Source organism: Onychomys torridus, chromosome 8 (genome assembly GCF_903995425.1).
Source record: "Onychomys torridus chromosome 8, mOncTor1.1, whole genome shotgun sequence".
Classification (NCBI taxonomy): domain Eukaryota; kingdom Metazoa; phylum Chordata; class Mammalia; order Rodentia; family Cricetidae; genus Onychomys; species Onychomys torridus.
Window position 1 is genome coordinate 82,678,312 of NC_050450.1, and position 138,265 is coordinate 82,816,576.

General features: G+C 52.3%; 5 protein-coding genes and 1 long non-coding RNA gene across 37 annotated transcripts in view; 1 reads left to right on the top strand and 5 right to left on the bottom strand.

Annotated features, from left to right (window-relative positions):
• Positions 1-2,014: 2,014 nt before the first annotated feature.
• On the bottom strand, positions 2,015-67,320 carry Cacna1g (calcium voltage-gated channel subunit alpha1 G). Of its 28 annotated transcripts, none has more exons than XM_036194938.1 (38): positions 66,319-67,320; positions 59,230-59,341; positions 58,917-59,050; positions 58,546-58,643; positions 56,419-56,578; positions 55,203-55,503; positions 54,941-55,033; positions 51,897-52,680; positions 49,684-50,060; positions 36,841-36,992; positions 36,004-36,189; positions 35,800-35,914; positions 35,565-35,720; positions 32,498-32,566; positions 30,921-31,005; positions 30,644-30,840; positions 26,940-27,371; positions 25,983-26,083; positions 25,748-25,871; positions 24,082-24,150; positions 23,733-23,917; positions 22,730-22,856; positions 21,021-21,146; positions 20,018-20,107; positions 19,263-19,455; positions 17,187-17,240; positions 12,400-12,551; positions 11,599-11,708; positions 10,800-10,933; positions 10,474-10,544; positions 10,250-10,328; positions 10,032-10,153; positions 9,334-9,693; positions 8,523-8,666; positions 6,656-6,790; positions 5,013-5,190; positions 4,613-4,782; positions 2,375-3,464 (listed from the first exon to the last, which is right to left on the bottom strand). In XM_036194938.1, the coding sequence occupies exons 1-38, from the start codon at positions 66,558-66,560 to the stop codon at positions 2,733-2,735; spliced, it is 7,149 nt and encodes a 2,382-aa protein (XP_036050831.1). In that variant the 5' UTR covers positions 66,561-67,320; the 3' UTR covers positions 2,375-2,732. The 28 variants fall into 28 exon arrangements, 24 of the variants coding, with proteins under 24 accessions (XP_036050844.1, XP_036050849.1, XP_036050852.1 ...); XM_036194939.1 differs by having other exon boundaries at positions 19,242-19,455; positions 51,897-52,629; positions 66,319-67,167; XM_036194937.1 differs by having other exon boundaries at positions 19,242-19,455; positions 66,319-67,167.
• A 4,818-nt stretch (positions 67,321-72,138) lies between these two features.
• On the bottom strand, positions 72,139-79,759 carry Spata20 (spermatogenesis associated 20). Of its 2 annotated transcripts, XM_036196645.1 has the most exons (17): positions 79,664-79,759; positions 79,364-79,557; positions 78,292-78,474; positions 78,128-78,192; positions 77,863-78,017; positions 77,584-77,727; positions 77,281-77,482; positions 76,899-77,029; positions 76,706-76,810; positions 76,428-76,502; positions 76,121-76,330; positions 75,845-76,037; positions 75,453-75,621; positions 74,983-75,194; positions 73,684-73,883; positions 72,663-72,743; positions 72,139-72,500 (listed from the first exon to the last, which is right to left on the bottom strand). In XM_036196645.1, exons 2-17 carry the CDS (start codon positions 79,543-79,545, stop codon positions 72,330-72,332), a joined length of 2,478 nt encoding a protein of 825 aa, XP_036052538.1. In that variant the 5' UTR covers positions 79,546-79,557; positions 79,664-79,759; the 3' UTR covers positions 72,139-72,329. The 2 variants fall into 2 exon arrangements, with proteins under 2 accessions (XP_036052538.1, XP_036052539.1); XM_036196646.1 differs by lacking the exon at positions 76,428-76,502 and having other exon boundaries at positions 72,148-72,500.
• Positions 79,760-84,775: 5,016 nt separating this feature from the next.
• On the bottom strand, positions 84,776-95,008 carry Epn3 (epsin 3). Of its 2 annotated transcripts, XM_036194883.1 has the most exons (10): positions 93,411-95,008; positions 89,761-90,440; positions 88,672-88,790; positions 87,867-87,947; positions 87,552-87,680; positions 86,632-86,719; positions 85,956-86,225; positions 85,708-85,812; positions 85,375-85,602; positions 84,776-85,283 (listed from the first exon to the last, which is right to left on the bottom strand). In XM_036194883.1, the coding sequence occupies exons 2-10, from the start codon at positions 90,299-90,301 to the stop codon at positions 84,955-84,957; spliced, it is 1,890 nt and encodes a 629-aa protein (XP_036050776.1). In that variant the 5' UTR covers positions 90,302-90,440; positions 93,411-95,008; the 3' UTR covers positions 84,776-84,954. The 2 variants fall into 2 exon arrangements, with proteins under 2 accessions (XP_036050776.1, XP_036050777.1); XM_036194884.1 differs by lacking the exon at positions 87,867-87,947 and having other exon boundaries at positions 93,411-95,007.
• Positions 84,959-90,454, top strand: LOC118588521. Its single transcript, XR_004945600.1, has 5 exons — positions 84,959-85,257; positions 85,714-85,853; positions 86,824-86,919; positions 87,599-87,695; positions 88,646-90,454. It is a non-coding gene; the product is annotated as an uncharacterized LOC118588521 (long non-coding RNA).
• LOC118588518 (MYCBP associated protein) lies at positions 90,380-114,273 on the bottom strand. Of its 2 annotated transcripts, none has more exons than XM_036194882.1 (20): positions 113,976-114,273; positions 107,831-107,958; positions 106,948-107,107; positions 106,754-106,857; positions 105,928-106,111; positions 105,563-105,678; positions 104,945-105,095; positions 103,927-104,045; positions 103,727-103,842; positions 103,151-103,262; positions 101,807-101,996; positions 101,197-101,384; positions 99,983-100,129; positions 99,208-99,657; positions 98,690-98,811; positions 97,632-97,747; positions 97,004-97,149; positions 96,701-96,871; positions 95,058-95,191; positions 90,380-90,440 (listed from the first exon to the last, which is right to left on the bottom strand). In XM_036194882.1, exons 1-19 carry the CDS (start codon positions 114,016-114,018, stop codon positions 95,090-95,092), a joined length of 2,865 nt encoding a protein of 954 aa, XP_036050775.1. In that variant the 5' UTR covers positions 114,019-114,273; the 3' UTR covers positions 90,380-90,440; positions 95,058-95,089. The 2 variants fall into 2 exon arrangements, with proteins under 2 accessions (XP_036050775.1, XP_036050774.1); XM_036194881.1 differs by lacking the exon at positions 113,976-114,273 and adding an exon at positions 113,754-113,870.
• An 18,262-nt stretch (positions 114,274-132,535) lies between these two features.
• Positions 132,536-138,265, bottom strand: part of Rsad1 (radical S-adenosyl methionine domain containing 1) — a 7,288-nt gene continuing 1,558 nt past the window's right edge. Inside the window, exons 4-10 of one of the 2 annotated variants that reach the window (XR_004945728.1) lie at positions 136,490-136,855; positions 136,234-136,297; positions 135,671-135,818; positions 135,419-135,473; positions 134,641-134,744; positions 134,212-134,425; positions 132,536-133,132 (exon numbers count right to left, since the gene is read on the bottom strand). Coding sequence is in view for 1 of the 2 variants with exons in the window: in XM_036198209.1 (XP_036054102.1) it covers positions 134,308-134,425; positions 134,641-134,744; positions 135,419-135,473; positions 135,671-135,818; positions 136,234-136,297; positions 136,490-136,855 (855 nt within the window). In the remaining variant the exon portion in view is untranslated. Of the gene's footprint in view, positions 133,133-133,750; positions 134,426-134,640; positions 134,745-135,418; positions 135,474-135,670; positions 135,819-136,233; positions 136,298-136,489; positions 136,856-138,265 lie in introns of those variants that run through there. The other variant, XM_036198209.1, reaches the window with a different exon arrangement.

The window sequence follows — 138,265 nt, forward strand, 5'->3', positions numbered from 1 at the left end:
CCATGATGGGGTGGGGTGGGAGGGGGGGCTTTGCCTTCTTGCCAGGTGGGTCACAGTAGATCTCTGGAAAGCAACTCTAAAGCATACTCAGTGTGACCCCAAACAAGCTTCCTTAGTCATTCTTGGGAAGGGAGAAGCAGGGGAGAGGGGTGTTAGAATTAGACATGCATGTATTACATCAAATGACACTACAGCATTACTGCACTGCTGTGTATTCACAGAGGCAGGGAGGGGGGTGAGGGAGGTCTGGGTGAGGGGAGAGGGTTCAGCTTTCTGCTTCACCTCGACCCAGAATCTTCTAACCACTAGAAGGGGGAATCCCAGAACAACCCATTCCCAAACCTCCTATCCTTAAGGCACAGACAGCTATAAAATTTTACAAAAATCTAAAAGCTTAATCTCCAGATCCAGGTGGTAAAACTCTAGGAATTTTGTACAGTTTCCCCCCTCAAAAGAGAAAGAGAGAGAGAAAGAGAGAGAGAGAGAGAGAGAGAGAGAGAGAGAGAGAGAGAAGGAAGGAAGGAGGATGGGAGGGAGAAAAGAAAAGAAAAAAAGAAAAGCAGCGTCTACAAGCACCCCCTTTCTTCAGCTGAGTGGGTTAGAGGGATTAGAGCTTGGCACCATCATACACCCCAGGAAGATCAAACCAGGTGTTTGCTTCAATGAGTGGTATCATTTCTGCCCAATAGAGCAACCAGAAAAGCTCTCCCAGCTTAGGAAATAGGCCAGAGAGGATGGACGCCTGCAGGTCCAGCCTCCCAGCAACCAGCAACCTGGCACTGGGCTCCCAGCTGCTGGTGCAGATGGGGGCTGTGAGTGAGGGATGTCGCTGAGGTTTCAAGAATCCAATCCAGGGCTGGAAGTGCAGCTCAGTGGTAGAGTGCTGCCTCAAATACACGTAAAAACCCTGGGTTTGATTTCTACTCCAAAGCATGAACACACACACACACACACACACACACACACACACACACACACACACACAGCTGACTTAAGGGGGCAGGGATGTTCAAAGGAATGGAAATAGGACAGATGTTTGAAGCTGGCTGAGTCTATGGTTACTCCCTCTTGGAACTAGGACTTCAGCCAAGAGACTATCCGCCAGCAGTAGCACCAGAAAGGTGGCTCTCCCCACCCCTGCCCCGCTGTCCTGGTGGCCTTTCCCCTCCACTTCTCTCCCCCTAGCTCCCTCCCACTGGGCAAGCAGCAGCAGACCATGTAAGCACCTTGCTTGTATCATTCATCACTCCTCAGGGAGTCAGCTCCCTAGCTCAGTATTCTGGCCACCACCAACCCTGTATCTTCATCAGGAAGTCTCCGACCCTGGTCCCTGCAATCTCATCCTTGGGAGGGGACAACCTGCTCCCTTTACACAGATTAATCTCAATATCAGCAGGCAGGTGGATGAGACACTTCAGGTCACCACCCAGCCAGAGTGTGGTAAATGCCGGGGTGGAAGACCCGGGGCAGGAAAACCCAGAAGAATTTGCCCCTCCCCCACCAGCCCTTTGCTTTAGATCCGCAGCAGCTGAGGTTGCCTCCCAGCCTCCATTGGCCCCATTAACCAAAACAGCTTCATTATGCCAATTCCCAGCTTTCAATGTGCGGCTGATAGCTGTCAGCAGAAATAAGAATTAACCTGGAATCATTCGCATATCCTGAGCTGCCTGGCTCAGAGCATGCGATAAAGCTTTGATAGAAAAACAGAAGCCCCTGCTGCCCAGCCGCCCTACCAGGCACAGGGTTCTCTTCTTCCCATGCTGGCGGAGAGAGGCAAGGATGGAGCCCTTCATGGATGGGCATTTGAGCTCCTCCTCTCTCAGACACACAGCTCGCATGCATACCAATGCACATACACGCTCAACACACACAAACACACACGCACCCCGCCTCCCTGTACACACACAAAGGCAGCCCCAATTCTTCCCTCCCCACCACCCACTCCCCACACCCCATGGCCATCTGATCACACCTAACTCTCCATCATCCCCTTTGCTTTTACTCTGGACTGTGATTAACTTTTTATTTTGGAAAATTACTTTATTTTATATAGATATATAGATATATAGATATGTATGTATGTATATATAAAAAGGTTCCATTTCATTTGTAAAATCTCATTTTTTTTCTCTTTTTCTCTTTTTTCCCCCTACAGAAAACGATGACGAGGTTAAAGGAGAAAATAAGTTACATGACAGTTTCCAAAATGGTTCTCGCTTTCCACTGAAGATGGGCCACCGTTGGGTTGTAATGCACTCACGGTCCTTGCTTGTGCTTTGCAAGAAGAGGGAATATAACTAGACTGGTTATTTTAGGTTAAAATAGCCAAGAGACAGACGCCTTCGCCTCAAAAATATTCTGAGACACATAAAAGTAGAAGGAAACAAGTCTCTTCAGTCACAAAATGTCGTACATCCGGCATATACTAGATTCAATTAATTTAATAAAATAGAATATACATAGAGATTCTGCACAAACGTATTGCTTTCTCCCAACAGCTCCTGGTGTCGGGAGCCTCTGCCAGACTGGGCTTCTCTCTCCCTCTCTCTCTCTTTCTTCCCGGAGGTGGCGGTGGTGCCAGGGCTGTGCTCTCTTCAGACTCTTCCCCAGCCACTAAAGAGGGCAGGCGAAGCGCCTCGCTGTGTACGTGGGACTTTCCAGAAATACTGCCCAGGAGGCGGAGCTAGGATCTGCACCCAGTAGAGAAAGGTGACAGGGAGAGTGGGCAGGACTCAGGGGTCCAGGTCTGTTGGGTCAGAGGACAAACCAGAGAGACTCAGCGCATCTTTCTTTGGGGAGGGTGAGGAAGCCGTGCCATCAAGGGGGCCTGAGGCCGAGGGATCCTTGGAGTCACTGGATGGCGCCCTCCTCCTGAGGCAGACACCAGGACTGCATGGGGGCCGAGGGCCCTGGCTCTCCGGGGGATCTATAGAGATACTGGGTGGGCTGAGTTTTTTCTTAGGCCGACTCCCAGGGCCCCCAAGAGGTTGGCCCCCCAGGCTTGAGGGGCTTGGACATAGGCGGGGCTGGGAGCCGCTGTCCAGGCAGCTGACTGCAATGGAGTGTCTTCTCTGTTCATCTAGCCAGGATCCAGGCCTGCGCCGGCAGCTCTGCGCTTCTACACTGTAGCATTTCTTCAGGTCCCGTGGGGACAGGGGTTCCTCCTGGCTGCTGGGCAGGAGGTCTCCTGAAATCCAGCTCAGCTCCGTGTCCAGCTCTAAGCTGCTTCTGGTCTCTGGAGGGTCCTTGGCCCAGCCCGGTTCCAGGCCTGGGCAAGGGGCTAGCGGGCGGATGTACTTGGAGACCTTGCTCTGGCTGCCAGACCGTTCCTGCATCTGGATGCTCGACCCGCCCCAGAAGGATGAGGATCGGGTCAGAGGGCAGGAGGGCCCACTCACCTCTGACAGCAGGTCTTCCCGGCTACCCAGGCCCTGCACGTCCAGGGAGTCAGTTCTTATTGCTGCCTGTAGGGAGTGGGTGCAGAGCTCAACCCAGGGATTTCCTTTCCAACATGGATTGCCTTATATTCTTTCTGTCAGGCTGGGTGTTCCAGACCCCCATGAAGCTGCAGGACCGCTCTATTAACTTCTCTTATTGAGAGAAGGGAGCCGTGAGCCCTCTGAGCTTTGTGGTTCACATCTCTCCTACTTCAACCACCAACCCTTTCTCAGGTCCTCTGTGCTCCACTTTCCTAAATCCTGCAGGAGGAAGTCTTCAGGCTTTGGGCCCTGGGAGGCCAGAAAGAACTCTGCTTCCCAAGCTAGCCTCTTTGTGCCTCTAGCCTTTAGGGAGAGCAAGGCAGCTATTCCCTTGGCCTTGAATACCCTTCCCAACAAGTGTCCCTCACTCTCCTGAACATGGGTTTTCTGTGATGAGTGCCTGGCAATCCACTTCAAATAAAACTAACCCTGGCCTCTTCTGGATTCCCTGCTACAACCCATACAAGCGCCTTGCAGCTAGAACCTGTGGCTGCGGTGATCTGACGGCGTATGTGTCTCCATTCTTAGACTGAGCTCAGAGAGCAGGAACTATGTCTCAGTGCCCAGCAGCAAGAAGCTGCTTTGTGAATAGGTGCAGGATGAGGGGACCATGCCTGCTCCCCAAGAGCATGGGGCTTCATGTATCTGTGCTCCAGAGCCACAGAGAGCAACACAAGGCACACAAGCCTCACTTGGCTCCGTGAGTCACTCTCTGGTTCACGGAAGGTGGATCCCAGGGCTGGCCAACAGTGAAGACACTTAAACTCTGCCTTGTGTCCCTGAGTTTAGCCCCAAGTGTGAAGAATTGGAGGAAACTCTGGGCCTGGGATTGGGAGCCTTAGTACCTGGGTGCCACCTCCACTGGATGTCTGTTGTCCTGGTAACAACTCTTCCCCTAGACCCTAGGCCTCCTCAGTGAAACAAGGTATGTGCTTGGGGTGGAAAGCAAACTCCAGCCATTTCTGCTTTACCCAGTACCATGTCCCTAATACATAGAGCTGCTGTATCATTGGCACACAGTACACATTTGCTGAAAGTATGCAAGTGTCAACTCCAGTCATCATCAACAGCACAGGAGTTCCAATAGAGAGCCTTACCCCAGGGCCCAGAGCTAACCCTTCATATTTGCTCACCTGACGCCTGAGCGGCCTCTGAGCCAGAGGGGAGCGGCCTGGTGGGGGTAGTTTAGGGATGGCACCCCAGGTGGGGGCCCCATGAGGCTGGAGTAGATAGGGTGCATCTTTGGGAAGCTGAAGAATGCAGCTGGTGTCTGCTGGTTGGGAGTGAACAGACAAGATGGAGCCTGTGGGGAAGGAGCATGGAGAGGTGAATAGAGAGGAGTCTGTGAGGCCTCCCTTCCGACTTTCCTCCCACTCAGGGTCTCTACACCTCACTGCCCTGGAATGGAATTGACTTTTTCCAGTCTGGGTATTTCTTTTTAGCTCCTCAAAATAAGAGACACTTCTTTTGTTGGTCTTAGGGAAGGTTGGCTCTCCCTGTGTGAGCTAAGCTGGTTTGCCCTATCCTTGGTACCTGACTGGGCTTTGGGGAGCCCCCAGCCCCTGTGTCCTAGGGCTCTCTCAGACACGCTCCCATTGCGGCACATGTAGCTGTCATTGGGCAGAGAGTGCGTCCGACTGACACCAGACTTCCTCACGGTCAGCAGGTCTGGTCCCAGGGGGACTGGCGCCTCCTCGGGGTGGGGTACCATCTGCAAAAGGATCAGGGCATGGGGTGAAGAGCATGCAGCTGGGTTTGATAACTGAGGAAAAGCTAGATAGCAGGAGCTAAGGCCTCCCCCACCAGACCCACCGCCCTCCCCACCACCTACCCACACCCACCTCCACACCCTCCTAGGCCAAGGTGATAGGCATGAGCATGGTAGGAGATGGGAAGACAGACAAGGGGTTTCTACAGATAGGGAGAAAGGGGTGGAGAGGCCCCACCCTGAGAGCATGCCCACAGGATCCCCTGTGAGCCTCTCGGCTGGGGATGGTGGAGGACTAGAAAGGATGAGAGATGAGAGAGCAGCCCCCAGCACTGCCTGTGTGTGGTCCTCTTGGAGAATCTGAAAGTTACCCCAGGGATCAACAGGGGGCAGGCCTGAGCTAGAGTCCCGTAGGTTAAATAACAGGTGAGCACAAGGGGCGTGGCCCAGCCTAATCTCCAGATCTTTAACCACACAGAAACTCTGCAGGGTGGAGGTGGGCAGCAAGGCCTGGGCCCTGGGGACTCAGCACTCCCTCAGTGGACAGATTTGGGGTGGGAGTGGGTTTGGGGAAACCTGTTTCAAAGAAAGGCAGCGATTAGCCCTGGACCCCAGAACAGGAACCCAAGGCCTGATCCCAGACTTCCTCTCCCCCTTTAGAGCCTCTTCCCTGGACTCCCCATTTCCAGTTCTCCGGGAGGCTGTGAGGCTCTTCTTCCCACGTGGGCTCAGCCGGTGACAGCCCCGGCCAGTGGTAGATGGCTGTGCTGAGTACAGTCTGCGTCTTTCCCTTCAGTCTCAATCCCAGGACCCACTTCTTTCAGGGAGCCACAACCTCTAGAGACCCTCCCAGCCTCTCTGATCAAGACCCTGCCTCAGCTGGCCTGGCTCTCACGACAGAAGACGGGTGATAAGAGAGGAGGGGGCTGCTCACTGTGAGAGGGGCAGAGGGAAACTGAGGCAAGGTAGAAAGGTCAAAGTACACCCAAGAACCCCACCCCCACCCCCGAGCTTGTTGAGGACAGAACACAAGGACACATAGGGACAGCGAGAGGAGACAGGAACAGTCCCCAGAGGGACAGGACATGGTGGTAGCAGCAGAGACGTGGCTCTCACCCAGGACATGAATCTCATGAGGGAGAAGGCAAAGGAAGGGAGCAGGGAGGGAGGGCTGGCTGGTACAGGGCTCCAAACACAGAAGCTGGCTCCCAAGTCACTTCTGTTTTGGGCTGTCATTCCTGGAATAACCCTGTCACCACTGATGCCCCTGTAACCCTCTGAGCAGGGCCTTGGTTTGATCTTATCTCATTGGAGGAAGAATTCATGCCAGCAAAGGCTGGGGCACTTTGTGCCCACAGGTGAATGAATGCCTCTGAGCAGGACTAGGGCACGGAGTGGAAAGAGGATCTGGAACCCTGCAGCCAGCCTAGCCCAGGCTGGGGGAGCAGCAAGGGATGTGTGCATGTACATTGCTCTCCAGGGCACTAAGTAAGAGTGTGTGAGTGTCATCAGGCAAAGAGTCATCCGTCAGAGCTAGAGAGCAGGACGGTTCAGACACAATCTCTGACGTCAGAGACAGAGCCTCCATCTCAGCTAGAGGGATCTAGACAGGAGAGAGATGAGCAGGCATGAGAAACCAGGACGCACACGCGCCGCGCGGCACACTCGCAGCCCCCACTTCCCCTTTCCACAAAGCAGGGAGGAAGGTAGCCCATGTCGCTCCCCCGCCCCTCGCCCCATCAACCCACAGCACCTCCTCCCCCTCCCACTTCAACCCCCTGCTCTGATCAGAGAGTCTGTAGCAGGCACCAAAGAGACAGAGCAAACACTGGCGAAGCAAAAGAGACCAAGAGACACAGTGACACATTCTAAAGATACCCCAGGCATCTTAGCAGCCCCCTCCCACACTGCCGCCACCCAGAGAGAGAGCGGAGGAGAGGGCTTCCAATCTCATAAAGATGATACCAAACACAAAAAGAACGAAGAAAGGCCCGCAAAGCCCCGTCTCCTCTTTGCAGACAGAGCAGCATGGTGGGGTGGGGGCGCCGCACCGGGGACAATGCCGGCAATCTAATGCCTGTTTTCTGCCTATTCTCTTGGCTTCCAAAAGCCTAGCAGGACTTGGCCTGCCCCCAGATTCTGGCTCCTCCCGTCGTGGGCCCTCCTCTGCCTGCCTGCAACCTGCTCCCCACTTCTCCAATGTGGGCCTTGAGAGGTGCTCTCCCAGCTAGTCTGAAGGGGGCGCACTCGGGCCACTACATCATCCGGCTGGCTCACCTAGGAGCTTCAACAGGGGCGGGCGAGGTATTGGGGACGGTGAGTGGTGTCGAGTGAGTGGGCTGTTCTGACCACTGTTCTATGGCACTCTCCTCCCTCCACCTTTCCTGTGGGCCTAGTTTAGAATGGGGGAGCCTGGGGAAGGGACCGGCTGTTTTCCTTTTTTCCCCACTGATCATTCTAGGTCACTGCCAGGTCTGAGACTGCATCCTAACAAGAAGCCCTGGTCTTTATCATGTGAAAATCACTGTCTATTTTCTACCAGGCAAAAGGCTGTCCAGGAACCTGTGGGCCTACGCCTCCTCCCAGCAGGGTTTGCAGGAGGCTCCAGCAGGGGTCTGACATCCTATAACCCGCTCTACTCCCTGACCTGGTGTTGGGTTGGGGTCTTGAAGGAGTACTGGGCCAGGGGGAGGGGAACAGGGCTGGAGAGACCAAGAAAGCAACAGCTCAGGGTAAGCTGGGCTCGTGAAAGAGCACCCTAGGTGTACAGGAAGGGATGGCATCTGGTGAGGGAGTCAGGCCTGCTTCCTGTTCATGTCCCAGAAGTCACCTCTGTTTCCTAGGTCCGAAAATTGCCCACGACAGCTCTTATCACGTCTAGTGGGTTTTGTACTTACAAGGCTACCAGAGGAGTGGGGATGGGTACTGGACACTACAGAAGAAACGGGCTGGCTGGAACAGGTCCCTTTATGGGTCCCACAGCCCCTTGCACTAACCTCAGAGGCTCTTTTTACCTGGACCTGACACAGCCTCCTTTACCCCTAAAGTCCCACTGTCCTATCTCTTCTAGATTCTTATGAAGAACCTCTCCAAGCCTGTTCTCCATCCTTCCCTCTCCCCTGAAAGGCGGATCTCGGCCTCTCTCCCTGCCAGAGCCTGGAGCACACACGCCCCCACTGCCTCCTGCCAGGTTCAGTGCTCAACTGTGGCCCTATAGTCGCTCTTTCTCTAGACACTCAGTGGGCAGGCAACAGCCCCAGCCACCCAGAAGCACAGCATAGCATGGCACAGCTTGGCAAGGTCAGAGGAAGGGGCACATGACAGGGCACAGTAACCTGTGGGTCGGAGCCGCCCGGGCTGGGGGCGGAAGGGAAGGCAGAGGGCTGGCCCCCTGGGCCTGCCAGCTCGTCCATCAGCTTCAGCTCCCCCTCCAGGGAGCCCTGGATCAGCAGGGAGATGGTGTCAAACAGCTGTCTGTCCTGGGAGGACCAGCCCACAAAGGGAGCCGGAGAGCCAGGGGAGCAGGGGGCAGAGGGGCAATGATGAGAAGTGTCAGGGCAGAGCATGGGAGAGGGGTAGACAGAACGAGTGGAGGTGAAACCCACGTGACAGGTGCACACAAACGTGCACACACACGCGCGCACACACACATACACAGCACACAGCAACAGGGAGATGAGAAAGAGGAGCATTGGGGAAGAGGAAGGTGTAGGAGGGAGAGATGGGTCCATGGGGGAGAGGGAGAGACAAGGAGAAGAAGAAAGGACAGGGAGATGGAAGGGAGTGGAGGAGGTAAGAGACGGGGTAGGAAAGAGGTTTGACAATTGGGTAAAGATAAAAAAAAAAAAAGAAAGAAATAGGAAGGAAACAGAGAACTTAGCCTTGAGCTTAAAGCCTGGAAGGGGTAAGCCACACCAGGCTGGAGGAGCTAGCACATCTGCCACCACTTTGCTAGAGGGTGGCCGTACACAGTGGGAAAGGGCAGGTGGCAGCTAGTCCCTCAACATCGAGGTAAGAGGGTCAGGAGGACCGAGGAGAAGCCCTGGGACCTGCTGGGCTCCTACATACCCTCAATGAGCTGCCTTGCCCTGCCCTCCCTGCCCCTCTCCTGCCCGGTGGCCCTTTTGAAGGGGCACTGTTGCTCACCGTGGGGTGTTCAAGGGAGAAGCCCGAGGCTGCTCCAAGGTGGGCCGTGGTGTGTGGAGCCCCAGGCTTAGGGCTGCCAGGGCTATTGACACCCTCCACCCCAGGCCAGAGGAAGGGGCTGCCCAGCGGGGAGTGGGGCTGCGGGCTGAGCGTCTTCATCTCCAGCTCCGCCTCCAGCTCCGCCTCCAGCTCCGCCTCCTCCTTGGCCTCTTTGTTACTTTCTTCCAGGTGCTTCATCAGCACAGCTATGACCACGTTGACCAGTACGAACTGGGCCGTGAGCACGAACGACACGAAGTAGATGGGTGAGATGACTGTGTTGTAGCAGGTGGACTCCTGGTCACAGTCTCGGAGGGTGTCCTGTGGGGGGTGTCAAGGGCAGAGGCTTGAGGGTGGGAAGGACGGAGGACGGAAGGAGCTGTTGTGGAAAATCAGAGCGCGGAGGGAGAAGGACCTGGATGGGAAGGGAGATCAGTTTCCCGAGGACAGAAAGGTGTTTGATGCTGCTGGGCCAAGTATGAGTAAGTCAGAGCACGTCCTGGGAAGACAGAGTCCAGAGTGTTCTGACACGTGCAATAAAGGGGCATGCTTTTACTGATGGCTAATACATCTTCTCCAAGAACCTTAGGTCAGAGACTAGGGTGACCTCTCTGTGTTGGAGCAGCCCTGGGAAGAGCCTCCATCTTGTGGGCTCTTACCTTCATAATGCCATTCCAATTGTCACCGGTGGAGACTCGGAAGAGGGTCAGAAAGGCCATACCAAAGTTCCTAAAGGTGGCATGCCGGCCCAAGCCCTCACAGGGGTGTGTCTCATCACACTCTGGGGGAAGAGGGTAAAGGAGAGAAGCCATATTAGTCCCATGATCCCCCTTGGTCTCCAGCCCCGACTCCTCCACCATCCCCAATCTCGACTCACCCAGGTCTCCAAAGAGCTCCACGCCCAGAGCTGCAAAGATGAAAAACAATAGCATGAAGAGAAGTCCCAGGTTCCCCACCTGGAGAAGAGGAAAAGAAATATAAAAGACGCTGCTGGCTCTCCAGTCAGCTTCCCTGAGCCCCCTGCCCTTTAGGAGGGCGCCTCCTCCTCCTCCTCCCCCCCAGGAGGACCCTTCCCTTCTGCCCGCCCCACCTCCCAGCTACCTGGGGCAGGGCCTGCATCACCGTGTCCAGCAGCGCCCGCATGCCCACAGCCATCTTCAGCAGCTTCAGCACTGAAGAACAGGACAGTGTCAAGAGCTGGCCCCCTCCGGGTCTCCCATCACAGGGCCGGGAGAGCCAGGCTGGGCTGCAGCTGGTGGAATGGTCCACCCGTCCCGCCACCCACTCATGCTGGACAAACCCCTATGGCAGGGGCTGGGGGAAAGGCCCTGGGGACCCATAGCCATCCCCATAACCAACTCTCTCTATCTCCTCCTGCATGCTGGTTACGGTGGGAAGGCAGACACAAGCGGTACAGCCGGACCTACCTCGGGCAATGCGGAGCACCCTCATGATACGGATGATGGTAGGGTTGATGGGCAGCGAAGCATTGACTTCAATCTCCTCCAGCGTGATGCCCATGATGGACAGGAGCACAATAGCCAGGTCCAGCTGATTCCACCTGGAAAATCAATTGGGAATGTAGCTCCCTGAGTCAGGGAAGGAGGTGTGGGGGAGGTGCTGTGGTGGCACAGAGAAGTAGAACAGGGAAGGGCCTGTGCTTTTCATTTTTAATCATCACCCCCCTCCATATGGTGTTTTACTATGTTGCTCAAGCTGACCTCAAACTCAGCAATCCTCCAGTCTCAGCCTACCAGCATCTGAGACTGCAAGCATGAGCGGCGACATCCGGCTTCATCTGTCTTTGTTTGTTTCCAGCATTTATATGTTTACTTTGCACCACGCACTATTTTAAGAACTTTTATACCGTATCACAACTCTGATACGGAGAGTGGTAGTTTACACTTCACAGAGGAGGGAACTGAGGCACACCCGAAGTTCTACCACTAGTCACTAGTAGTAGAAGTAGGATTTGGACCCAACCCAGGCAGTCTGGCTCCAAGCTCATACACAGTGGTTTCTTGCTGCTAAATCCCTCTAAGCCTTGCCATGTCAGACCCCCAAATCCCTCCTATCCCTTAAGCCCTGGATCCTTGACCATCATCACCATCAGTCATAGGGCGGCAGCTGGGCTCACAGAGTTAAGAAAGGTCTTAGGCTCAAAGCCTTCTGAGGAGACACACCTCTATTTCCTGTCAATGCTTCCAGACCTCTCTCTTCTGTTACCTGTCCTGGAAGAAACGGCGGAAGCCAAAGGCCACAAGTTTGAAGACGGACTCCAAGACAAAGATGACCGTGAAGATGTAATTGCAGATCTTCAGAGCCTCGTCCAGGATCTGGCAGGGGTGGGGGCCAGATGCAGAGTCTCCTTAGGCCCAAGGCTGAAGCCTGCCCCACCCCTCCATCACCGTACCTCCCCAATCTGGGAAGTAGGGTGAAGCTAAGGAAGCCTGCTTTCCCCATTTCCTACCACGATGGCTGACCACTGGCCACTACCCCATGACAATTCAAATCTGGCGCTTAATGTCTCCTTGAGAAGTGATGAGAAACAGGAGACTGTGCCAGAAGGCACAGAGCACCGAGACTGTAAAGAGACTTGTACCTTATCAGCTCAACCTCCTCCCTTCGAAGATGGGGAAACTGAGGACTGGAAGGTAGAGGAGAGGGATGACTGGAAACAGATGAGTTTGGAGGCTGAGTATTGACTAGAACCTAAGTCTCAAAGGGCAAACATCCATTTCTCTCTCTTCTTTGCTTTCCAAGGCCCAGAGCCACACAGACTAGATGCTCAATAAAAACTGGTCCCTCACTTCCTAGCTGTGTGACCTTGATCAAGACAATTGACCTACAGAGCCACAGTGTCTTCATCTATAAAACAAAGGGGATAGCCACCTCTAAGGAGACCGCTACAGGTACAAGGACCCACGCAGTGTTCCCAACACTTGCCTGGCACACAGAGGCTACAGTTCAGGTTGTTGCCTCATCTGGGGGCGGTCCCTAGGCTGTTGGCCCATCACTTGTTCTTACCTGGGGCTGCTGGTAGTGTTCCATGGCCATAGTGACCACATTCAGCCCAATGACGCCGGTGATGAAGAGGTCCAAGTAATGGCTGGTACACAGGTGGTGGACTAGGAGCCGGAAGCGGGAGTAGCCGGAGTAGTAGGGCTTGCTCTGGGCTTCTGGTGGGGCAGGAAGGAGAACAGAGCAAACATCAGGCCCTGCCCTCGACACCCCTCCACCCGCAGCCCCTCCCTGCCGCCAGCCTCTACCCCAGTGCTGAAACATTCCGCGTCACTGGCAGACCAATCGCCCCCACCCCTGCCACCCTTTGCTGTTTTGGCCTGTTCCCAGGCAAGCATCTGTTCTACTGCCTGCAGTCAGAGGGGGAACGGGATAGGGACATGCAGAGCCCCTCCCCTACATTAGATACTGGGTGAGCCCGTATCCTGGGGCAGCTTCTAAACCGTACCAGCTCCTTATAACACCTTTGATTCCATGTTCAGCAGCAAGGCAGATCAATAAGATGAAAGAGCCCATCTAATCGTGCTCAGAGGGAGCCCCAGCCACAGAGGCGAAGGCTGCGAGGCCTTCTCCAAGCTCAGCCTCCAGGGCCGCCGAAGGGATTACATGGAGCTGGGATTTGCCATAGGACCGGAGATTGGAAATTGGACATCTTGACGGCCTGATGACCTACCACAGGGTCCCCAGAGGACAATGCCCTGGACTTCCCACAGCCTCATGTAGGGAAGGTAGAGGGGAGGCCCAGGGCTCTTGCTCTGCCCCAGACTCAAGCTGGGAGGGTGCCACCCACAGACTCACCCAGTTTCTAATGAGGCAGTACCCAGCCTACCCTGGGTATTGGGGTGGTCTGACACTGCAGGCTGGGCTGGAAAGTGCTGTCTGAGATCTGTCACAGGCATAGTATTACTCTGGTAATTAGCCGACCACTTAGAAAAGTCTCAGTGCCGGGTTATCCTGCCAAGCAGGCAAGAGAAATCTGGGGGCAGATTTCAGAGGTCCTCCTCCTGAAGTAAGGGCCAGGCTAAGGTGGGGACATGCTATCTGGAAATGTGCCAACAGATTGGTCTCACAGGAAGCCACACAGAGGGAAGAGAGCCCCCTACCCCTGGGGAAGCATGGCCAGCCTCAGGTCCCAGACAGCCCTTTCCCTCTTAGGAGGTCTTGTCAGAAGCCAGCCAGTGAGGGCTACAGCCTCTGAGGCCCATGCCAGGAACTAGCTGGCTCAGGAGTGGCAGAAAGCTTTGGGCCCAGGCCAGCTCAAATACAACTATCTTTTCCCATGCAGAGGATCCCTTCACAGAGAGGTAAACTGAGGCAGGGAGTGGCTTGGGGGTGAGTCCCCACCAAAAGCCAAAGGAAGAAGCATACCCAGAAGTGGCAGGTTTGGGCTTGTGAACCACTCTGCAAGCCCACCCGACCCATCTCCACATCGGCCTTGAGGTGTGGATAACCGGGGGTTCAGACCCAAAAAGGCCAGGTGCACCTCCAAGGTGCTTGAGACCATCCCTTTGTTTTCAGAGGGCAAGGTGTGAGCTGCCAGGTGTGACTTTGCTCAGGCGGCCCTCCTGACACCCCAGAGTATGGGAAGTGGAAAGGCCAGAGGCAGGGATGCCATGAGACCACAGGTCATCCACACCCGATAGTGGAGGGTGGTTGGGCCAGCCAGGGCCTCTTTCTTCCTTCCTTCCTTCAGTACCATGAGAACCAGAGGGCGCTAGTCACCCTGTGTTGCTTTAGCAGCCGGAACACTTTCTCTGCATTAATCTCCATAAATGCCGAGAACACCCGATCCCATTATGCTAAAATATGAATGGAGAATTAACTAAAATGTTTTGAATACAATTAGGTTAAGAGAAGCGGCTCCTTATTAGCCCCGTTATTAGTTGAGAGAATGTCGAGGGTAGGCTGGGGAAAGTCCCCCTCGTCCTCTATTACCCCAACCTGACTATTGTGGGCACACCAGGGCCAAATAGAGGCATCACCAACATCTCTGCCTTCCAGCCTTGCTTCAGGAGTCTGAGTGGTGGGGGAGGGGCTGCATTCTGCCAGGGACCCTCCAGGTAACTCGGGGGGGGGGGGGGGGAGTTGGGCGCGGCAGGGAATGACTGAGGCAGGGCGTCAGTTCAAGGCCACAGGTCCCAAATATCCTTCTACCTGAGCCCGCAGCCCTGATTGGCAGGCATCCAGGAAATCCTCCATTAGAACACAGGTCAAAAGAAAACCAACTAGAGTGGCCTGTCCTCCAGCCCCTCTGCCATCCAGAGAGACCCTGAGAGTAAGTGGCCCAGCACCAGAATGAGACAGCAAGACCCCAGCCTCCAGCCTGATCTCCCTGCCTCCTACTAGTACCAACTGCCTTTGGCAGAGTAGAGCTCAGTGAGACAGTGGGACACGGGCACCAGGCCCCTGGGGAGGTCCAGGGGCCAATGAGGAGAGCTGGAGGGGGGCTGTGAGGAACAGCGACAGGCACAGTGAGTTAGTGGAGGTCACAGGGAGCCCAAGGCACAGTCAGGGCAGAGAGTCTGCTAAGGACAGTGGTAGGGAATAGGCTTTTAGCAGGGATATAGGCCCCCCACAGCAAAAGCCATGCTGCTGTGGGTCCTGGCCTGGTGGGAGGAAGAGAGGGGTAGTGGAGAGGGAGGCCAGAGGTAGCGAAGGAAGTGAAGCTGGTGCTGGGGGTCAAGTGTCACAGGGCTGGTCTTGTCACCCGGTAGCCCCAATCTCCTTCTTCAGACCTGTGTCTGCTTAGGCCCAGCGTCTCGATAACCCAACTTTTCCGTTTTGTCTTTTCCTGGGCCGGGTGATATCTCCTGCTGGCCGCAGCAGAAGGGTGGGAGAAGGTACTTTAGCAGGAAAGGGGGATTATATGTTTGACTCTCAGAAAACTCAGACTAGAGACCTGGCTTGACCCCAGTCACTGTGGTAGGTAGACTGGCATACCAGCACCCCAGCATCTGGGAGTCTAGTAGAAATTCAGGGCCAATTCATCCCTCTGGGAGATCTTTAGGGTGAGTCCTAGGAAGCCCTGTCCAGTCTCTCCATGTAAGTCTTACTCACACTGAAGTTTGGCAAGTTCTGGTATAGACCCTGATGAGCCCTAGGCCCTGAGAAGAGGGATGTAAGATGTTACAAGGCCCTGTTTGGAGTCAAGGTCATTGCTACAACCAAAAAGAATATGCATGTGCCGTCAGGAGCAAGCCAGGACCCCTGGGTAGGGGTGCAGGATAAGACAGCCAGTGTGCTGTGGTGTAGGCATGGTGCACCTTGACAGCTATGCCTACACATGCTAATTAATGGGATAGTCCCCTGGGTAGAAGAGCCTTAGTGGGCCAGCCGTGTCTTTGGGTGGTGTTTAGGGGTAGAGGTGAGCATGTATATTTTTCAGTCTCCACATCAACCTGCTGCCCAATACCTCAGAAGGGTTAAGCTAAAGACTACTTCCTCCCACCTTCCCCACATCCCCTACCATGTCAGAAATTTGGAAAACAATTCAACACAGACATGGAGATCCCAGCAATAGCGATCCAAACCAGCCAGAGACTCCTGAGCCCCTGAGGGATGCTACTCAGTGTCAAACACCATAGCTCAGGACCATGGCAACAGGAGATGATGATCTGCCAAGGCTCAGAAGGCCCCTTGAGTAGGTCTCTGAGCCCTCACAGACCCCACAGTCCATTTCCCCAGGATGGCACCTGCCTGAGTTGGGTAGTGAGGGATGATACAGTCAGTGGTTCCCAGGCTGAAAACCCAAGCCCTTGGCAACAGAGAAAGCAGCCATGTGGGGACCTTTCATTCTCAATAAAATTTCTCAAAGCTTAAAAGAAATCATACATTCGCTCATGTGAAGACCCCATAGACTAATTTAATGGCAAAACAGTTCTCTTCACCATCATTTAGTGTGTGACCTTCTGCGGCTCAGAAGCTCTGATCAGCAATTAAACGTGCCTTTGATTAGTAAAAATAGTGAAACAAAGCCGTTATCCACATGCTCCCGACTTCAGACAGTCTACCAAACTGCAGGATCTGTGGGAGAGGCCATAAGGGGAATCCTCGGATAAACAGCTTGGGAACCATCAGGGAATGTGATGGGGACCCACAGCCCTTGCCATAGACTCTGATCCTCCTAATCTCCATCTTGAACTAGTATGGGAGGACTAGGAGACAGAGTGGGGCACAGGGTGAGAGGGACAGGCACTGGGAAGTCTCCCAGAGACACACACAGCTTTTGGAGGCAAGGACTTAACTTGTTCTCAAACCCCTGGCTTTTGTGGGGAAAAGGTTGTAGCTAACACAGGGTTTCTGTTTCCAATTCCTGGTGTTTGTAGCGACGATGTGGCCACCATGATTACTTGACTATTAATGAGTTGGTTCAATTATTCATTGCTACATTTTTAAAACAAATTCTTCCCCTCACTGCTCCTCTCATCCTCTCCCTTGGATCAAAGACTCCCCTTCAGACAAGGGAAGGCAGAGAGGTTTGCACTTCATAATCAATGGTGAGGACAGGAGAACAGAGAGGAGGTGCAGAATCCCGGGACCTCTTCAGAAGACCTGGATCCTCCAAGAACTGTTAAGCCGGAGGGGGACAAACCCACTTCACTTCCATCCAGCTTATCATGGGCCTATGGGGGAGGGGGGAGAGGGACGACGCAAACCCAATGCTTCAGGCTCTGCCCTCTTGGGGGCCCCAAGGACCCCCAGCCCTTCACCCCTACAGGATAGAATCAATGAGCCATGGAGAGGGAGCAAAGAGCATGTCCCACACGCATGAACCCACACCCCAGACGCAGTACCTGACGCAGCGCTGGCTGTGCTGCCGGAAGCAATTACATCGTCCAACATTAGATCTAAAAGAACGAAACACGACATTGGTCATTGACTGGACCAGTTGCGCTGGGCAGGGCCCCTCAGCTCCAACCCTCACTCTGCCGACAAATGGGGTATGCTGAGCACTAGCAATTGATTCTGAATGCCAACCCCAGACTCGGGCACCTGAAGAAGGCAACTCTCCAGGGTCACAGGGGTGGGGAGGTACTGGAAGGGGGCAGGCAGAATGTCATCAGAACAGATGTCCACTCCTACCCCCGCTGTGGCCTCAGCTGCACCTGAACAGCTACAGACCCCAGAGAAGTGGAGCCAGCTGGTCAGGCAGGGACCATGGTGCCTCCTGCCAAAAAAAAAAAAAAAAAAAAAAAAAAAAAAAAAAAAAAAACCATCTGCAGATGCCTTGTTGAGGCAGCTCACTGCCAGGGGTGTGCAGTGGGTAGAGCAGAAGTGGGAGCGTGGCCCTGGGGACAGGGTACCTGCCCAGCCTTAGAATCTACAGTGATGCCAAGGCCAGACCCCAACCCCAGAGCTGAGAAGAGGGAGGCCATTCAAGGGTGATGGGTGGATGTGAGAGATAGGGAGTTGCACCTGCTCATGACTGATCTGGGGCCAGAGACCCCCTCCACAGAGCATCTCTGGCCTCACCCCACTCTCATCCTTGTCTGTAACTCCATGCTCTCCCCTTCCTCCAAGCCCCTGCCATGGGCAGCAGGAGATGCAGCTGAGGGCACAAGGGGGCAGAGACACTGAGCCCCTGACTCATTTGGTGGTACTCACATTTCCACACACCAAAGGGAAACTCAGAGCGCGGCACACATCTGATCGGCGGAAGGCAGACGGTTTGTGAGCGGGTGGAGAGGAGGGAAACCCACAGACCAAACAGGGAGAGACACCGGGAGACGCACAAAGGCTTTGAAACCCACACACAGAGACACGTGGAGGAACGTGGGCTATTACTGAGAGGCATGGAGATGACAGAGCACCAGACAGACAGGAGCCCCGAATGGGAGCCAGGTGCGTGCACACCTGCACACACGCCGGAAACAGCAACTACGGATATACTCCTCTTCCTTCCCAACTCTGTGTGTCTTTCCCATGTGTCTCAGCCTGTCCACGGCAGAACATGAAGGTGAGAGACACGAAGCCTCCCCCACCCTGTGCAAGAGGTGCTGGGAGCACAAGCAAGGGCCTGGAGGGGGTCTTGGGCCAAAGAGTGGTTATTTAGCTTTCCTATGAGCATAATACTTTCCAGAGACAAGAGAAGACGCTCCCTATCCTTCCTCTTCTCCTTCTCACCCTTCCTTTCTTTGTTTGGCTTTTTGAGACAGGGTCTCACTGTTGGCCCAAGCTGGCCTCAAACTCACTCTGTAGCCCAGACTAGCTTTGAGTCAGTGATCCTTTTGTTTCTGCTTCCTGAGTGATTTGATCATAGGCTTGTGCTGCCGCACCTGGCTCTTCTTTTCTTTCTTCTTTGGCAAGAAAACCACCAACCACCAAGGAGCCAGGTAGTTTTGTTGGAGAGAAGGGAAAGGACTGTGGTTCTGAAGCTCATTCTCAACTATCGGCTCTTTGCAGGTTCACCTGAGCCCTGGCTGAGCAGCTATGGACTCTGAGCACTCACGGAGATGAGAATACTTGTTGGGCAAGGCTGTGTTGATCTGAGTTGGCACCTAGGCTAATCCCTGGGTCACTGGACACCAGTACAGGGAGGTGTAATGTCAGGTCAGGTGGATGTCCCTCCTCTGAGAGACAACTGAGATGCTGAGTGTCAGTTTCTCCCTGGCATCCTCTGGGGAGTATGAGGCTGAGACCCAGGGAGCCTCCTGGGGGGACAGCTCCTTCCCCATGGAGCTGACCTGGTCTGCTTCATGCAGGCTCTAAAGGCGGACATGCTGTTGAGGAGAGGAGATGTGGAGGGGGGCAGGAGCACTTCTCCCAGCCCCCAACCCCAGCTCCCGACCCCCTGCTGTCGCAAGGCCAAGGTCAAGCATGACCCAGAGAGACGTGGAAAGACTACCGACCGGCCATCTGCTTCTCCTTACTCCTTCTCTTTTTCTCCAGCCTCTTGAGTCTCTTCTCCTCTCGACGCCGGGCCTCCTCCTCCTCCTGGTGCTGTCGACACTTGTGGAAGTTCTCCACCACCACGCCCACGAACATGTTCAGGACAAAGAAGGCCACGATGAGCAGGAAGGAGATGAAGTATAGCAGCATCCAGGGGTTGTGGTTCATGATGGGCTGGTGGGGAGCAGGAAGGCCATGTGGTCCCGGCAGCCTGATGGGACCATCTCAGGGGCTGCCCACCTTGGCTGGACTTGTACCAAAGTCACATCAGCCTGATGGGGACCATCTCAGGGGCTGCCCACCTTGGCTGGACTTATACAAAAGTCCCGTCAGCCTGATGGGGACCATCTCAGGGGCTGCCCACCTTGGCTGGACTTGTACAAAACTAAACAGCTTCAGGTATCTGACAGGTGAGTGACTGGTATGAGTTGGCATCAGGCAAGAATGGCTATTCTCTGAATAGTAGCTGTTTCTTGGTTGCAGCTAACTCCTGCCCTGAGGGGATGGGAGCCCAGTATTCTCAGACCTTCAGACTTTTCATGCCAAATTTATCAATTTTTAACTGTTCGCCCATCATTTGAAAAAACAGAAATTAAACTTATTGTAGGCCCACAGATGCAGCCCTGCAGTAAGCTGCCGCATGTTCTTCTGACCTGTGCTTGTCTGGTTACTCTTGGCAACCAGCCCAAGCTGAATAAGCTGAACCCAGAAGTGGTCTTTCCCACCCCCACCTTACCTGCTGGTCCACACCTACAGCATCCAGCCCATCATACATGATGTCAACCCAACCATCCTTGGAGGCCAGCACGAACAGGGACATCAGAGCCTGGGGGGTGGCGGTGGGGGAGGAGAGGAAATGACAGACTGTTTGAAACCTAGAATGTGTGGCTGAACTACCACCACATGCCATCAAAGCACACCCTGGCAACATGTTGGAGTCCCTGCTCCAAGTCCCAGGAGAACACTCTGTCCCAGGACCCCATGGTTGGTCAGAAGCTACGAGAGATAACTAAGTCTCTGGCCTCATCTAGGCTGGGAGGCTCCTAAGGCCCTAGGAGTCTAGAAACCAAAACAAATCAGCACTTCATTTTCTTTTTTGACAGTAATAGGCTCGAACCCATATCTCCGTGAATGGTAGGCAAGTGCACCACCCTGGACTGCCCAGCCCGGCTACTTCACTGTTTGTATATCTGTTTCCACAAACGGGGAGGAAAAGGGATGCTCTGAAAAATATGAACCCTGATCACATAAGCAAATGCACACTTCATACGTCACACACTTACAAACCTCAAGGAAACAGTAATGTGAACTATTCACCAGATGAAAAAATCAGAGGTTCCTATAGTTCAGCTGCCCAAAGTCACTACACTGACAAAGATGGTGCCAGGGTTCATATAAAAAATAATAACCTGCTCTCAACCTCACCTGTGCTCTCTCCTGGTCCAGCCCCCTACCTTCTCTGAGCCTCCATCCCTTCATCTTTGGCAAGCTACAGGCCTTTGTGGTCTGTCCACTGGGGTGTGTGAGTACACTAGCTCTGGGACACAGTGGCAGTGAGCCAGCTGAAGGCCAATCTCTGTGGCTGCCCACTCCAGCTGACTTGGTACACACTCCTCAGGATGGATGTGTGTGTTTGTGTGTGTGTGTGTGTGTGTGTGTGTGTGTGTGTGTGTGTGTGTGTATGTGTGTGTGTGTGTCCCGCCCTCTGGGCTCCTTCCCTTCCCAAACCTGTCACTCACCTGGCCCAGGTTGTCAAAGTTGTACTTATGCCGGACCCACCGGTAACTGGCCTCAGCACAGTCTGATTTGTTGGTGATGTTCCTAGTGTCCTCACCCTGACACACGAAGAACTTCCCTTTGAAGAGCTGGACACACACATGTGGGAGACAGAGAGTGAGCCCGGGGCTCCCAGCCCTACCTTACCTCTGAGTCCAGGGATGCAGCACACCCCGGGTGATGGGGCTATTCATCTCTGGGGTTAGTCAGAAACCCTGACAGGAAATTCCCCTCTAGGTACCCTCTTCCTGTTCCCAGAGAGGAGGGACAAAGTGGAAGGAGAGGGTTAGCCATTCCCCTTCTACCAAGAGCACGGCCAGTGGTGCCCTGGATGTGAGGAGGGCAAGTCCAAAAGTCACCTGAGAACAATGATCCTTTAGCCCACCCGGACTTCCTGGATCAGCTGTGCTAGGGTGGGCTTCACAATTTTTTTTTTTTTTTTTTGAGCTGAGGATCGAACCCAGGGCCTTGCGCTTGCTAGGCAAGTGCTCTACCACTGAGCTAAATCCCCAACCGTCTTTTAACGAGAAGCCTGAATGATTCCGATGGATGCTCAAGTTTGAGGGCACCCTGAGTTAGGGCATTTAACTCTCATAGTAACTATGAGATGTGTAGATTATAAGCCCCACTTTAGAGAGAGAAAAACAGGCTCAAGAGACCTTCACTCACTCACTAAGACCATAGCTGGCAGAAAGATCTTAAATCTAGGTCTGTCTAGAAAGTTCCAGGCTATCCCAGGCCATGACTGCTGGGGTGGGAGGGAGGGGATTTGAAGGACAGACGATCGGGGGGCCTGAGGGAACCATTTAGGGCACACATAAACCCATGGGATTGGAATCAACAATGGCTCACTCCCAAACCAAGGGAAATGGGAAAGGGGTGGGCACCAGACCACATGTGGGATGGGAGTGGGGCAGAGAGGCTCTGTACAGCTTTGGTAAATGTGGCCTGGTTGCTGGGGCTAGAGGATTTCTAGGAAACCAAGGAACAGCCCTTCCCCAGGGCAGAGTGGACATTTTAGAGGCAGAAAGAGGAAGGAGGGAGGAGAGTAGCAGCAGCCACCCAGGAGTTCCCACACTGCCCAGCTGACGACCCTGCAGCTGCAGTGGGGACATGAGAAGACAATGATGGGCTCCCCAGCCCCCTGGGGTGTCTGCCGAACCCTGCAGGCTGCTGTGGCTCTTTTGCCTCCAGAGCCAAGTTCTTTCTCTGGGCCAGAAGCCAGGTTTCTCAGGCAGCCCCCACTTCCTGCCTTGTCTAGGGTCTACACCCGCCTGCCTGCCTGCCAGCACTCCGTTAACCTGGCCCAGCTGTCTGGGCCCTGGATCCCCAGGCCTGGCACTCAGCCCACCCTGCTCAGAGAAGCAAAGAAGGAAGGGGATCCCGGAGCAGATCAACATGTGTGATCAAGACTCAGTGGGTAGGGACGACAGGCTGCCGTTACCAATGGGCCTGAAGCCTTGGGGAAACTGCGTCCTTTTGAGGAGACAGGGTTCCCAGTTTTCTAAAACTCCCAGCAGGCAAAGGGGCCTGAAGCCTAGGCCCCGGAGGGAAGGGATGTTTATTTTCATTTAGAACCAATGGCAGCAGTAGCATGACCCAGGGCCAAGAGGAGAGGAGGACTCCTCAGGCTTTCCCAGACAGACTCCCCAGGCCACCCAGCCCCACACACCTGCACCCCCAGAATGCCAAAAATGATGAAGAAGGCACAGCAGATGACCACAATGTTGCCAATGGGCTTGAGAGAGGACATCAGCGTCTCTACCACCAGCTTCAGCCCCTGGGCCCGGCTGATGACCCTGGAGAGTAGAGGGAGGGTGGTAAAGACTCAGACACTGCCATAGCCTCTGCCCTGCCAGGACCCGTCCTCTCACCCTAACCTTAGCTTGCTGTCCCTCTGCTCTGCCCTACCAGCATGTCCCCCTTGTCACAGAGCCCCCACCACAAGGACGTCCCCCTTCTGCAGGCTCTAAAGAGGCACCCGAAGCTCCCACATCTCCACCTCCTCTCTCAGGCTATCAAGTGTATTTCCTGATCAGTCTGGGAGTGGAGAGGACTCAAGCCCAGGGAGGCATCCCCCAGGGATGCAGTGTGATGAGGTGGGGGTGTCGACAGCCGGGCGACGGTAGCAGGGGCATGCAGGGAGGAACAGGGGAAGAGGAGATGGGTCATTACAGAGAAACAGCACTATTATTTTGGTATCATCCGCACTCAGGAGAAACTAACTCTGAGTTAGGAGGTTGGAAGTGCCTGGCTGGGGAGGCAGGTCCCCTGCCAGGAGGGGTGTTAGCAGGGATGGTCCCTGAGGGGTGCAGAAGGTGAGGTAAGACAGTAGGAGGATGTGTCACTCACAGGGAGGGCAAGAACATCACCCTGAGGGGACTCGAAGGGAAAGCTTCAGCTGGAGGCCACAGGGGCATATGGCCCTTTATATTGTGCTCTAGCCAGAGCTAGTCACAGCGGGGCTGTGACAGACGAGTGTGCCACACTGGAAAGGCATGTCCAGAACTGACAGTGACTGTGTATCTTGGAGGGAAATGACCAGAACAGTGGCCTGAGTGTTGTTTGGAGTGCAACACAGAATTACCTGTGAGGTCATAGCCAGGAGGTGGAGTGTACAAGGGATTTTGTTCCCTTGCAGGAGTGTTGGTTATTATGGGGGCGGGGGGCATCACCTGAGCGGGCGTAGGGTCCGCAGCAGCCGCAGCACCCTCAGCATGCCAAGGATCTTGGTGCCACTGTCGGAGACCATGGATACCAGGATGTCGATGACAGAGATGAGCACCAGCAAGCCATCCAGCACATTCCAGCTGCTGCGCAGGTAGGCCTGCTCCCCAAAGCACCAGCCCAGTGCCACCACCTGGGAACCACCACCACATCATTGGCACTGGCCACTCTCCCTGCAATCCCCAACCCTGCCCTCCACTCCACTGCGGCCAACCTTCCTACCCGCTACTAGTTCCATTATCTCCACACCCAGTGGAGATCAGAGGGCCCAAACTGGTGCTGCCCCTCCCCCCTTACCTTCACGGTCATTTCAGCCAGGAAGACTGCGGTGAAGATGTAATTGGAGAGGGTTAGGAAGATTCGTTCCTGCAGAGAGAAGGTGAGAACCACCTATCAGGTCTGCGCTGCATGAAGAAGTCAAAACAGCTCCAGGCGTTTGCTACTGAAAGAGTTGTCCCCCACTACAGGGCCACCTCCAACCTCACTTGAGGCTCTGGGGAAAGTTTCACCCTTGCCCTGAACAGAAGAACCTCGCTGTGTGCTGTAGAGGTGATAGGTGGCTATCTGAATCCCCAGGTCCTTGATTTCTTGAAACTGGAGCAGGATTTAACTTGCTCTCCAACCTTGTCTGCCGTTCTGCCCAACTCACTCGCTTTCCTGCTGTGAACCCCAAAAACGGTGTAGCAGGCAGGCTGGGGGGCATGGCACATACAGACTGTGCCATCCTAGGTACCACATTTATGCTGGGCATTGGTGGCCCTTTGCCTGGGTATTTATGGGCTGAGGTCATTCCTTATGACTGAGGAAGTGGCCAGCAGTACTGAGCATGTGTGTGTGTGTCGGGGGGGGGGGGGGGGGACAGAGGAGGGAGAGACAGGGTTGGAGACAGAGAACTGAGTGGGAAGGTAGAGAGACAGTGTCAGGGTGTATGGAGTCTTGGGTGGACATCAGGCAGGCATAGAGGGTGCACTATCCCAGGAAAGGGGTCCCCAGGGCCGGCACTCTCTCACCTACCCACCTAGTCCTGGGGAGCAGGCCCCTCTAGTTCTCAGGCTTTCTCTCCCCTCTCCTGGCCTGGCTGGAGCCCACCCTAATGGAAAACATGTTCCAGCAACGCTGAGATCTGAACAAAGATGGGGAGAGCAGCAAGGAGGGGTGAGGGGACCTCTGGCCACCATCGAGCAAGCGGTACAGAGTGCCAAGAGGAGGAGACAGGGTCACCCACCCCGTCACCCTTCTAGAACCCGAGCTGCTGCCAGGTGGGAGAGACAGCTTCCAGGGCCCATCCAAAGAACTGAGGCTCTTGGGAAGGATGTCTAGTGCTAAAGCTTCTGGCCCCCCGCTGTTCTGAGCACTGAAAGATTCACAGCCAAACAGAAGGGACCAGCATGCCTCCTACCCTCCTAAGGCCCCCCCAAAGCCTAGTTGTTTGTGACTTGGCAGGACCTCAAGGAACAAAGTGTAGCTCCTCCATCCAGCTCTGCATTACCCTTGGGGCGGGGTGTGCGTGTGTGAGAGATGTCCCCCGGCAATGTACCAGTCACAGTTCACCGAGACTCCTGGCCAGGCACGGGGAAAGCAGTACCGCTCTGCCCACACAGGGTCAGTTTTACGTGTCACCTCATTTCAGGACAAGGCTCAGAACAACAATGGGATATATATCTCGCTAGGAAGGCAAGGAAGTACCCAGCTGGGCTGTTATATGACAGTAGAAGGGAAACTGAGGCAGGAGAGGACACAGGAGGCTTCTTGGTGATGGGGTCAGAAACAAGGGTTAGAGTCCAGCAGACCCAAAGTGAGCCCTGGCTGGTCCCCTTGTCCTGTCTGTGATGTGTGTGTGACCTTAGGCAGACAGGAAACAGTTTGAGCTTTCTCGCCTCCTTTGCTTGTTCTGACACCTAACCTGGGAGGAACCTGGCACGCAGCAGAATTCAACAGAACTGTTTACATCCTGGTGACTCACAGCGCTATGGGGGTCAATTTTGGGGCGCTCCATGGCGATGGTGATACAGTTGAGGAAGATGATGACAAGGACCACGTGGTCAAACATCTTGTGGGTGATAATCCGGTGACACAGGAGGCGGAACCTGCTCCAGGGACAGAAGAAAAGGCTGGGAAGGAGAGGCACCTGCAGACGACCCCTGCCACCTTGCCCTAGGACCCCACGGCTAGCATCCCCAGATAGCGACACCACAGACCTTGACTGAGGAGGGAAGATGTAGGCAGACCAGGAGTCTCGCTCTCGGCAACAGGCAGGAAGCCGGGCTCGGACCCAGGCTCGTAATCGTTCCCCTTTGCTCTATGAAAGGAACATTCGGGGTGTGAGCGGGACCAGGACTCCAAGCCCTCAAAGTCAGTCTCCTCCGCAGCTGCCCTGAATGAACCTGGTCCACCCTTCCCCACCTCTCTTTCCACCCTCTGCCCTGTTCTTTACCTTTATCTCTAAAATCACCTCTTGGCTCCCTATACATCAACCCTCCAGCATTGCCCCTCCTTCACCCTCCGTCTCCTCCCCAGCCTCCCCAGCCTCCAGCCTCCACCCTCCTCTGTGCTCTTCCTTCCCATCAGGCCCCCATCCCAGCCCTTTCTACTTTCCCTCCCTGCTGGGTTTGGAAACGGCATCAATTATCAAACATTGTACTCATCACAGCTGTCTGCTCAGATACACCTGGGCAGAGGAGACGTGGCCCCTTCTCTTGTGCTAACCCTGCATCCTGCATCCCTGTCCTTGTCTCCAGGGCAAAGGGGGTGGTGAAGGGGATGGGGGAGGAGTAAGAGGCTAAGGACATGCTGTAAGTCAAGGCTTGTGACGAGGTTCAGATGAGAAAGGGGGACAGGAGGGGAGGGGAGACATCAGTTTAGAGAGATGAGTGATGGGTCTTCCTGAGTCACAGGGGGAGGGCCATGAAAGATTCATATACATCTGCCTGAAACCATTCATATCCACCAAGGACAGCGGAGAGCAGCCAGCCCTGGACACAAGCGTCAGGGCTCGAGGCTCTGCAGGGTAGCAGAGAGAAAGAGACCTGCTCAGAGGTCAGATTACAAGCTGGGCATTCCTTGTGCTAAATCCCTTATACTGCTTGCTGCCTGGGCAAGGTTGTCCTCTCTCAAGATCAGGGGTGAGGGGTCACTGTGCTCCATGGGAATCTTACCAGGTTGCCCTCATCATCCCCATCATCCCCATCGAGCGGGGGGTCGTCAGGCCTCAGGGTCCGAGCCAAACGCCCTGAAGCTGACTTGCCATTGCAGTCTTGGTGCTCAGAAGCAGAGCTTCGGCCACTGGCTGTGCGGTGAAGCCCTGGCACCTGCAGGGTGTCAGGCAGGTCAAAGGAACTCTTGGCCTCACGGTCCAAGGAACCCCTGTGGCGATGATCACTGCCTGCTGGGCTGGCCCGCTCCTCTTCAGAACTTTCCTCTTCATCCTGGCTCTCCTGACCCTCTCCTGACAGCAGGGACCGCCGCTCTCCACTCGGGCTCCTACGCTTTAGGCTGGGGGCCCGGCCCAAGCTGTTCCGGCTGGAGCGCCTGCTGGTCCAGCTGCTTGCCGCACTCCAGGGACTGTGTGGGGAGCTGCGGGCACTTGGCTGCAGAGTGAGCAGAGGAGAAATGATCTCAGCTGAGGCTGCAAGGACCTTCATTGCTCCTGTGTACCCCTATCCTGTGAGCCTCCCTGGAATGGACATAGGGAGAAGAGATGTTAACCGGGGGGTCTGGAATCCAATGCCTCAGTTCAGAACCTGCTTCAACCTGCCAAGTTATTAAGCCCCTCGGTGCCTCCGTTTTCTCATCTGCGAAGTGGGTACATCGATAGCACTTGTTTTTCATTTAGCTGATGAGAGAAGTATTGTTAGCACAGAGAGGCAGCATAAAACAATGGCAAGAGAGACTCAAAAAGCAAGAAAGCCAGTAGTTCTCAAGCTGTGGTTGAATGACCCTTTCATAGGGGTCACATAAAACCGTGGGCAAACACGGATATTTACACTGTTATTCATAACCATAGCAAAATTACAGTTGAATTTTAATGAAGTAGCAACGAAAATAATTTTATGGTTGGGGGTGACCACAGCAGGAGGCACTGTGTTAAAGGGTCGCAGCATAAGGAAGGCTGAGAACCACCTCAGAAGGCAGTCCAGCTGAAGGTCGGGTGTGATGACGCAGGCCTGCACTTCAGAGGGAAGCAGAGACAGGGACCAGGAGTTCAAGACCACCTTTGGCTACACATCAAGCTCAATGCTAGCCTGATACATGAGACTCAAAAAACAAAACACAAAAGTGAACAGAGGACCTGCGCAAACATTTCTCGAAAGAACACAAAAACTGTAAGCAAATACAGGTGGAAAATGTTCGGCATCACTGATCATCAGGGAAATGCTAATCATCTCTTTTCACTTTTATATATGTATGTGTATGTGAGATCGGTGTGTGTGCGTGTGTGTGTCACAGTATACCTCAGATGTCAGTCTTCAGCTTCCACCCTGTCTTGGGATAAGGTCTCTGATTCTTTATCACTATGTACCCAACTAGCCTTTGAACTTCCATGATTCTCCTGTCTCTGCCCCATCTCACCATAGGAGCCCTGGGATCAGGTCCAGGTCCTCAGGTTTGTGTGGCATGTGCTTCCTCTCCCAAGCCCTCTCCAAACCCCCCAAATACAAGTTAAAACAGTAAGAGCCTCACACCTGTTGGAATAACTATGGTCCAAGCCAATGTGGAGGAAAGGGAACATTTGTACACTGTTGGTGGGAATATAAATTAGTATGGCTACCGTGGAAAACCATATGGAAGATCTTCAAAAATCTAAAAATAGAATGATTGTATTATAGTCCAGCAATTCTACAACTATAGGTATATACAGAAAAGATTCTACATCATTATGCACAAAAACCAGCTGTACTCTGATTGCATCACTGTTCACAAAGTATCCATCGGCCAAGAGGATTTTAAAAATGGGGTACACAGATGGCTTAGTGGTTATGAACATGCAATGCTCTTTCAAAGAACCCTAGTTCAGTTCCAAGCATCCACATCGGGAGGCTCACAACTGCTTATAACTCTGGTTCCAGGGGGATAAGACCTGCTCTTTTGAACTCTTGAGAGAACTGCTTTCACATGCATACACATTCTCTCTCTCTCTCTCTCTCTCTCTCTCTCTCTCTCTCTCTCTCTCACACACACACACACACACACACACACACACACACACATATTTATAATTAAAAATAGAAATAACATTTTTTTTAAAGAAAGAGAACATATGGAACACACACAGCACTCAGCCTTTAAAATGAAGGAGGTTGGGGAGATGGCTCAGTGGGTAAAACCCTCGCCACACCAGCCTGAGGGCCTGAGTACTTTGGAGAGCCAGCACCCATGTGCGAAAGCCAGGTATGGTTGAGTACAGCTGTAACTTCAGCACTGGGTCAGGGACAGAGACAAGCACACACCCCAAGTTTGCTGACCACCCAGTCTGGACAGTCAGTGAGCACCGGTTTCACCCAGAGACCCCGTCTCAAAAGATAAGGTAGAGAACAGTAGAGAAAGACATCCAGCATTGGCCTCCACACATATGCTCACGCGCGTGTGCACACGTGCACACACACACACACACACACACACACTTAAATACAAATAGTTAAAATGGAATAAAAGAAATCCTGTCATTGACGTAGTGTGAGTGACCTTGGAGAAAAGGATACTAAGTAAAATAAGTAAGACACTGAGAGGCAGATTCCCCCATGATCTCCGTTTGTATTCTGAAAGGATTGAATGGACAGAAGAGCTGAATGGTAGGTGCTTCACAGAGTTGGGGAGGCTGGGAGCTATTGGACCAAGGATACAACATGTCAATCAGAGCAAAAGAATACACCTAAAGTAGCCTGGTAGTCAACAATGACCTAATGACCTAATATCATTGGATTTGCTAACAGAAGTAGACTTCAAATGTTATGACACAATAAAGTATGTGAGGTGCTGTATTCATTAATTAGCTTAATCCACATCATTTCATATTTGCATGCACCAAATACCACATTTTACTACATAAACATATACAATAATTTATCAATTAAAAATAAAGTCTTAGCCAGTTGATGTGGTGGCACACACCTTTAATCCTACCACTCTGAAGACAGAAGCAAGTGGAGCTCTGTGAATTCAAGGCCAGCTTAGTCTACAGAGTAAATTCCAGGCAGCTAGAGCTCCATAAGGAGACCCCGTCTCAGAAAAGCAAAACAAATAAATAAATAAAGCCTTGGCTGAGTGATGCATACCTCTTATCCTAGTACTCTGGGAGACTGAGGCAGGAGGGTCATGTGTTCAAAACCAGCATGAGCTATGTAGTTAAGACCCTGTTTCAAAATGCCAAGTAAAATAATAATGAAGGAAAAGAGTTAAAAAAAATAAAAATAATTAAAATGGCAGTAGAAGCACAGTCTTCTGCACTATGAAGCTAGCTTGGCCACTCACTGCAGCCACCTGAGACAGAGGTCACCATCACTAAAATGGAAGCGATGATGGATGGTACCTCTCTCACAGCCACAGGGCAGCAAAGACTTCATTCACAATATCTTCAGCAGAATCTAGCACAATCTCAGGAGCTAAACTAGGGTTTAAGTATAAAAGGGTAATGTATACCCCATCCTTGATCTACAGAAGAGGCCCAGAAAAGTAGAGTCCTGCTTGAGGTCACACAGGAAGAGAACAGGGAACCCTGGGTAAGAACACTGCTTCCCAAGCCCTGACTGCTCTGTCCAGTCCATGTCCCAGGGGCTAGTTCCTTGGATCTGCCTGCCTCAATCCCCTCATCCTGCTGTCCCGTTAATCTCCCACAATGCAGCACTGACATGCAATCCCTTACCGGTGACTTCATCTCATGATGGGCAGCTCCAGGTTCAGCCGACCCACTGCTACTGGTGCGTCGAGAGCCAGGGCCCAAGGCTTCCCCCACACCTGTGCTGGAGCTCTTGGGCAGTGACATTGGTGTAGCAGCTGTGTGGATGATGAGGGGTGGCAGAAGGCTCTTTCGTAGTTCAGGGTGTTCTCCCAAGGCCACCACTGCAGGAGGAGAGGGGAGATCCTGAGTCCATCCGGGCAGGTCCCAGGCCAGAGGCTGCACCCTCAGGACCATTACTCACAGGCCAGGTGCTTCTTCCTATCCCCATCACCGTCCACGCTGGGTGAAAAGAAATCAGGCTCTGACTCAGACTTGGTGGCATCTCCCTAGGGTCAGGGAAGAGTGGACCATTAGGACCCTGGCCAGGCAGGTGTCATCAGCATGGACCAAGGTCTCCCTCTCATCACATGAACACACCACACACAGACCACAGGAACCAGCAACCACGATATGAGGCATGCATGAGGACAGGCCAGACCACCCAGGCTGGGGGCCTGGGGCTTCCCATGGCTGATGCCTCTGCCTCCCACCAGCCAAACCTTACGAAAGGCCATGGATAACCAAGCCCAGAGCACAAGCAGCCTGGTTGGCCTGGCACTAAAACCAGCTGAGGGGAGAAGGGGTGGCTGGATGGGCAGGTGGCACAGGCCAGAGAGGTTGAACCGGGGTGAGGTGGTCACTACAGCCTCAATTCCAAAAGCCTACTCAAGACCCCTTCCCCTCTCCTCATGCTGTCCTTCCCTGAACCTCATACCTGTGGATCTGCGAAGGAAATGGAAAGACCCAAGCCAGAGCCACTTAGCCCAAAGATGGCCCCTTGACCTCTGGCCTCCATCTTCCCCAAGCTCCAGCTTCTTCCTGGTCCCATTTCTACTTCTCTGTCTCTGGGATCGATTTTTTTTCCCTTCCTTCTTAGCAGGTCAGTAGGTTTCCCAGTAATTATACACTCCTCCTTAAGAAGTTATTAAAAAATACTTGATTGCTACTTTTGATAAGCGCATAAATATTGGATAATTGGCATCTCGGGGGATCATTTTCATTAACTCAGTTTACATCCCTAACGAGGCCTTTAATTATCAAGTGGGATCTCCAGGGGGCTGCTAGGGATGCACAGCCCTATGGGGTCCCATGGGAAGCCTGGCTTCGCCCCAAATTCTAGTGCCAGTGAAGGAAACAGCAGAGTACAGGTTTGGCATGAGGGGCCAAAAGGAGGGACGAGCTCAGAGATGGCTGGTATTTAGTCCAATGACTGGTGGTCAGAGACTCAAAGGTGGGTTTAAAATTTTGTCACAGTATGACAAGAGCTATATCCCTTCCCTGCATCTTCCAAGGACTTATTCTGAACTGAGGTATTTGTGGGGTTTCCAGTGGAGACTCACGGCAAGGGGTGGAGGGAGAAAGAATAAGGGAGTGTGTTCTATGACCACAGGTCTTCACTCCACTGAGGCTGGATGTTTCAGACTCCTTCAGGACCCAGGTGCAGGCAGGCACGCATGCGGTGCCCACATCCATGTGCACACAGAGGATTCTAAGTCCCTTCCTTCTCTGGCCCATCCACAGGCCTGGCAGGGATGGATGGGAATGTGCCTTCTGCAGGTTGATGTGGGCAGAGGCAAAGAAGCTCCTCCCTTCCACGTCCTCAAGCGGAAGGGGGAGTGGGGGAAGGGACTTAAAATCCAAGCAAACCTCACAACAACAAATGACCCCCACGGCGACCACAGGTTGCATAACAGCTGAGCATGAACAGGAGCAGAGACACAGGGCAGAGTGGAGGGGCAGTAGGCACAGGGGCATGCCGACCCGTGATCGCATACCTACCCCCTGGGAGTCGACAGGCAGCTGAATACAGCTTAACTGTCCACTCGCATCTTCCCGTTTGCTGATTTCCTACAGGGAGAGGGGGAGGCAGGGGAGGGCTGCAGTTCACAGGCCTTCAAAGATCAGCAATGTCCCAAGAGCATGAAGAAAGGAAGTGAGAGACACGGGGTCGGGGGAGTGGGACAGGGCAGCCTTCTAGAATTCAGCCTCAGGCCCCCAGACCTGAATGAATCCGAAGGGTGAAGGCAGAGACCACAAAGGGAAGATGAGTTGATCAAGTCCTCCAGTAATCCTAGTAGGAGCAACCACTGTGCTTTTCTTTGGAACTAAGGGTCAAAACTGTGGCCTTGACTGTGCCATGCGAATGTTCCGCCACTGAATCACACCCACGGCTCTTGACTTTTTGAGACAAGGTCTCACTTCACGGCTCAGACCAGAGTGGAACTCATGATCCTCTTGCCTCTGCCTTCCAAGTGCCAGGATTACTGGTGTGTGCCACTGTACCCAGCCTTCAACTGCTTATGAACATAGCTCACTTCCTTGCAAGGTAGGAGATGGCACCATTACAAGCATCTTGCAGGGTAGGCACCTGAGGTCACAGAAGTTAAAGAAACTGCCTCACACTGTGCATGCAGAGTTAGAGACTGTAGGCTGTGCCCCACGTCTCCAACTGAGAACACAACTCCCCTCTCTCTGTTCCAAGGTGTCTGTCTGTGTGGGCAGCAAGGGTAGGACTGGGCAGAGAGGGTATGGAAAAGTGGATAAAAGCTGGGGACAGGGCTTCAGTGAGGAGCAGAGTCCAGTCTCATCATTTCTAAGACTCTCAGCCCAAGTCCTTTCAAGTCAGAATGGATGGGATGCGCATGCCCAGAGTAGGATAAGATGTGACAAGTAACAGTGGAATGGAGGCCATGATGTTGTTTAGTATCAATTAATGGCTACACACAGGGCCTGCTGCTAGTTCATCCAATTAAGTGCATGGATGATAAATATACAGGAATTCAGGGCACTACCCCCTGGGAATCAGAACATCAGCAGCCAAGCAGGCTCTGTCCCCTAAGCTACCCCCTACCCACTCTTAGCAGGATGCTAAGGCCAGCAGGAGGGCTACCCTTGAGGTCTCCCGCTGATGTCCGCCAAAATGGGGCAGTTGTTCCATTCACTGAGGTGGGCTGTCTTGTTTATAAAAACAAAACAGTGTTTCAGGTTATCATGCCCCCAAAACTAGCCTCCCTTGCCAGTGGGGCCTACTGAAACCCCGCAGAGGTAAGGACAGGTAGCTCCAGATGTTCCCAGGTCATCAGCATTGAATCACACCTCATGCAGGAGAGTGGAGCAGTTGGTCCAGCCCCTCGGGGTTACAGCCCACCCCATGGAGGAGGGTGAACCTTGAAATCTTTCCTCTATTGCACACCTTACCTGTAGCAACCCAGCCCTTGAAGGCACCAGGCCCTGAGTGACACTCTCCCAGTAAGGGCATTTACACTATGAAGTAGGAGGGAACTTCCTGTGAGGCCCTTGTCAATCTTTCCCATGCTGGAAAAGCTCTCAGGCCCCCAGCAGGGCCAGGGTGACCAGGCCAGACATAAGGGCCTGGCAGCTCTGTTCCCACACTCAGGCCTCACTGCTGCTTAGCAACCAGGCCAGCTCAGCTGCACTCAATTTAACAAGGTGCTTGTGAAAGCCAGTTGGTGGGGAAGGGGCTATCTATACTGGACACCCCAGGTCCGCCATGGTAGCTAGATGAGGGAGAAAAGGCTAGGGTATTTTCCACTTCCTTCAGGGTTTGTTTTTTGTTTTTGTTTTTATTTTTTCCTGAGAGCAAACTCAACCATCACAAATTGCTTTTGGAAGGAACTAAAGAGACCCATCCCCACTCAGCTCTTCACCCTGGCAGGCGGCTAGCAACTATCAGTCATGAGGCTCTTGGGAAAACCCTGTGGTACCTCTCAAATCTTCAGGTTCAAGGGAGACTTCAAAGAAGTGTCCTATTGCAGGGAGGGTATCCATGGCCCTCTGTCATTGCAAGAGACCTACCCACTAAAACCTTCCCCACACACCTCAAACTGCCTTTGCTGCCACCCAGCAGGGAGGAAATGTGATAACCACACAATTAAAACGGAAGCAGAAAAGGCCAGTGCAGGCCAGACGCTCCTGCACACGACCAGTGCCCAACACCCGCATCCCCCTCAGCCCAACCCGGCCCAGGGGGAACAGCCCTCCCTTGCAAGGCTGGGAAAGAGTCGGAAAATAGATTTTTGTTTTTCCACCGTGTGCTGGGTATTTATAGACCAGGCCGCAGCGGGAGTTTCCATCCGGGTCACCCAGAGAGAACTGGACCAAGAGCTTCTTCAGGCCCAACCTGGTGCATTTCTAGGTTGGGTCAACCTGCCCTGTTTGAGGTGCTGGGATGACGGAGTAGGGAGGAGAGCTTGGGTGGGAAGGCAGACAGAGCTGAGGGAGAAGGAGGTAGGCCTCTGGGACAGAAGCTGTGCCCTGGCGCAGCCGGGGCAGGATCAATGTGAATCAATATTAATTGATGACGCTGCCTATGACGGAGGTGATGGAGTCCAGGCTGGAAATAGGACTCTCATCTCTGCCATGCCTGCAGCTAATTGGGCTCATTTCTCACCCTGGGCAGCTCAGCCCTGCCTGGGGCCCTGGTGGCATCTTCATCAGCTCAGATGACTTGCACACAAGCCTCCCACACCCCTCAGCCCAGATGGGTCCTCCCCACATGTCCCATAAAGGCCCATTCTCTGGGATCCAGCTACATAGGTCCCCAAATTTGACTTGTCTTTCTGGGGAAGGGCTTAGCTGACTAAAAGAACCCTATAACATGCCAACTTATAACCCACACAGCCATCTCCTGTCCCACCCCTGATGACAGGCTTCATAAGGTCCAGCACCCCCCACCCCAGGCCCACCCTGGCTTAGTCCAACAGTTATTGCCTGTGGGATCTCCCAGGCCTCATAGTCAGCAGCAGAGGGAAGAAGAGGCAATCATCCCTCCTGGGAGTCAGGAGACTGCCCTCAGCAGGGTGAGATGGGCAGGGCAGGGGGTTACCTCTGCCTGGAAGCCCTCTACCAGAATGGCGACGAGCAGGTTAAAGAGCACGTAGTTGCCAAACGTCATGAGGGCGATGAAGTAAAGGGCAGCCCAAGACGATGTGGAGGCCATGCCATTGTAGAGGACTTTATTCCAGTCCTCCTGAGTCAGAATCTATGGGCAGGGAACAGGAGTCAGGGCTTGACTGGACACCCAACCTCCCCGACTCACCCCTGCCCTGTGAGTCTCAAACCTGAAAGACAGTGACGATGGCCCAGAGCAGGGAGTCAAAATTCTTCCGGTCTGGTAACGTGTCCCCATCCCGTTCAGATGCAAACTTGCAACCAAAGAGATGCATGCCCAGGATGCTGGAGACACAGGAAGTCCCAGACAGGGTCAGGGTCCGGTGCTCCTTCCTGCCCCTAGCCCTGCCCCCCTTGGCCAGCAGTGTGCTCACCTGAAGATGAAGATGAAGAGCATGAGCAGCATGCAGAAGGTGGCCACGTTGTCCATGGTCTTCATGAGCACCACGAGCTGCCGCTGCAGCGCCGGCAGGAAGCGTACGAGCTTCAGCACCCGCATCAGGCGGAAGGTCCGCAGCACCGACAGGCCACCTCCCTGCTGGCCCACAATCTCCCACACACTGTGGGAGGCAGGCAGCCTGAGTTCCTACACCCCTGTCCCCTGACTTCCCTTTCTGAGGACCCAGCCGCCCAGCAGAGCTTGGAGAAGGGTCATGCGCAACCCTTCTGGCTTCAAAGGGGCTGAAAATCCTGGTGACAGCTCCAATTGCTTGACCCTCCCCTCTCAGCCAGAGATCACATCCTTGGCAGCAGGCAACCCTCTCCCTAAATCCTACCAATGCAAAAGCATCAAGTTATGGAATGTTTGCTTTGTTCTCTTCTAATGAAATCTAAAGCCAATTCCAGAAACCAATAAAAGAGTTTTGGCCCTGGGCTTGAGGGTGGGGGATGGAATTCTTTCCAGGTCTTGGAAACCCTAAAGTAAGTTGCTGGGGAGTCTGAGCTGGTTTCTAAGCACTTTGCAAGCAGGGAAGCTGGCTGCATCTTAGTCTTCCTCCAACTCCACTTGAGAGCCAACTCTCTGATCCTCACCCATCCCAGGCCTAGGTAGGGTTGAGAACAAGAGGTAGATGAAGATGGAAAAGGGGCCCAGGCTCTAGGAAAGCAAGGTGAGACCCAGAGAGAAGAGAAAGGAATGGAGGCCATGTCTCTCACGCAAAGCCATCCCTGCTGACACTCTTTCAGACAAAGGCAGGAGGGGGCAGCCATACCTGATAACAACGATGACACCATCAAAGATGTTGTAGGGATTCTTAATGTAGCCAAAGGGACCGTATACGAGCAGCTTCAGCAGCATCTCCAAGGCAAAGAGGCTGGTGAAGACGATGTTGCTGATTTCCAGGGCGTTGGTGAGCTCCTCGGGCTAGAGGGCAGTGGTGTATGTAGCAGACTCATTCCCAAGCCCCACATCCCAGTCCTCCTGAACATGGAGCCCCAGGGAGAGGAGGATCAGGCATGGCAACCTTAGGGAGCATCTAAGAAGAAAGGCATTCAAGGACAGCCACCCTGGGATCGTTCCCAGGACTGCATCTCAGGTCTTGAGACTAAAGATTTTTTTTAAGGGGTTACTGTGTGAGTTCTGCTGTTTCTCCTAGGAGGTCTAAGAGTTTTCAGTTCCTGTTCCGAGGCCCAGGCTGGCAAGGTACACTAAATGACTAAATAGGAGCTATGGCCAAGGCTTTCCGTGCACACCCAGTCCTTTTGCCCCTTGTAGTCCATACATACCACAGCTACTCTGTGAGCTTAGCAGCCTGCTCCAAATAACAAAGGCTATGCTTTGTTCATCTGCTTCCTCCCAGATAAGTTGCAAATGCACACACTCCTGGTCACATGTGTGTTAACAAGCAGGAGGGCAATCCCCAGAATGAGGATACATCTGCAGTTTGTGTCTGGAATAATCCTTGATATCAGGAATAATCCTCACCCTGTCCTGCCGCTCACTCCATGACCTGCAGACTAAGATTCCCAACCTCTCTGGCCAACTGTGAAACACTAGAGGTAATTCCTTTTATGTTCCTGCCCAAGGTCTGGGATGGGATCAGGGATGCATCCTAGCGAGGCCCTCCGAAGAAGAGACGACAAAGCCATCTCATCTGCTTGTTCCAGCTCACTAGTCTCTACCCTCCAGTACCAAGTGCCTGCTGTATGCCTAGCAATGTACCAGGCATTGAAAGAGCTGTAAAAAACACATCTCCCAGGAGCCCTGTGTCTGGCTAGAAACAAGTTGTATACACACTAAACGGCTGAATAACCACAAGGGACCTTAGAACCTGCCTTGGTGCTAAAATATATGATTCAGATAGAGGCAAGGCAAGGGGAGATGATGCAGAGAAAGGTTGTTGGGATGGAGCACTTGTAATGAACTCCAAAGGGTGAGTGGGTCTCCCAGGAGGGCCCTGGGGAGGGGGAGGGACAATAGGCAAGAGGAGCTATCCTTCTAGCTGGAGGACAAGGGAGGTGCATGACTTGGCTGAGGGCGGGCATGCAGGGAGGGATGTGGTTAGCTCAGTGGACTCACTGCCCACCCTGCAGGTGAACAACAAAGCAAAAGCCCAAAGTGCAGAGTAGCTGCCCAGGAAGCTGAGTTAAAGCACCACAGCTGGGCAGTGGTGGAGCATGCATTTAATCCCAGCACTCAGGAGGCAGAGGCAGGTGGATTTCTGTGAGTTTGAGGCCAGCCTGGTCTACAAAGTGAGGTCTAGGATAGGACACCAGGGTTGTTACACAGAGAAGCCATGTCTCAAAAGAAGAAGAAGAAGAAGAAGAAGAAGAAGAAGAAGAAGAAGAAGAAGAAGAAGAAGAAGAAGAAGAAAGAGAGAGAGAGAGAGACAGCCAAATGAGGCCCTCATTCTATCAGACACCTCCTCCTGTTTACCCAGATGACTCGTCTGGCTGCTGAAGCATGGAGCCAGGTCCTGGGCACAACCAAATGTACCTTAATGGCCCCAATCTGTGTCACCAGGCTGGGAGGGAGGTTAGAGAGCTGGAAGGAAAGGGCCTCTCACTAATGGGCTGGGATGCTGGGGGTTAGGGGAGTCGGTCACAGTAGATACACTCTCGGCCCATGCATGGGGTTCCTCCTAAAGGCAGGCCTGGGTGTCTGAGAGTCATCTGAGCTGCTGTTGGGGGAACTCTTTCAGCCCTCCACTGCTCTGGCAGATCTTGATCGAGTATTTGATTCACCAGCTCAGAGTGGAGGCTCAAAAGGACTACAAGCAGATCTAGTTAATAGGGTCACACCAAGACAGGACCTTCAGCCCCTCCAGTGTCAGCACAGTGCAGAAAGCAGGGAAGAGGCCATTTAAGTGCAGATAAAGCCCAGGCCTCACACCTCTTCTGACCCTGCTCTGCACTCCAAAATCCAGTGACCAAGGAGCCATTGTCAGGGAGCCCGCCCCACTTACCCAGCCTTCCTCCCTGAGCCTTGAACACACAGGTACAGTGCCTCACAGGCTTCTGGCTCTCAGCAGGCTTCTTCACCTGCCACCCACCTAAAAACCTTCCTCTGCCTCTGCTACCGGGCAGCAGAAAAGCTAAGAGACAGTGGGAATGCCTAAGACAGAAGGCAGGAAGATCCAGGGCAATCTCACGGACCAGTGAGGATTCAGACCAAAGCCAGAGACAGTGAGGAGCTCGTGAATGCAGACACAAGGGGCTGAGCACATAACATGTCTTCTAGAGGTGCGTGCATGCGTGCGAGTATGTGTGTGTGTGTGTGTGTGTGTGTGTGTGTGTGTGTGTGTGTGTGTGTGAAGCACAAGCAGACACGAAAGCAGCATGAAACACAATCACGATGGGTGGATTTGGAGTCACAGAAAGTGCACAGATTGAGCATCTCCAGTCCCAAACCTATAACTTCCTGAGTACCGATGTGATGTCACAAGTGGAAATTCCGACCATGTGACATGGCACAGTTAAAACAAGTATACCAGCTGGGCAGGGTGGCACACACCTTCAATCCCAGCATACACCTTAGTACCCAGATGCAGAGACAGTCAGATCTCTGTGAATTCAAGGCCAACCTGGTCTATATAGTGAGTTCCAGACCAGCCAGGACTACATAATAAAGGCCTGGTTATAAAACCAAAAAAAAAAAAAAAAAAAAAAAAAAAAGAAAAAGAAAAAGAAAAAAGAATCTCAAAATACATAATTTTTAAACCAGGTAGTGTGTACAAGGAGTATATGAACCATCAATGAACTCAGACCTAGGCCCCATGCCTGAAATATCTTATTATGCACATAGAAATACTCTCAAATCTAAAATTCTCCTAGTCCCAAACATTTTTTTTCTGGGGGAGGGGTTTCAAGACAGGGTTTTTCAGTATAGCCTCGGCTGTCCTGGAACTTGCTGGCCTCAAACTCACAGAGATATGCTAGCCTCTGCTTCATAAGTGCTGGGATTAAAGGCAAGCTCTGCCACTACCACCTGGCCCAAATATTTTAAATGAATACAAGGTAATTCAATCTGTACTTCCAAAAAGCTACTAAGAATCAAAATGTATAAAACTCCTTTCAAGCTGAAAACATAGTAGCTTTCAAGAGTTTTTTTGAGACAAAAAACAAAACAAACAAACAAACAAACAAAAACCCGAGGGTGCAGGGGAGGGGGTTGTCTCCCTTTGTAGCTCAGTCCAGGTTGGCCTTGAACTGAAGCACCTCCAGCCAAAGTCTCCTGAGTAGTGGGCCACCATGCCCTGCCAGCACCATATCTTTGATATATACGGGTTTGCTCCAACAGTAGTTCCTAGCAGGACAGCTACTCTGTGTACACAGGTTTCATCCTTGGAGCCCTAGGCAATGGGCATCACTAGCCTAGGGACACATACTAACACAGTTTATCAGTATGTAGCAAAGGGCTCAGGGAGAAGGCAGGTGCAGGGGACCCCCGGAGGTCTCCATCAGAGAGGTGGGGCAGGAAAAGCTGAAGACCCCACCCCACTCTGCCAAGGAGCTTGGGAGAAGCTGGGGTGCCTGGTACAGGTAGACAGTGGACCAGGCACTCGGCCTTGTCACTCTCCTGCACACATAAGGGCCAGACCTCCTTTGTTCCCCAGAACCCAATAGTCCATCTCCTGGTGATCCATGGAAGAAGAAAAACAAAAACCAAACAAGCAAAAAAAACCCAAAACCTTTCTTCCCCCAGAAAACTGGGTCTGTCCAAGTTACTAAGTCGGAGGCTGGGAATGTTTTGCCAACACAGGACAGGACACAGACACAATCTTAGTAACACAGATGCCCTAGGGACTGCAGCCATAATTTTAACCGCTCAAAGGGGCAGAGGTGGAATCACGTTCTGCTAGAACTCAGCACTGTGCCAGTGGACTACGGATCTCCTAGAGTTCATTTCCTCTATACTCCCAACCTAACAAGGGAGGGAGAGACAGGAGATGGCCTGGAGAAACTGAGGCTTGGAGAGGGGGTGGGAACTTGATGGAGATTACGTGGGCTTCTTTGGAGAGGGCTTTGAGCACATGTCTCACAGTACCACTCCCATCACACTCTGAGAGAAAGCTCATTCAGTCCCTGTGGCAGGTTCCAGACTCCCCTCACCGACTTCCTGGCTTCAGATCCCCTTTCTCAGGTCTCTGGTGGCTGAGTATTCCCTGCCATTCCTAGATGTCAGGGCCCAGGGGATACATATGTAAGAGGTGGCTGGCAGCCTGAGCCTTTGCAGCTGAGGCCCGGACCTCTGCTCTGTGCTGATGCTGGCTAGAATCCTTCCTTGCCCATCTCCCAGCCTGCCCTTCCCTGATCATCACTGGTACCAAGTGTAACCTGGTCAGCTGCTTGCGACCATACCATCTCCCTTGACTATGCTTTAAAGTGCCTTCTGTGGACAGAACAGTTTGTTTGTTTGGTTTTTTGTTTGTTTGTTTGTTTTTGTTTTTTGAGCTGAGGATCGAACACAGGGCCTTGCGCTTGCTAGGCAAGCGCTCTACCACTGAGCTAAATCCCCAACCCCATTCTTGATATAAAGGTGGGACTGAACCCAAAGTCAGCAGGCCTGCCAACTCTGAACCTTCCTACCTGTGAGACCTTGGCAAAGTCCCTTTCTTTCTAGCAGCAGCTAGAAAGTCTAGCAGCTCAGACTTCTGGGAACCTCTTGGGTGATCAGAGAGTCACCACCTAGTGATGAGGCTTCTCTGCAGGGCAGGTGAGTTCAAGCCTGCGAAGGCTCGAAACTTAGGCCCGGGCTCAGGCTCAGGTGGCCCTGAGGGTGCAGACAGTGGAAGCAGCCCTCAAGTGTGCCAGGACAGACTCGGCGGGAGGAAAAGCTAGGAGCAACATGGAACTCAGAGCCAGTTGAAGTCAATGGGCTGGTACAAGTGGGGGCACTCAAGAAGAGTATCCGTGGGAATAGCCCCCGCTGGGTGCAGCGGTAGTATGAAGGCAGAGAAGGGAACATGTGTGTGGTTGGGTGGGGGGGGGGGTATGCCATACTCAAGACCCCAAATGTTGCAAGTGGGAAAGACGGTAAAGGATGAGGCTGCAGGGCCCACGAGGACAGTGGCTTCCAGCCACGACTCAAGCTGGACCAGCCTTGATGCTTCTACAGTGAGGGAGAGCCTGCAAGCCTGTGTACTAAGAAGAGTCATCTGGCTGCAGTGGTGGCAGCATGCAGATGGCTTGGAGGGGAGACAAAGACCAATTAGGAGATACTGCAGCTGTCCCGGTTGGAGGCCTGCGAGCCGGTTCTGACAGGCAGTGATGTGCCTTTCCCACAGAAAGGTGGAGAAGCCAGACCAGAGCTGAGAAGGGGCTGGGTCAAGCCACTCCTGGTCTGCAGTTCATGTCCAGTCCATCTCCTCAGCACCTAGCAGCTCCACTGCTCCTAAAAGATTCTGCTCACCAATCTGGACTCCTCAGCGAATCTCAACCCTGCTTTTGATGTTCCCAGCTCACTCTCCCAGGAGCTAGAGTCTAAGCAGGCTGCAGGGAAGCCTGAGTCAGGAGAAGGCAAGTATTCTGGAAGGTGTGAGAAGTCAGGGGACTATAGGGTGGTAAGGAATTCCCCAACAATCTCACAGGCCACATACAGATTCTGGCTTTGCCCCTCCCTTCTCGGGCTGCATATCACATCTCGGCACACTTCACCCCCAGCACCCTCATTGTATTTCCGCCTGTGCTCCAGCAGCCAGCAGCTGGCTTTATCGCCGCCACCATCTCTCCAGCACTAGAAGTTTCCCAACTGAATACATGCCAGGTAGGCAGAGCCCTGCCAGTGTTGGCTCAGCTTCAAGACAGCTAACCCAGGCCCCTGCCACTTAAAATTCTGGAGCCTTGAGCCGGGCATGGTGGCCTGTGCCCATAATCTCAGTACTCAGGAGGAAGAAGAATAGAGAATTCAAGGTCATTCTCAGCTACAGCTACATTTTGAGTTCTAAGCCAGCCCAGGCTATAAGAAAACCCATCTTTTCTTTAAAAAAAAAAAAAGAGAGAGAGCTTGCCTAACATATGTGGAGCCCGAGTTTGATCCCTAGCACTGTACCAACCAAGCATGGCGACACACACTTGCAACCCTAGACTCAGGAGGCTGAGGCAGGGGTAACTGCCACAAGTTTGACGCTAGCCTACGTAGTGAGACCCTCAAAAAGAAGTTAAAAAGGAAGGGAAGGGGGTCAACTTCTGGCCTGGAGCCCCTAGAAAGCTGTTGAAGGTCAGCCTCATGCTCCTGACTTCAGAGGGCCCCTGCTGTAAGGTCCCTGGTTCAGGTGAGTTCCCGTGTCTCTGCCCCTCAGCTGTATGCTGAACTGCTGAGTACAGTAATCAGTCGTGAACAAGGCTATGCTGACCAGACAGTCCGCACCTGCTGGGCGGCCGCAGGGTTGTGTCCTGCTGGACCCGCAGTTACCTGTTCCTGTGTGGCTCTTCATTTCTGTCCTTAACGTGGCCACTCTTTCAGTTCCTTCCCACACCCAGCCTGCACCTTCCTCTTCTCCCTCCTCTGTCTGCACTGGGACCCCCTACATCAGTCGACCCTGTCATTTCTCGTGTTACTTTCCTGCTTTGCCCCCAAATGGAAGCTCTCCGCACATGCACCTATAAACTGTGTCTCCCTCCCCTGCCACCTCAGTCCCCTCCACAAGGATCTTTCCAGTCCTGGTATAATTGCCTTAGCAACATTCAGGCAGGACTGGCCCCTCCTGCCCTACACCTGGCCTCTCTGGCCCCATGCAGCCACCTCCTGCCTCTCTAGGAAACCCTTCTCCAGCGGTCTCTTTTCCCCTCAGCCAGCAGTCTATAGAGTTCCTTCTAGGCCCACTCCCTCCCCTAGATGCCCCCCTCCACCATCACTCCCCACCCTCCAGCTGTCACTGGGGTGTAAAGGACACTAAACAAACGTCCTCCACGTCCCCGGCTTCTCCTCCAGACGGCCAGCGCCTGCCTGATATCCCTCTCAGCATGGCCCACAGCCATCTCAAACTCAACACGTCCAAAACAAAGCCTTCACCTCCACTTCGAACCTGCTCCTTCCCCCTCTTCCCACCCTACTGTGCCTGGGGATTCTGCTTTGGAACCTCAGAGCTATCTGGGAGTCATGCTTGCCCTTCATCCATCCCGACAGGCAGGTGCCAGGGCCAAAGGCCCTGCCAGTGGGCCGGCAGCCATGCCCACCCCTTTTCTCTTTGCCTGTCATCTGGGTGATAGAAACAGCTTCCTTGCCCCTCCCCCACCAGCCTGGCCTGCACCTACTGGCGGCCCAGGCTTCCTCAGAGCCCTTCCCACATTCCTGTCACTCCTGGCTTGATCACCTTTTGCCCCTATGCCAATCCAGTGCATTTCCGAGCTTGGCTGCTGGATGGTCCCTCATTTTGCCCCTTTATAATACTACCTTCCTCACCTGTTGTGGAGGTGTGGACACCTCTCCTTTGCCCCTTGGAGCCCAGCTCCTGGTCTCAGGTGTGAAAGGAAACAAGGACATAACACCACCTGGGGACCTCAGCTCTGTCCCCACCCTCGGACATCCTAGAATTCTCCCAGTGGGCTGTGCCCAAGATATGCACCCCATGTGAAACTGGGGAGGCCTAGAGCCGGGGGGGTGCCTAAAAGGACACAGCCTAAGAGCTCCGAAGAGCACCCTTTTTATCCCTTTCATCCCAGACCCCTTGAAACTATGAGGCCAGGACAGCCATTGAAGAAAAGTCTTGCTAGGTCCAAAGCCCCTGGTCCACAATCTGGAAACCAAGGGCGAGGCCCAGGTAGAAGGCATCCATAAAGCCTTGCTCTCAAATGCCACATTTGGAATATCTATGTGTCATGTCTGTGTCTGAAGAGAGAGTGTCCCCAGCTTTCAACAGAACCAGAAAAGGAGTCAGAGTCCCCTTCAACAGTCCAGGCATACCACATGTGGACCCCACCCCCATCTTCCCCTCACTTCCCTTACTGTGAACCAACCGCAATCACTTATAAGTAGAAACCTTCTCTGGACATATATCTGCAGTGACAGGATGGGTCCAGACACCAGTGACAAGCAGAACTGTCCCTATCTTGTCCTCTCTTGGCCTAAAAGGCCAACTCCCTCTGTTCTTCAGCTTCCCCAGGTCTATATGCCACCATCTTGCTTCTAAAACAAGTGGCTAGCACCTGCTTTTATTGGATTCCGAACCAAGAAGGGACAAACAGCCTGTGACTCCAAGACCCCAACTCACAGAGAGGCCCCAGATGGAACACAGGGGACAGGGCCACTTCTTGGACCCCGGATATCATCTTGAGCCTTTGCTCCCCACTGGAAGCCTGGGGTCATCCCTGCTGTTCCCTCTCCTAATTGCTATCTGGTGCTAAGTCTGAAGATTTGGCTACCTGTGGGCTCTCCCCAGCCCCCTCTTCTCTGTCTCCAGGAATGAAAATAGATCATGAACCACTACAGCAACCCTTCTCCTCCCCTTTCCTCCCTCACGGCTTCCAGGAAGCTTCTGATAAAACACAAACCTGGTCACATGGCCTGCTAAAAATCTTTGCTAAGAAGCTATCAAACGCAAGCCAGACTCCTTCCTGTGCCTCTCAAGATCTGGCCTGAGTTTCCCCCAACTTTATCTCTTGTCATTTGTTCATCCAGCCCGTGTCCAGTGCCCACTCATTCCAAATGCCCACATTAAAGTTTTAGTGTCTGGTACCTCTGGCTCTCCCCTTGCTGCATCCTTGGATGGCTGCACCCTGCCTGTCCTTCAGACTCAGCTCAGGGTCCATTCCTTTCCAACTCCACCTCCAGGAACTTGGCTAGGGTGGGAGCATTTACACCATGGAAACTGGCAAGTTAGGTTGGGATTGTTTGTTTCTGGGGTACTGGAGTTTGAAACTAGGGCCTAGGGTATGCTAGGCAAGCACTCTACTCCAGAGTTATATTTTCAGGCTTCCTTTACTTAAAAGATTTTGTTGAAGACTAGAGAGACAAGTCAGCTGTTAAGAGCACTTACTGTTCTCACAAAGACACAGGTTTGGCTCCCAAACACCCTCGCAGCAGCTCAGAATCATCTGTAACTCCAATTCCAAGGGATCTGACCCTTAGTCTGATCTCCACGAGCTCCTGCACATACATGATGCACAAATATCCACCCAACCACACACATATATGCATAAAACAAGGAAGTAAATACTTTAATTTTTTTTTATATGCAGAATCTCAGTAAATTGTGCAGGCTGACCTTGAACTTTCAATCTTCCTGCCTCGGCCTCTTGAGTAGCTGGGAAGGCCAACACCATCAGGCCTGGTTTATTTTGTTTTGTTGAGGGCTACTTGATAAATACTTATCAGCGCCACTGCATAAGCCCAATTCTGACAGGTAGAATATGTATGTGGAATGGATGGATGGGTGGGTGGATGGGTGGAGGGATGAATGGATGAGTGAGTGATGTATGAATGGATGCATGGGTGGGTGAGTATATGAACGGATGGAATAAAATGGGATGGATGGGATGGGTAGGTGGATGGATGGGTGGGTGAGTAGATGAATGGGTGGATGGATGGATGAATGGATGAGTGGGTGGATGTATGAATGGATGCATGGGTGGGTGAGTGGATGGATGGAATAAAATGGGATGGATGGGATGGGTAGGTGGATGGATGGGTGGGTGGATGGATAAATGGATAGAATAGAATGGGATGGATGGATGGGTAAGTGGATGTAGAGATGGATGGATGAATGGGTAGGTCGATGGATGGATAATTCTGGACTCCCTGTACTGGCCCTTGTTGGTAGGACACATGCCTTGACTCATCCTATAGTCACACCATATCATTTTTCTTACTCAGGTACTCCTCAGTGTCCTATGTCCTTGTCCCTGTCACTGATCTTTCTGGGCACACCAATACTGCTGACAAGTGGTTAAGGAGACGGGAACCAGAACAGTGTTGAAGTGAACATGGTCCCAGCCTTCGGAGTCTGGGGGGATATAACAAAATGATGGTTCCCCATCAAGAGGTAGGTAGAAGGGGCAGACACTGTGCCCAGCAGCAAAACAGAGTAACCAGCCAAGTAGAAGACAGCACCTGGAGAGGGGACAAGGGCTGGGGCTACGTTCACAGCAATCCCCTCTCCAGGGCTCCCCAAGCAGATCAATACCAGAATTGATGGATGCAATTGCTTCATTAAGAGCCCCATGGGGAAAGCAGGAGCCTGGGGCCCAAGAGCCAGCACAGCAGCATCTGGGAGCCTTCCTTCCAATCAGCTCCACCTCTCCTGCAGTCAGCTCCATCTGAATCCTGAGCTGCCGTGCCTGCCCCTCCCTGTCCTCCTTTGCACCTGGACCTCTGTCTCTGTTGTCTTCACTGTCCTTTCTGTCTCCTGTCTCTCTCTATCTCTGTCTCTTACCCCCCCCCCATGTCTCTGTCTTTCCTTCCACATCTCTGTCTCTGTCTTTTCTGTCCCTTTCCCCCTGGGTCTCCATCTTTCCCTCTGTTCATCTCTCCCGTTCCTGTCTCCCCTCTAAGCCCCTCTGTCTCTTAGCCCTGCATACTTTCTCACTCTCCTTCCCAGCACCCCCTTTAGCCCGCTCAGGAGCCCAGATGGTGGGACATTCACGCCACAGTGCCTGCAAGCACAGGACCATGGCAGCTTCTGGAGTTTTATGCCACCCTCCCTACCCTCTGAGCTTGCCAGGCAGCAACCAGTCATCTGCCCAGCCTGCCGAGGACTCCCACTCACTCTCATGGGGCCTTCAGCAACCAGGTACTAGGACAAACTTATTCCTACAGCAGATGCTGCCAGCTCAAAATGAAGGCTTCTGGTTACTGAGGGCTAGCGGGGAGCCAGGGTTGTCTCCTCTTTCCTCAGGAACGTGGGTAAGGAGAAGCTGGAAGCACCTCAACTAATGGCTTTTCTTTCCACTCCAAAAGGGGCATACTTCTTGACATCTAACTGAAAGCCCTCTTGCTGCAGCTTCCTCTGCCTTCAGCCTGTGTGACTCAGCTTCTTCCCAGTGCAATCAAAGCCTCCACCAACAGCATCTGTCCAGGCAGGGACTGCCGGGTGCAATCCCACCCCACCCCCAGGGGAGAGGGGAGGGCACCAAAAATGTGCTTGCTCCCTTGGGAGAGCGGGACCAGCACAACCCACACTGAGTGACACAGAGGAGGTGGCGATTCAGGCTAGGGAATGCAAGGTGGTAGAGGTTAGGGATTGCCATCTCTTGGGTCACAGAAGAAGAAAATGCTGTCCCCACTCTCCCCCAGCCACCTGGCAGAGTAGAGCACCTCTCTGCGGGAGGCTGGCAGAGCCAGCATGTGCATACATGCCCATGCCCCACGCAGCCCAGACACAACACGCCCACCCAGCGCCATGCATGACCACCCACTGGCACCGCAGCCGGTGTGTGGTTCCACCCATACACACACACCTCGCTGACACAGGAGAAGAACAGTGCATAGCATAGCTGCTCCATACTGGGTCCTTCAAACAAGAGAGAATGGAGCCAATGAGATGTGATAAACGGGGGTGTGCCTGGCCAGACAGGGCAGTTGAAGTAAGAGCCAAACACTCATGACATTTCCAGGGCAGAGGCTGGTGGGGTGAGGGTAAGGGCTTCGAAACCCTCTGAAAAGTGAACATTTTACTGGCTTTACACACCCTGGCTAGGCCCCTACTGGTTGAGATACTTCTCCTATATCATGCTGGACTGTCACAAGCTCTCCATGCTCATGGAGATCTGGAATGAGGGGTGCACATGCTCAGTTCCAATCCAGGAAAAGAGAGGTTCTGGTGGCCAGTTCCCTCTCTGCTGCCCCAGGCTGGCAAGGGCACCCAGATGAACAGTGTAAGAGAGAAAAGAATGGAAGGACCCACATGCATCACTACTGGCTAACCTCTTTAGACAGCCCAGGCCAGTGTGGGCCCCCCTCCTTAGCTACACATTCCGCCTGCACAGCTTGGAAGTAGCTTCCCCCTCTCAGCCCAGATCTATAGCTGGCAGCCGTTGACCCACAGAACAAGCTTCTTTTTTCCACACGACAGTCCTTCAAATATTTGAAGACAGCTCACTGTCCCTGCTGAACCTCTTCTCCTGACTAAATACCCTGTTTCTTGGAGCAGCTCCTCAAACTCACTGATTTCTAGCCGCCTGGCCATTCTGGGCACTCTAATCTACCCAGAGCCACCCTGATTCACAGCAAGGCTCTAACCTGAGGCCAAACCAAGACTGCCTTGCGACTGCACCCTGATGTTCTCTCAGGCACAGCCACTCAACACCGCCAATCCCTCACTTCTACCTGAGTGGCCCTCCTGCCTGTCAATCACCCTCTACTTACTGAGACAGCACATCTCCTGCTTGCCTTGCCTTCTCCAAAGACCCAAGTCTCTTCTGGTGGCTTATTGCCACATGCGATGCTCATTACTTATGCACATAAAGCCTCCCTCTTCTGAGAAACCTTCCCAGACAGAACATACCTGCACCTGCCTGGGCAACTTCCATTCAGAAAGCATATGGCAATCATTGTGCTTTACCCTCTGGAGACCCCACCCACCACTTCAGCTCTTCACCTCCCAGTCACTTCAACACAAAGCAGAATCAACCCTAGGGAAGAAGCAGTTATCTGGAGCCAGCCTGGGCTGCATTCTTACCTGCTCGTGGTACTCGATGCCCATGCTGAGTGTATTGACCAGGATAGCGATCATAATTCCCCGGCCAAAGTATTTGCTATCTACGATCTTCCGGAAGGTGTCACAGATGAGTCTCCAGAAAGCCAGCACAGAACTAGGCTCTGTATCTGGGCCCAGGCTCCGCTGCCGTCGGCTGTGGGGGTCCCGGAGGTCACTGTGCTGAGCATCCTGTGTGAACTCATACACAGCCTCACTGTCTGAATCGGGCATTTCATGGTCAGCAGACTCTGGCTCCCCTGCCCCCGTCCGGGCACAGTAGGGGCAATTGTCTGGCCCACAGGCTCCACTGTCTGCCTTGGAGCAAGGGCTGGAGATCTTGCAGGAGCTATGGCAGGCTCCTGGAACAAAAAAGTGGGTGTTAGAGGATCAAGACACTCACCAGGAGCTCCCCTGCCCTAGGAGGATGGAGAGACTGTGAGAGAGAGGCTGGGGTTCACAGTGATGGGTGTGCTAAGCACTTAGTGAATGGGGTGTTCCTGAATAACAAACTATTCCAATGTCAATAGCACCCTATTGATGGTCACTGCTGAGGATCCTAGGGCTGAGGTAAAGAGGTAGCCACCATGTCCTCTGTGATCCTGTACAGCTATGTCCTAAGAAGCTATGGCCTATGCCCTAGGAGCTTTCTGCCAGGAACCTAGACCATCTCCCCTCCCTAGAGAGTGTAGGCCTACACCCACACAGTGCTGAGTAGCATTTCCCAGGGGATCTTTGGGACCCACCCACACATGCACACTTCTTGCCACACATACCAGACACACATACATACACACTACATGCACATACTGTGTATATGTACAGTGAGCACATGCAATCTACATACCATAATACACACACACACACACACACACACACACACACACACACACCAAACACATATGTACCCAAACATATCCATGCCATCCAATGTTTATATACCAGATCCATGCACATCTGTGCATGTGCAGACAGACACCAGGAAGGAGCACCATACCCAAATGCATGTAAATCAGACACTTGTACCCTCATAAACAAATGCACACATAGAACCCACACTTCCTTCATGCCCACAAGCACATGTAGTATACCAGATGTGTTCTGAATACACACAGGGACATGTTCCAAGGCATCCCTGTCCATCTAAATCCTGTTTTGGTCACAGGGTATGAGAAATGAATGACACCTCAGAGACTACTCAGGTAAAGCAAGTGTGAGGAGGTCCTCAGCTCAAGGCCTGACCCCCAGTAGACACAAAATGCTATGTGCCCTCCTGAATGTCTCTGTATACCACAGGTCATCTGTTAGCTCCCGCAGTAGTGATAGCCTCCATCCCACCTATTACACAGTGGGAAATGGAGGCCTATGTGTGAGATGTGACTGGTCCACGACCCACAGCAGGGCAGCAAGAGAGTTAGTCTAAGAACCTTTCACTTTGCTTTCTGTATTGACACTTTCTGGTCTCCACACACACAATCCCAGGGGACATCTCACAGATCCCATTACTTTCTATCACCACATCCTCCCTGAAACATGGCTCACAGGCTGTGTTTGCCAGGGTAGCCAGCCTACAAGGGGCAAGCATCACACTCCCCCAGGTCACTGATGTGCCACCCACAGGCTGGCTGCTCCTGCTCCAGGTCTCTATTTACAGCAGTCACCTTGTGAGGCACCAGACTGCCACAGTCACACACCATTTCCCCCGCTGAGCCTTGGAACAAAGGACACAGAGTGGGCTGCAGAGTCAGCCGGTCTCGAGGTCACACTCACCAACACCCTAGCCACCTTGTTTCTTATGCACACAGCAAGGGTGCCCGCAAGCTTAATTACCAACCTGTCCAGAGGACTCAAGCAGATCTTGCCTGCAAAGCGTGGGACAGGCACGCACCGGGCAGTGGTAGTTAGATGGTATGGCCAAAGACATAGAGTGCAGCACATGGTAGGTGTGCATGTGTGACAGCTAGCATTACTCCCTACTTTGCAGTAATATGTACAATAATCATAGTCCCCATTTGAACAGATGAAACAATTAGGGCTCAAGAGAAACGATGGAACTGGTTGAAGGTGCCAGGGCTACAAGAAGCAGCAAGAGAAACTGGGAACTGGGCCCTGGATCCTCAGACTCCAGACCCCTACTCTTCTAGATTACCACCCCACCTCCACTGTGGGGTCCCAGCCATACCCACCCACGCTCTCACCCGTACTGTGTGTCTCCAGTAGCTTGTGCATGGAGCTGAAGGGCCCAGGTGGGATGTTGAGGCTGGTGAGGGTGGGGGGCCCAGGACTGGGGGCCACCTCCACTAGTGCCTTATCCTTCAGCATCTCTGGTGGAGGGCTGGTGTGCACAGTGGGGTACACCTTCCCACTACCCACAGTCCTGCCAGATGCCTCCGATGGGGACCTGGGAGGGGGTGCCTGGCAACGGACTGGCTCCAAATGGCAGTCGGCATGGTAGAAGCTGTGCACAGACTCCGCACCCCTCGGAGGGCCCCCAGAGGGAGTGGGTGTAGAGGGTGGTGGCAGCATGAGCCGGCGAGACCCATTGGCATCCCTGTCCTTGATCTCTGGGCTGGCCCGGGGAACTCTGAGCGTCCCATTACCCAGGTGGTAGTGGTGGTGATGATGGTGATGGTGGTGCACCAGGTGGTGGACAGATAGACGACGGTGTGAACGAGAGCAGCTGCCACTGGGCTGGGGCTCCTGCCCACCATGGGTCACTGGGCTGCTAAGCAACCCAGCCCGCACACCTGCAGCCCTAGAGACCTGGGCCAGCCTGCGGGCTGCTTTGCGGAGGATGTACACCAGGTACTTGAGCAGCTCCTCATAGCAGCTGCCTGGCTCGGAGAAGCTTGCCAGGGTGCTGGCGTTGGACAGGAATCGCACACGCTGCTCCCGCATCAGCTGACTCTCCCGCTGCTTGGTCTCTGAGAACTGTGTGGCAATCACCACCAGGCACAGGTTGATCATGAAGAAGGAGCCCACCTGCAGGGGTGGGGGCAGAAAGAGGAGACGTCCTGAAGAAAAGCGAATCTTGATGCCAGCTGCCCCGATCAATGAATTCACTGTGGGCCGGGCATGGGGTTTGCAATCGGCCAGGCATTCTCCTATTGTACTGTCATGATCATGTGGGGAGCAGACACTTTTGTGCTGGCCATATGAGCAGTGAAGAAGCTGGAGCTCAGACTGGTCAAGAAATTAGCCCACAAGCACTCAGCTAACACAGACCAAGTAAGACTGAAACCAAGCCCTGCGGAAGTTCAAGGTGTTGCTATTGCTGGTGATAGCATGCTTTGCTGGTATCTCCCAGTTCCCAGCCTTTAAACGTGTATGCATGGAGGTGCTAAGGCATCTCCCCAGTTTCTGGTTGGAGAAAATGCCATAGAAATGAATGTACTACTGGGGACAGAGAACCTTCTTCACCTTGGATTAAAACCTTTTGAGATTTACTGATAATTCTCCCACTTACTTCAATTCTAGCTGCATGATCTTGGGGGACACTCTTAACCACAGGACTTCAATATCCCCAGCTGAAAAGGCGGACCCTTATAGACTAACAAAACTGTCATTCTGACTTGCCCATCCTTTCCCAGTCCCCACCTCCATGCCTCAGTTTCCCCAGGACCCTGAGTAACCTACTGCTTAGACAACAAGCCTGAATGATGGAAATAAATATTTGTGGTGACAAAGCAGACTTTTTTTCTCCAGCTCATGTCCTAGTAATTATGATAATTAGCTTCACTAGTGTGATTCCAGAGAGCTGTTTGGGAAGAATTTTCAGGAGGTGTGTGGGAGGGTGGAAACTAGGCCCCTGATGTCCTGGTCTACCCCTCCCCCACCCAAGCAAGCTTGAGAACAGCAACAATGATCAGATGAGGCCTGAAGTACCTGCCTCACCACTGTGGTAATAGTCAGGGGTGGTAAAGGTCCACAGCCAAGCTTTGCTCCAAGCTCGGTCTTTCACACCTGGGAAAGTTGTAGTTTAGGGGAACACGCCCTTTCTCAGAGCCTACACATTGTTTCTCTCCCCAGAAAGAACTTCATTCTGTCCTCACTTTTCTGAAGCTAGTCCTGAGTGATCTTAATCTTATTCATAGTTTTGTTTTGTTTTTTAGGGTTTTTTTTATTTTAAGGTTTTTTTTTTTGAGACAGGCTCTCTCTGCATAGCCCTGGCCACTTTGTAGACCAGGCTGGCTATGAACTCAGAGCTCTATCTGCCTATGACTCCCAAGTGCTGGGATTAAAGGCATGGGCCACCACGCCTGGCTTCTTAATCTCCTTCTCTCAGTATTTGACCCTCCACCTGGCTCTTCACTGGGCTCTTGGTGACAAAGGAAAATGCAAAAGCTAGATTTTGAGATGGAGCTGACATCTCACCACTAGCCCTGACTTCCTACATAATCTTGGACCAGTGGCCAAGCCTCTAGAGCTCTGAGTTCTCACTTAGAAGTTAGAGGCCACCATCCTTCAAGTGGCCACACCACAGGAGCATATAAAAAAGAAGAGCCACGCCAGCGTTGACAGCCCTCCCCGGCAAGACTGATCCACAGTTTAGACAAGGCACATGGTGGGGGCAGATAAATGAGGGAAAGTCATTTTCCTTGCTTGGAAAACAAAGGTGGCAATGAGATCATGGTGAGGATGAAATGCCCAAGCCTCGGAGAGCAGTGGCTGGCACACTCTAAGTGCTCAATAAATATCAGCTATAAGTGGTAGCCATGAAAGCATCTCCTATGACTGGTAGTGATTAAAATGATTAAACGATACTGCTTTGGTCTGTCTTCTGCTTTCTGAAAGCCTTGGAATTTCAGAGCTGGAAGGAATAAGAGATCTCACAGTATTTTTCGATACTGATTGGAATTTTGAGCGTACAATTTTTTGCTTGCAAGCATATCAGGATGTTTAACGTCGTTCTCTTTTCTGACAGAATGCCAGCAGAGCTCCCCTAGAGAAGGTGATGACAGCTTTGTGGGTTGAGAACCCTCTACTTCATGGGTAAAGAATCAGAAGCCTATCTGGGGGCTGGGGCCTCAAAGACGATGCCTTACAAAAGGTCCTAACGGTAGTAAGTGGTGGAGTCGGGCCTTTAACTTAGATTTCTTCTGACTCACCCCGTATCCTTCCCCAGCATGGCAGATGCTATCCCCTCGACAGGACTTGAGAGCTAAGAAGGCCCCCTCTAGTCACTGCTCCATCTGCACCCCCATTCTCCCCCACTCCCACGAAGGCTGCAGGAGTCACTCACGATGATGAGGAGGATGAAGTAGATGAAGTTGTAGAAGGAATGAGCATCCATCACAAAGTACATGATGTCGACCCAGCCCTCCAGGGTGATGACCTGAGGAGGCAAGAGACAGGGCTGACTCTGGCTAGGACCCCTAAAGCCTCCTGCCGTCTCCTCCACCAAGGCCCTGGCCACCGCCCTAACCCCACGGATGAGCACTCCCAGACTGGGCCGTGTCCCGGGACTGTTGTGGGGGAACACCCCAAGGCCCATAAGGCCCCACCTGGAAGATGGCGATCCAGGCATAACCGATGTTGTCAAAGTTGATGGCGCCTTTGAAGGGGTTGTGCTCGCCTGCAGAGCAGTTGGTGTAGTACTGGTTCCAGTTAACGCAGGTGGTGTTGCTGGAACTGTTATAGGCCTCATAGTCCAGACCACAGGGCGGGCCACCACCACCTTCCCCACGAAGGGTGGGCACGCTCCTGCAGGACCGCATGCCACTCTCCCTTGGCTGGGAGCAGATGAAGGGACTCTCATCCTCATTCTCTGTCTGGTAGTAAGGCTCCAGGTCCACGCTCAGGGGGCTGCAGGGTGAGGGAGAGACAGAGGTAAAGTTGGGGAGCACGGTTCTCCACAGAGAAGCCAAGAAAAGACTGGTGTGGGTATACTGAGGCACACAGAGGAAGCCAGATCTAAAGTGGGAGAGGAGATTGGACTTTGTGGATAGGGAAGGAGCATTGAGGGGTAGGAGAGCTTGGTCGGGAACTCCGGAGTCCAGAGGACCACAACAGGGGACTGGTTTTCCAACTTTGTTGCAAGTCAAAATCACCAGAAGAGTTTATTTCCTTTGTTTCCCGACCCTCCTCCATCCCTTTGGGGTGTGTTTCAGGCTGGCTTCAAACTCTATGTAGCCAAAAGGTTGTGAATTCCTGATCCTCTTGTCTCCGCCTCCTAAGTGCTGGGATCACAGGTGTGCACCACAACACACAGTTTAGTGGGGGTGCTGAGGATTGAACCCAGGGCTTTGTGCATGCTAGGCAAGCACTCTACCAACTGAGCTATGTCCCTAGCCCTCAAGAAGTGTCTCTGTCTCTCCTTCCCTCCCTCCCTCCCTCCCTCCTCCTTTCTTTCTTTCTCTTGAGGCAGGGTCTCACTATGTACCTCTGGCTGACCTGAAATCCACTATGTAGACTAAGCCAGCCTGAAACTCAGATCCACCCAACCCTTTCTCCAGAGTTCTGCGATTAAAGATATACACCACTGTGCCTGGCTTCTGAAGAGCTTCTCAAATGCTTAGCTCCAAGTTGAACCCCAGGTCAATGCAATGGGAATCTCTGGGAGGCATTTTAAAGCGTCCCAGGTTATTCCAATGTGTAGCTAGGTTTGAGAGCCAAATGCATGCCAGGTAGGAGAACAGCTATATCTATGGCAACAGGAAGCCAGGGACTAAAAGAGAGGTCCACAGCCCCCAGTCCATCACCCACCGGTCCACCACTCACAGGCTGAAATTCTCAGGGAGGAAACATCGGTTCCGCAGCAGCCCTGCCCACAGCTGGACACCAACGATGCCAAAGATGAAAAAAACGAAGAAACAGAGTAGCAGGACATTGCCCAACATAGGCAAGGTGTCCAGCAGTAACGTGACGAGGATGCGCATGCCTGTGGAGGAGAAGAGCCGTGCTGGAGGTTCTGGGCTGGCCCAGCTAGGCTGAGTGCCACAGGTTTGGCAGTCTTCCCCATGAGGGCCCACTGGCGATGCTGAGAAGGCCCAATTTAAGCTGGAGAGGAGATGGTCAGATATGCCTACATCTCCCAGGCTGCCCTTAAAGCCCCCTCGGTCCACCCATATGAACTGTTGTATGGTACCAACACTTATCCAGAGTAACTGTGGTTTCCAAACCCCTCTCAGGTTTCTGAGCCCCACCTTACTCTCCCATGGTCCCCACAGGGCTGATGATATCACCCCCAATGTACAGATGAGAAGTCTGAGGCTCACAGAAGTGACGTGAGATGCTCAGGATGGGAGCTGCTAAATGTAGGCGCCAGGACTTAAATTTAGGTTTTTGTGCTTCCAAATCCTGCTTCCCAAGGCACAGGCACACACACACACCTCCCACTTCCTTCTCTCACCAGACACAGTCACCTGACCTTCCTAAATGATGGCCCCTGGGGGCCAGTGGGGAAACGGAGACAGATCTCCTGGAGGAAGGCTGGAAGGCAGCCAAGATGACCAGCGCTTTACCAGGTTTCTGAGCCCGCCCCCAGCCCTGCATCTCTGTTCCCTGTGTCTCTCTCTGTTCCTGCTGGGTCTGGATCTGGAAATCAGGGTCTGAAGAGATACAACTCTTGTCTTCTTGGGAGTATAGCAGCTAATGCTCCCTCCATGGACAAAGCCACTGCATCTCCAATCCCAAATAAAAGCCCCGATAGGGATCCATTCCCTTCCTCACTCCAGGTCTAGGACTCAATAGCCCAAATACTTGAACTAGCCTTTAGAAGACCCAGACCTCCCAAGCCCTTGTCAAACTGATGGACCTCTAGTGGCCCATTTGACCCCCAAAGTATCCTGTGTGGGCCCTGCTTCCTTGGGGGTAAAGGTTTTAAACACTAACACAGCAACTGATTAACCTTCCTGGTGACTACAAGCCACCCTTCCCTGACCAGCCGGCCAGGCCTTGTCCCCTCAGTTCCTTCCACCCTCCTTCAGCTCCTCAGAGCTCCAACTGAGATCAATTCCTCAGGGCTTGCATTCAGGGAATTACAGCAGTGGTTAGTCTGAGGTCTATCAATCTAGCAACTGTCACCTGGGAGAGGAGGCCAGCCACGCCCCTCTTCTGGATCTCCTGTTAACATGGAGCATGTGCCCCTACTCCCCAGGACTCATTCAGCAGCTCTGCCCTCCCAGAGGTAACCGAATCCACACACACACACACACACACACACACACACACACACACACACACACGCTACTACAGCATCAGGCAAGGCATAAAGTCAGGCACAGCGCCCCCTCCCGAGGCCCTGGCGGGGACCATCTGCAGCTTATGTAGGCTGAGGAATTGCGAAGGGGGCCTGCAAAGGGGGAGGGGCAGAATGTCAGGGGAGCTGAAGCTGCCAAACCTTTGCTGGCTCCAGAAACCAATGCGGTTTAATTTAGATAATGGTCTCGGCAGTCACTGCAAGAGTTGGAAAGGGGTGGGGGGGGGGGGGGGGGGGGGAGAAATGCAACCAAGCCGGAGGGTAAGGCGTGGAGTGGCCTTGTCTTGAGAGAAGTGGTGATTTCTGCCAGTGTGGTCACACCAATGAAAATCAAAAAGACCATTAACAATTTGTGTCTCCTCTTGCTGGCCTGATGGTCTCTCCACTGGTCCCCACCCACCCTTATTCCCCTGGAAAGGGGTCATCGGAGGTGTTTCTACGACTCTGGCCCAAAGCCTTGCTGAAATGAGTGGAATAGAGGTTTTTCCCAGGTAGCTTTCCTAGTGGTAACACCAGGGTTAGAGGTTCTGACTGGGTCCCTGCTGTGCCCTCCTCGGCCTCAGCTTCAAATGGTCAGGTCATGAAGCATGTGCCACATTTCCTCTGAGGGCCTTCTGTCCAGGGGGCAGGGCTAAGGGGTCACTCACTGGGCACCCGGTTAATGGCCCTGAGCGGTCGCAGCACACGGACTGTTCTGACTGCTGAGAAGCTGACGTTCTGCAGGTCCAGCGAATACTCCAGCATCCTGTGGGGAGGGGCCAGGAAGGAGGCCCTTTGAGTTTGAGGCCAGCTCCTCGTGAAAGAGGTCAGTGAAGAATCCTGCTGTGAGGTGGCAGGGTGACGTAGGACTCTTCCCTCTCCTCCACCAAGGGAAGCTGAAGATCAGCTCTCTGTCTAGGGGGCAGGGACACCCCCAGCAAAGACAGTCAGAGGAGAGCAGACCCAAAAGGAACAGCAGAGTGGACAGCAGGAGACCTGCCCAGTGCCCTCCCGTCCTAACCCAAGCCCTCGTCCTCACCCCGCAACGACAATGAAAAAGTCAAGCCGGTTCCAAGTGTCTCCCAGGTAACATTTCTTCCCAAAGATGCCCAAGGCCACCATCTTCACCACCATTTCCACGGCAAAGAAGGCAAAGATGAAGTCATCGAAGGCCTAAAGTGGGGAGGAGGGGCTGCCGAAACTGAGGAGAATGGGGGACACACCCACCCCACCCAGTGCCCACCAGCTGGATCAGGGCTTCTGACAGACCAGAACTCAGGGCTTTAAGATCCAAGAACCACTCAACCCTTCCTCTAATACAGACAGACAGACAGACACACACACTCGCTCACCTGCAAGACCCGGCAGCGCTGGGAGTCACAGGCAATGTCCTCGCATGGCCTGAACATACCAAGAGTCACACAGTTGAGAAGAATGACCAACATGCTGATGCGCTCGAACCAGGTACCAGGTGTCAAGGAAACAGCTATCCAGAGCCTGAGTTAAAGGTGCCTCCCATGCCATACCTAACACTTGCCACCTGTCAGTTAAGCTCCCGATGTCTTTGGATACACTACAAGTGAGGGGCCAGGCCTACCGTGGTCATTTTCTCGCTCCAGCCCCATCTTCCTCATTTGTAAGGTAGAGGAGGCCATAAATACCCTGACTATTTGCACAAGCCATGTAGGGACTAGAACTGATTGTGGAAATGCCAGGCTCCATGAGTTTGCTCCGAATCTGATCCTCCTCTCCCCGCCGCACTGGGGAGATGTGAGAAGCAAGTGAGATAATGTATGCGAATGTGTTACACAAACCTACAGTCGGATTAAGCCTGCCTTACAGTTTACCACGCACTTTCACACAATGCCACGATTGCTGCTCACAACAGCCCCGTGAAGCATCCAGGGTGGATCATTTTATTCCCCACAACCCAAGGACAGCAAGACCCAGAGAGCTGAAGCCAAGTCATATGGCAAAGTTGCTCAAGAAGCCAAGACGAGATGGAGGCTTCCAAGCTCAGGGTCTACTCCATTATCTTCCCTGCACCACAACTGCTCAAGCAGGCAGGGACTCGGGATAGCCCTGGTACCAGAAAGAAAGCCCACATCTGCAGCTCTGCCCCCCTTGCCACTTCACAGGAACCCAAGGCTCTCTCTCCAACCACCAGCTCCCTGGCTTCTCCAAGTCCTCAGCCTTTTAGTCACATTCATGCCTTTTGGGATCAAAACCCATGCCAGACCCTGCACTTGGTACAAGCCTCAGCTGTGCAGAGTGGGCAGTAGTAGCACCATACATGTGGCCAGGCAACCGCCACACCCTTTGTACCTTCTAACCCAGACCCAAGCAGCTAGGGGTGGAGGGAATTCTGTCTAAATCCCGGACCTTTCTGCATGGTGAGTTCTGTGGAGAGGTTTGATTTACCTGTAGCTCATTGGCGTGAAGATATACAAGATGACCTCTAGATAAACAATGTTCTAGGCCCTGGACCCCACAGATGAACAAGATAGACTAGCTTCCTCATTGAAAGAGAGCAGTGAGGCAGAAAGAGCAGAGTCTAGGAAGGAAAGAGGCAGAGGTTGTGGCAACCGACTGTCTGTCCTGCCAGTCCACTCAGGGTCCCAGAGCCCATGGACCCTTCCTGCCTTAGCCTTGCTTCTGAGACGAGAAGGCTTCCACCAGGCATAAAGAGATAACCAGGAGGATTCAGAGACCCCAAAACCACCCTCCCAGATGGCCCCCATCACTGTGCTGAATCTCCAACACTGACTTCTCCCTCAACCACCTCGAAGCCCTCTCTGTTCCTGTCAGCAGGCTCTCTTCTCTTGGGTGCACATCGCTGTCACCCCCTGTGCCTAGCACCCTGGAAACCCTGAGACATTTTAGTTTCCCTCATATTCACCCTTTTAAAAAATAAGAATAAAAAATAAAATAAAAGCCTGGGTTTGAAGCGGGGAAAGTAGGTGAGAGGGGGAAGGAAGTGTTTCTATGGGGCTGTTTTCCTGACAATCTCTCCAGAATGGGGGGCAGCCAGGGGTCACTCTGGAACACAGGGAGAAAGCCACCACTTGGAAGGGGAAGGACACAATTACTCTTAATAACTGGTCTGTGCTCCCCAAACTAACTGCAGGAGAAGCAGCACCCAGGAGGGGCCCATGGGAACAATGGTAGGGGATATGTAATGGTAGGGGAGAAGGGTCTCGGGATATGTACTGGGACATCTAATGGTAGTGACTCTACCGAGGGAAGTCATCCATACACTTGGCTCTTCTCTGTGCTGGCTATAGGCTCCAGGCAGGTAGGGGTACTCAGCTACATCCTTCACAGCACCCACATACAGAGCCCAGTAGTAGTCCATAGCAGATGATCGGTGCACGGGAAAAGTGAATGAATGAATGAACTAACACATCAATCCGTCAGTCATCTGCTGATCTAGAAGTCAGATGTGCCTTCCCACTCATGTTTTCCTGATGTTCCCTTCTGCAGTGACAAATCAGTCATGGTGATATGGGGCGTAACAGAGTTGACCCCACAGAGGAGATGGCCCCCTTTCTGGCACCTACTTTTTACAGGCTCAGACTGGGGCCTCTGGTAGTCAGAATTTGACCCCACACAACTCCACATCAGGCTCTTCACCAAAATTCCCTTCTCCAGGCCCCTTGGCAATCCAGCCTGCACCCAGGTACATGCCTTGCACTCTACCTTCCCCTTCCCTGTAGATAAGTTTAAAATCTAGAATAACTGGAATAGAGGACTATTTAAGAGGGTCTTTCACCCTTCTCAGGGTGGGGCTTGTTTCCTTGGGAACATGGCAGTATGTCACTGTGTGATGTTCTTCTGTTGCCATAACAACAGGAGAATGTGTCACCAGGTGGTGTGGATTTGTTGCCATGGTAATTAAAGAGACACCCCCCCCCTTACACATGGTCTCCCCTTGCCCAGACTGCTCTCTTGCCCATTCAAGGAAAGAAAAGCAGGGAGACCCACAGGTTATCAGGTTGGGGGGAAACCATGTGACAGATCTCCATGGTAACCAAGGGAACGGGGGACACTGGTTGCCATAGTGACTATGAGAGACCTGTGCGGTCACATGTCTACTGTTGCTATGGTGACTGTCCGGGCTGGAGTGGATCCCAAAGGGTGGGAGCAGGAGAGGGGAGGATCTTTCTCCTCCCCACAGCCCACCATCAAAAGCAGAAAAAAAGAGAATGGCAGAAGAGGACCTGTCTACCCTCCCTCCCCCTCCTCTCCTTCCTGGGAGAGGGAAATAGAGCATGTTATATCCACAAATGAGTCTTCTCCATAGCTTTTTATCTAGACACAGCTTTTGCCTAGCCTGGCAACTATAGATCTAAGGCCCTGGGCCTGGGGTGTGAACCCGACAGCAGGCAGGTCTTCTAGCTGCCTCCCTCCCTCCCAGAAGTCTGGAAATGTGAGACTAAGGAACACTGAGGAGGAAATTGGCCTGGACCCAGGAATTCTGGCCTTCTAGTAAGAGTTGGGGGGTGGGGGGCCAGGTCCTTGCCTCACTCATGCCACAGAGAGGCTGGTGGTCTACGGGATCCAATGTCCCCTAGGGTGGAGGATGATCCAGGGGTTCAGTCTGATGGCCTGTGCTCATTTTTTCCCCTTCAGAAAAGGGGATTCCCCAACAGAGGCCCCCTCCCTCTAACTAGTCTGTTTCCCTCTGCACCCCCAGCTCCGGTGTGTGGGTGTGTGGGGAGAGAGGTTTCCAACTAAACTGAAAACTGAAGTCTGCCCGAAAGGCAGCCAGCCCCACCCAGAGACAGAGACAGGAGACACAGAGACACACGAGAGAGCCAGCCCCACCCAGAGACAGAGACAGGAGACACAGAGACACACGAGAGAGCGCCACTGGAATCTTTGGGAGGGGAAATAGGCCAGAAATCTGATTCAAACGTCTGTGACTCGTGTGTGTGTGTGTGTGTGTGTGTGTGTGTGTGTGTGTGTGTGTGAGCATGTGCGTGTCTGTGTGTGTGAGCAGTGTGTCTGTCGCCATCCCGACTAAGGCAGGCAGGGAGGGCTGAGAGCTGGGGCGGGAGCAGCAGAAGGGGGGCAGGGTGGAGGGGTAATCCCAGGAATGGCTCCAACTGGCACTAGGGGTGATGGGGAGTCCCCCAGCAGTGGAGCAGAGTGTGTGCAAAGGAGTCTATGTGACCCAGAAGAAAGGAGGATCTGGGACAGATTGCCGCAGGTCCCCTGCCCCCAGTTCCACTTTATTCTTTTCTCTAGCCCTTGTCCCCAGAATCTTCTCTAGATGGTCTAGGGTTTGGAAAGGGGGCGAGGAACAAATGAGATTCAAATAATCTCTCCCCGCCCCCCCCCGACACACACACACACACACACACACACACACACACACACACTCACACACTTCCTCTGAGGACCCAGTGGAGAATCCTCCCTTGGGAAGAATAGGCACACTTGAGGCACTGGGACAATGGTAGGGAAGACTACAGAAATTCCTAGGGCCTCCTCCCTTCTAGAGGCACACACTCAGACACACACAGTGACACACAGCCCCACACTCACATTCACTTCTGGAAGCCATTAGGACTCCTGCCTCTCAGGCCTCCCCCTTCTCCTCCCCCCAACTCCTGGCAGGCTCCCCTCTCCTTCCTTGGCCCCCCTCCCACCCCTCCTCTCTCGGCATCCCAAATGCCAGCCTGTGATTTCCAAATGAGAAAAAGCTGTGCTGGGCTCTGAGCTTGGAGAAACTCCTACACAAACTTCCAGATGTGACACAACAGCCCGAGAGGGAATGCTTAGGAACTCCTTCTCGGGAGGGGAAACGCACGCCCTCACACTGTAAGAAACACACTGTAAAGGCCAGTATTCCCTGTAACCTGGGAGGCTGTGGCCTGCCTGGGAGCTGGTTGAGGCCCAGGTCTCTGCTCTCCCCAATACAGTAACATGTACTTTGGTGTCCATTCCTTCCTCCCCAACACACACACACACACACACACACACACACACACACACACACACACACTTCCTACCTGCATCTAGCTCTTCACTCTAGGAAATGTGGCCTCTTAATGAGGCTGCAAGAGGAAGGACCAAGGAAAGTATCGTGAGAATAAGGCTAACTAGTTTCAGTTAACTGGGGGTGGTAAGACTGTCCTCAAGTCCCTCAGGACCAATGTCTTCATGACCTACATTGGGGACTCCTGGAGCCAACAGAAGCCTCGTGGAAACCAAAAAGAAGAAAGGGCAGGGGGAAGCTATGGCGGGCAGTTCAGAGCTTTTCTCTGGCAGTGGAAATACAGTTGCCCTTGTCACTTGGATAGGATTGGAACGATGGGGGCACAGTGCAGGCAACCCCCTTTACCAAGAAATCGTTCTCAGCATACCCTCAGTTGACCTGCTAGCTAGTCTAGATATGGGGACAGAGGTTCTACACATCCAAGACCACCCCCTGCAGACTGGGCCTGCTCCCCCAACCTCAAGATTAACACTAGACTCCCACCTCTCTTCCCTCTTACAAGCCTAGTCTCTTATCTCCTTCCAGAAAAGCGCTTATGTCCAGATCCTCCACCTGGAGACAGGACAAGTGGGCAGAGATGCTTGCCAAAAGGTCTGTTCTTAGGGGGCATTGGAAAGGAGAGGAGACAAGATCCTCCAGTTACCCCAGGATCCCTGAGGACGAGAAGGCAGGTACTGCTAGGGTTTTCCCACTCATAGTACGGTTAGGAGTGGAGAGGAGGGCGTCTTACCCCATCTCCGTCTCTGCCACAGAGAAGGGGACCTTGGGATGGAGGCTCACCATTCAAGATGTGTTGTCTGTTAGCAGCAGTTGGAGAGACCAACAGACCTCAGCGCCCCCTGCTCTCCTTTCTTCAACTCAGAGAAAGGAAGGAAGGAAGGAAGGGGCAAAGTATTGGGAGGGATGATTAGGGGCGCTCCTCAAGACTCCCAGAGTGTAGAGCAGGGGGTGGGGGACTCAAGCTCATATCCTGCTTTGCGCACTAGAGGCAGCGGTGCTGCAGAGAGAAGGCGGCACCCAGCTTCCCACTGCCCCTGTTCTCTCCAAAGCAGAGCCCCGCTTAGGCTGTCAGGGGCTACAGGGTCGAACTGGGGTCTCCCACGCTGAGTCCCAGAGAACCTCTGGGCTGGAAGGAGAGAGCCAAAAGAGACTATGGGTTCCTGGGGTATTAGTATCAGCCAGCCCCCACCTTTCTGGTACCCCAGAGCTGGGCGTCAGTCAAGCCTATGCTTTGTGCTATGGGTTTTAGAGGACTCGGGGCTCTCCGACCGCTCCAGGCTAGGAAGAGGTGCGGGTGAAGAGCAAAATTCATCTGCCTGGAATGTGGGGCATGCACTTCCAAAACCTAACCACAGAGTAGGCTTGGGGTGCCCGACCTCAGTCCTCCTTAGTGAACACACTGGCAGTCTCTTGGTCCTCCCAACACTTTGAGAGGACTGCGGTTTCCCATACCTGGTCTGCCATCAGCTGGAACACTCTGATTTGTGAAAGGGAAGGCGTAGTGTGTGGACGAGCTTAATCCCATCCCCCACTTGCCGAAGCTCTTGTCGGTCTCCCCCCACAAGAAAAAAAAAAACAGCGCAAAACTCCCCAACCCAACCTTAGGCACCCGGCATCAGATAAAGAACTGAGGCGGGGAGGGCGCTGGCCGCATTGGGCTCTCTCTGAAAGGGGCTACAGTCCAGCTCCGGGGGCAGACAGCTCCCCCTTCACCACATCTTGTTCTCATTCTGCACCCCTGACATCAGCCGCCGCCGAAATCTCCTTGTTGTGCCTCCAACCCGCGGATTGGGAGGGTGTTGGGCGGGGGGAGTACAGGACCTGCCCCCCCCCCCCATTTCCCGCTAGGTCAGTAAAAACCTCAGCCTTGAGGACCAGGTTGGGGGACTGGACCCTAGAATCCGCCGCAAACTTTGGGGCGGGGGCATAAGGAAACCCCAGGAGATTGCGGTCTCCCCTCCTCCGTTCCCGCAGCTTCCTCTCCACCCCTGCCCCCAAACTCGAAAACCAAACCCAGCTCGCTAACCCGAGGCGGGCGAGCTGGAGGAGTAGAAAGCCCAGGCTCCTGAAGCTGCCCACATCTGGAGGAGGACGACCCTCCTCTGCCCACATCTGTACAGCATCCAGCTGCGTACCAGAGGGTCACGTCTCCTCTCTTTTCCTAGCTTGGATTTCAATCCTCTACCCCTCCGCCCCCGCCCAAGGAAGACTGAGGTGTGTGTATTCGGAGGTGGGGCTCATCTGGGGTACCCACCAGACCTGCTCCAGTCTCCGCTTCTACTCAGACGCCCCCTCCCCTCCTCAGCAGTCCCCCTCTTAACTGTCCACAGTCCAGGCTCACTTCTCCAACTCCTCTGGCTTTCGGTCCCCTCTGGCAACACGGCCCGCCCCCCTGTGGACCCCCTAGTCCGGCCCATCGCGGTGCCCAGAAGGATATGGGTTACAGACCGTGCGGAGACACCAGCTCCGCGGGCGGCTGTCCTGGCTCAAGTAGAAGAAAACCACCGGGGCCAACGCCGGGTACGGCAGCCCCTCCGCCTCGGAGTCCGCGCTGCCCGGGTCCTTTTCCGTCGACCCCGGCCCCTGCCGGACCCCGGCCCCGGACAGGTCGTTGAGCTGCGTGAAGCTCCCGGGCTGTCCCGACTCCTCGGCGCCCGCTCCATCCTCCTCCTCGTCCATCCTCTGGCCAGCCGGGGCCCGGGGGTGGGGGGTCCGAAGAGGGGCGAGCGGCGCCCCTCAGAGGAGGTATCCTCAAGCAACTGGGGGACCCCGGCGGGGGAGCATGTGGGGGGCTCTAGAGAGCTTGCTGAGCCCCCAGGAGGGCCAGTTCAGCCCTGCTCCCCTTGCCCGCAGGGGCATGCTGCCCTCGGGGCGCCGGGTCGCAGGGAAGCCCCGCCTGGCGAGAGTCCCGCTTCCCCTGGGTTCCCGGGGGCTCCCCTACTAGCCGGCCGGCTTCCCCTCACTTTGTTCCGGCTTCTTCGCTTCGCGCCCAGGCTCCGATTGCCCGAATCGGCGCTACCTTCGGCGAAGCAGCCCCCCGAGAGAGGGAAGAAGAAAAGGGGCCACCCGGTAGAGGGCAAGGGTCCGGGGAGGGGCGCCCCCTCTTCCCTCGGCGCAGCTGGAGCAGGATCTAAGGGGTCAGCATCGTCCCGGCTCCGCGCCAGAGGCAGTGGGGGGGAGGGGAGGAGGGATCTCTTTGGGGGTGGGTTTGGAGGGGGTGGGGGCCGGCTCCTTCCTCCGCCCCGCGGCGGGTTAGAGGACCGGGAGGGGCGGGGAGACGGTGGGGGGCCGTCCCGGGCGGGGGTGGAGGCGGAGATGTCGCCGCCGCCGCTGCCGCCGCCGCGGTGGCTGCCGTTGCCGTAGCTGTCGCCGGCGCCACTGCCTCCTCCTCCGGCCGAGACGCGGAGCGAGCGAGCGAAAGCGGCGGCGAGCAGCCGGGCGCACACCACAGCTGGATCCCTCACTCCAACTTCAAGCCTCGGCCCCGCCTCTCCCCAGCCAACCTCACAGCCAATCGCCGTGCGTCACCGGTCCAGAGCCGCCCTTCTATTGGTCAGCCGCCGTGCCAGTGCGGGAGGGGGACACCGGGGGAGAGAACCACAGCTGGAATCAGGTTCCCACCCCAAAACCAGGACCGCCTTTCTCCCCTCCTCTTGCCCCTGGGTTCGCTCACGAAGGCTGGGGCCAATCAGACAGCTGCCCAGACCGAACCCACTTTTCTATTGGTCTCTGGGGTCTTTGGGATGCCCCTGGAGGGAGCCTCTAGAAATCAGAGAATTTGGCATTGAGTCCTGGGGTAGCCCCTACGGGCCTCTGACATCTTTTTTGTTCAGGACCCCCGAATTGGACAGCAGCCAGAAGGCAGAACTTAGCTCTAACCAGGGTTGGAAAAGAAGGGAGACAGGAATCACAGGGAGTTAGGAGTGTTACCGGGCTCCCTCAGCGAAATTAGACTCTCCACCTGGCTAATCACTCACTCTGCGCTCGAACCTGGAGCCAGTCTTGGGAAAGGGAAGAAAAGTGGAATTCACGGTGTTTCAGGCTGAGGCAAATAGGCGAGGCTAAAAAGGTAGAGGTGGGTGTGGTCTAGCAGTGTCCTCCACCAGCCTCGAGGTTTACTGGTCCAGATCCCTGGTCCACTTCTAAGACGTTGACCCTGGCCTAACTCTAACCCTTCTTGCTGATGCTCTGAGAGTCATCTCCTGCTTCTAGAGATCGTTGCAGGGTGGGGACTCTTTTCAGGGGCTTCATGCTGGAAAAACTTAGCCCCCAGGAGTGGCACCAGAGCGACCACAGAGCCTGGATTACTTGCAGCCCCAAAGTGGAGATCTCCTGTAAAGGCCACTGTGGGCCTCGAGTGTTGTGGAAGGGAATGACTAGAGCTGAGTTTTACCAATTTCATCATGCAAAGCTCCACTCTGTGCCTCAGTTTCTCCCCTTTCTCAGATTCCCAATATGGCGTAAGTCCGCCTGAGAGAGAAATGCTCCACAGAGTTAATTCCCCCCCCACCACTCTACTAGGAGTGGTGCTTGAGCTCACGTGCTTTCCAGGCGTGTACATGCAAGCAGAGACCCTGGCTTTCTCCCCGGCTCACCTCCCTGTGTTCAGGGGCTCAGGGAGTTCTAGCTCCCTCACACCACTGATGCCTCCAAAAGGCTGTGGGTGTCAGAGAACCAAACGCCACTGGAATTCTGAATGTGGGGGAGGGCGGGCTGGAAGCGTTGAGGTTAGACGCAGGGAAACGTCTCCACAATCTGCGTAGGGTGTATAAGATGGAAGCGACAGGATCCGTACTCTTGGTGGTCCAGGAAAGCACAAGCCACTGGGGAAAAGCTGAGTATTGGACTGGATCACCTCCGCAGCCCCTGATTCCCAGATATTCTTCCCTGGCAAAGTTGCACAACCCATACATCCTTCAGAGACCTCTTGGCACCACAACATGGGTTTGGGGCCATCTCAGCGCCTAGTCCCACCAGTTGACAAGGTGGGGTGAAGAGGGAAGAGCTGCTGCTACGCTGTCACCTTCCTGGTTGCCCTTTTGCCAAATCCCAGCGTTGAGTTGTGCAAATGAGGCCAGGCTGATTTGCATGTCATGCTAATGAGCAGATCCCCTAAGTGCCTGTTTCTCCTGGAGGGAGTCTCTGCTCTCATTCTGAGTGAGAAGCGCCAGTCTTGAACTCGGGGCCCTCTTCTGGGAGAGGGGAGCTATTTAAGGCTTGCTCTTACAACCGGACATTTCTTCCCTCCCTCCCATGTGTCCCCGGTCTAGCAGGTGGGCTTGCCCTTCAGCCTCCACCTTGAAGCCCTAGGCTTGGCAATGAGAGGTAGGGACTCTTTCATAACCCAGTCTCCCTCTGCAGCAGAGAGAACATGAGGCCAGAAGCTTGCCCAGTCCCCACAGTTCTCCAGTGGCCAGAGGCTCCACATCTTCATCCTTGGGTTGCCCTGTTATGGAACATACTAAGAAAAGAGACAAGCAGACACCAGCTGGAGAAACTGAGACCTACTTCCCTGGGTTTGCAAATGGGGGAGCTCTGCCATCTAGGACAGCCTGGGGCATCAGGGAACCCTATGTGCTACCTCAGTGGTGGAAGAGAGGAGGAAGACGACAAGAGAAGACAGGAAGAGAAGGTGTCCATGCTCCAAGTCTCAGCTCTGGCACACCCCTTCCTACTGGCTTTCCTTCTGGAGATTTTTTTTTTTTTTTTTTTAATGTGCATTGGGTGTTTGATCTGCATGTCTGTGTGAGGGAATTAGATCCACTGGAACTTTAGTTACAGACAGTTGCAAGCTGCCATATAGGTGCTGGGAATTGAACCCAGGTCCTCTGGAAGAGCAGCCAACGTTCATAACTACTGAGCCATCTCTCCAGGCCCCTCTTTCAGGAAGGGTCTTAACGGTAGAAGGGGCTGAGGACACAGTGCTGTATCAGTCACAGGTGGGGACTCTCACAGTACGAAGTCTATGCAGAGATAGAGTACAGACTTATTTCTGTCCCTAGGCTGTGCTCTGGAGCCATGCCTTAGCCTAATATGTGATGCATACACAGTGGGCACTTGATGAATTTCTTTAGATGAACGATCTCAAACCAGGAAGTAGAAGGAGATAAACAAAAAGCTTTATGAGCCTGGTGGTGGTGGTGGCCCACAACTTCAGTCCCAGCACTCGGAAGGCAAAGGCAGATGAATCTCTATGAGTTCAAGGCCAGCCTGGTCTATGCAGAGAGTTCCAGGAAAGCCAAGAACAGCCAAGGCTACACAAAGAAAACCTGTCTCAAAAAAAAAAAAAAAAAAAAAAAAAAAAAAAAAAAAAAAAAAAAACCAAAAATTCCTTTGTGTCTCAGTTTTCCAACCAAGTTAGAAGTGTGTGGTCCAAACTGTCTTCTGGAGTACCCCATATGTGCCTGCTCAGCAAGCCCCTCCTGCAGCCTCTGGCCTTTGCCCCTCCCCTACTGCCTACTGTTCCCTTAGTAAGAACAAAATCAGTCACCCATCTGTGGCACTCTTTACTAGGGGATGTTGCAAGCATCCTATTTGGTCACCTCCACACCTCTGGGAATTAAATGGGACCCCTATTTCTGTGGCTCAGAGAAATGAAATGACAACTCCCAAACTCCAGTTCCCGATGACAGAAGAGGGGGCAGGAAGGGTGGTAAGGTGGCACTTGCCAAGAAAGAGGAAGAGATATTGTGGGACTTTTAAGTCAACTTCACATGCAGTAAGTGTTATATTCAGCCTGTGCTCTGGAAAGCCCAGCCTTCCTGGGAGAAGTAATTCCTTCCTCTGAATCTGTTTACAAGATTCCATAGCCCTGTGCCTGCCTGATAGCAGAAGGGAAATGAGAGTGGGGGGTGGGGGGGGGCAAATGCACTCTCTTTCCTAGCCATGCCTCCACCTCCTGGCAGGAGGATGAAGCTTCAGCCATCTTTGTTGTCATTCTGAAGACCCCAAGGAGAACCTGGGATGCTCAGGGGTGTCAGGCTAGACTCCTACCAACTCTGGCCCTCCATTAGCTAGCCTTAGAAAGCTGAAGGTTCCTGCTTCACCATTGCATTCATGAGGGTCGCTGGAACCACGGTAGCAAAGGGACTACATGAACTGCCCAGATCGTTCCAAATCCAGTGATGGGGCTGCCAAAAAGGCCACCTGTGTCTCACCATGTCGTACTCTCGCTTCCTGCTGCCCCCCCAAGGCAGGCTCCACGTGTCCAGTCTTTGACTTGCTGGCAAGGCTAAGTGGGATCCATCAAGGAAGGGGCCAGCTGACCTCATTGGCCGGAGTGCTAATCCCCTCCAGATGGGCTGGTGGCTTGCACCAAAGGGCCCGCTGCCCAGACTGAGACAACTCTGGTGTGTGTGACAATGCCGTCTCTAGGGTCTTTCCTGCTCCATTTCTTCCTGCTGCTGCTGACATCCCCTTAGCAGTGTGTCCCCCCACCCCCATCCATCTCTCTTTGTCTCTCTGGCAGCTTCTTCCAGCTCTCTGTGTTGCTTGGCTTGGAGGTTAGGATGATGATCAAACTCAGCAGATCTCAAAGATAGTTTCTCCACAATCTCACAACCCCATCATTCTATACCTGCCCATCCCAGCTTCCTTCCTTGACGGCAGCTATGTGGAGTTTTCTGGGAAGATTCATTTGCCAAGGATGGGATTCAAGAGCATCTCCCCACATTGAGAGGACAGAAGGAGGTCCTAGGAAGGTGCCAGCCTTCTCTGTAGCAGGAGTCAGATGGATTTGGGAAAGGGTTTCCAACACAACAGATGCTCTGCATGCAAGACAGCCCTGTCCCAGACCATCCTTCTGGAAGCAGAGGATGAACATGACCTCCTGTAGTGATGCTAGGGTTGAATGGGTACCCCTAAAGAAATGTCTTGGTTCTGGTCATAGCAGTTTCTACAGTACACTACAGTGAATGGAAATGTTGTCTTTCTGTTGACTATTAAAGCCTATACTGAGCCCCCATCACTTGCCTAGCTTTAAATGAAGGGGCCAGATCACTTCCTACCAAAGACTTCCCTTCCTGGGACAGTACACACCTGGTCCTCACTCTGGTTCCTGCCCTTGCTTTTAGTTCACTGACTCAGTTACATTCAAACTTACTAATCACAGACAGAGGCAAGACCTGTCTAGTGACCCATGGAAGGTGAAGAGGCAATGTGAGGAGATGAAGGAGACAGCTAGGGACTCTCAAAGGAAGGGCTGGTCCCAGCCTAGAGCAGAGGGTCGGTCCTCACAAGAGAGGCTAGAGTCCTGAGGTCACCAGAGGACACTGTTAGGTTTATTTCATGGTGAGTAGGTGCCCATAGGGGAGCCGTGAAGATGGTTGTGATCATCTGGTGGCAGGGTTCATAGAGGTGGCTGTAGGTTTGGCATAGCCTTGCAAGGCCTGAGTCTCTGATCCGCTGAAAAGTTTTGCCTTCTGGCCCGGCTCAAAGGGTTCTTAGCAGTCACTGGTGTAGCAGCTTTCGTAGTTCACAGGGCTCAGTGATAGGCATGGAGCAGGCTTGGTTCTCAAATATGTAGGCTGTGGCCTGGTCGTCTACTCGTCGAAGGGTGCTCAGAAAGGGCAGCTGTCGGGACAGGAAACTCGATGGGTCGCCGTCAGCCAGAATCAGTACCTGGGGTAGTGGCAGAGCAAAAAGTGTCACCTGGGAGAAGGAACCAGTCATTGCACCAGGTCAGGGGGACTTAAGCCTCCAAAAGGAAGGAAGTTGGGAGCTGAGTAGGGAGACTCAGCGAGGGGAGGCAGAAGGCGAACCCAGCTTTGCAGGGATGTGCACCTTGTTAGGGATGTAGATAGAGTGGATGCACTGCAACAGGGCCTTGGTGTCCTTGGCCTGGGGGTCTCCACAGATCACAATCTGGTTAGTACAAGAAAAATCATCCAGTGTCAGAAAAGAAGAAGCTAGGCCCCAAGATCTGCCAAGACTTCTAAGTCCTTCCTCTGGCCACCCAGTATTCTCAAGAAGAGAAAGGACTCACCTTAGCCACCAGGAGGATACATCAGATTCAGTGCTCAGCAAGTAAACACACACACACACACACACACACACACACACACACACACACGCACACACGCACACACACACACACACAGGAATGCACACAAGTGGCAATGTCATACATTGTAGTGGATATACAAATATGGGGGGAGGGTGTTCAGGAGACGATATACTGGATGGCACACAACACACAAAGAGGCCTAGAGTAGTTACATACACGCACAGAAGATGCCCAGAGAAGTGGATGCCACACATATAAACACACACAAACATGCTTGCACACATACAGGCACTCAAGTATTCATAGGCGAACCTGAGGCAAACACTCTGACCAACACCAGCCCACAAATCAGAAAAACTGTGTGTGTGTGTGCGTGTGTGTGTGTGTGTGTGTGTGTGTGTGTGTGTGTGTGTGTTGTATACTAAAGGGTTGAAATAGCAATAAAGTGCATAGGAACAGAATTCATCAGACCAACATGCAGTGCCTTACAAATACTTCACCAGCCACACAACCACCCATCTTTAGCCCCTTCGTTTTGCCTTTTTACTCAAGACAGCCCAGTGACAAGCCCTCACAGGAATGTCCCTGGACCAGAGAGGCCTGTCTCCTCTGACACTACCCTTGCACAGATATCTCCACTCCACAGAGCCAAGACTCCTGACCTTCTAAGTGCCTGCACACATGTAAGTGAGCTTTGGGGACAGCCCTGGAACACTCCACTCATGGCTCTCAAACCCTGCTGCATCACCAGCATCCCTCCTGGCCTGGGTCTCAGTCCACATATTACCACCTCCCTACCTGCTTGAGAGTCTGCTGTTGAGCTGAGAGGGTGCGCACCATCTCAGGCAACGCCACAGGGACACGACGCATGCGCTCAGAGAAGGCTGTCAGCAGGCATACACATTTGTCCATCCAGTCCTTGTGGCCAGTGAAACCATGCAACCTAAGAAGGTTGTGGGCTGACACAGAGTTGGCACTGGGCTCTGCACCATCCTGGTCTGCAAAGGATAAGGGGGGAAGGTCACTGGGGCTTTAGGACTCTGCCCTGAGACTGAATCTGGGTTGTGAGGTCCAGTGATAGGATGGGGAAGTACATGTGTTGTTGGTCTGATTGTTTCTTTTTTACAGACCCTGTATCCTTCTGAACTGTGGGTATCCAGGTTTCTTTATCCCACTACTGATGCCTTTGTCCAGCTATTGACTACTGGGGCCAGACAGGCATCACCCAACTCCTTCATCTCTTCTAACTCACCTACAGATCCTTCTAGGCTGCTGCCTGAACAGGCCCCAGTCCCTCCCTGTCCCCCATCTCAGGTGCAGTTCCTCCAAGACTAAACACCAATGTCCTCTTAATGGGTCACCCTGATTTCCCAGTTCCTATTCTTCCCTACCATTTTACATTCAAGCCAGAGCAGGTCAGAACCCTCTCCCCATCCTTTTTTCCCCCTTTAATTTTATCCTGGTGTGATCAGACACCAGACAGCCTGGGAATTGAACCCGGTCCCTCTGGAACATCGGTCAGTGCTCTTAACCACTGAGCCCTCACTTCCTTACCGAGCACCAGCATCCTCCTCTCTCACCACCTCCAGTCTCTCGGTCTTTCATCACTCAGCCTATCCCCCTAGGGCTCTCTCAGACTATCTCCTCTGCCTAAACTCTCTCCTAAGTGCCTGCATGAGCACACAGCTCCTCCTGGTTGATACCTGTCACAGGGTTACTGCAATCCCAGTGCTCTGGTGGTGTTACATTTTGCACTATTGCTGGTTATCTCCACCACACACTGTAAACTTCCTGCAGGCAGAGACCAAGGCATTCTTATTTAACAAATGAATCTGTGGGTTTCAAAGACCACTGCATGCTCACAGGACGGCTAGAACAACCTCTCCATCAACTCTGAGGAATGACTACCACTACATTCACCTGTATATCAAGAAGCAGGTTCAGAAATAACAGACTACCAAAGTCACATGGAATAAAGACGTGAAGCCAGAAGCCCCACATCAGCTTTTTACCACAAGACTACACAAATGTCTCCCTCGGGAAATGCCCTGCCCTGACTAGAACCAGGACCCAAGGCTGGCCCACAGCCACACTGACCATCCTTCAGACGAAGAGGCAGGTCTGCCCCCAGTTCAGCCTCACTGCAGAAGTAGCCACCACCTTGGGAGTCCCAGAAGAGCTTGTCCTGTGTGTCCTGCAGGCGCAGAGCCCACTCGAGCCAGGAGCTCTCCTGAGAGGCCTCATACAGGTCCAGCAGGCCCCGCACCACGAAGGCATAGTCTTCCAGGAAGCCCCAGCAGGGTGGGTTACTAGGGGTATAGGAGAGAAGGGAAATCTGAGGACAGGCCTAGGAATATGCAGGCAGCACACTTTTCATACCTTCTCTCTGTTAATTCTCAACACCCACCTCTCCCGTGGCTACAATTAGCCCATTTCCCCAGAGTCAAGGGGGCCAGGAGTAGTAAGTGTGCACACGGTGGGGGAGTGACCGATCAGTTGATTGAAGGAGAAGAACAAGAATTGGAATCACACAAGGAGATGGCCTCTTGGTCTGTCCAGCCCCCTACCTGTGTTCTACAGTTCCTCCAGAGCCAGCATAGCATGCTCGCTTCAGGCGGCCACTGGCCACATCAAACATGTGCCGCTTGAGGAACTTGGCGCCATTGGTGGCTTGGGTGACCAACTTATCCATGCCCAGGACAGCCCCCGTCACAGCAAAGCCAGACACCATCAGGCCTGGAGGAAAAGAGGCACCAGAGGTGGTAAGAGGCCATCGAAAGCTCTCCAGGGACACCCACCACACACCTGAGCCTCCAAATGCCTAGCCCAGGCAGGTTACTTAGACCCTAAGTCTCCGTTTATTTCTTTCTAAATCAAAATAAAGAAAAGAAGCCTAGGAAGAAAGAATGGGCAGACTGAAGAGGCAAATAGGATCAGTGCTCAGAGAGGGTCACCCCACCGTTCCAGGCGGCCAGCATCTTGCTGTCTAGGTGTGCCTTCGGCCGATGTTTCCGGGCCTGGAAGAGCTTCTCCAGCCCTGTGTTGAGCAATGTGCTCACAGCCTCCACATCCAGGCCAAAGCGGGCTGCTGTCAGCTCCAGTGAATACCGCACTGTTAGAACATTCTGGCCAGTCAGCTCCCCCTTGGAATCCTGAGAAAAACAGCCTTAGCTGGAAGAAGCCCATGTGCTTGGTAGGCCTGGGGTCTTTCTCTTGTGTCCCCAGAGGTCCTCACCTGAGTGGAGCTGATATTGCCTGCTTCACTGAGTCCATAATGCTTCATTAGGAGCTGGCCGGCGGTCAGTGGCTCGCTGGCGCCCCCCACAGGTTCTGGGAGTAGCTGTTGGACCTCTTCGACTGTCCACACATAGAAAGCACCCTCTTTGGGCTTCATGCCCCTTTCTGGGGGAGAATCTGCATCCTCTGCACTGTAGAAACCTCCAGACTGTGGGGATAGGAGAGTTGGATGGTCACCATCCAAAAGGCAATGGAGGCCTTGAACCCTCCTGCAGTCAGGTCCACCTGCCTCAGTGGACACACACCCGATGGCTCAGACTCCGGGTCACATACTGCAGGATGCCTTTGGCAACATCAGAGTAGAATTCATCACCAGAGATCTGTGGGGGATGGAGGCTGTAAATAGAGGGCACTGGGGCAGCTCAGATTCATGGAGCACATTCTCCCAGGAAAGTGGGGGTAGGGAGAAGCCCAGGTATCCAGGATGTGAGAAGGAATTATGGGTTGAAATTCAGAGGAAGCCACCGTTACCTGGAAGGCCTTGGGACTGGCAGCCAGGGTTGAGGTTAGGGGCAAAAGTCACCTGGAAGGCCTGGGAATAGACCACGGATAGCTGTGCCTGGTCATAGAGCATCTTCTCAAAGTGGGGGATGTGCCACTGGCGGTCCGTGGAGTACCGGTGAAAGCCCTGTGCCAGGCAGGATGTAGGGCTAGGCTGATCTCTGCCTCTGTCACCAGTCCTGCTGCCCCTCCGGGGAACCTGGCCTCCCCCTCACCTGCCCCACATGGTCCCGGATGCCTCCGTTGGCCATCATTTTTAGCGTGTGCAAGGCCATCTGCTGAGCCCGGGGGCCATCCTGGGTGAGCCGGTGACTGTACCAATAGGAGAACAGGAAGTTCAGGATCACTGTGGAGCAGGAAGAAGAGGGTGAGCGGGCCAGGCGGTCTCTGACCCCTCAGTCTCTGTCAGACTGGAAGATGGGATTTTCACTATCTACCCAGAGGACACAGGCCATTGCCCCAGTCAGAGGTCAGAATATCACTGGTCCACAGGGGACCAGAAAGGAACTGAGCCGCTCAGCCACCCAAGACAGGCCAGGGTCACTGGGCCGCTTAACTAAGTCAACACGGTCGTCATACAGGTCAGAGGTCACTGACCAGGTGTGGGAAACTTGGGGGCCTCAGCAAAGCCGCCATACTCCTCATCATAGCCTTCATCCAGTTGCTGGAAGCAGCGGCTGTTCATGGTAGCAGCCGAGGGTGGCATCTGTCGGTCACCCGTGCTGATCTCAGATCGGGCTAGGAGGGCTGTGGTGACACGCTGGCTGTTTTCCAGAAGGGTGTTCTTGTTCTGTTTCCACTGCAGGAGGTGAGCACACACCTAGGGGTCAGTATGTGCTACAGGCTCTGTGGTCCCTCAGCCTGGACTCTGGCATTTCCCCTCTCCCGCTATTCACCAACCTGATCACGGATTCTCATCAACACTGTTCGGAAGCCGACTCGAGTCAAGCCATCCTCGGGTGGGAAGTAGGTGCCACCGACAAAAGGCTGAAGGCTGGGGGTCAGCCACACATTCATTGGCCAGCCCCCTCCACTGCTGGTGGCCTGAGAGAGAGAGAGAGAGAGAGAGAGGAGAGAGAGAGAGAGAGAGAGAGAGAGAGAGAGAGAGAGAGAGAGGACCGAGGTCAGGGGAGCTGTCCCGCACAGGTGTGGACAACACTGCTACAAGAGATGGCTCACTTGTACAAAAGTCATGTACACTTTGTCCACATCTGGCCGCTCTTCCCGGTCCACCTTCACACAGACAAAGTCCTCGTTGAGCAAATGCCCGATCTCTTCATTCTGGAAGGACTCCTCCTCCATCATATGGCACCAGTGACAGGTGGAGTACCCCACTAAGATGGAAGAGCGGCATGAGGGCAGGACAAGGTCCCTGAGACCCAGAAGACCTTCCCTAACCTGCTGCCTGTCACTGAGCCCCGTACCGGGGAAGGTGAGTACATACCTGAGAGGAAAATTGGCTTGTTCTCCTTCTTGGCCTTGTCGAAGGCTTCCTGTCCCCAGGGGTACCTAGGTCCAACAGGAAGAGGCATCACTCGGCCGCCTAGGGGGTCTCAGAGGAGTGTGGGACTCCAGCTGCTTCGAGGGCAGCCCTGGAACAGTACTCACCAATCCACCGGGTTGTAGGCATGCTGTAAGAGATATGGTGACTTCTCATGGATCAGGCGGTTGGGGGCCTTCTCAGGTGCTGGCGGCGGCGCACAGCTGGTTCGGCTAGCCTTTCCTCCAGCAGGCATGGGCGCTGAATTACTGACTGTAGCACTTCGGTCCTTTTCTCGGGAGGAGCTACCCCTAGGATGGGCAGAGAGGTCGCACTAATGAGGACCACTTCTCCCTGGCGCACCCCGATCAGCTCAATTCCACCCAGCCTCAGGAACTCCTACTCCCAGCCCAGTCCACCTTTCTGAACCACGGGGAAGAGTGTGGCCTTTGTGCTCCCCCTTATGTTTTGGGGGTGGTGAGGAAAGGTGGCTCATTAGGAGCTCCCTGCCAGGGTAGGCTCCCCCAGCTTCTTGGATGGGCAGTAGATAGGATGTCTGTGAGGTCAGGACGGGTCACAATGAGTAGAACGGCCGTTCCAGCTGGGTTCTATCACCCCCTGGAGGGCCCCTCCCTGGGGTGGTTGAACTGCAGACATCCCTAGCATGCATGTGGGGGACCTGTGCAAGGAAGTAGTTACCCCCTGTGTCTGGACAGGTCAAAAGGAACTAGGTCCAGGACTGGGCCAGGTGAGGGACAACCAGAAGAAGTAAGCAGAGACTGCTAGGCCCACAACCAAAACCAGAACTACACATAGAACACGCAGAATCAAATAGGCCTGTCTCAGGGGCTTCAACCTGAGAGGTCCTAGGAACACGGCTAAATGATAACAGGCCAGTGCAGCCATGTAAGACTGTGACAGAATGCCTGGTGCTTCAGGGGAAGGGCCTTTGGACAGCACAGTATTCTAAAAAGGCTTCCTAGAGGTAGTATTAAGGTAGTCCCAGAGCTAGCCTGAGCTAGCCCTGCACCAGATAAGGGGAGGCGAAGAAAGAAAGCCTTTTTGCTGGAACCAAGGAGCAGATGGTGTTGGGGAGGGCCAGGCATGCAGAAGGATCTAAGCAGACACCACAGACCGGTGCCTGAGAGACGGATCAAGGGCCCCACATGCGCAAGGCATGTTGCAGTGACCTGCTCGTACCTGCGGGACTGGGACTCAGGCCTACTCTCACAGTATGGCTGCTCCTGTTCGGGTGGCAGTACTGGCGAGGGGCGGACCCGAGACCCGGTCCGCGCCGAGTCTCGGGCCCTGTGGCTGGTCTCCGAGCGCCGCCCGGCGTTAGAGCGCGGAAGTACAGACCTGCCGTGCTTTTTACGATCCATCAGGCTCCGCGCCTAAAATAGGAATAAAAGGGGTTAGATTTAGAATGCTGGCGGGGAAAAATTGCCCTCGCCCTTGGGAGGACGTGAGAGCTCAGAGAATCCCATCATTTTGCCTAACCCTTGCCCCTTTTCCAAGCGAAAAATGAGGCTCCAGTCGAAGGATTTGCTCGGCCAGCAAAATGTGCTTGGTTCAGTCTGCCCATCTCAAGGTCCTACTTAGAACCCACCCACTTCAGGAAGCCTTCCCTGAATGATGACGCTGAGCCAGTGCGTCCCACTGCACCTCTATGCGCTTGCTCCACTCACTTTATTTACTCAGCGTCGTGTCCACTGCTGTCTACTATGCCGGGCACTGGACACCAGTGAGCTCCTCCTTACCGCTATTCACACACTAGTAAATATTCAACCGCACACTGTGACAAGAGCCACGAGTGGATATAATCTAGCAAGAGACCTGATCCAGTAGACAAGACAAAGAAAAGCTCTGCCGAGGAAATCCTACTTGGGTGGTAGCTAGAAAGAAGGAGAGAGAACTTGCCGTGAGCGAGAGAAGTAGCAGAAGGAACAGAACGTGTAAAGGTCCTGTGGCATGGAGTTGGGCCTGAAGAACAACAGAAGGCCAGCACAGCTGGAGGGTAAAAAGATAGGTAATGGCCGGGAGGAGGTGGCGCATGCCTTTAATCCCAGCACTCACTCGGGAGGCAGAGCCAGATGGATGGATCTCTGTGAGGTCCAGGCTAGCCTGGTCTACAGAGCGAGAGCCAGGACAGGCACCAAAACCACACAGAGAAACCCTGTCTCGAAAAACGAAAAAAAAAAAAAAAAAAAAAAAGATAGGTAATGGGTGCAGACAGGAGCTGGCTTAGTTAGGTTTCTATTGCTATGATGAAACACCAAGACCAAAAGTAGCTCGGAGAGGAAAGGGTTTATTTCGTCTTCTACTTCCACATCACAGTCCATCATCAAAGGGAAGTCAGGTGTCTTAGTCAGGTTTCTATTCCTGTGATAGAACACCCTGACCCAAAGGCAAGGTGTGGGGAAAGGGTTTATTTGGCTTATCCTTCAGCATTGCTGTTCATCACTGAACAGAGATAGGACAGGAATTCAAACAGGGCAGGATCCCAGAGGCAGGAACTGATGCAGAGGCCGTGGAGGCCTCTTACTGGCTTGCTTCCTCTGGCTTGCTCAACCTGCTTTCTTAATAGAACCCAGGACCACCAGACCAGGGACGGCACCATCTACCACAGGCTGGGCAGCCCTCTCGCATTGATCACTAAATGAGAAAATGCCTTACAGCTGGATCTTAAGGAAGCATTTCCTCAGCTGAGGCTCCTTCCTCTGATGACTCTAGCTTGTGTCAAGTTGACACACAAAACCACCCAGGACATCAGGGCTGCAATTCAAGGCAGGAACCTGGAGACAGGATCCACAGAAGAAGCCAGAAAGGAACGCTGCTTACTGGCTTGTTCTCCATAGCTTGCTCAGCCTGTATTCTTATAGCACCCAGGACCACTGACCCAGGGGTAGCACTGCCCACAGTGATCTGGGCCCTCAAACTTCAACCATCAATCAAGAAAATGCACCCCAGGCTCATCCACAAGCCACTCTGGTGGGGTGCATTTTCTCAGTTTCCTGCTCCCAAAAATCACTCTAGTTTGTGTCAAGCTGACATAGAACTAGCCAGCACAGGAGGTTAGGGAGGTGGGTAGGACCAGGGAAGAGAGTGAACTCTGAGAAAGGGGGGCTTGCTAGGGATGGAATCTAAGATCTTGTCCATGCTACACAGGTGATTCAGCAGAGAGTCACACTTCAGGAAAGCAAGGGAGTTTTGATGACAGATGAAGAGAGCTGCTGAAGGGCTGGAATCAGAAGAGCAGCCCCTTAGGTCTGCAGTTTGCAAAGCTCCTCCAGCTCCCTCTGGTAGGGAATGCACTGGAAAGGAAAGAGTGGGAGCGAGGGTAGTGAGGAGGTCATGGCATCACCCAAGGGAGACAGGAGGCTTGTCAGGGGCATGGGGGTAAAGCTACAGAAAGAGGGTCTTCTGACTCTGAAGAGAGAGGGTGTCAGAGATAAGGCCTTTCTCTGAAGAGTATGGAGCTGGAGGAGGTCATGAGGTCACTTTGGGGCCTATTGGTCTGAATGCCTTTGAGACATCCATGTAGAATGGAGGCGGCAAGGACTGATGGATAGAGGGGAGACTGTTGGAAAATGGGAAGAATTTTCTATGCAGAGAGCCATTGAGGAAATAGCATATGGGGAGCAGAGAGCTCAGGCCCGTATACCTTCAATGTCAACAGCCCAGACAGGTATAAACTCAGAGAGGTTTGCATCCTGGAAGCAGAACCACAAGGATCTGAAGAGCAGCTAGGCATGGTAACACACACCTGCACATTTCAGTGCTCAGGAAGCTAAGGGAGAAGATGAGGCTCCAGCTGAGACAGAAGGAGCATGAGTTCAAGGCCAACGTGAGCTGCAAGAAAAGACCTTGTCTGAAGGTGGGGTGGAGAGAGCACAGTGGAGGGGTGCCTCAGTCAATAAGGAGCTTGAGGACCTGAGTTCCATCCCCAGAACCCACAAAACAAACAAACAAAACAACAACCTAAACAGTAGCATGCACTTGTGATCTCAGCCTCGGTGAGAGGGCAGGCGGAGCTAGACCGATTCCTGGAGTTCACTGGCCTCCTAGCCTGGTCTACTTGGCAAAGTTCCAGGGCTAGAGAGATGGCCTGATGGTTGAGAACACTGGCTGTTCTTCCGGGGACACGGGTTCAATTCCCAGCATCCACATGGTGGCTCACAACTGTCTGTAACTTATGCATGTGGTGCATAGACTTAAGCAGGCAAAACAGCAATACACGCGCACACACACACACACACACACACACACACACACACACACACACAATTAAAATGAAAAGAAACTCTGTCTTCCAAAGTGGAAGGCACCTGAGGAATGACATCTTAGGCTGTCCTCTGGCCTAAGATACATATACATGTGCCCATGTGCGCGTGCAAGCACACACACACTGCAGAAGAACAGGATGAAGTGCCTAAAGAAAAGACACATGTCCCCTGGTTTTAGCAAGCTGGCCGTGGTGACTGTTGTCCCAGTAACATCAGGCTGAGAGCAAGCAGGCAGCCCACCAGCTAGGAAAGAAAGAGGGGAAGAGAATGGGTTTGATTTCAAGAGGGAAGAAGCCAAGGAGGCTGTATATTGGTGAGCAGGACTTGGCTGGAAGAAAGTGATTTGAAGACCTAGAGGCCTAGAGGAGAAACAGGGTTCCTGACATGAGTCTGAGGATGAGAAGAAAAGACGCCGTGACGGCGGCGTGGCAGGGGAGGGGAGCTGCCCTATATGACATACTCCAGGGCCAGAAGAGCAGTTCCCAAGGATTTGGGGTGATGGCAGCGTGAAGATGGATGGGAGGCCCGAATCAGGGAGTTAATATGGAACTGGGGTGAGAGCTGAGCCATGGGGAAAGAATGCTGGGAATGGGGAGTGCCCCAGACAGGGCAGAGCAGAGTGCCAGCCCTGGGGAGGAAGGTGAGCTTAACAGCTTCAGGAAGCAAGGCCACCGACCTGTTCTTGGTGGCTCTGGGGGTGGAGGGGCAGAGGTATGGGGGGGGGGGGCAAAACCCTGGGGCCAAAAGGCATTGGGCCTTCTGGGTTCGGGTGGGGCAGAAACCAGAAGGGGAGAAATAGTCACCGGCCTGAGAGCATCTACATAGCAAACCCACAAGGAAGGAACTCTGGCAAGTAAGGAAACAGAGGCAGAGACACAGAGAGGTGAAGTCATTTACTCAAGAGCGCCTAACCACTTATTACCAAGCGATTATCATTAAGTTCAGCCCTGGAGCAGAGCTTGGCAGACCCAGCTAACTTCCAACCTTCCTCCTGCCCTTCCTCCCTTCCCAGCAGAAAAGCTCCTGCCCATGTACCTAGGAAGGACAGTGATACTGCGCCACCTCCACCAACGGTGGGGGTTCAGGCTGAGGAAGTCCACATGTGCTCTGTGACCCCAAAGAGAGTGGGGTAAGCACCAAGCTGCCTGCCAGGCCGCTGCCTGCCAGGCCGGACCCTGACTCCTGAGTATACATGGATAACCATGGTAACCCCCAGGGCAGAATCCCAGAACCTGCCTCTGTTTGGTTTCCTAAACGCTGCAACAACAACCCTCCAGAGGGCCAGACCTCTGGTGGTCAAGGTGGCTCCCTTCAGCCCCAGTGAAGTTGGGTTTAAGATGAAGTCAGACATAAAAGAAGGAGGCTTCCTGTGGCTGACTATGCTGCAGCCACATCCAGTGTTAGTGGGATCTCTACCTTGCTCCCTCCTAGCTCCTGAGAGATGTGGGTTCAGATCTCCTTGGTTCCCCCTAGGCGAGCCCAGCATTTTGTCCAAGACAGCCAGTCAGAGTTTGCTGAATTAAATCTGGTCCAGCTCAGAGAGCTGGCCTGCCTGACTCTGAGTTCCAGCCCCATGTCACTCCAGCTTCGTGACTCTGAGCATGCCACTGTACCTCTCAGAGCCTCAGTTGGCTATTAAACAGGAGTAGTTAAAAAGACCTGTGCCACATCACTTGGGAGGGTTGGGCCCTTAGTTTATTCTTTTCCTGTCCTTGCCTTTAAAAAGAAAGAAAGAGAGAGAAAGGGAGGGAGAGAGGGAGGGAGGGAGGGAGGGAGAGAGGGAGGGAGGAAGAAGGAAGGAAGGAAGGAAGGAAGGAAGGAAGGAAGGAAGGAAGGAAGGAAGGAAGGAAGTTGAGCCCAGGCTGGCCTTGAACTCAGGATCCTCTTGCCTCAGCCTCCTTAAGTGCTGGGGTTACAGGTATGTGTCACCATATCCATCCGACTCTGTTTTGAAATTCTTAACCCAGTTTTGGACAAGGAGCACTGCATGTTTAGCTTGGGTAGGGCCCCACAAACGCTGAAGTCCTGAGTAACAGTGTAACTGCGGAGGCTCCTTGCAATGAAATTCTCTGCCTAAGGTACATAGCGCATCAAAGAATGAGCAAAGGTTGTTACCCCTTACTATCGGAGTATCCCATGTGTGATATGAATGAATGCCTGAATGAGTGAGCGCATAGGGAAGGAAGGCACCAGGCCGACATGAGATGGGAATAAGGGGTTGAGAGGGCTCTGAGGGAATTCAGACTGTCAAGTAGTTTCCGCCTTAGCTGGTAATCAGTGCTGTGGTCCGGACCCAGATGCCACACCCCTCAAAAAGTCCACTTGGTAAGAGCTGAAGACGTAGATTCCAGTCTTTATTAGGCGGGTGTAGTCTTCGTCCCCTAGATGTGGTCAGTCCCTAGCTCGGTCGGCGTCGGTCAGGGGTCCACAGAGGCCTGGATCAACGCTCAACCTGCACGACCGCCCTCGAGGAGGCGGGGCCTCGCGCGCAGGCGCCGAAGCGTCTCAGAGGAAGGGGTTGGTGCCAGCCTGCGGGGGCAGCGGCCCCGCCGGGCCGGACGTGGGCAGCAGCGGCTGAGGCAGGCTCGCGGGCGGCGGGGCGAAGGCTCCGGCTTGCGGGAAGACGCTGACCGAGGCGGGGAGGGTCGCTCCGACCGGCACGCTACTGAGCGGGAGGGGCAGGGAAGCGCTGTAGGTCATGGAGCCCAAGGGCGCCCCGACGGGTCCCCCCGGCGGCAGGCCGAGCGCGGGCGAGCCGGTGCGCATCTGGTTCAGGGTCGGCCTGCCTGGCTCGCCCAAGCCAAACGGGTTAGTGGAGGACGGAGCACCCAGACCTGCGGGCGACAGAACAGAGGATAAGGGCTTTGCAACGGCGGGAGTGGCGAGGCCCAACGGGGTCCCAGACGCCTGGCCAGGGCGTTCTACCTGTCAGGAAGGGGTTCCGGGTCCTTGCAGCCAGGGGTGCCTTGACTAGTGAGTCCAAATTGACCAAAGTAGAGGCAGAGGGGCCCAGGAAAGACTCCGGAGTCCGGCAGGGGCGCGCCTCCTTTCCTGGCTGCAGCGCCTCCCCCAGCACACCCAGGTCAAGGGCTTCAGACTCCTTCATGCCATTTTGTTTGCAACTGGGGCTTGCGTCCCCAAACGGGTCTAGCTCTGAAAGAAAGGTGATCAGTTCAATGGTGGGGAAGGAAGAGGGCAGAGGCGTCCCTTGGAGTCCTCCCCAAACCAAATAGCTGTAGCCCATGGCCTCTTGCTCACCCACAGGGCTGCTGGACTTCCCCGTGGCCAGGGCCTGGCTGTCCTTGGGCTCTGTGGATTCTAGAGATTTGGCAAATGGATCGAAGGATGAGGCTCCACCTAGAGCTAGCCAGGAGAAAGAGGGCAATGGAGTGAACTAGAAGAAGGTATGGTCTGGGATATGGGCTTCTCACCACAGACTGTCCTCGGTATTGGAGGGAAGGGGACCCAGAAGTCCCCAGCTTCTCACCCATGTGCCCTCCACTTACCAGAGGTGTCAGAGGTCTCCACAGAGCCCCCCCAAGGGTCTGTTCCAGTGCTGGGGAGTTTGTGGGTGGGGGAGCTTGGTGCCCAGGGGTCTGAGATGGGGGGTCCGGTAGGCAGCACTGGGGTCCTGCCCCAGGGCTCAGAGGAGGAAAGAGTAGGAAGCAAATCCCAAGGCTGGCTCTGGGACAGAGCATTTCCAGAGGGAACTGGAGACCAGGGGTCTGCAGAAGGTCCCCAGGAAGAGCCACTTGGCTCAGTGTTCGGCCTGAGACCTGGAAAGGAGAGGGAGATAGAACAGATATTATCTCAACACTCCCCTTCCCATTTGCCCAGCCCAGGTTGGGTGGTGTGGTACCCACTTCATGCTAACTTGGGAGCAAGTGGCTCTCTTGAGCCCATGTTTAACAAATAAACCTAGGAACTTGGACCCCCAAACCTGGGAGTATTGGCCTTGTCAGGGCTTGGCTAGCCAGTGAGGGCAGCTAGGCTTTCTGCTGAGCTTCCCAGGAGATCTGTAGATGTGCTTCCCTGGCCCTCACTGCAAGGTCCTATTCTAGAGGCAGCACAGTGACCCTGGAGAGGAGGTGATTTGCCAGCAAGTGGCTGGAAGAAAGGGACTCTTTAGAAGCCATCCTTGGGGTGGGGGTGTGTGTGGCTCTTGAAGTCCTGTGTGCCCACCTGGGATGTCCCATGGGTCAGCAGAGCAGTGTGTGGAAGGCAGGGCTGGAGCAGGTGCGAAGATGTCAGCCAAGTCCAGGATGGAAGACTGTGGAGGGGAGAGGCAGCCATGGCTCAGAGGAGGGTGGGGCGCAGAGGGAGGGGAGGCCTGACCAGAAGCCAGATCATTCCCCTCCTTTCTTCACTCCACAGGCATCTTTTAATGACTCCTCACCTCTGATCAGCACTTCCCATTTATAAAACGTTTCCTCAACCATGCAGTGTCCCATGTCATAACATCGCTGTGAGGTAGGTAATGTACCTAGTTTACAAATGAACCAACTAGTTGAAGCCCAAAGAGGGGAAATGATTTGTCTGTAGTTACACAGTCAGAGAGAGGCTGAGCTGGGTCAGATCCCAGGCCTGCAGAAAGGGGGAGTCAAGACAGATGATTTGTTTTTTCTTTGGACTACTTCTCTAGGCCAGTACCCAAGAGATACTGGCCACCACAGACAAGGAGAGGAAGAAGAGAGAGAGGCTCCAGGGAGAGTGAATAGCATGGGAAGGTTATCTTGTTTTCAGTGGCCACCTGCTCCCCTTCTCAGGGAACCTGAGATATTTTCAGCACCATGGGCTTGAACCAGCTCCTAGTCCAGACCTACAGTATTACGTGATCCTACAGGATGAGAGCTGGGACTGTCCAAAACACCCACTTTGAAAAAAGGGAAACCGAGGCCACTAAGCTGTCCCAAGTCATTAAGTGGCAGGAAGCCCAAGCAGTCTCCATCATGACTCTGACATGACACCTCATATCAACTCCGTCACCAGCCCCTGCTGCGCGCCACACCTTCATTCCCTACTTGGTGCTTGCGGCCAGCTCCGCTCGGTGCACTGCACAGAGGCCAACTCCATTAGCCCGCACACCTCAGCCCACTGTCTACCTGACTGGTTTTCAGCTTCTCCTCCTCCTTTCTCTCTTCTCTCCCAGGCTCTCTGTCCCGTCGACGTCGGGCAGCGGGTTCTGCGCCATTGGCCATTGGAGAGTCATCATCCTTCCAGGACCTTGACCCCTGCAGAAGGGACAGGTAGGGCATGAGCAGGTGACTGGGGTCAGCAGAGAGCAGGTGGGAGGCACCCACGTTAGCGCAGCACAGAGAAGCTGATTAGTGAGTGCCCCTGGATCCGCCACCAATGCCTTCACCAGCACCAAATCGTGGTCGGCACCTGTGGCCCAGGTGACTCTGCCCATGTACTACCTTCTCATGCTCCTGCCGGCTCAGGCTCAGAGCCAGCTGCAGCTGAAGGTCCTCATCCCTGTGGGAGGCTGGGGGGACTGGCTGTGAGGGAGGAAGAGAGGGGTGAACTTGGCCCGGTGCTCCCCACCCCGGGGGCCGGAGGGCCAACACAGTCCTGCCCAAGCAATAGCGATGGAGACAGAGATGCCCCTTGCTTTGAAAGAGTGGCTGTCTCCCTGCCTGGGCCTGAGATGCAGCTTAAGAATCAGCCTCCCTAGTAGAGGCTAGTGAGCACCCAACTGTTTTCTTTGCTCCTTAGCCACCCTGTGCAGGCTCAGGTCCCACCTATCTTTTTCTTCTGGGTACCCTGAGAACGTCTCTAGCCCACTCATGTAAGAGACATAAATGTTTCCTGCCTGGTCTGCCTGGATCCACAGAGGTAATGGCAAAGATGAGGATGTATCAGAGGTATTGTCCCTGTCCTTCCAAAGGACGGCTGGCGAGAGGGAGCAATAGTCCCAGAGCTTTCTCAGAATGCGTTCTCAGCACACACCTCTCTCGAACCACAGAGAGAGAGCGGACCCCTAAGGTGCACCACAGACACCCCCCACCCCCCCAGCTACACACGCCCTCTTCTGAGCCCTGCCTGAGAACACCGAAGGTCGGAGTCCAGGACAGGGACAGATCAGGAACATCGGCATGCTCGGTGCTGTCTTGGGAGCTCCAGAGGGTCTCTGGGTCCAGGGTGGAGAGCCCAGGTGGAGGCTAGTGAGTACCAGAGCCCTTTTCTTCCTCCACAGGCATCCTGTCCAGACCCAGGTCTCACCTTTTCAGCCTCCTCACGGCTCATGGCCAGGGCCAGCTGCAGCTGCAGCTCTTCTTCTCCAGATGTCTGGGGCCGAGCCTGCTCCAGGTCTGAGGCATAGCGCGGAGACGAGGATGCGGCTGCAACAAGTGTGGCTCCCGTGAGCACACCGGTCCCCACGGTCCCCACACTCCTCTGCCTGCCAGGAAGCTGGGGCTCAGAGAGAGTGAGCCAAAGGAGACTGGCTATTCAGGCTCCAGGGAGCAGGCAGCACACTGGGCAGCCCTCGTGGATTTTCCACGGCACTGCTAAAGCAAGTGACAGGGCCACCTTGACAAGGAGTCGACAGTGCAGGGGGTGCCTGGCCACTTAGGGCCCTAAGTCAGAACTTAATGCAGGTCTCTGACATCAGCTCTTGAACTCTCCCAGAAGGACCCTAGCTTGCTTGGGGCCATGGGGATTAAGAGGAAGGGATCTGCCAATCAAACAAAATCACAGCCTCGGAGCCCCAAGCAGGCCATCATGGGCTTTATGGAGGAGGGCCGTTCTGGTATTCCTAAGGTCACAAAGGCCTCCACCACTGTGGCAAGCCATCAGGAAGGATGTTTCAACATCAGCCACACTTGTTTTCAAGGACAATACTTTTGAGTGGTGGGGATTTACAGAACGTCAGGCGTCTGAGTAAAAGGGTCAAGGGCATTCTTGCACCTTGTCTCATTCAGTTCTCAGATCAAACAATAGAGGGAGGTAAGTGTACCTCTGTTTTACAAAGAGCTGGTTGCCCAAGCCAAGCAGCTTGGAAGGAACAGAATGAATGGTATGCAACTCCAGAGGCTGCATTTCCACCTGCATGCCACCCTCCCAACAGCTAACTAATAACGAGGACAAGCAATGGATAATGTCATTATTTCATCTGAATTGCTGAGCACCTATTATGTGCAAGCATGGTGCTTTTCACATTACATTCTTTATCTGGATGGGTCCTCCCAGCCTCCTTTCTGAGGTAGGAACTCTCTCTCATTCATGGCTGCTGGCTGCAGAGCCAGGGCTGTGGCTGGGCTACCACCACCATCACTACCCTCTCCAGCCATATCATTAGGGTCTACTCACAGGTGTAGGAGGAGGGGGATCCCCGAGATCTTCGGCTGAAGCCCAGCTGCCCACTGCCAATGCTCATGCCTTCCAGGGCCATTCGCTCTTTGGTCTTGAGGGCGTGGGTCCGCTCTTGCCTCAGACGCTCCTCGTCCTTGAGCAGGGCCATCACCTGTTTGACCTTCTCACGGACATTGACGCCTTGGTCCTTGCCATCTCGGTCAATGTACTGGAAGTCCTTGAGTGTCTGGATGGTGTAGAGGTTCTCGCGGCACTGGTGGGCCACACGCTCCGAGCCCGTCTTGAGCAGGTAGTCCAACAGTGTCAGAGCCTTGTATACGTGTCGCCAGTTCTTACCGCTGTCATTGAGCCGCCGCCACAGCATGCCCATAACCTCAGCAAAGGCCACCGTGTTGAAGGTCAAGTCAGCGATCTCCGACATGAGGGAACTGGGCGGGCCCCAGGGGTCATTGCTGGTGGCCTCGCGCACCTTGATCTCAGCCTCCGAGTAGTTGTGAACAATGTTCTTCACCTGGCGTCGGAGCGCAGAGGTTGTCATGGTTGGGGACTTGGAGGTGGGCAGCCCCCACCCCCGCCGGAGGTAGAGGGCTGAGGGCCACCGTCTTGAGGTCACTGTCTCGAAGGATGGGCCGCCGTGCTTTCAGCAGGGCGGCTGCGTCCTTGGGTTCCACATGGGGCTGAGAAAAAGAGGAGCCGGGACTCAGGATGGGTAGCTTTCTCACTGCTCATTCACTCACCAAGTGGGACCTGGCCAGAGTGTCCCTGCTGCCAGGAATGGCTTTTGGCCAACACTTACTTTTATTTTTCTTACTGTACTTACTGCTTGAGGGACCCTGTTTGGCTGGCATGCTCATCCATAGGACCACCAGACCAAGATGTTGAGATGCCTATCTCTAGGCACATATGGGGCCAGTGGGACTCAGAGAATGAGTCCATGATTATTCCTCTGACATCACAGAGCTGGCAAGTGGGGGCAGCCCTCCCTCCCTCGGCCTGGATGTGTGGCTTCAAGGATCATAAAGTGACCACCAGGAATGTCAGTTTCCCCACCTCACGCTTGTCTCCTCCATTGTGCCGCAACCTTTCCAGTTCAGCCCTTCACTCTTTCCTCTCATGCGGCCATTTTTCATAATTTAATTCACTCAACACCCACTTCGTGGGGGGTCTTCCCCAAGCCCCGCGATATGCTTGTAGAACACCCACATCCAAGTGGAAAGATCCGCCGATCACAGCCCACTGCGGGCGTGCTCAGAGGTAAAGAAGGCACAAGCAAAGAGAATAGTGGGCAACTTCCTGGAGGGACGGTGCTAAGTCAGAGACGCAGAGAGAAGGGTGAGGAGATGGAGGGGACGAGCCGGGGATGAGCAAGCCAAGTGAGGAATCTGCGAGCATGAGGCATGCACCTGCTGGCCTCTGCCACACATGCACAGGAGTGCTGTGACCCGCCTGTGTCAAAGGGCATGTAGGTGGCAGGGCTCAGACACCACCTATGTTTCCTTGAGACAAATTCAATGCTTATCGCCACCTAGTTTGTTAATTAATTCATCTAATTACTTGTCTCAGAACCACCTTTTCAGCCAGAATGGAAGTTCCCTGAGGGCAGGGGCAGTCCAAGCAAACTACCAAGGCCTTAGGCACACAGAAGACCTCTGGTAGTCCCATAGATGAAGATTCAAAGGGACGGTGGGCCACATGTTTTTCCACAGCCTCGAGAGGCAGAAAAGAGTCCCCCAAGGCCTTGCCAGAAACCCAAAGTAGGAGCCTCCTGCCATCATCATGGCACTAATATAGTTTTACACATGTTGTACAAACACACACACACACACACACACACACACACACACACACACACACACACACAGATATACAGAAGCTGGGTCAGCAGAACCTCCAGTTTCTCCATGAATGTCCCCCACCACCATAGAGATCACACCTCCCCAGATCACCCTCCGGCCCAGGCCGCCCAACCTCAGCTGTCCCAGCCTTCTGAGGAGTGGCGGTATAGGAAGTTTGTCCTTCCAGCCCCCGCAAGTGAATAATTGGCTCAGTTCAAAGTACCCACAGGCTTTGGCAGGTCTCAATGTTGGGCCAAAGGATGGGAGTCTGTGGAAATTGGACCCCATGGCCCATGGTGTTGCCTACCTTGTCTTTCTGTCCAGCTGGCCTTCTGTGGGAATGCTACAACCACAACTTGTTTAATTCCTGCCCTCCCCCTCGCCAGTGACTCAGACCTGTATTCACCTCCCCAGTGGGAGGGCAGGCTGGCAGCGGCAGTCAAGATGGGAATAATTGTGCCCGAAGCCCGCCCTGGTGTACATGCTCCTCCCTGCTGGCTGCTGGGATTGGCAGAACCAGTCAGAGCAGACATCCTGACTCCACCAGAGCCCTACCTGGGCCTGGCTTCCCAGGCCTTCCTACTTTGCCAGGGTGGGTACAAGCAGCCTCCACGGGAAGGGACCCTCTGTGTAGACCCCATGGCCCTCCATGGACTTCCCTCTCAGGGACAAGGTGGACATTGCTTGCACACCTTTGCAGGAGCTGGGGAAAGGAAGGGACCGGCAACAAAAGGAGATGCCTGATCCTCCACCCCAGCCATTCCTCTCTGCTCATGGAGTTTTAACACAGTAGGGACACAGTAAGGAACAAGAGGGGCAGGGTGAGGTCCCAGAGCGCGCACGAAGCTGAAGCTGAGAGGAAAGGAAGGCGGGAGGAGCAGCTGGGAGCCCTGCCAGCAGTGTTACAAGCAGAAGGTTTTATCGAACACAATATGCCCAGGAATAAAAAGGGAGTGAAACACAAACCCAGCTGCCGATAAGACGGTGCTGCAGCGGCAGCCCCGGGCAGCGGGTATGGAATTACTGCAGTGACCTTGAGCCAGACCCTGCCAGGTGGAGGGAAGGACACCGAGAAGCCAGAACCTGGGGAGGCCACTTCGGAGATGGAATGAAAGCAGGAGGGTACTAGCAGAGAGGGAGCATAGGCTGGTCTGGGGGTGGGGGCATAGAATATAGACTCCCTCCTCCACACGGGTCCCCAAGGAGGAATTGGAATGGTGGAACTTCTCAGGACACAAGTCCAGAAGGGTGCCAGGGTGGGGGATGGAGAAATTCCTAAAAGTCAGCAGTGAGGAAGCAGATGGCATCCCCAGGGTGGAGGTTCAGAGAGATGGAAAGAACCAATCACATGCACGAATTTGCCAAAGTATGTGCGCACCTCCACCAGCCAACGCCCCTCCCCATCTTCTGTCCCCATCAAGCCCAGAGTGAGCAATGGGGGGGAGTGGCAGTATCCTTCCTGCTGCAGGAGGGATGTGGGACTGGATGGTAGCTAACCTTAGGCTGTCTGGCTTCATCAGATCTGAGTTGGCTGTGTCCTGGGGAGCACTGGAGTGGACTAAGGGGGCATCCTGAGGTTAGCGGTGTAAATACAGAGATGTGCAGGATCTGAGGGGAACGCCACCAAGAACCTCTGGATGGCCCTACGTCCCTGTCCCTTTCCGGAGGGACCAGGAAGGTAGAGGGGGTTGCAGGTAAGAAACCTCCAGGTCCTCCACAGTCCTGCCTTTCCTGGGAGAGAGACTAAGTCCTGAGCCCACTCTAGCCCCCGCCCTCATGCAGGGCACCACCGCGGCGTGGGAGGGAGCTTACCTCCAGCGTGGGCTCCCTCGCCCCAGCCCCAGCAGGCTCTGCAGTGACCCTTTGACTTGCAGGGTATGGCACAGCCTCGGGAGCAGCTCCAGAGCCATCCACCATAGACCCTGGTCTCGGGAGCCCCACCCTCGACCGAGAGGCACAGGGCCCTCTGAAGGACAGCAGGGTCCCTCAGCGGGTTGGAGCTCAGCCTCTGGCGGCTGCCTCTAGGACTCCTGCCGGCCAGCAGTCTCGGGAGGAAAGTTGTTCAGCTGGCCAGGCAGGTCTGCCTCAGCAGTAACAGGACACAGGATGACGGGCGGGCGTGTTTAACCCCTTCCTGCTGTCTGCCGGGCGGTGCCTTCAGGGGAGGAGGCCTGCTTGTTTGTCTGCCGGTGACCTCAGGGGTACAGACCTGGAGCTGACCCACTCCCACCCTGCAGTGAGTTAACCTTTCCACTACCTCCTCAGTTAGCAGGGGAACGGGGCAACTCACCACCACGCCCTACCCCTCCTAGTCAGGGCCATGGTAAAACAGAAGGCAGAACACCCCCTGGGGTTTGTCTTTTCCTGCTCCCCACTGGCTTCTTGCTACCACAAGGGTCCTGAGGACTCTGCCCCTGGAACTCTGGAAGGGCCCTGCCGGCTCTGAAACGCCTTCTTGCACATCTCACCTGGAGAGTGCTGAAGGCTCATGAGGTCAGTATGAATCCCACAGGATTTAGCTACTCCCAAGCGACCGGCTGCCCTTAATCCTCCATTGCTCCTAGAGACCCCCCCAGCACACAAGTTGTTTGCAGTTGTTACAACAGAAAGCCCAGGATGACCTGAGCAGGCACTGCCTCTCTTTCCCAGCTCTTACCCTTCACCCATTTTGACAGTGCCACATTCCTTCAGTCCAGGAGTGGGAAATCTCAAAGCTGTTTTCCTGGAGACATGGTTTCCCCGTGTAGCCCAGGCTGGCCTCAAAGTCATTATGTAGCTCAGGTTGATTTTGAATTTACAACCTTCAGTGTCCCGCTGAGATTACAAACATGTTTCACTATAGCAGGAAAATGGCTCAGGGCCAGATTTGAGTTGACTGGCAGAAGGGATGAAGCCGACCAGAGCCCCAAAGGCTAACCTCTGGCTTAGGACAAGGGTGCTAAAGAGAACAGATGGGGAGAGGGAAATTGAGAGTTTCTTGGATTGTTGCAAGGAGTTGTACTTTTGTTTTTCTTCAGACCTGGGATGGGTCTGGGCTCAGCCCCAATTCCTCCGGGGTTTAAAAAGCTTGGCAAGTGCCATCCTGAAGGATGAGGAGAGCTGAAGTAGAAGATTCCAGAAAGTCAGATTCCATCAGCCCTGCTTCTCCTCCTAGTCCCTCACTCAGTCCTACTATGTGATGCCACTTGAGTTGGATCCGGGAAGCATGACCCTGAAAGTGTGGGCCTGAGGCAGTGACAGCTACAAAGACAAGGCGATCCTGCCCTGTCACCTGACCTGCTCTCCTGCTTAGTCATTTGCACATCGCCTCCCTACATGTGGGTGGCTCCAAGAACCACATGTGGGCAGGTGGGATACAGGAGGTCCTAGACTATCACCTGACACAGTTGAGACCCAGCATCCCCAGAGGCACAGCGGGTGTGGTAGGAACCTAAAGATTCTTTATTGACTTTTTCTAACCATTTTCCCAGGAGGCACCGTGGGCCCAGGAATCAGCTGCAAAAACGCAAAGGTTCTTCAACACTCTTTAGGGGGCTGAGCTCATCAGCCAGGATCATCATGTCAGTAACCAGGTTATCCAGCAGCCCATAGACCTGCAAGAATGGGATAAACATCAGAGGCCAAGGTTGGCTCTGCAGAAGGCACCAATGTACCAGTCTTGCTAAAAGAGGAAATATGGAGAGCAGAATGCCAAAGTTGGATAGTGTATTACTGCATGTAATTGTTTTTTTTTTTTTTTTTAGATCTGGAGTGGGCCTGGGCTTAGTTCCAATTCTGTGTTGGTTTTCCAGAAGCCAACTCTCCTTCCTGTAAGATCATAGATCTACATATTGAAGCTTCCAAAACCAAGACTGCGCCCCCTACTGCGGCTGGACCACACAGCCTAAGAAAATTGACTCAATACCGTAGAGTCAAAGGATTTATACCCCAGAGTCCCCAGAGCCCTAAAACTCCTTTCTAGAGCCCATCAGCCATCAGAAAACTCAATGACGTCACAGGCAGCAGCAAACTACTTCTGGTTAATGCGACCCTGGGGTGGTCCCACAGTGTACAGTAATGCAAGCCCAGATGGCACTGCCTCATCAGGGAGAGACAAGCATCCCTGTTAGATAGGCTTAGTGAGCGTGGTTTTGTAGACCTCCCACACACCTTGAAAAACCATGGTAACAGAAGACTAAGATGACCTGGGGCGTCTCTGAGGACCTGTTGCTTAAGGCCAGATCATGATGAAGTCTTTTCAGCAAATGCACACTTGGTATCCTTTGAATGCACGTTGCCCCCTCCAGAGCTCATGTTAAAATCTGCTTACCGTGTGAGTGTTGAGAAATCTGGAGACCTTTAAGAGGTCTTTGAGTCATACGGGCCCCACCTTCACAGAGCAATTAATACCTCCACCACAATGAGTCCTAGCAGCTGTCAGAAAACAAGTCTCCTTCTGTGTACCTTCCACACAAGCCCAGCTGCCCCTCTGCCTTCTACTAAGAGGTGAAGCAGGGTGAGTCCCTTCCGGGTGCCCGACTCCTGGGCTTTCTGGCCTGCAGAGCCAGGAGCCAAGATAAACTTTTCTTACAAATCAATCACCTGATCTGTGGTAGTTTGTCATAGCAACAGAAAGAGTACTAAACCATCCTACCTGGTACTCTCCCAGGAAACACACCTCTAACCAGTGTGTACCTGTGGGGAGCTGGGAGCCGCTCAACAAAGGCAAGGGCTTCACCCTTGTTGTGTTCCCAGGAGTCTGTTTTCCAAAGGACAGCTAGAGGCACCCTACGTCCGATCACATCCCTCTCAATGAGGAATTCTGCATGACTTCCGGGTCACCCAGAGAAAACCCCAAGGCCTCACACGGGCCAGCCAAGTCCTTCTTGACCACCTGCATGCCCTGTCTGCAGCTTCTTCCTTGCCACTCTGCTGGCCCACTTCCTCCTCCACATCAGCTGCTTCCTCTGCCTAAGGCACCCTTCCTTGGCCAACCTTCATTTCTCTGTTTTTTGTTTGTTTGTTTGTTTGTAGGTAAAAGCAGGTGCTCCTCAGTGGAATAAAGGGAATGAGAGATGCAGGGGTGAGGGCTGGGAGGTACGGCAGTCCCCTCTTCCCTTCACCTCAGCATGCAACCTCTGGGTATATTTCTCCATGACCAGGGGGTCTATGGGCTCCTGAGAAGGGGCCGTGCTGTCAGGGGTAGGGTCTTCTGAGGAGAGCCTGTCCCGGCTTGCAGACTTCACCACTTTCTTGTCATCCTTTGCCTTCAGTTTCTTGCTATTCAGGCGATCCTGCATGGAGAAATGGAGACACACCCCCCTCAACAGCTCCTGAGGGAGGTCTGAGGTCTCTCTGGTGGCTCTCCTGGGGTCACTGCCCCCCTCCCATCCCTCCCCCAGCACTTCCCAGCCCCATGCACATACCTCTTTCCCTGACATCTTGGTCCCCCTTTTCTCCTCTTTGTCTCTGATACCTGGGAGTTTCTTTTCCTGGGTGGCCCCTTTCCGCTCCTCCTTCCCAACCTTACTCACTGCCACCTTCACTTCTACGACTGTGGGGGACTTGTGACCTAAGAGGGGGAAAGTGGGAGACATACAGAAGCTCCCCCCCCATGACCTGGCCTACACCCCAGGCTTATGCCAAGGTCAGCTGGGAGATGAGGAAAACAGAGAATCCCTGCAGGCTGAGAGCAGAGAGGGCTAAGGAAGTCTGGGAAGAAGACTTTCTTGAGCCCTCCATGTGACCTTAGCGAACAAGGCTGTGTGACCAGGGCAAGAGACAGTTCAGTCCCAGCTCCACTCTATTTAAACTCCCTGTGATTCAGCATGCAAAACAAGGAGACTCCACCAATGGAGAATCTGAGTCTCAAGTCCTGGCAACAGATAGAAAGACAGACAAAAAAACAAAACAAAAAACCAAGCTGGATGAGCCCCACAACTAGGGACTGAAGTACCTACCATAAGGGGTTAAACAGTCAAGGTATTGTTGCCTTCAGGGCAGAGGGCTGAGGAAGAGAAGACTACCTGGAGGTGAGCCCTCACAATGTCTGACCTTGGTCTTCTGGAACATCCAAATAAACCGTCTCCTTCTCAGGCAATCCCAAAAGAGCCCTTAGCCACAGTGACTGGCTTACCAGGCTGTCAATCACATCTCGCCACAGCTGCAAACTAGAGGGAAAGACACATTGGAGAAAAGCCATCACTCTTCAACTGTCCTCGAACCTTCGGAGGCTCAGATGCCTCCCTTTAAGGACTCTAGCAGGGGGAACACTATCATGAAAATGCCATGTTACCAAGCAGTCAATCCTCCCTGACACTATGCAAGTGTTCACTTCGGAATCTGGCTTCCCTGTGGTGGCAACCAAGAGACCAGGTCTAAGACTAGTATTAAGAAGCCTGAATGAGCCGGGCGGTGGTGGCACATGCCTTTAATCCCAGCACTCGGGAGGCAGAGGCAGGCGGATCTTTGTGAGTTCAAGGCCAGCCAGGTCTACAGAGTGAGATCTAGGAAAGGCACAAAGCTACACAGAGAAACCCTGTCTGGAAAAAGCAAAAACAAAACAACAACAACAAAAAGCCTGAATGAACTCAGTCTTGCTTGAGAGTCTAAATTCCAGCTTGGAGTAATGGCTAGACTTGGTCAGGCTTCATGGGAAGGGCTGACTGAGCCCTGCACAAGATTCTCAGCACGAGGCTCCCGAGGCTGTGTTCTGTTTCAAAAACATATCCACAGAAGTCCAAACAGGCGACGGCTCGCTGACACAGAGAAGTGAAGCTTTTTGTGAGTCTCCCTCTCTCCTCAAGTGTCCTTTGCCCCCTGCCACCCCAGCCCCCATTCTTCTGCTGAGAAGGAACAAGACAAGGGGAAGGGGGTGAGGTGGGGGAGGCAAACTATTTGTTCTACTGCTACTGCTCCCCAGAGGAGCAGCTGGCAGCTGTGAGGCTGCTGTAGCAGCTTCCAGAGTATGAATGAGATGTTTGCAGCATTTCTTAGCATCCCGAGCTCAAGGGAAACATAGCCGCCTGGGTTCTGGAACCACCTTCCCAGGCCCCCTGGCCAGGTACTACCAAGGGAAGGAGATCTGGGGTGGTCCCCTGGAGGGTACCTACCACATCTGGTGCAGGAGGTCACACTGCAATGGCTTCTGCTCCTGGCACAGCTCCACAGCTGCCTTGTTGAGCCGGATGAGGGCATCCTCTCTCTGGATCTCCTCCGGAAAGGTAATCACTGCCTGGTTAGGGCCATGGACACCATGGGCAACCATTCTGGACCAGAACTCCAAGGGTCCCTGTGTTTTCCCTAGCAATGGACCTGGCTACATGGAACAGGACCCAAAACTAGAAGCTATGGAGTCTATGGAAGATGACTTCTCCTTCTCTGAGAACCAGTGACCTGCCTCAAAAAAATCTATTCCCATGAACCTCAGTTTTCAAGGTTTTCACAGAAGCTCCGTGTTTAAAAAAAAAAAAAAGAAAGAAAGTTTTGACTCAAGAGACTAGTTTTTCGGGGCCCTCGGGTTTCATCTATATGCCCATGGGCCAAGGGAAGTTGCTGGAACCTCCCTGGTGGGACCCAGAAACACACTCAAGGACATTTGCCACCAACCCCATCGGAATCTTAGGGGCACCTTTCTGAAGTCCTCCAGGCAGAGGTTCCACTTGGGCAGGGGAAGGCTTTCCAGCTCCCAAGGGCTCCTGGTGTTCTCCCTGTCAGGACTCTCCTCCACCAGGATCTCCTCCATGATGCTCTTCCGTGGGAAACTCTTGGTGCCTCCTCCAGTCTTCTGAGACGGGAAGGACTCTCGGGATTCCTTGAGGGCATCTGACTCCTGCCTCAACTGCGGCTGTGAGGCTTCCAAGACTGGACTCCTGCTGCTCCTGCTGCTCCTGCTGCTTATTGAGTGTTCGAGGTCCGCTTGGGCCTTATCAACAAACACTAATGGCAATGGGACAGGCCGAGCTCTGGAGCTGAGGGCATCCTCCTGACCTGCCCTGGTCTCGTCAGTCTTCAGTGGCGGGAACGGGTACTGCTGCCACAGCTGGTGCAGGTTTTGCACCACTTGATGCTGGTAATGCAACTGCAGCCAAGGTGAGGGGGGACACAGACACATATGCACATGCATTGGGGCCTTCCAAGACAGGCAAGGTTTAAAGGAAGAATTATGTGACGTTCTGGTCTTACTAAGCATCCGCCCACTTATGAGCTATTTTGGGTACATTCCTGAACTTCTCTGGGCCTTCATTTCCCGTATTTACATCCTGTAAGGGTATAAATCACACTCATTCTCTCTTAGGATTGCTGTGAGGAGGTGAATTACTTGTGGAAGATGCCCAGCACAGTTTCCGGCATGCGGAAGGATTTGCTACTACAATCACCCAGAGTGCGCAAGGGCCAACCCATACCCGAGGATTCCTGTAGTGGAACAAGTCCTCCTCGGTGAGATTGGTATCCACAGGGGATGGTACACGCTCTGGAGTCGAGACACCCCTCAGTAACTCCTGCAGCACACTCTGTGCAATGGTGACAGCCTCATGGGCAGCCAGCTTACTCTGGGGAAAGAAAGATGGTACAAGATGGCAGCCTAGGCTCACCACTGCCCATGTATCCTCAAGGAGAGAGTCAGAACATCCTAGAGTAGGTTCTGAGTTCCTGCCTGGAAGTCAGTCCCTCTGGCTTACACAGACACCTATTATTTCAAGACACAAAAATCTCCAGATCTCTCTAAACATCCATGTTCCCCTTGAAAAGGTAAAAGGCATCCAGCAGAGGCCAGTCCCAGAGGACAGCCACTCCTGCACAGGATTTGGACCCTCCAATTTCCCTATTAGAAGAAGGGGTAGAGTCAGAGTACACAGTTTGGGCGCCATTAAGAATAGTAGTGAACTTTCCTCTGGCCTGGCCACACAGTGTCATAGAAACCCAGCAGAAGGGCATCTCTCCACACGCAGGTCCTAGAGTCAGCAAATACAGTGAACTTGGCCTTTGTCAAAGTTACAATCTAATTGGCACGGGCCAAGCCCCAGCCTGAAGCAGGCAGCTGTGTGTAGGGTACCACATAAATGCCCAGCTTTCCACAGAATCCCACAGAGCAGGGCACAAGAAAAGCACACCGAGACTGAACAGGGACAAAGAGCCTCCAGCTCTCACCTTGCCTCTGCAGGGAGGCTGACAATGAGAAGGGTACTGGGGCTGGTTATTTAAGTCACTGTCTCTGGGCTGGAAGTCTTACCAGTCCAGTCCCACTCTACCGCCCAGTGGCAGACGGCCGTGAACAAACTGTTGCCCCACCCTAAGGTCTCCCATATCCACCCGAGACTCACAGCCCCAGTGGGGAAGCTCCTAGTAGGGACTCTGTACATACTTCTGTGAAGTCTGTATCTAAGGATTTCATCTTGTTCCCTTCTAACTCAGGGCTGCAAGGTAGGGTCACTGGCTGTCCTGCCCTAGCCTGCCCTTCCATCTTCTACATCATAAAGGCCTGGGTATTGTTTCGTAAACAAGAGTGTGTGGTGAGAAAAAAAAAATCGCCTCTCAAGATAGGAAAATTAAAGATCCCTGGAGGAACCCCTGAGTGAGCCATGTGCTGTCCCCATGGCTGACATTCTAAGTCTCCTACCTCCAACAACTTCCTCTCTTCGATGAAAGTGTCCTGGGTCAGTGAGATAGCATGGAGAGTGACCTGAAGGACAGCACCTCCCAGGAGGGTAGGATGGGTCCCAAATTCCCAAGATTCCCTGAAGATGCCAGCATTCAGAGACTTGAAGAAGAAGGTAAAGTGTTTGGTTTCCCCAGGCAGAATCACACCTGAGAGAGACAGGCAGAGGCTGTGATGGGGGAGCTGGCCGAACCACCAGTCTACGTGCAGAAAGCACACTGCAGGCCAGCCCACATCTGGTCACCAGACAGCCATCCCTGCTTCTCAGGACCATAAGGTTTCCTGGAATGGGTGACTTTGAGTGTTACAGCTGGGAAAGTGCGAGTCAGTCAGGAACCGTTGGTCATCCCGGCCCCAGGTCTGTGCTCCCTGAAAAGCTCTTCCCTCTCTGCATTCTCAAGAATTCTCTGGTTTTCTCAACAAATGTGAAGAGTAGACCACACACTTCATGAGAGAAATGGAAGCGTCAAGGCAGAAGGAGGGGAGAGACCGGCAGGTACTAACCAAACACTGGAGTGTCCCGGTCACTGAGGCAAATGGGGAGCTGGTGAGGAGGGTAGCTTGGGGGTACCTTCCCGGTTGTTAAAGTAAAACCGCTGCGTCCTGTTTCTCTTTAGGTCTTGGAAAAATTTCATCTGGGGCCGCCGTCGCCAGTCATACCAAATGGCCACAGTGCCGTTATTGACCACAGTTAGTTCTGAAGATGTTTTCTCCCCTTCGAGGGTCTCAAATGTCAGGCGAACACCAATTCCAATGGTTTTCTGTGGGAGGAAGTAGGTACAAGCACTGTGTTGGCTACAAGTTTCACCCTACGGTGACCAAGTCATCCCTGTTTCCTATGACTTCTCTGAAAGTCCAGTGTTGACACTGTTCCTCTGGGCTTGGTCTCCCTGAGTGGTGTCCACCCCTACACCGGTAATTGCCTCTGAGGTTATCACCAACACTAAGAAGAGAAGTATTTGACACCCGGTATTGTTTCTGCTCCTTAGCATCTGAAGAATGTTCTAGAACTGGTATTGGGGAGGTGACTCAGAGGTTAGTTTGCAAGCCCAAAGACTGGAGATCTGATCTCTAGAAGCCAGGTTGAGTGGGATAGCCTGCCTGTAACCCCAGCACATAGGAGGTGAAGACGGAATCCCCCCGGAGTGAGCTGGCTAGCCAGACTCACCCAAACATTAGCTCTAGGTTCAGTGAAAGCCCCTGCCTCAGTACACAGGTGGAAAGTAAAAGATGGAGACGCTCTAGCAGCCTCAGGCCTACACACATACGTTCACACAAGGGATGTGCACTGCACCCAACGTGTGCTCACGCATATTTGGACGTGCACATGTGTGTAAGTCTGCACGCATATCACATACACATACAAAAACTATAATATTAATAATATTAAACACTGTCTTAAAACCTCCATCTAGCCCTATCTATGTAAAAGGGTTTATTTGCCTGCTGGAGGGCTAGTTGAAAACTAGGTATTATCAGTGATGTTCTCTCTCTCTCTCTCTCTCTCTCTCTCTCTCTCTCTCTCTCTCCCTCTCCCTCCCTCCCTCTCTCTCTCTCCCTCTCTCTCTCTGTTTCCCCCCACCCACCACAGGGTCTCTTTGTGTGGCCTTGGCTGTCTGGAGCTTGCTCTATTCTAGGCTGGCCTTGAACTCACAGAGTTCCATTCGCCTCTGCCTCCCTCCTGAGTGCTGGGATTTAAGGTGTGCGCCACCACCGCCGGCCTTTTCAGCCTTGTGATCTCATTTTGCCTCAGTTAGTGCTGCTGTTACCATTTCCAGGCATGTGGAATGTGCAATCAGATAAAAACACATATCAGAAACCGTGTGGACTCCTTGTGACTGTCACGGTCACCTTGGGGCCTGGCCCATCAGTGAGGCCCTTCCTGCAAGTGCATGAAGCTGAAAAGGCAGTTTACCTTGTCCTCTGAGTTACTGCCTCTGATCCAGCAAGCTGGCTTCCCGCAGAACAGCAGTGAAGGGCCAAGAATAGGCATGGGGACCATGTCAGAGACATTGGTCAATGAGTCTCTGTAAGAAAAAAAATTATTTTCCTGGAGGCTGAACACTCACACCACTTGGAACTATGGACACAGTTGTCAGGAAATCTAGAGACTTGGTCAGCCTTGCTGAGTCTCTCTCCAAGGCCATTCCCTGTTAATAATAGCTGTGGAGGGTTCTAGGGGTGAGGACATTTAAGTACCACAGTAATATATGGGCAATCAGCACTAGGATCCAGTTGTGGGGAAGGAGAAGGTGGCAGCAGACAGCTGGCAGACCCCTCATGGTGCTTAGGATAGAAAATCAAGACCAATGGGAGCCAAATACCTCACAGAAATTCAGAAGGGTTGGAGGACAGGGAGGCAGTACTGGCAAGGCTGGGATGAAGCCACTCTGACTTTGACTTCAGAAAGGGAAACCTGCCCTCCAACACTGGTGAATGTCAGAGCAACTATGCTCTCCCGCCTCCCTCTCTCCCCAGGGCTCAGACTTACAGGAACGCTGTGTCTTCAGAGGAGCTCTTCATGCTTTTTTCAAATGGTGAATACTCCTCCACTGTGACAGATGAGAAGGGCTTCCCATGACCCACCACCTCCAGGCCTTCGATATCCTAAGAGGGACAGAGGTAGTGAGTGTGAGCTGACTGGCAGGTTACCCAAAGCACCTCAGGATGGGGTATGAAGGCATTAGCAACCTGATGGTTGAAATCCAGTTCTGCCATGATATTCCTGAGCTCTTCACGTCGGTAGACCAGAAACAGACTCCGGTCCCAGGTGTAACGGTACCAAGCCGCCTCCTTCTGCTCCGGTAATCCTAGAGTGGACAGGGAAGACCTTCAGCACAGGCTGCTATCATGCCGGCTTCCCACTCTTTGCCTAAGGGCCCTGAGAACACCCATCCCACCAGCACTCCTGAGGAGGACTGGGGAGTGAATAGAGCTCTACTTCAGTTCTCTGGTCCTGCACCTCCTTAGCAGCCCTCTACAGGGACCCCGAAAAACAAGCCTCCCGACAGCCAAATCTTTGCATTGCAGTAACAACAGCAACTGCCTTCGGTTGAGTCTTAGCAAGGGAGCCAGAAACCCTTAAATGCATATCATGTCTCTTTTAACCCCTCACAATGCTTAGGATAGAAAAATCAAGAACAATGGGAGCCAAATACCTCACAGAAATTCAGAAAGCCAGCACAGCCGGGGTGTGAGTCTGGACAGGATGGTGGGCTCTAAAGCCTGGCTACCCAGTGGAAGTGTAGTACAAACCACAAATGTAAGCCTTGTGCGTTACTTCCGGTTTTCCAGAAGCATGTTGAAAGGTAAATCTCACCAACTCTAAGTGAGATTCATTGTAACGTAATTCATTTAACTCCATATTGTAACCAATATAGAAATGACTGCTAAAATACTGTTGTTGTTGTTGTTGTTTTTCAAACTGGTCTACCCTGACAGCTCATTTCTACACAGACTGGTCACATTCCCGAGACTCAGTAGCTGCCTGGGGCTGGTGAAAGCTCTGTGCCCAGGGTCCTAACTACCCTGCCTCCTTTACCACGCCTATCCGTTTCACTGAGGTAGGAACCGGACCCCAGGTAGAGTCTGGGACTTGCTCAAAGCCAAGTGATCCAGGATTTGGGCCAGAGTCATGCTGACCACACCATACTGCCCAGCCTCCTTCATCAGGCAGAAGAAGTGAATGGGTTCAGGCCCTGTTGCGCACCGGTCTCCACTCGGACGGAGTGGGGCTTCCTGACGTGTGTGATGGGTTCCACCAGGCCACGCTGAGATTTTGTTTTTGAAATGAGAAGACCTGTCATCTCATCCCCCAGGTACTCCAGTGGACTCCAGAAGCAACTGGCTGCCTTAAAACCCTGGCAAGGAGGGACAGAACAGTGAGGTCACCCCCAGACCTCAGTCAGAGGCTGGTGGGGGCATCCACTGGGACCCAATGGCCGAACAGCAGGAATTTAACAATTTTCTTGTTTTCAAGATACCAGAAAGATGGGGTGAGCTGGTCTCAGGCCAGGTGTTCACTGGTGTGCCAAGACACAGACCAGTGCTTTGGTCTTGGTTAGACAAAAAATATAGTCAAAGCCCTTCAGAGACAAACACTTAGAATCTCATGATAAACTGACCTCCAGGGACCACCACAGGCTAAATTATTAAAGTGCACAGCCCCGAAACATGAAGATCCCAAGGGCTTAACAATGCTTGGTAATGGACAGGCTGTTTCCTCCCCACCCGTGTAACTGGAGACCAGTTGGCACCACTCCCCATGTGCAGGCTGTCTCTCTCCTCCCTGTCTCCCTCTCTCTGTATTTGGAAACAGTGTCTTCACTTTTCTGTCATGCTGGGTTGGAAGTGCACGGTCAATCAGTTCCCGCTCCTCCTGGATCTTTCTGTAATTCTCCCCAGCGTGCATCAGCAACTCACTCACTGGCTTCTTCAGACGGTCTAGAGAGGGAGAAGGAAAAATGTGTCCACTGCACCAAAACAGAGCCCACAGGCTCTGGCACTGTGGATCGGGTGGCCCACTCTCTGGCTCATTTCTGGCCCCACTGAAGCCTGAGAACCAGAGGCTCTTATAGTGATGGTACAAATGCTGGTTAGTGTGAGTCCAGGTTGTGGACTGGTCGGGGAGAAGACACAAAGGAGCCTCTGTGCCAGATGGAGGCCTGGCAGGTCCCTGTCAGCTCGGCTCACCACTGAGAGCCTCCTGTTGCTTCTTCCACAGGGCAACATGCTGTCTCCAGTTCTTCAGGAAGTTGTGCTGAAGCGGTGGGGCCCATGGAGGTCTCTTCTCTTCCTTTGGGGCCTTTGGCTTTGGCTCGTCTTTAGCTGAGATGAGAGTCATCACACAGGGCTGGATGTGTATCAGCTTAGCCAGCTGGAACACACAAGTTGGGGAGGAAAACTGACCTGGGCCCAGGCCCTGGCTTCTGTCCTGCTCTAAGAAAGCCTCCTCTTCAGGACCAATGGGGTGGCAAGGAACAGAAACCAGAGGACCCGGGGAACAGTGACAGTTCCCTCTGCCCAGAAAGGACAGCATCCTTTAGGGTAGCTCCTCTTCACAACGGATGACTTCCCTCAGAGTAACTGAGCTGGGCCCCTAGTACCCACACTCAATGGAAGGGGAGGATCTGTGACAGAGGAGTGACAGGTGACAGGGAGGTAGCACAGAGAACAGTGGGGGACATCTCCCTCCAGCAATCCAGTCTTCAGAGACAGGAAATGAGGAGCTGGGCCTAGAGCTCCACTGCCTGTGGGGTTCAGTCTACCCAGACCCAGAGTTCCACAAGGCAAGCTCTGGATTCCTTTTAGTAAATTCCACTTCAGCAGGCGGTGGCTCAAACTGGCACCTGGCTTCTGTGACTTCCCAAAGGGTCACTTATCACCTAAACCCAGAGACTGACCTATCTCTTGAATCCTACCCATGTACCCCCACCTCCATACACACCCCTTTCACCCTGCAGGGGAGCAAAATGGCTTCAGTAATTTCTCTCAGCCACCTAGCTCTTTATGAACAAACCTGGGTATTCCCTCGAGCAACTGCGATTCTTTTAAAGTCCTGGAGACTCCCCAAGATCTGGTGAGGCAGGATCTGGTCACCGCTTAAGAAGTTGTCGCCGGGACCTGGGGAGGAGAAACAGAAACAAGTGTCTGATGGAGGGAGAGTGGGCTTTCATGACCCACCCAAGAATGCAAGGTCTAGAGAACCCATACCAGAGTAGTCCAGAGGCTTTGTGGCGGCATCAGGATGAGCAGGATGTGCTACCAAGTGGTAGACCTTCCTGCTGGAGTCCTTCGGTTTGAGCTTACGGATGATAAATTTCTGTGTAACTACAGGCTTTCCTTCTGTTTCTGCTAACCGAGGAATGTGTTGCTAAAAAAGAAACAAAGCTGAAAAAGTGCTTCCTGGGAAAAGGAGGAGGAACACTCTCTCTCTCTCTCTCTCTCTCTCTCTCTCTCTCTCTCTCTCTCTCTCTCTCTCTCTCTCTTTCTCCACTTCTTGGTAGAATTCCTGAGGACTGACTAGTCGGCTCCCCCAGCTCCATCCATACATTCTGTCCTGTGTGACAGACTAGGAGTAACCTGGAGGGGAAGAAATGGCACCTGGCATGTCCAGACAGATTAAGTAAGGGTGACTGACAGGTAAGGGAAAGCATTGGAGTTCAGCAGCCTTGTGCTCCTTTCTAACCATGCTGCTTGAACTTACTTGCCCATCTGCACTTGTCCCAAGGTATCTCTTTATTTTGTGACTCTACTAGAATCTCAAAATTTGAAAACCTAGCTTCCTGTAGTTCCTTCAGATGCTAAAGTAATTTGTATTTAGCCGGTTGGAGGAAGTGCACGCCTTTAATACCAGCACTCAGGAGGCAGATCTCTGTGAGTTCGAGGCCAGCCTGGTCTACAGAGCGAAATTCAGGGCAGGCACCAAAGCTACACAGAGAAACCCTGTATCAGGGGGAAAAATTGTATTTTTATATTTGATGGATTTTTTTTTTAATGGAATTGGTGACTGCTTGGGATCAGGAAGCCAAGGGAAGGATGGATCATGAGAGTGCCTGGGTATTCAAAGGGATCCCTGGCCTTCACTCAGACTTACCTTCTTCAGGTCTTCCTTCTTAATGGCCAAGGCAAGAATGTCATCTCCTTGTAAGACATTGCTGACAGGCTCAGGCTCTTCCTGAATGGGGGGAGTGGGCTGTTCAGGTGCCTTTGCCCGCTTCTTTTCTGGAGAGAAGCAAAGAGATATGTTCCAAGAGCTCTCTGCATATATTCATCCATAAATAAGATGACAGATTGAGAGCTCAGGATGCAGCTCAGTGGTAGGGTGCTTGCCTAGCAAGCATCTTCAGGTTAGTAAGGTCCTGGGTTCAATACCTGACACCACATGTCCAAGGCTGGCCTTGAACTTGTAGAGATCCACCTGTTTCTAAGTGCTAGACTTAAAGGTGGGTACCACCCTACTTGTCCTGGACTTGCTTTGTAGACCATGTTGGCCTCAAACTCAGAGATACGCCTGCCTCTGCTTCCCGAGCGCTGGAATTAACAACATGTGACACCATGGTCCTGCTAATTTTGTTGTTGGTGGGTTTTTTTGTTTTTTTTTTTTTTTTTTTTTGAGATAAAGTTTCATGTAACCCAAGCTGGCCTCAAATTCACTATGTAGCCCAGGATAACCTTGATGCTCTTAACTCCACCTCTCAAGCATTGAGGTTACAGGTGTAAGCTACCACGTGCAGTGGCTTGGCATTGGTCTTTTTCTCTTTTTGAGACAGGGTCTCACTCTGTCATCCCGGCTGGGCCAAACCTCACAGAAATCTACCTGCCTCTGCGACAATGCCAGTTTTAACCAGCGTTGTGAGACCCACGATCTGGCACTTGTTTTTCTTGCAAAGGACCCAGGTTTAGATTGCTAATACTTGCATGCCAGCTCAAAACCATTCGTAATACCAAGCCCAGCGGATCTGACGCCCTCTTCTGATAGGTGTGTGCACCAGGCACGCATGTGGTACACATATATACATTCAGCAAAACAGTCATATATGTAAAATAAATACAATTAAAAAAAAAAAAAAAGAAAGTAAACTTTAATCCTAGCACTTGGGAGGCAGAGGCAGGAGGATTTCTGTGTTTCAGGCCAGCCTGGTCTATATAGGGAGACCAGGCCAACCAGAGCTACAAAATGAGGTCCTGGGAAGAGGTTTCAGTTTGGGGTGCAAACCGTTGCAGGAGACAGGATGGTCAGGCTGACTGAGTGTGGGACACCAGTCAGGCACTCAGGGGCCCCAACCCAGGGATGGTTAGGGGAGCTTCGAGAAAGAGGTGATATTCCTACTGAGAGTGCAGGAGGAAGAGAAGCCTCACAACAAAACAAACATTTCAAAAGGAACGGTGTGGAGGCCCCCAGAGGCCAGAGAGGAGGGAGAACCCCCTGGAACTCCAAGCATGCACTGTGAAGTCACTGGAGTGGACTGAGAGCTGGTGAGAAGCAGAAAGGAAGGAGGAAATAGGAATCACGCATCGAGAGCTTAGTGATCCATCCATTCGAGGGATTTCAGCCTACCCTGAGGACAGAAGCAGGCAGGGCCAGGACCAGCCCAGGGGCCCAAGATTGAGGACAAGATTATTGAAGGGTCTACTGCAGCCAGAGACGCCAGATGCCACCAGTGAACGGCAGAAAAGTGCAGCGACCAGAGTTCATGCCACTTAAGGGACAGCCGGGGTTCCTCTGGCCAGGATGCTTTCTGTCTGCCGCCAGAGAGGTGGCTTAACTCTTTCAGATGTACACCTCGCCTCTCTGGTTGGTAATTTCATAACCCCCTCCCCAGCTGAGAAGGGTTTGATGTAAACATCTATACAAAACAATCAAAGGAGAACCTAAACTCAGCCGTCAGGATGTTTACAACAACATTTTGGTTTTATCCAGCGCTTCTCCACATGCTCTAATCTGTCAGAGACCACACCACTACAACATCAAGGCAGGGGCTTTGGTTTACACAGTCAAACTTTTTTTTTTTTTTTTTTTTAAGGAAATGTCCACATTGCAGGTGGTTAAAAAAAAAATAAAAGCCTCATTCCAAACATAACTCTAAGTCTGTCTCCTCCGCAGGAAAAATAGCTCAGGGTGTCTCTGCACAAAGTGCATGCATGCAGACACACACAGAGCTGAGCAATCTGATCCCATTTCAGTCTGATCTCCCATCACACCTGGAGATGCAGCCTCGGCTTTTGATTTAGCTTTTTTTTTTCTTTTTCTTTCTTTTTTGGTCTTTTGAGACAGGCTTTCTTTTCTTTTTTTTTTCCCCTGTGACAGGGTTTCTTTGTGTAGTCCTGGCTGTCCTAGAACTTGTTCTATAGACCAGGCTGACCTCAAACTCAGAGACCGGCCTGCCTCTGCCTCCGAGTGCTGGAATCAAAGGCGAGTGTCACCAACCACCTTTGGTGCCCAACCTTTCTTCCTGAGACAGGATCTTCCTATTGAAGCCCAGGCTGGCCTGGAATTTGCCATCTTCCTGCCTCAGCCACCTGAGCACTGAGATTACTGGCCCCCATCTAGATGGGCTTGGGTTCCAATATTTAATTCTCTCCCCTTTTATACAAACATCAAAGCAGGTGGCAACCCATGAGGGAGCTGCGGCCAGTTAACGATCCAATGTTTTTCCAATGATTTCCAATGATCCAATGAATTTCCATATTATTTATGTTTTCCAAGACATTTGTTTCTTCTACCCATCACCTTGATCGGTCTACATCTTCCCTAGGGACTAAACAGACCCAGACGTGCCTTTCACGGATGGGTATAGAATTACTGGTAGACAGATATAAACACAAACCTTCAACACTGCTGAAGACTCCTGGGGCCAAAGTTCCCACCACGCTCAGCAAGCAACACAGACCCTGATTGGTTGAGATTGAAGCAGCCCTTGAAAGCTCTGGTCTGAGGTTTAACTATCTTGAGTGCATTACAATAAATGCTGCCGCTCTACACAGTTGGGGGGTGGGGCCTGCTCTGGTTAACTAAATAGTCATTAGACTGACGTATGCATTTTAAAGTGAAGTCCATCTTAGAGACTATCCACTTTCTTCTGTTGTTTTGTTTTCTTTTGAGGCAGGGCCTCCTTCTAGCCCCAGCTGACTTGAACTCACTATCTAGCCCAGGCTTGCCTCACACTCATGGTAATTCTCCTGCCTCAGCTTTCTCAGTGCTGTTTTTACAGATGTGAGCTACCATGCCTGGCACACCAAGCACCTTCCATGTGCTGGAAAGGACCGAGAAGATAGTATATGAGGTTACAATGTGGTTCCTCTTGAAGGAAACACACAGTGATCTTAATGTGAATGGCTGCATGGAAAGCATGCTAATGGGTCTGATTAGCTACTCAAAGAGTAACTATGCCAGTTGCAGAGTTGAGGGCCCTAAGGAAGGTTCTAGGAACAGCTGCAGGGACAGTATCCAGCCTGGAGGAGCTGGGAAGGGGCAGATGCTTTGCAGAGACGGACCTGCAGATGGTGGTATTACAGGTAAGGCCACAGTGTGAGCAAGGCTGAATGTGGCAGGTGTGTGGCATGATGACATGGGAAGCTTGCTGGGGAAGCAGGGCCACGGGTCAGGAAGAGGGAAAACAGCACGGTGGCTTTGGGGCCTTATCCCAAAACAAAAGAACAGCAATAACAAAGGTGCTCAGTGAATATTCTCAGGCATGAGCTTTGTGTGTGGTGTCTGTGTGTGTGTGTGTGTGTGTGTGTGTGTGTGTGTGTGTGTGTGTGTGTGTGTAATGGATATTAAATGAAATCCACATCAGAGATCTGACCCCTGAACAGGAGAGTGGAGTGCTGACGTTTCAGAATGACCCATCCAATGACAGACAGACAGACTGGAGGCAGACCTGGCAGGAAGGATCAGTCCTAGGTTGGAGGCAGTTCGGGGTGTCCTGGAGGACCCCAGAGGGTAGGGGTGTGTCACTACTGAACTTGAGGCCCATGTGCTTTGTTCTGGAAACCCAAGCTGAGTGGGGCTGTTGGTGATCCACGGAGCTGGCATTTCTCGGTGCTGACAGGGGTCAGACACAAGCCTCTTTGAATGTGACAGTTGGGCAACACCTCTCTTGGCGCTAAGGCAAGAGGGCTATTGAGAGGGTCGGGAAGAGGGGATCTGATTTTTTTTTTCTACTTCTTGAACAAATGTCCTTGTTCCTCAGTGTTGCTGAAAGTCTTGGGGAAACTGACTTCAGGGTTGAGCTGAGGGAACCAAGGCAGGAACTGTCCCTTCCAGAGAGGAGCTGTCCTTGTAATGGAAGGGGCGGCTGGTGCTACTTGTAGCTTAGCAACGAGGCCAAGGAGAGCCACAGGACTTGGTAGGTAGTTCAGGTTTCTCAACAGGTTCCCAGTCATGTGTGCTTGCCTTTATGTTCAAGAATCAGAGACTTCAGAGACACAGAGCACAAGACTACAAGATCACACTTGTGGACTGGACACATGACACCGGGGAGGCTTCTAAGAAAGTTCAGGAGAAAGGGACCTCCCATGTGAAACACTGGCTTTGTTTTTCCCCCCTCGCTCTGGTGCATGTTCTTAACTCAAAGACTATTTAACAAATCGAATCCTTCCCTTATTAAAAACAAATACACAGTGAAAAAAAATCCTTCCTTGATCTGTTTACAGCAGAGAGTACAAATCTGATTAAGATCACTCCAAAAGGAGGTAAGCATGAGGCAGTGGCTAGGAGAGCCCTTGGCTGCCCTTGGGAAAGGGAAGCGATTATTTTTTTCTCCCTCTCCTTCTCTCTTAACTATTAAAAGTATGTCATGAAACAGCACCCGCTTTTTATACTATGAAGAAACATAAAAGCCATATCCAAAAAAAAGAAAGAAAGAAAGAAAGAAAACCCCACTGGGGTCTTTTGAGTTCTCTGGGCCTCCCAGGGGGCTCCACTGACTCTTGGCCCGCCCCTCTCTTCACAGTGTGCTGCACCAGGCCTAGGAGGCTGGGTCCCCTCAGGGCCTTCAAGGTCACATAACAAGACTTTCTGACTTTGCGTGGAAAGCCCTTTCATGGTCTGGCCCCTGCACACCTGCACAGAGTCCTCTGGTTCCTATGTTCACTGAGCCATGAATTCACACTGCTCTCCAAACCCAGAGAAGCAAAACCTTCCTTTTTTTTATTTGTCTTTTTCTTTACCATACAAGCCATCTACTTCAGAAAACCCTTCCCTCTAAGTCTATCAACCAGGGCCTAATTCAGAAGCTCTGAAGGTCCCTAATTCCCATGGGCACCCATATTTGCATTTCTAAGTCTTTTGGTATTCCCCTGGGTCTTTGCTTGATTGTGTTTCTGGAGGATTGGAGTCACACAATATTGATATTTATGTGCCTACCAGTGTCCACACATGACAGACCTCAGTAAATAAAAGCAGGGCAAATAACTCAGTACCAGAGAGCTGCTTAGCTTGCACATGGCCCCTGGGGTCCATCCCCAGCAGAATTATTATTATTTTTTCAGGGGAGTAGGTTGCAAATGGGAAATGGAAACATTCATGGTACTAGTCCATGTTAGACTGGATGTCTGTCATGAGGCTGGAAAGGCCCAGAGGTAGGAAATAAATGTCTCTTGAAACGAATCGAGTGACGGTTTTTGTCGTCATTTTTCTGCTAGTGGATTTTTCTCCGGCACGACTCTTAGGTGACCCCCGCTTCAATTCCCAAGAACTTCGTTAGGTGCTCCCTAGTTCTTGGGTCTCTCGCCCAATCCAGGGAGTCCTGCACTACTCTAAGATGTAATTGAGTTGGAGGCCGCCTACCCCTCCTGTCCAAGGCTGTCCCCCTGTCACTGACTCCTAAAGTCCCTCTGGTAGTCTCTCACTTGCCGAATCACCACCACCGAAATCCAGAGCGCTGTCTCCCTCCTTTGCCCTGGGTGGTGTGCCCCACGGTCTCAGGAACCCTCCCTCGAATCTCTAGTGTCCTAAATCCAGCCCAAGCATCCCTGTCGGATTTTCCTGAGCACCCCAGGCCTCCAGCGCCAACCTTTGACGCTCTCTGCGGCCTCCAAGAACCTGCTGGTTGGAATTTTGAGACGGGATTCCTTCTTGAGGGCCTTCATGGTGCCGCCCCAAGGTTACCAGCGTGGCCCTGCGCGTCCGGCCCCCAGGGTGACTGCGCAGTGCGGCACCCCGCTGCGACCCCGCCCGCAAGCGGCCGCCGCGACGTCCATAGCAACCAGTGCCCCGCGCGGGGGCGCGCACCCACCGAGCAACTTGGGCGGGGACTGCTTGTCATTAGCCTTCTTCATCAGGATGCGACCCCCGCGCGCCGCAAGCGGCTCCTCAAGCTCGCTTGCAGACCCGGAGAATGCCCCGATCAGACTCCTGACGTCACAGGAGGCGCTAGAGAGCTCCAAGGCGTCATCAGCAGGTCTGGGTAAGACAGGGGGTAGCTGCAGTAACTCCGCTGCCCTGTGCGATCCCCTACCCAGACTCCCTTAGATACTCCTGCCCTGGGCCACCACTTGCTGGCCGACCTTCAGGTTTCCCTGAATCCCCAGCTGACCACGCCTGGACCACTTCTGTCGTACGTGCTCCAGACCCTTCTGTCTGCCCCACGCGCCTGTCATCTGCCCTGCCCACGTATCAGCCACTGGAACTTCACTTCCTAAGCCCGCCTAATTTTCCCCATACTTGGGGTCTTTGCATACAGATGTCGCCGTTGGTTCCCTCCCCGGTGAAGATGTCCTTTCCTGTTATCTCAAATTTCTTTCTATTTTGTTTTTTGTTTTTTGTTGTTTTTTTTTTTGAGACAGGGTTTCTCTGTGTAGCTCTGGCTGTCCTGGAACTCACTCTGTAGACTAGGCTGGCCTCGAACTCACGGAGATCCTCTTGCCTCTTCCAAGAGCTGGGATTAAAGTCGTGTGCAACCACTGCCCAGCTTTCAAATTTCTAAGTGTATCTGTATTATTATTAATTATGATATTATTATTTTTATATCTAGGGCTCCAAAGCATTCTGGAATTATCTGGTTCGTTTCTGACGTTGGGCCCCTCTCCAGGCCCAGGACGTTACTACAAGCTCCTCTAGAGCCTGCTCCCCATAATTGATACATACTCCAAGGACAAACCTACTCCGATCCAGGCACCAGATCCCCTCTACCCCCACAGGGTCTTCCAGGGACACTTAGGGGGCACCTCGGACACGCCAGGTAGATGCCCTGTTACCTGGGCCCTCCAGGGAGCAGGCTCCGGGATGCCAATAGGAGTGAAAGGCTTATGGAAGTGAGGTATGGGCCTAGGCAATATGCACTGGTGAGATTTGCTTCCGCTGTAGGAACTGTGGAGTCCCCGACTAACAGGAGCAGTAATGGAAAGAAGCGCTCATAGCAGCCAAATGGCAGGCTCACCTTCAGTGACCTTTATAACAACCTACCTAAGGAAGTCTCATGGTTTTACTTTTTTATTTTTAAAGATGTGATTTTTTTTTAACCCATGTTATCCTCAAACTTAGTCCTCCTGACTTCTCTTCCCAAACACGGAGACAGATGTGCTGGATCTCAGAGCTTGGGGAAAGATGGTGGTGTGTTCCAACACTGGGAATTGAACTCAGGGGCTTGTTGCGCCCTAGGCAAGTGTTCTATCATCAACTTTTACCGCAGCCCGTATAGTTTTGCAAAAGAAGGTAGGTAGGTACTAGACAGTCATTTCAATTGTGCAATGTTTTTGTTTGTTTGTTTGTTTTGTTTTTAAAAAGAAAAAAACAAAAACAAAAACAGCCCTTCTGGAATGTGGTGGCACTCCATCTTATGCTCATGGTGGTGAGAGTTGTCGACCAGTGAATCTAAAGACGACATAACTCCCTTGTTGGGAGGTAAAGGGAAGAGGATCAGAAGTCCAAGATCATCCTCAGCTTCGTCGTGGACATTAGACCTGCCTGGGCCACATAAAATCCTGTTCAGGAAAAGAAAATAAATAAATAAATAAAGCCAGGCAGTGGTGGCGCACGCCTTTGATCCCAGCACTCGAGAGGCAGAGCCAGGCAGATCTCTGTGAGTTCGAGGCCAGCCTGGGCTACATGGCGAGATCCAGGACGGGCACCAAAACTACAGAGAAACTTTGTCTCAAAAAAAAAAAAAAAGAAAAAGAAAAAGAAAGAAAGAAAGAAAAAGAAAGAAAGAAAAAAAACTAAGAGCAAAAGAATGGAGAGAATGAAAAGTGACAAATACAAAACCAAAAAAGCAAACAAACAAACAAACAAACAAACAACCGAACTGTCCGGTTGGTTAAAGTGATTGGTGTATGGATTTTGCTGCGGTCAGCATCTCTGGCAAGCACTTTTCCAGGTATGTCTTTTAAAACTTGGGACAAGGGAGTGCTCCAGAAGGGAGGATTTGTGCATTCCTAACTATATTGTGTGGTTAATCAGCAAGAAAGAGGGCAGGCAGGAAACAACAGAAAGTTCTGAGAGTGGGTCTCAGGGCTGGGGGATTCGTGTACATTTTCAGTCAAGCTAGTGAAAGATGATAGGGAGGACATGGAAACATCACATGGACCCCATAAACATAGGCACCTATCCCTCATCAATTAAAAATAAACCTGAAGCAGGACTGGTGGTGCATGTCTAGAATAACACTGAGGAGGCAGGAGAATGTGGAGTTTGAGGCCACCCGAGGCTATATAGTGAGTTCCAGGGCAGCCAAGGCAACACAGTGTGATCCTATCTCAAAAGAATAAAGTATACCTTTAAAAAACATGAATGCGTGAGCTAAGAGAACTGTTGCACATCTAACAAAGTCTAGGTCAAGGTAGCAATGTCATCTGGACAGCGAACAGTCCTTGGTCCTCCAAGGCAGTCAGCTAAGTATCCTCCTTCCAAGCAAACAGCAAACTCTTTCAGGGGTGGGGGTTCGAGACAGGGTTTCTCTGTGTAGCCTTGGCTGTCCTGGAACTCACACAAGTTCTTTCTTAAACAGAGACAGGACCGTTCACTTCCAAGGTTACTTCAGAAACTCTACACAATATGGGGTAAAGTGAGAAATGCCTCCTCTTGCCCTCTAGATGCTTCAGAGTCCACAGAGAGAAAGACAAACATTCTTGTAACTCCAATCCTCACCCAGCTTCTGGAAGGCCTTTTAAGTGTGTGGAGTTACACAGCTTGTGAGTAGCCTGGCCGAGAGGCTTCAGTGGGATCAAAGGACAGAGGAAGGCAGGGTGCATGGCCAGGTAAGTGGGCGGGTGGCTGGGCTCTACCACCAGCCCAAAGTGACCTTCCATGGGTTGGTCTCCCTCTGTACCTCATGAAAGTGTTGGATTAGACCAGGGCTTCTTAACCTTTTGAGAATCTGATCAAAGTTAAATTTCTTCTCAGAAATGTGCATTTGATTTTCTTTAATGTGACCAAATGGGGGTGACATAAAATTTGCCATTTTAACTTGCCCAGTTTGGTGGCATTTAGTACAGTCACTGCATTGGGTGAGCGCTACATCTGGTTCTAAGATATGTTCACTCTCCAGAAGGAAACCCTGTATTCACTAATCACATACCCACCACACATTTTCTTCTCTTCCAGACTCTAGCAACCACACACTACTTTCTGCCGAAGTGGCTTGCCTATTCTGGATGTTGTGTGTCAATGGAATCTCATACTCTCTGCTGTTGCTTTGTTTAGCAGGTAGTTCTTTCCTTTTCATGGCTGAACCATGTTCCACTGGATACCACATTTTTATTATCCATTCATCTGCACACTTACTTTTATTGAGATTAAACAGTTTTCAAGTTTATTAGGTTTATTCTGAACTTACTTTGTGAATTATCTTATTTTTTTATTTTGTAAATAATAAAATATTTTTTGAAATTTTATTCCCTCCACTCCTCCCCGTTTCCCCACCAGATCCAGTTCCTCCCAGTTCCTCCCAGTTCCCCAGATCCACTCCCCACCCTGTCTCCCCCAGAAAAGAGCAGGCCTCCCAGAGACATTAACAGAACATGGCACAACAAGGTACAATAATACCAGGCACAAACTCTCGGCGAAGCAACCCAGTAGGAGGAAAAGGATCCCAAGAGCAGGCAAAAGAGTCAGAGACACACCCCCCCCCACACACACACACACTGCGACTGTCGGGACCCCTACATAAACACCATATAACTGTATTTAAAGAGGCAATTCCACATAATTTATCTGGTAATCAAGCGAGGTTTATTTCTGAGATAACTTACAGCCAATAGGGGTTGGTTACAGGATCCAGGAGAGATGAGGTACCATCCAGCAGAGAACTCTGGCTCGGTCTCCCATCCAGATTCCAGGACCATGAGGTATCCAGAAGGCGCCAAGCAAGTACACACCTCAAGTCTTAAGGGGCTCCCTCTCAGCCCCAGCAGAACATCATTAAGAGTCATTTCATTGATTTTTTTTTTGATTATCCATTCATTTGCACATTTTATTCTTTTAATCATGTTTCTTTCTTTCCTCCTCCTCGTTCCTCTTTCTTCTTTGGTTTTGCAAGACAGAGTTTCTCTGTGTAGTCCATGCCTTTGATCCCAGCACTTGGGAGGCAGGGGCAGGTGGATCTCTGTGAGTTCAAGGCCAGCCTGATCTACAGAGTGAGTTCCAGGACAGTCAGTCAGGGCTACACAGAGAAACCCTGTCTCAAAAACTAAACCAAACAAGCAAACAACCAGGTTGTACATACTAAGAAGAGGGGCAGACATGATCACATGTGTCAAGCAGAAGGAGAGCAGATGAGCAGTAGAGGACACAGTTTGAGGGGGGCTAACCAGTAAGAGTGCAGCAGACAGGATTGGTGGCAGGCACTCTGGTCAGTGACATGACAGGTACCAAAGCCCAGAGAGAGGAAGAGAGGAAGTGCCAGTTAAAGGCACAGCAGCATTATTTAGCTGGTGAGGCTCCTTCAGCCTCCTCCCAGGTGGCAAATTCCTCCAGCCCAGGGAGTGGGAGCTGGTGCCTGGGTTGAAAGATGATGTCAAGGCTTACTTCATGTCTCTCTGTATTTCTACCCAGCCAAGTGCAAAGTATTTTGTCAGCTGCTCTTTCCAAAAGCTAAAACGCCTCCCTGGATAGAGATCCACCCAACAGCATCATTAGTTGCCCGGGGACAGTCGCTTCCCAAAGCCTGAGCCGGGGTAGCCTGACCTCAAGCCTTTCACAGATGGCTTGCCCTCTGGCTCCCCACTTCTGTCTCTTCAGAAGCTTGCCCCACTCCCTGATTATCCTCATGCCTCCCTCCATATGGCCACCCACACACAGAGCTCACTCACTCTGCACAGCTGGTCTCACATCTGGTTGCCACCCTCGTTAAAGTTGACATCAGGCCACTGCCTCCTTACTGGACCCTTGCTTAGTGGGAACCTTACAGTATTCTCAGCCCTGAAAACAGCTGGACACCATAAACAGCTGGACACCGTTTCCAGAATGGACTTACTCCGGCCTCAGAGATGACACACTGACCACTACTCTCAGGCTCAATCTCCTTTCTTACTTTTTCTTTTTATTTATTTATCTATCCATCCATCCATCTATCTATCTATCTATCTATCTATCTATCTATCTATCTATCTATCTAATTCCTTTAGACAAGGTCTTGCTATGTGGCCCCAGGCTGACTCTTGCCTTGTAGTCCAGGCTGGCTTCCAACCACAGGTGACTCTGGCTTAGCCTCCTCAGGACTGGGATTACAGATGAGTGTCACCATGCCAGGATTCTTCTTCCATTCTTGAGCTGGAAGGACCTATCAATCAATTCTTTTGTGGGGGCCACCTAGAGTGAGGGTGAGGCTCACGGACCCCCCAGTCAAAGCCTGTGCTTATATCTCACTTCTGTCCCTATCTGAACTATCATCTTTAGAGCTGGAGACATTGTCTGCCACAAGATCGCTGTCACCGTCTCTCCCACCCCACAAATCAACCCTGATTCCTTGTCAACACGCCTTTCCACAGGCCCCATCTCCTTCCACTGAGGCAAATGCACCAGGGAACAGGGCCCTGCTCAGACCCAATGTAACCCAGTTCCTGGAACAGGGAAGGCACACAAAGACCATCGTGGTGGGAAGGGTGGGGGAGAGGTGCTCAGAGAGGCATCAGGAGGTTCCGTGGCAGCTTCCCCCAGCATCTGTGGGGCCAGGAGAGCTCTCCTCCCACACAGTAGTAGCACCCAAGGCAAAACCATAATCCACACTGGAGTGATTAGGAGAGATCCTCACTGAGGCTTTTCTGAGAAGAATACTCTAGGCAAACAGGGCTCCAGACTCAGCTGCTTTGGAGGACACGCCTCAGATGGATGGACACAGAGTTCTGGGGCTCTGGGCCAAGGGTATTCACACACACACACACACAACTACAAAAGACAACAGCTTTTCTGCCCACATCTCACTCTCCTTGTTTCAGGGCTGCCTGCTGAGGACACATCTAGGCTGTGGGAACAGGATCACTTTGGGGAGCTTTATCCTGTAGGTTGTCAGGTGCCTGAGGAATCACCCCGATGCACCAAGGGCACATTGTTCTGGAAGCAAATGGCTGGGAACTGTGGGTGGAGGAACTGAATCAAAACTTCTGGAATCCTCATAGGATATCACATAGTGATAGAGTGTTTGCCCAGCATGCACTAGGCTCTAAGTTCTATCTCCAGTACTTGGTTTAAAAAACAAAAAAAAACAAAAACAAAAAAAAAAAAGATCGAGGCCAGCACACCTGTAATCATTAATTTGGGGGCTGAGAGTAAGGCTTGGTTGGTGGAGTGCTGGCTTAGCATGCATGAAGACTTGGCTTCCATTCTTGATGCTACACAAAGCTGGTGTACCTGTGGTCTTAACACGGTCATTCTCAACTACATAGTGCAAGCGTGCCACGGCTGAGGGTCTGAGTCCCTTCCCTGGCCTCCATGTGGTAAAAGGAAATTACTGACCACTGCAGACTGCCCTCAGCTCTCCTGGTGTGTAAGCGCACGCACCCCATCAATACATGAAATTCATAAAATGTATTATTTTTTAGAAACAAAATATTAGCCAGGCATGGTGCCATATACCTCTAACCCCAGTACTTGGGAGGTAGAGGCAGGAGGATTTCTGTGAGTTCCAGGCCAGCCTGACCTACACACTGAGACCCTGCTTCAAAATAAATAAGTAAATATTTAAGGAGACCAAATAATAAAAGCTCTGAACCTGGGTCTCTTTGCAGCTGGGTGGCCTGGCCCAGTGTCTCCCTGAGTGCCATTCCCTCTTTTACAGTGTAGGCTCAGTACTTACTTCATTGATTTCCCAGGATCAATTCAAGGAGGAAAAAAAGTGTCATACGGAAGGATTCTAAACCCTGCGCAGATGAAAAGGATTATAGTTAAGGCCCAGAACACTCAATTCCACTCACATTTCTCTTTTAAGCAGCTTGTAGACTTCCCAGAGATGTGCCTGTCTTAATTGCAGAAAGCTGTGAAATGTGTTCCCTTATAAGGCAAAAGGGACTTGCCGGATGTGATTAGGGATCTGAAGATTATCCCAGATTATCCACTGACCCTTTTCATCACAAACTCATTAAAGAGGGAGGGAGAAGAGTCAGGGTCAGAGGGGATGTCGCTGTTGGTTGATGCCAGCCCACCTTGTAGCCCAGGGCCAGGGAAAGCCACAGACTGAAGTTCAATAGGCCAGAACAGATTCTTCCAAGGGCCCCCTAGGAGAGACACAGCTCTGTTGACGACTTGAGTTAACCACTACAGACCTTTGACCTCTGGTTGTTCGATAAGGCATTATGTTGTCTTAAGCCACGGTTTGTGGGCATTTGTTACAGCAGTAGCAAGAACTACCATAAGAAGCCGGGCAAGAGCTGTCGGCCTATAATCTTAGCACTTGGGTGGAGGTGGCAGGAGGATCAGGAGTTCAAAGTCATTCCTAACTATGTAACCAGTTAGAGGCAGACTTGGACCACATGAGCCCTTGCCTCAAAATAAATAAGATAAAACAATCCTAGGCCTGGAAAGATGGCTCAGCGCTTACGGGCACTTACTGCGGTTGCAGAGGAAGTGGTTCCCAGCATTCACATGGCGGCTCACAACAGCCTGCAACTTCACTTCCAGGGCCTCTGATTCCAAACTCTGGCCTCCAGCACACACATAGTACACCAACTCTTAGTTGTACACCAACTCTTGCAGACCCGAACATATACACAAACATAAAAAAATAAATATTTAAAAAAATAACAAATCGTTAAGAAATAATAATTGTAGGCCTGGAGAGATGGCTCAGCAGTTAAGAGCACTGGTTGCTCTTCCAGAGGACCAGGTTCAATTCCCAGCACCCACATGGCAGCTCACAACTGCCTATAACTCCAGTTCCAGGGGAACTGACACCTTCTTTTGGCCTCCAAAGGCACCAGGCACACATGGCACATAGATATACGTGCAGGCAAAGCACTCATACACATAAAACATATAAATTTAAAAAAATTAAGAATAATGATAAAATAATCTCTAAAAGCCATACCCTGTTATGATGATGTTTCTTTGTCCCCCTCTGGAGCAGCCTGTGAATCTAGAGCAATTTACACCGAATGACTAACATTTCCCAGGGCTTACCACGGACTCAGCATCCTTATAGCACTTTATGTGTACTCTAAAGTGTGACCCTAATTAGTCTTAACATTAAAAACCCAGAGTCAGATATCAAGAGTGAAAGCTAGATCAGAGAAGCAGAGCAGCCAACCACTTCTTACCTCTTTGAAATCTCAGGCTGAATGGGCATCTGGTCTCTACAAATCCTCACATTGAATGGGCATGAAATCCTGTCTCCACCCACCTTATAGTCCTGTCTCTACCTCCCAAGTGCTGGGATTAAAGGTGCAAGCCTCCCATGTGCTGGGGTCAAAGGCATGATTCTCCCTAATGGTGGGATTAAAGGCATGAGCCAACCATATGCTGGGATCAAAAGTGTGAGCCACCACCACTCAGCTCTGTTTCTCTTTTAGACTGGTTCAATCTCCTCCTACCTGTGTTGGCTTCCTATCTTTTTATTTATTTTATTTTTACTTATGTGTTGGGGAGGTGGTTATGTACATGTGAGTGCAGATGCCTGTGGAGGCCAGCAGAGGGCGTCAGAGTCCCCTGGAGGCAGTTGTGAGTCACCAGATGTGGGTGCTGGGAATGGAACTCAGGCCCTCTGGAAAAGCAGAATGTGCTCTTAACATAGGAACCATCTCTCCAGCTCCTACTGTTCATTATTGTTAATCTGAAGGAGGCTGGAAGGGGGATTTCCATGGCAACTTCCTTAATGACCAAAAGCTGAGACCCTGCCTACCTTAAAGCCCTTATTAGTGCCCATAGCTCAGGGTTCTGGCCTCTCCCTGGGGTCTTAATTACAAGAAAGCTCAGCAAAGTGCTCAGGCCTGTGTGAGTTGGTCAGGTTCCAGGACTGTTGCCAGTCTTGCTTGTCAGACTTTCTTTGGGACTGCCAGCCCCCAAATAATGACACAGAGACATATTATTAATTACGAAAGCTTGGCTTTAGCTTAGGCTTGTTCCTAACTAGCTCTTATAACTTAAATTAACCAGTTTCTATTAATCTACATCTTGCCTCATGGCTCTTCATCTCTTCTCCATTCTTTATGTCTGACCTGCTCCAAGTCTTGCTGGTGAAATCTGCCCCAAACCAGATTCTAACCTGGAGTCACGCCTACCCTCTCCTGCCTAGCTGTTGACCATTCAGATCTTTATTCAACCAATCAGAATAACACAGAATAACACATTTTCATACAATATGACCAAATATCCCCAAACAGAAGCCAGGCCTGGGCTGAGTTAGAATGACCTGAAGTCTCTAGAAAGGAACCAGAAGAGACAAAGTCCAGAGGTTCAGGTAAAGCAAAGGCATGTCCTGAGGCATGGTCCTCTGCCTGGATTGACCTGTCACAGGAGCAATGGGGCCATTCCTGTCAGACCTGTTGGGGGAAGGGAAGAACACTCATGTGAGGAGTGACGTGGGCAGGTGCCCTATGCCTGGAGGCTGCCAGTCATATACCCTCTCAACTCCCGAAGAGACAAGTTCTCCACTGAGCCAGGAAGAAAAATTTTCCAGGAGCCCTGGGTCCCTGGTGACAAGGAACTGACAGATCTGTGTGTTGTCAGACGCCAGGAATTCCAGCTGTAGATCTGCATTCCCTAAGGCCAGCATGCTTGACTACAGTGAGCAAGTTATTAACATGTTGACCCCAAATCTGCTTTACATCTTGACTGTTTTCATGTAAAGACCTTTGAAAAAAAGCAGGCACAAGAAGATCACTGTGACCTTCCTTCTTTTCTTCTTCTTCTTCTTCTTCTTCTTCTTCTTCTTCTTCTTCTTCTTCTTTGGTTTTTTGAGACAGGGTTTCTCTGTGTGGTTTTGATGCCTGTCCTGGATCTCGCTCTGTAGACCAGGCTGGCTTTGAACTCACAGAGATCTGCCTGCCTCTGCCTCCCAAGTGCTAGGATCAAAGACATGAAAACTCCCTTGCTCTTAAAAGTAGCAGATAAGGGATTAGAGGGGACAGCTCAGTGGTAGAATGTTTGTCCAGCATGCATGAGACCTGAGCATGCATCCAACACTAGGAAGAAAAGAAAAAACAGTAGATGAAACTCCTGTGTGAGGCAGGCACAGTGACATATATCTGTAAGCCCAGCACTCTAGAGACTGAGACAGGAGGACTGGTCATTCAAGGCTACATAGTGAGATCTTGTCTCTAAAGGATAATCTTATTTGAAAAATGTCCCCTCTGTCCCAGAATGGGAGTGTGAGGCCCAAGGAAACCTGCATAAACCTCCCCCAACTCACCCTTACCTTCCTAGTTACTTCCCATCCAGTTCACTCTTCCAACCCATGGCCCCTTACTTAGCCTTATCATATTTTCCTAATTTACTGCTTTTGTCCAATCAAGTCTGTGTCTTTGAGCCTTCAGGTTCTTATGCATTCTCCTGTGCCACATTAAGTTGGTATCACTTTGTATGCCTTCTCCTATTATTCTGCCTTACGTCAGTTGAATTCTCAGACCCAGCCCACAGACCTCGGGACAGTCTCCCCTACAGCTGTCAATGTTGATGAAAACAGACAATGATGCCCTCCACATGTGAGCCCAGCCCATTCACACAAGGAACAGCTCTGGGCTCTTTCCACCCACCCATCCATCACTGGTACCCTTGCAACAGCTTTGTAGGAAGGGCCTGCTCCTGCTTTCGTCAGGGAGCACACCCAGACTTTGCAAAGGATGAATGGCTTACCTAAAAGGGCCCAGCTGCTAAGTAACCGGCCTCTCCCCAAGGAGTGTGGCTGTGGCAGTCCCCAGGATTGCCAAGGATGCAGTGATCAGGGCTGTTTCTAGGCTGTACTCCAAGTAGAGGGCTCTGACAAAGAGGAAGAGGCAGGGCTACCAGCTCCTGGAGCCCAGCAGTCATGGCTGCTGGCTGCTCTCACTCACCGACTACTCCTGGCCTGGGCAGGAAGCCATTGGAGACCTTGGCTTCCGGTGACTCTAAAGCAAGTCTGAGCAGGAGCTTGTAGTACGGCAGGCACGGAACAACACTAACTATGTTCCCAGATTTGGAAATCTGGATTCCTGGCATCTGACAGAGCAGGCAGGAAAATGCATCTTATGGAGCCCCGATGCATAGACAAATTGGAGGACCTGGGGCTGGTCCAGTTCCTTCACTAGCCAGGAAACCCAGAAATCAGAGTGAAGAGTCTCTCCTAGTCACATAGATGGGAAACGACAGAAGGGAATTCAGACCCAGCTGAACCCATCCATCAACAGTAGCCTTTCCTGGGAAGAGACAGCCAACTGAAACACTGCCATACCTCTGGAGTTAGAATGGACATATGAGCCTGAGCCCGGCAGAAAAAGTCACAAGGCAACAACAGATGGACTCAAGTATATAAATACAGTTGAAATTTCTAGAAGACTCACTTCCAAAAGAGGAAGAATTTATGAGGATAAAAAGAGTAGCATTGAGACAAGCAAGACTATAAATTCCAGCTCTTGGGAGGCAGAGGCGGGAAGATCTTGAGTTTAATGTCAGCCTAAGCAACACAGTGAGACTGTCTCCAAACAAACAAACAAACAAAATAAAACAATACTGGTAGCACATTGGAAGCAATATTTGCAGCAAGTAAGGCAGAGTTAGTATATTTGTAATTATCTATTTGCCTGCCATTGTCTACCTAGCTAGACATTCCATCCAGCTTCATCAAAAAAGCATTGCTTAGGGCTGAGGATGGAGTCCAGTTGATGGTGTGCTTGCCATCATACACATAAAAGCCTTGACATGTGCCATCAAGCATATTCAAAGCCTTGGGGTTCAGATGACCTTAGGTACCACATCAAAGGGGCATGGTGGCCACACCTAGAATCCCAGCACTGGGGAGGTGGAGACAGAAGAATTAGAAATCCAAGATCATCCTCAGCTACAGTTTGATGCTACACTGGGTTACACGAGATCCTGTCTCAAAACCAACCAACCAACCAACCAACCAACCCCAAAACCAAACAGTCCAATCCCACAAAAGCTCAGTTCTGCTGGGCGGTAGTGGCACACTCAGGAGGCAGAGGCAGGTGGATCTCTGTGAATTCAAGGCCAGCCTGGTCTACAAAGCAAGTTCCAGGACAGCCTCCAAAGCTACAGAGAAACCCTGTCTTGAAAAACAAAAACAAAAAACAAACAAAGAAGCTCAGTTCTTCCGCTGCTTTTTCTTTCACTTTCAGAAACACGGCCACTCGTGTGGCTGTCTCTGAGGCGTCACCAAAGTGTCCAATGAAAGAATGATGTGCAAGCCATCAGCACCAGAGGAAAACCAAGAAACACAAAGCAGTGTTCTTCTGCCTGAGTCAGAACAAAACCACCATCCGGGAGGATGGCATGGAGACCCTAGCAGGCAACATAGGGCAGACTGTGGATGCTCCCCCCAATCCCCTACCACCTTTGTCAAGATGCAGCCAGGACTGCCACCATACTCTCCATGATGCAGCCTACAAAATTAAGGACAACAAGAAAGAGGACTTGGTATTCACCTTCTGAGCCCCTGAGAATGTACCCCTTAAGCCCAAAATGGTCAAGGCAGCTCCAAGGATGCTATCAAAGAGAACTTGGGGGGTCTGGAGGGGTGGCGCAGCAGGTAAGAGCAGGCACTGTTCTTGCAGAGGACCCAGGTCAGGTTCCTTGCACTAACATCAGGTGGCTTACAACTGCCTCTAACTCCAGGTCCAGGGGATCGGAAGCCTCTGTCCTCCAGGGGCATCTGCTCATGTGCACATACTCACACACAGACACACAGGTACATATAATTAAAAATAAAAAGCTGGAGAGATGGGTCAGGGGTTAGGAGCACAGACTGCTCCTCCAGAGGACTGGGGTTCAATTCCCAGCACCCACATGGCAGCTCACAACTGTCTGTAACTCTCATTCCAGGAGATCTGACACCTTCACACCAATGCACATAAAAAAGTTAAATTATTTAAAAAATAAAATAAAGGGGTTGGGGATTTAGCTCGGTGGTAGAGCGCTTGCCTAGCAAGTGCAAGGCCCTGGGTTCGGTCCTCAGCTCTGGCAAAAAAAAAAAAAAAAGGAAAAAAATAAATAAATATGAAGAAGAATGAAAAGAAGAGGAGAGGGAGGCAGAGGCAGCGGTGGTGGTGGTGGCGGCGGCGGCGGTGGCAGCCAGCAGCAACACAAAGAGCTCAAACATGAATCACAAGTGAACTGCATCCAGCCCCTGCCTAGAGCATGTGGTAGCCCCAGACCAGCCCCGCTGGGGGTGCAGGGGGCAATCCCTTGATCCCAGCTGCCAAACATCCCTCCCACGCCCTGTACTGTCCTTCTCCCTCCCTTCTAAATGGCTTTTGTCTTCTTGGTTTGGAGCTAACCATGTCGCCCCCAGGCGCCCAGCTGGGGGCGGCTGGATTTTCTGAGGGTACCCCACTCACTCCCCACCCTCGGTCCCTCGGTCCTTCCCGTCCTCTGCTGTCCTCTTCTAACCTCAATCCTGACTTTGCGCATGTCTGTTCAGTTCTGTGTGTGAGTGGACGCCGTGGCCACCACCCTTCCCCGGTTCTCCTCTTCCAAGGACCAGTAAGGGATCGTCACTTTTAAAAAAAATGTTCTTTGTAAGGGCACAATAAAAAAGCTAATTAAAAACAAACAAAATATTCTTAAAATATGTTCTTGTACTACTTTGTATAAGCATCTGTTTTGGAGATTCAAAAAATTTGGCTTGAGCACCACTCCCCACCCCTCCTTGGCCATGGGACCTTGGGCCATTTCTTTGAGTCTGTGACTTTGTGAAAGGGGCAGAGTCTCTCATTGGATCTTGTTGGGCCTCAACAAACTAAACTCAGGTAAAGTCCTTGGCACAGCGTCTGGTTTATGGCAACTCTCCCACGACATCATTGCAGCACCCAGGCGCAGCTGCTGAAAGAACTAATTAGAAAAACCCAGGACATGTTGAGTTAAAAAAAAAAAAAAAAAAGGAAAGAAAAACACTAGTCTGCAAAACTGGCATAGGAATATGATCTCTTTTGTGAAAAAAAAAAAGTATTTTTAACTCTCCATCTACATATATATCTATGCATCACGAGCTGTCTGGAACAACCGTCATCCGAATGTTGTAGAAATTTCTGTAGTATAATTTTTGCTTTTCTTTTATGTGGTTGGAAAAGAGATGTGTATTTTTTTCTTAGTAGAATTTTTTTTTTAAGGGAAACCCTTCGGAAAACAATATAGTCACTCATACCAGGGGCCATCAAAGCGCTTACGCCCTTTAACCCTGCTCTCTCCTGGGGCACTGACCGGAGGAAATGATCCAAATGAAGGAAGCAATGATATCCATAAAAACAGGCTGCAGCATTTTTCATACTGGGAAAACGGCGTAACCATGAAAGTGACTTACGTTAGGGTAGTGATCATTAAATGATTCCCTCACTGGAACACCATCCGGCAGTTAAGAGAGAAAGAAGATGACCGTGGCACACAGTGCAGAACTGCTTGTGAAAAATGAGACACTAAGAGGGTCACAATACAAAACGAGACCCGTGCCTGGATACTCAGCAAACTATGGCTTGGCCTGGACAAGCACAGGAAGGAAACATGGGCCAATAGAAACAGTGGGAGTGTTACCAGGGTTTTGATTTTCATTTACAATTCTTCCTAATGTTCCCATTGCATTGCCTGTCTGTAATAGTTTAAAAGTTGGCTTTAAAGTTCCCCTCAGGAAAAAGAAAGACAGGAGAACTGGAGATCTGGGAGTCTTCTACTGGGTTCTAGGTAACTATGAATACATGTATGTATGGTAAGAGATACAGTGTAAACTCTGGTTAAAGAAATCAGAGAGCTCACTGTTTTAGTTCGGAGTTTGGGTACCATATAGCCCATTCTGTCCCAATGCTATGTAGATGAAGCTGACCTTGAACTCCTGAGGTTCTTGTCTTCATTTCCTGGGTGCAAGGACTGCAAGTATTGGACATCTGCCAGGCTTCTTCAGTGCACCAGTAGGCAACCCTCTAATACCTGAGCTACATACCCATCATATCCACAGAAATGTAACAGTGGGAAATCTTCATTTTCTCTGAGCTGGATATGGAACTCAAGGTTGCTGCATGCTAGGCAAGCACTCTACCATTGAGCCACACGACCACATCCAGCCTAGTAACGGTTAATCTTTGAATGGTGGGACCACAGACTGCATCTGACAGCTTAATCTCAATTATGCTGAACTAACTACCTGAAAATATATTAGCTACCCAGCAGATGCTGATTTCCCTTTCTGCTCATCTCCCATGCCTGGCTGCTCCTCTGCCCACCATTGGCTCCACTCTGAGACCAGACTGCCATGACAGTCTCTCGGGAATAGTACCCTCCCAGAGGGACACACAGACAGTGGTCCACCCATCACTTCTTACAACTGGGGCTAGGCACATCTCCTACCCCTTCTCAGGATTCTAGGTTCTCCCATACTCTATAACAGCAAACACTGAGCAACTATACAACTCAGTCATCTCACTCCGTGGCTTTCTTTGCTGAATCAAGCAATAGAGATTATGTTTCTGTCCCAGGAGATGGATGGCACCACAGAGTAGGGCCAGGGTAAAATGGATCATCATCATCTTAGCTGCTCAAAGATTGGTGTATCTGTGGGTTCACTATCTGCAGATTTGAGAAATTCCCAATGGGGAATTTTTTGGGGAAAACTGCTTCTGTACTGAACATCTATATCTTTCCTTCCTTGTCATTATGCCCTACATAATGCAGTCTACTATTTATATTATTTATTTTCAGTTAAAAATTATCTTTGAAAAAAAAAGTTTATGAGTATTTGCACCACATGCATGCCCAGTGCCTGCAGAGGCCAGAAGAGGGCGCCAGATTCCCCCTGGAACTTGGTGAGTAAGTCATGATGTAAGTGCTGGGAACTGAACCCAAGTCCTCTGCAAAAGCACCAACTGCTCTCAACCGATTAGCTATCACCCCAGCAACACCCCCCCCAACTTTTTAGAAATTACATTTATTTTGGGGGGGTGTCTGTGCACACCATTGCACTCTTGTGGAGGTTAGAGAACAACTTACAGGAGGCAGCTCTTTCGTACCATGTAGGTCCTGGGGACCAAACTAGGATTGTGAGGTTTGAAGTGCCTTTAGCCACTGAGCCATCTTGACAGCCCTATTTACATAGGTTTATACTGCATTAGGTATTACAAGGAACCTAGAAATGATGTAAATGTAGGAGAAGAGCCAGGCATGGTGGGACACGTCTGTAAATCCTAGCATTGGGGAGGCGGCAGAATCAGCAATTAGTGGTTACTTTCAGCTACACAGAGCTCAAGGCCAGATTACACGAGACCCTGTCTAAACCCACAACAGTTCTGAGAAGACAGCAACCGAAGTCCCCAAGGGGAAGATTATCCACTCCATGGACAAGCCATGGAGGCTCCACTCCCACTCTCCTGTATCGGGACATAACCATCCTCTTGTTCCCACCTCAGGATGGAAGGTAGCAGAAGACAGTCTTCAGGGCTTTCCCCACTCGGCCTGTGTTTGGAGCCTTGAGGAAGCATTCAACAGCTAGATTCCTGGGTCCCCCCTCCAGGAGGTTCTGATTCATCTGGAAAGGGTGGGACAAGGCTGAGTCATGGAAAGGTGATTGGGGCCACCCTGATCTGGTCCTGGCTCCCATCCAGCTCCTACACAGGCTCCCTGAGGGGCCTTAGCAGGGAGGACCCAGCCATCTCAGGTGGCACAAGCCCTGGCAGCAAGGAGAAACCCGAGTGGCCCCACTTTATCTGATGGAACACCTCCCCCAGCGTTATGCTAGCTTCTTGAATATCAAGATCAGGGGAAGGCTGAGGCAGGGACCCGTGAGCAGCACAGGCCACCCAGCAGCTGCTCTGAGCCTAGACTGTCCAGAGCTCTAGGGGTACAAGAATTGGTAAGAAAAACAAAACTTCCTTCCTTTCTCCCTCTCAGACCCTCAAAAGCAAACACCCTTAGGCTCCCATAGCTGTCTGTAACACCTTAACCAACAGCCCCAGGCTTTATCTCTCTGAACATCTGTCAACATGGCATCAAGCTCCCTAAGAGCACAGGCAGGTCTTATTCCTCTGTTCATGCCCAGTACAGTGCCTGGCACACCATTGGTGCTAGATGGACAGTTCATGAATAAAGCAGAGGGAGTAACGGTTACCACAGGGTCAAAGAAGGACGGGCATCCACACCCACCAGCACACGGGAAACACACGTGCTCACTCCTGAGAGGTGGGGGATGCCATCCTTCATCATCCACTAGAGGATGCTTCCACCTGCAGGGTTTCTAAATCACTTCTGGCACCCTGGTACCCTTTGCCATGATAAGGAATCAGTTACAGAACCTTAGGCTGAGGATGTAGCTCAGTGATGGAGGACTGCTTAACATCAGGAGGGCCTGAGTTCCAGCCCCAGTATAATGAAACAAACCACACACACACACACACACACACACACACACACACACACACACACACCACAGCATACAATTTCCAGATGAATAGTGAAAGTGGACACTTGGGTTTGTCTTTTGGGATAAGAGATTTATTAAAAGAAGTATTAGTGCCGGGCGGTGGTGGCTCACACCTTTATCCCAGCACTCGGGAGGCAGAGGCAGGTGGATCTCTATGAGTTCGAGGCCAGCCTGGTCTACAGAGTGAGTTCCAGGACAGGCTCCAAAGCTACACAGAGAGAAACCCTGTCTTGAAAAACAAAAACAAAACAAAACAAAACGGGGGGGGGGGGGGGGGGGGAGAGAGAGAGAGAGAGAGAGAGAGAGAGAGAGAGAGAGAGAGAGAGAGACTCAGCAGTGAACAGTTGTCTGGCTTGAGCAAGGCCATAGCCCGGATTTCTGGCACTGCAGCAAAAACAAAGGGATGTTCTTTTTTGTGGGGAAATGGCAATTATTGAATTTGGAAGGAATAACAGAGTCAGAAAACAATGCTTTGCAATCTTCAACTTAAATGATTTGGCTGGACTGGAGAGATGGCTCAGCAGTTAAGAGCCCTGGCCACTCTTCCAGAGGTCCTGAGTTCAATTCCCAGCACCCACGTGGTGGCTCACAACCATCTATGATGGGATCTGATACCCTCTTCTGTCAGGCAGCATACATGCAAATAGAGCACTCATATGCATAAATAAATAAGGGTTAAGGAAAAAAAAAAAAAAAAGAGCCCAGCAGTGATGGTACACACCTTTGATCCCAGCACTTGGGAAGTAGAGGCAGGTGGATCTCTGTGAGTTCAAGGCCAGCCTGGTCTACAGAGTGAGTTCTAAGACAGCCCCAGCTACACAGAGAAACCCTGTCTTGGGGGGAAAAAGAATAAATAAATTAATAAATGGCTTGGCAAAGAATCAGTAAGTGCCAAAATCACTGGTCAAATGATTATCAGGGATGGGACCCTCACCACCACCACCCCCCCCACACACCTTGGTCTCAAGGGATCACACTACAGATGATGAGCTCCTTAATTTCAAAGCAAAGATGCAGCTGTGTAATATTTAACCTGGGGTGCTGGAGAGATGGGTCAACAGTTAAGAGCATTTGCTGCTCTGGCAGAGGACCCAGGTTCAGTTTCCTGCACCTACATCATGGTTTTACAACCACCCATAACCCCAGTTTCAGGGGAGCCAACAGGCATGCGCATGCTGCACATTCAGGCATGACCACAAAATACTTATATACACAGAGTAAAATAGAGAAATCTAATTTAAAAAAACACTGAACCTGAGAGGGCTGAAAAGGTAGTTGGTAGCGTCTGCCTTGCAACGTGAAGTCCAGCATCTCCGACAAACAGGTATGGTGGCGCATGCCTGCAATGGCAGCACTCGGGAGGTGGACGCAGAGGATCGGAGTGGAGCATTCTCTTCAGCTAGCAGTGAGTTTGCATTCTGGGGTACATAAAAACCATTTTTTTAAGTGAAAACTATGGACTGGAGAAATGGCTCCGTCGTTGATGGTGCCTGCTGCTCCTCCACTGGATCAGAGTGTGGCGCCCAGGGAAGACGTTCTCACTCGTCTGTAACTCAGGCTCAGGAGGACCCAATGTGCTCTTCTGGCTCCTATGGGCACCCTCACACATGTGGCACACACATACACATATACAAATACCTTTTAAAAACTCAAAAGCCAGGTGGTGGGGTGGTGGTACATGCCTTTAATCCCAGCACTCAGAGGGCAGAGGCAGGGGTATTTCTGACCAGCCTGGTCAGTTCCAGGACAGCCAGGACTATACAGAGAAACCCTTAAATAGGTAGGTAGGTAGGTAGGTAGGTAGGTAGATAGATAGATAGATAGATAGATAGATAGATAGATAGATAAAGTAGTATTTTTTTTTAAGTTGAACTCAAATCCAACCCTTTGGAAACAATCAGACATACCCAGAGTATAGAATACATTCTGCACAACAAATGGCCTTGACTGAAAATCTCTTTTAAAAAGAGATTTATTTATTTTTATTGTATGCATATGAGTGTTTTGCCTGCATCAATGTCCTTATACTACATTATGTGCCTGGTACCTGCAAAGGTCAGAAGAAGGTTCCAGATCCCCTGGAATGCAAGTTACAGATAGTAACTCTAGACACAGTGTTCCTACCACTGAGACATCTCTCCAGCCTCTCAAATGGTTCTGTAAATATCCCATTCCTGTTTTTTCTTGTTTAAGATACCTGGAGGGGATTTAGTTCTGTTGAATCATAAAAGCTAACTCAGGGCTTTACTCCAGAATGAGGGGGGCTTCTCTGATGGTTCCCTGCAGAGGGACTTCCAAATAGTGCTTGTTTTTGGTGTCCAAAAGCCAGTGTGTGGTGAGGACATCCCAGTCAGAGAACACATGCTGATCTGTAACTCCTGGAATGCGTGTGTATACCAGTTCCTGGACCAGAGATGTCCTTCTCCCAATTCACTGTAGCCATCCCCATGGGGATATCAGAGCCCAGCAATATGACTTAAAGCAGAGAGGCAGGCACCTGCGGGCACAGGAGAGATGCCCACCATGCTGGCTCAGCCTTCCAAGTCCAACTGGTGCTGCCCTACGATGAAGCCCTATGATGAGGAACAGCTGGTCATCCTCCTGACACAGATGAGGGAGTCCTGTGCCGCCAGGCCTCTTGGAGTTGAGGCAGGAGTATCAGCAACAGCGAGTCCAGAACAGCTAGGCCGTCCCAGGAACACCGGAGACCCCTGGGAAACCGAGAGGCCAGGGTATGACTCTTCCTTTACCACTTTAAGATGCCACTCCTGCCCATGCACCCCTGGGACTCCACAGACCCTTCTCTACCGGTCTTTGTTTCTGTCACTTTGAAGAGGAGGGGGCACATTTAGTTGAGGCACATGCATTATGGCAGCCCTCCCATGCATGCTCCCCGGGACCCCTAGGGGCCTCTGCACCAACACACCTGTGGTCTAGCAGCATCAGGCGCTGTGCTAGCAGCTCCTTCAGCTCCCTGCTGGCTCCAAACAGGTCCCACAGGGTCAGTGGGGGCTCAAACCGCTGCCAGTGCTAGGAGACAAGAGGAGTCATGGCAATGCGCTGGCTGAGGGCCATGTGGCCGGATCCAGAAAGGGGTCAGGGAAAGGCCAGTACGGTGTCTGAGCAATGGCGCTCATGAACACCAGGCAGGACAGGTCAATGGGCCAGAGGGAAAGCAGGCACCTTCATTCTTTCTGTGTGTGGAGACCCACACCCAGCTTCTAGAGAGGACAAATCTCTTCTACGCTCTCCTGTTGTCCGCTCAGATGGACAGGGCTTCACAGCCCCAACTTCATTCACAGTAACTCTGAATCTGACCAGTCATTACCTACTACACTTCCCATCTGAAGTTTCAGGGTACTTAAGAGTATATGGGGGACAGGCTTGGTAGCACATGCTTTTAATCCCAGCACTTGGGAGACAGGGGCAAGTGAATCTCTGTGAGTTCCAGGACAGCCAGAGCTACATAGAGAAACCCTGTCTTGAAAAACCGAAACCAAAACAGAACCAGGACTCTGTAGCCCTAGTCTATGGTCCTAACCATTATACTCCACTGCCGACTGCTTCTGCCTATCAGGCTTCAGCTGGCCAGGTCCAACCTCCAGTGGTCAACCCAGAAGGATGGAGGGAGTAGAGTTTGGGAAGTGACTGATTCTCTGACTCTTAGGAGGAGCTGATATATCGAAAAAACCCCAGTCCCTTACCTGATGAGTGACCCCCACATCAGTGCGCAGCCCCATAGCCAAAACCTCCTCCAGCCTGAAAGAAAATCACATGGGCTCTTAGAGAAGAGACCTCACATTCTTTAAACCCAGTGCTGGGATGGGATGGGATGCTCGGAACTCGCATGGTATGGTCAGAGTGAGTGAACAAAGCAGGCAATAAAGATGTAAAAACACGGAGGGGCTTCTGGGGTACAGGAGACTCTAGGTGAAGAGCTGTACTCAGGTACTCACAGCTCTAGCTTGCCCAAGGGGACGCGCTTCCGGGTGCCGTGACCAAAAAGCATCACCTCTTTCATCCAGTTGTCTGGCTCCAGGGTCTGGATCCGTGCTTCCCGGGTGTGGCCTCCAGCTCCCTGGGGCATGAATCGTCCATGGGCTCCTGATAATATCAATAAACAACCCCCCCCACACACACATTAATAGAAGTTAACATGGTGAATTACTGGATTTAAATCAGGGTCTTTCCAAAGGGTGGTCCCTGAAGAAACCACTATAGATGTAAATCCTCAGGCCCTGCTGCTCCAGCAGTGCCCATGACAAGTCCCAGAGGGAGGGCGCAGCCAGCATTCTGGGTTGCGACAAGCCCCCAGGGGCTTCTGATCTACACTACACTCAGAACCATGGCGGGAGGCTGCAAAGGCCTGAAGATCCCCATTCCACGGTTCTACAGAGAGGTTGTGTGTACTTTGCATGAGGAAATACAGGCTCTGACCGGTTAAAGGGGCAGTCCAGGTTCACACAACCAGAATGTTCCTCCCCTGAATCATGCTTTCGGTTGTTCACAATCGACTCACCAGGCCCAATGCCAAGGTACTGACCACACTGCCAGTAAGTCCGGTTGTGGGTACTGAGCGCCCCCTGTGGGGAAGGAGGGAATTGTCAGCACAGAAGGCGGAACCCACTGGCTTCTATTCAGGCCAGCGGCATCTGATTAGAATATCCCACCACCTCAGGTCTGAGAGCACCCAACGGGGCCCCTCTCCTCAGAAGGCCTTAGTCCCCGGTCACATCTCAGCCCACTAATTCTCCAGCCATAGGCCCAGCACTCACGTTCCGGGCAAAGTTGGAGACCTCATACTGGCGGAAGCCAGCGTCTCGAAGGACGGTCCTGCCCTCCTGGTACATCTCAGCAGCCAGGTCGGGGTCAGGCGCTGGGAGGGTGCCCTGCTGCACCTGAGCAAAGAGTGAGGTGCCGCGTTCCAGGGTCAGCTGGTAGAGGGAGAGGTGGTCATCACAGTGGTGCAGCAGTTTCTGAAGCTGTTGAAGCCACGGCTCCACCTTCTGTGCCGGCAGCCCCAGCATCAAATCCACGGACACCCTGCCAGGGAAAAGGCGCCTGGCTTCCGCCAGAGTCTGCAAAGCGTCGCTGGCTGAGTGAGTCCGGCCCAGCAGCTGCAGCTCCGTGTCATCCAGGGACTGTGGGGAGAGGGTCGGGTGTAAATGAGGGAGGCAGCAACGCTCAGCCTTATTTGGGGCGCAGATGTGAGGGGCACACAACACACAGAAGGGAACGAGAACATAGAGGTGGTCCAGGCAGTACCCAGAGCTACTCCTCGATGAAAGGTGCTAAATTTAATCCCTAGAACTCTCTCTCTTGTTATGTGTTTTTGTTTCCTTTTGAGACAGGGTCTCCCTAAAGGGCTCAGGCTGGTTTTGAACTCAGGGTAATCCTCCTGCCTTAGCCTCCTGCATATGTATGATGACAATTGTATACCACCACACCCAGACCCAAGGGTCTCTTAATTTAGATTTATCCGCTATTTCCTCATAATTAGAAGCCAGGTGTGGTGGTGCACATCTGTAATCCCAATATGTGGAGCAGTAAAGGCAGGAGGATCAAGAGTTCAAAGCTAGCCTCAGCTACATAACAAGTTTAAGGCCAAAGAGGGCTAGAAAACCTTCTCTTTAGAGAGAGGGAGAGGGAGAAAGGGAGAGAGAGAGAGATAAAGAAGCATTTTGACAGAGAATGTCCAGATACGATGTATGCCCCATCAAGTTATGACCCCCAACCCTAGGTGGTCTACCCTGTGGTAAATGGAGATACTGGACACAAAAACATCAGGGGTCAACATCAAGTAGAGATTTCTCCTGACTCACACCTTCAGAGGCTCCCTGATAGGAGAAACCCCAAACTCCCACAAGAGCTGAAGGCTTTCGGTCCTGTTTGGCAGCCTTGTCTCCAGTCTCTCCCATCACAGGGGATGACACAGCTTCCCCCAAAACATGCAAAGTTCTTCCACATCCTGTGTCCTTTCCTCCCACACCCCCTTGCCAGGTAAACACCTGCTCTGTCTCACTCACACATCATTTCCTCCAGGAAGGCTTCCGGGATTTCATCAGGCTGGTGTCCCTCAGGCTGTACTCTAGCATTCTTTACAGATTCCCTCTAGAGGCAGTATTTACCATACCACGATATGGCTGCCGGCCTGCCTCCATCTCCAATCACATGTGTGAAGGTGGGGCAGGTGTGCGTGTGTGCGTGCGCGCGTGCGTGCGTGCGTCACTGAGTCAAAACCACCGTTAGCTGACATGGTAAAGACTTAACCATTTAAGTCTGGCTAGCCAGCATTAAGCGTTGTCTGTGTCTCCAAGTGCCGTATTACAGGCAAGCAGCCATACCCACCCAGCATTTGTGTGGGTGTGGGGGGATCCAAATTTTGGCCCACACTTGCACAGTAAGCATTTCAACCACTGAGCCACCTTCCCATCCACACTCAGGCAGCACCCACTCTGTGGCAGGTACTATGTTAAGAACCTGGATTACAAAAGGGTAAACTAGCCAGGCCATGTGCCTGTAATCCCAATGGCTGAGGCAGGGAGATTGCT

What these genes read in the sequence shown, in the direction of transcription:
- Cacna1g (XM_036194937.1), bottom strand. Translation starts at nt 66,560, where the DNA reads ATGGACGAGGAGGAGGATGGAGCGGGCGCCGAGGAGTCGGGACAGCCC. An exon ending in ACTTCATCCTCCTCATCATC is followed by an intron (nt 52,681 to 54,940) that starts GTGAGTGACTCC and finishes CCACCCCTGCAG; the next exon opens with GTGGGCTCCTTCTTCATGAT. An exon ending in CGGGCGGCTCCGACCCACAG is followed by an intron (nt 6,791 to 8,522) that starts GTTACTGTGCCC and finishes TCTCCTGTCTAG; the next exon opens with ATCCCTCTAGCTGAGATGGA.
- Spata20 (XM_036196645.1), bottom strand. Translation starts at nt 79,545, where the DNA reads ATGGATCGTAAAAAGCACGGCAGGTCTGTACTTCCGCGCTCTAACGCC. An exon ending in TGATGAGAATCCGTGATCAG is followed by an intron (nt 77,483 to 77,583) that starts GTTGGTGAATAG and finishes CACCTCCTGCAG; the next exon opens with TGGAAACAGAACAAGAACAC. An exon ending in GGAGGAACTGTAGAACACAG is followed by an intron (nt 75,195 to 75,452) that starts GTAGGGGGCTGG and finishes CTATACCCCTAG; the next exon opens with TAACCCACCCTGCTGGGGCT.
- Epn3 (XM_036194883.1), bottom strand. Translation starts at nt 90,301, where the DNA reads ATGACAACCTCTGCGCTCCGACGCCAGGTGAAGAACATTGTTCACAAC. An exon ending in TGACCCATGGGACATCCCAG is followed by an intron (nt 86,226 to 86,631) that starts GTGGGCACACAG and finishes TCTCCTTTCCAG; the next exon opens with GTCTCAGGCCGAACACTGAG. An exon ending in CCGGAACCCCTTCCTGACAG is followed by an intron (nt 85,284 to 85,374) that starts GTAGAACGCCCT and finishes TGTCGCCCGCAG; the next exon opens with GTCTGGGTGCTCCGTCCTCC.
- LOC118588518 (XM_036194881.1), bottom strand. Translation starts at nt 113,829, where the DNA reads ATGAAGGCCCTCAAGAAGGAATCCCGTCTCAAAATTCCAACCAGCAGG. An exon ending in GCAACAGGAGGCTCTCAGTG is followed by an intron (nt 105,679 to 105,927) that starts GTGAGCCGAGCT and finishes CTCCCTCTCTAG; the next exon opens with ACCGTCTGAAGAAGCCAGTG. An exon ending in CCCAGAGGTTGCATGCTGAG is followed by an intron (nt 95,192 to 96,700) that starts GTGAAGGGAAGA and finishes CCATTCTTGCAG; the next exon opens with GTCTATGGGCTGCTGGATAA.